Below are 144,179 nucleotides of genomic sequence, written 5' to 3' on the forward strand. Positions count from 1 at the left end.
TTATTTTCCTTTTAGTTGTTTTGCATTTGAGTTCAAACACTTTCATTTAAGTAGTGGTGGAGTTAACCAAATGTTTAAGCGATACTCTTCAAGTTTCAAGATTTAGATTGTGTTTTGAACACCTGGATGTCTTCTTGTACATGCTTAAACTGCTTCACTTGAATCTGAACAACTTGAAACTATTAAGAAAGGTTTCCTTAATAGTTTAAAAGACACCAAGTGTGAACACAACAGGGCTGCATCTAGTAAATGTATATAGGCTATGCTGTATATTCTAAGCAAAAAAGGGTTAAAATACTAAATTAAATTCTAAACCTAAAAACAACTGATCGCTTATTATTATAAAGCAGAAATTAAAATGACTAAATTAAAAATTATAATAAACAAAAACAAAAGCACAAAAATGTTGTACGAGGTATGAAGAACACATTAATTCACTCGTCTGAACTAGTAATTATGTTACATTAATGGGTAATTCCAACAATTTAATGATACTGCTCTCATAAATATAATTACATGTAGAATTTTAAACCAATACTTAATTTCTAACAAAAAATATTTTAGCCAAATATGTATTTTAGAGAATTTCAAACATGTCATGTCAAACAATTGTCAGTCAAGTTTTACAAAACTCGCTTTGTTCTCAGAATATGCAAAATGGAAATGCTTGCAGGGCGTTCTAATACAGACAGATAAGGAAGTAGGGAAAAAAAGAGCTGGTACTATGGGTTTCCCCCTCGGTTGAAACTGCGTTCCGGTGTTGTGGCAAATTCTTACCCCCACCAGATTATTACCCCTCAAGTCCCCAGTAGGTTTAGGATTAGGTGTGGGGGTGGTGTTAGGATTAAGCAATCAGGTACAGATCGAAATTAGGCACTGCGTACCTGCCAACTTCAAGCACTGGATATATAACCGTAAAATGTAATTTATGCCCCAAGGAAAACATGTGTCAGACGGCACACTCATCTGTCAAAGACAGGGCAAGCCCCTATGCTTTTGTTTGAAGTGCTTATAAAGCGTTTTCATGTTTCGGACAACTTGAATCATGTTTTTGATCCACGGCAGCTCACTCTGTGTCTATTTTCCATATGTGTATTTTACCACTGTAAAGTGACATGAATGGCTGTTGGTTTCCAAGCACGGCGCACAGACACGACTAATCGATAATCAAATTAGTAGTCGATTATTTTCATTATCGATAATAATCGATTAAATCGATTAGTTGTTACAGCGCTAGAACACAATGAGCGATTTTGAGAAATAATTATTTCATGGATTTGCTAAAGTTAGAGATATCGAATTGTGTTTTTCGTTGCGAAAGCCAAACTACTTTGTTTGGCCTTCCAGTGTAGCCTTGAAATTTATCCAGTGAAACGGAGTGGTGTTTGCTCATCTGGTGTTTTTCACATGCCTGCCGCAGGTGCTTCCAGTCCACAAATCCCTCTCTTGCAAATGGGCTGTCAGCTCCGCTGGGAAAATGTCTGCACATTTTACAGAAAATCGCGTCCTTAATTACACTGTAGAAAACTATCCATACCACTTTGATGAGAAGCTCCTTGATTTTCCATTCTTGACAGTGCAGGGAAATACCTTCAGACTTATAAAGTTCCGTATTAATTACAAGGTATTGCTACTGACTTATAAAGCCCTAAACGGCTTAGCTCCAGTCTATTTAACGGACCTTCTATCGCCCTATAATCCATCGCGCTCTTTAAGATCACTAAATTCGAGGCTTTTGGTCGTACCTAGGATATCTAGGTCCACCAAAGGAGGGAGAGCATTTAGCTCCAAAACTCTGGAATAGTCTTCCAGATACTGTTCGTTGCTCAGACTCACTCTCCCAGTTTAAAACTAGATTAAAGACGCATCTCTTCAGCCAGGCATTCATATAATATTTTAATCTTACAGTTAAATTCGACCTCTAGTTCATAAACGCCAGAGGAGAACTGGCCCCCGACTGAGCCTGGGTTATCCCAAGGTTTTTTTTTCATCCATTAGTTCACCTGATGGAGTTTTAGGACACCATTAGGTCACTTGATGGAGTTTTTTCGGTTCCTTGCCACTGTTGCCTTTGGCTTGCTCAGTTGGGGATATTTAATTTAATTAATCAATCAATCAACAATACTATTGATCAGCATTACCAAACGTGGATGTTTTCCACTAGAAACAAACATTGATGTATTATTTTAATTTAATACTGTGAAGCTGCTTTGATACAATCTGTATTGTGAAAAGCGCTATATAAATAAACTTGACTTGACTGGGTTGTGAAGGTGGTTCATCTATTGCAATTAGATCGGCGGGTAAACCCGCGTCAGGCTGACCGGGAGAGATCACTGGCACTGCCGCCAGGGAGCAAGCGGCGGCCGCCACCAGCGCCTGACTAGCCTTCTTGTGAGTTAATGAGTCTGAAGAACTGGGCTGGGTGGACTCGGCAGATGAAGGCAGTGGCGTGTCTTCTTCCTCAAAACATTTTTTTTTAAAAAATAAAACATTAAAGAAGCTTGTTTAGACTTTATTGTGGCGATGTTAATACATTGGCTAAAGCCCCCTAGAGCCCGCCACTCAGAGAGTCTTTCTGTCGCCCTAGCAACCATAACAACCAATTAGGCCTACGTTCCGGAGGGAGGCTTTCTACAACTTGCTTCAACAATTCCATTTTATTCGGAAATGAATAAATAAATCAGGTTTATATTCATATATTTTCTTAAATACATATGAATAATAAAAATAAACTAAAAATGTATTTTGATCAAACTTGCCTGGGCGGGCCAGTGAGTAATTACCATAGGTAATTACTGGCTACGCGCCTGACGCACTGTGAACTAACATGAACAAACAATGAACAGCTGTTTTTTTTATTAACTTTTTTATTACAGTAACAAATGTATTGCTCATGGTTAGTTCATGTTAGTTAATACATTAACTAATGTTAAAGTCGGCATGAAATCAAATTTGACAAATCTTCTTTTTATATGTAATATTGTAGTGTTTATTATAAATTATTTATCTGTGCACTTCATTATTTTTTTTAAAATTCATGTACCCTTATAATCTTTAATCAAATACATTACCCTTCCCTCCCCCCTCGAAACGACCTCTCTTCTCTTTCGGTCACGTGCCATGGCGAAAGGGTGCGGCCAGAGCCGATGAGGGTGCGGCTATCGAGATGCTCTCGAGGGTGAACTTGACTGAAAACTAATAAGGCTGATAACTTGACTTGACTCATCTTGGTTTGTGGGAATAATAATAAAATAAAATAAAAAATCCTTCATGGGAGGGTAACGGTGGGGAGTCCGGTGGAGAGAAATCCTCCACAACTGAATGTAAACTGGCATTCAAATCTGACTCCATTTTGTTTGCAAGTCTGCCTCCATTTTGTTCTCAACTTCCGTTTCATGCCGACTTTAACAAATTAAACCTTATTGTAAAATGTTACCAATATTTGAAATAGAGTTTTGTTTGGGGCAAAGTAAACTAGACATCGGGATTCACAATTGTATAGTCTATTTCTTGTATAGTCTAATAATTTGCTTATATGGCAATAACTTCCGATCAAAAGAAGAAACTCTTCTAACCGTTGCTCCACCATGAGAACAGTTAACCTGAAAGAGAAAACACACAGAAAATGCAAAGTATACTTGCATTTTGAACCACGTTCTGACACATTTTGCCACTTTGTGTAAGGGTGTCTACATCTGATTGTGCTGCAATCAATTTGCACATAGTAGAGTTTCACTTTCACAAACCTTAAGATCTTGCAACACACCACCCACAAGTAGTGCAAACTCAGAGGCTAATTTCACAAATTGGTCTTAATAGACAAATGGTTTTGTGTATTATACACCTCAGGCCTTTCAAATGTTTCAAATGTTTTCAAATGTTTCAAAAGTTTTGTGTTCTGGTGAATAATCACACATTTGTAGGAGGACCCTCATCACTGTTTTGGCCTTGAGCGAGACACATTTAAGACAACTGCAGAGCTTTATGCAACTGTGTTGCAAAGAACTATGGATGAAAGGCAAAGTAAACTGAACAATACCACTGTAAGTTGCATGTTTGTGTCATTGGCTGCATTCGAAATCACATACTCTCTTGAGTAGCAAAGTACTTCATGATTGCTAAAAAAGTATGTTGAGTATGAGTATGTGTAGTAGTATTAATGCAATCTAGACGTGTTACATTCGCCATATTGTCATTATCACGTGACGTCACTTCACTGCCATTCAGATCCTCTCCGTGGCCTCATGTGATAGTAAAGTGGCCATCGTGTGCAGAAGTTCATCTGGGGACTTTTATGAGTACTGTAATTTTTTCCCTCTTGATTGCTCACTTATATAAGCCTCTTAGTTCATTCAGTTTCTTGATTGGTATTGGTTATGTTAATGTGATTGTGTTTTACTGTGGTTGCTCCTGCATGTTTATTTTGGTTATTACTAAAGGGTATTTGTTGGATTCTCCTTCTTCAAACGCTTACTGCAGCCACTGCACGTAACAACCACTTTGAGTTGACACAGAACTTAAATATGTGCACTTCTTATGCAGTTATGCTAAAGAAACACTTGGCTTCTGTTTATCTCCATTCCTCAGCATTTCAGTTGTAGTTTGTATCGCTGCTCTGTGGTTTGTTAGGAGCTATTCTGGCATTGAGGGCCTGTTAAAAGTTTGCAACTTCCAGATGCGCCACCCTATTTCTTTTTAGATAACTCTGCTTTTTAGCTGAACTCTGAGACAAAATACTGTAACTTTTTTTTTTCTCTGTGGGACAAATTATATAGAACAATTGAGAAGGAAGATAAACTGGATAATACAAATAAAAATGAAAATAAAAACTGTCCTAAAAAGAACTTGTCTGAAAGTTAAAAAAAATGCTTATTTGTAAGTTGTAAAGGCATTATACTAGTTTGAATACACACATGGATAGGATCCTATACAGAAGTCCTATATAGTCTGTCTCTCCTTCTTTTGCCTATATAGTAAGTTTGCCTATATAGTTATTAAAGTCAACATGAAATCAAAATGGACTATTCTTATTTATTTTTTATTTTTTTTGCCCTCATAATCTTTAATCAAAATAACTAAAATAACCCTCCCTTTGGGAGGTAAATAACCCTACCTTGCAGCATCTTCTCTTTAATGATGTGTTTACATGCGTGGGGGTCACTCACATGACATCCCACCACTAGCAAATGACAATGACCCAACCATCCAATCAATTCCCCATGGACAAAATAGTTCCATCCTACTTTTTTAGTTTTTTTTTTGTTAAGAAGCTGTTTCACTAGCATATTCATCACAAAAAAGAGGAAATAAAGTCTCTCGCAACTCCATATTTAAAATATGTTGTGCATGTCCAATCAATGTTGTTGTAAATGTATAACTTAGAACATAATACAAGGGTTTACAAATATACAGTGTGACATCTTGAAACCTTACGGATATGATACATCAGCCAAATCTGTCTACATTTCTATTTTTTCCCTTCAATTGTGTGGAATATTATAGCAAATATAACATAATTACTTCTTTTTAACTATTTTTGTGCTCCTGCATGTGCTATCATGAAATTGTGTATTTTTCACATAATCTGCCATAAACATCCTGAAAAAATCAAATCTGTCTAGGATTCATATCGAGGCAGGGTGAACTAACAAGGTGAAACACGAACATTTAAAAGCCCATGTGACTAGTAAGACAGCTCACAAAGTGCACTTAAGAAATTTGTCATTACTGGTTACGATATAAACAGCATCATCAAACCAGCAAAACTTGAGCAGTGAAGTATCTTACCTGACAGACAGGTGTGATCTCCCCATGCTGTTCCTGCATGTGCCAGTCAATTCGTTTGTTTCTCAACGCATGTAGTGTTTCTCTGTGTTTGCCTCTTAACTGTTGACTACACTCGCCAGGAAACTGAACTGAACACGCTCTAGCTCGCCTCGCGCGCGCACTGGTGAAGCGCGAGGACTCTGAACCGACTATTGCGCGTGACTTCCTTACAGGTGAATTGCATTTTAACCCACCCACTCTATCCTTGTATGTCGTATAGCCTAATAATTCGTAATCTCTCTTTATGACAAGTTATTGGCATGGAAATTAGCCTATAATTATTGGTCTGGCGCGGATTCTGGTGTTCTGCCGAATTCTGGTGGCGTCGACGTTTCAAAAGCTACCAGTCCGTATTTTCCCCCACAGTTTGCACTTGTATGTCCCATCATTCAGGATTTCCGATGACACTATAAAACACACGATATTCTGTAGTTCAAACGACAGTAAATTCACACTTAAAATAACGTTTTTTTTTTCGCAGTGATGTCACTGACAACCCAGTTTTGTTTCCCGAAAGTTCAGTGAAAAGTTCTTAAAAGAGCCCTTGTCCCCCAAGTGAAAAACATTCGAAAGACCTACTAAAGGTCTATTCGAGTTCATAATCCTTTTGTTTAATGGATAGGTTCCAGGGATAAGTTTCTTCATGGAACCATAGATGAAAATAAAGAACCTTTATTTCTTTACAATTAGTTAATAGCCATGTGCCTCAACTAAAGTCATAACATAATGATACATTTGCAAATCATTAGCTAATGATTAATTAAAGCAGAAGTAGAAGTTGAAGTAGGCTACATGACTTCAAATTGTGGTAACGCATTAATTTACACTATTAGTTAATAAAATGTTATTAAGGAAGTAATACATTATGACAGATTTAATTAATAGCAATTTATATATTACTTAATCTATTAATCATTTAGAATATTTTATTAGTTACTGATGCAGTAATCATTAATTAATGGTTTAGTTCTTCACGAGTCATACATTAACACATGATTATTATTGGGTTCCTGCAGGTTTCAGTTAGTCAAATTTAAGACCTTTTTATGACATTTTAAGACCATAAAGATTGAAATTTAAGACCTACACGACGCATTGCCAAAAAATAATCAAATCAAAGAATTCATTTTATTTCAATGAATTCAGTAATTGAAAAAGCATTAACTTAATTTACAGATAAAGCAATCACATTAGTAACCTTCCAGACCCAACAACGCGCGTCAGAGAAAATAACAGAATCAGATATAATTTTTTTTTATAGAAAATTGTACTTTGCATATTATAGGCCTACTGTAAAAACACATAATTATTAGTTGATCATAACTAGAGATGAAATGGCATGAACATTTCATTTAATTATTATAGTGCCAAAAATGATCACTGTTATCACAGAATCCTGTTCAAAAAGTACTAATACTACACAATGAAATCAATTCACCAAGTTTTATGTCGAAAAACAGCAAATAACAAATAAAATTAGCATCAATACGCACTAACATAAACATTAAAATAATACGATTAAAAATGATAGACAGATTTTAAAAGTGTCTTGCAACATGTTATATACTAACATGTACAAGTTCAAATAAAGTTGACAAAAAAGGTTTTTATAAAAAGATAAACCTCACATATTTCAGACTTTAATTTATCTTTTTTAACTCATTCTTTTTATAAAAAATGATTTAGTGACATTTACAATACACTTTAGCTTATCTTTTATTATTAATAGTAAAATTCGGTCCGATTTTCCCGTGGCGTCTGTCGTTGCTATGCAACTCCACAATGACAAAAAAGTTTTAGTGGCTAATGGATTTCCACCGCCGAAAAACGCTTGCTGTAGTTACAAGATTTATTTACGGAGAAGAGAAAAACACCCGTAGTGGGTGCACCCATAGATATCATATCTATGGGTGCACCCGCATCCTTCATGTCTTTTTTCATGTTGCTGCGCCTGGAAAAAAACGAGCGCGTCGCTTCAATTGACCGTTCGCAAAACCCCGCCCTCGAACGGTCCTCGTCCAATCCTAGCTTAGCAACTGTAACTAAGGAGAAGGACCTCCGTCAAACATTGCGATTTCAGCACATGGTGAAACGATGCGCCTATGGCACCTGCAAGTCTGACACTAGGTACCCCAAAAGTTTAGAGGGAGGGGTCGTTTTTTTCGCCTTTCCAAAACCCAAGACCCAAGCGGAAAGATGCCGACAATGGATTAAGCAGTATGGGAGACCTCACTCACAGCTAAATGCCTCAAAGATTAATAAGCATACATATGTCAGCGTATATAAGCGTCAGTGACGCCCGTTTCACATATACTCCGTAGTCCGTTTACAGTGCGTTTACAGTGCGTTTTTTCCCCGCACCCATGTTAACAGGTAAAGCTTTCACACTGCACCAGAGAATGTAGACGGGCTCTGACTGCACGCGGATGCTGCAATCGTTTCTGCACCGAGTCTATTTTGCTGTACTGCACGCGCTGAATTAAAGTGACAGCGCATGGTTCTTGGTCAAAACGATCACAGATTGACATGAAAATATAATAATCTCACCATAAATGCATTTAATAAAATAAAATGTAGTAAACTCACCATAGCCTAAATGTATTTTTGGACAAGCACACACACACACACACACACACACACACACACACACACACACACACACACACGACTTGTTTAAATACATTTATATTAATAAATAACAATAAATTGTTGTTGTACCAGCAATATCTTCAAGTTTTGTTTTTTACTGTATTAATCTCAAATGTCATGATTTGCCAATGCATGAGAGTAACAGTTACTGGCACTTTTTTCCCCCACTTCAAGCACTGGCCTCGATTGTTGTAATATTCCCGTCTTTGCTTATTTTAACATTTTGAACATATCCCTCCACTGCATATTGCAGCCCTTTCTGTCGTGCTCTGGAGGATATGTCTGCTGCATTACTCCAAAACAATCACTTATACCGGTATGGAGCTCAACCCAGCCATGTGTCTGTTTCTCAATTGTTTGACGGGCGTAGTAACAATAACTAGGGGGCGTGGCTTTTGCGAACGGTCAATTATAAGCGCGCTTACCGCGCGGCTCGCGCCTACATTTGAATGAACTTGAGCGCGAAAAAGACGCGATATGTGAACTGCCTCTTGGCGAGCGACTTCGATACTTTTTTGCTACTTTGTAATAACTTTATGCGGCCAGCGTTTCTGGAAATGAACGAGGGTAAAATCTTTTTTAAGACCTGACTAAATGAAATTTAAGACCGCGGATGAAAATCTGGCTGTTTTAAAGACGTTTTAAGGCCTTAAATTTAAAGTTCAGAATTTAAGACATTTTAAGACCCCGCGGGAACCCTGTTTAAGCATGAATTAAAGCATTAGTGCATTTTAACATGCACTAAAGCATTTTAACTCCATTTTTTTCCTCGGCCAAACTCCATTCCACAGCCTGTCACAGAACCAGTTTAACAGGTCTTCTTGTAATTGGGAGTGTAGTGAGTAGGCCTACATGCTTTACCTTCACAAATTAAATACTCAAAGAACTTTGCATTTTAAGAAAGGCCATTTTGAACTGCGTTTCTATTATTTACACACTTTATGGAATTTCAATGTTTTCAATCTAATGCTTTTACAAGACTTGACTCTTTGTGATGTAGTCATACAAATTAACCATTTGCATAACTTTAACAAGTTTTTATTTCTCAAATTATAAAAGCCAACAGAGCTTTTGCCGAAAAGTGAGCTAATATCACAAACCTTATAGTTTGCAACACTTAAGCACACTTCAGTCAGCACTTAAGAATCAGTTTTTGACTTTACTGAAAGTTGCTATAACTGTGCGTTCACACCACCGCCGCCCTGCCAACTCTCATGCGGAGGACTTCTACATTCTGATTGGTTGCCGCCGAACCGTAAGGTCCCACAAGTGTGCAAATAAATTGTTTATCCCTATGAAAGATTGTATTTTCAGTTAACTTTAGTCAGATGCATTTACATTGTTAATATGCCTCAGATGTAATCAACTATCTGTGTCTGTAAAGGTGTGAAATATCAAATTATAAACGGTAGAATGTATTGATTTTAGTCTTCATTCATAAGAAGTCATGTTATTAGCAGCAAAAATGTCAAAAAAACCAAGCTGAACAGTTATAACTTTTTGGAAGTCGTTTTTTTTTTTTTTTTAAAGCATAACCCTTTAATTGCTAAGAATTATGGTACCAATCACCTTCAAATGAATTACATTTTAAATTGAAAAGAGGTTGGGTCTTGGTAAGAAATATTAAAAATCAGATCCTTTTTTGATTTAGCACACTTAACAGTAAACTAAAACAAGAATTCCTTTGCTTTCCTTTAATATTATACCCAGAGGCAATACCAGATCCATTAACACATTGTGACTGACTTGTGAACTAAAAGCTGCAGCTAGCAGGAAAGCATGAATGGACAGACACAAAAAAAATGTAATTTAATATTTTATTCGAGGACCATGCAATAGCCATTAATGGCCCTTGACATTTTTACAAGTGTAGATCCTTCATTACCTCTACATAGTACAAAATAACTTTAAGTTACTAAAAAAAGAAATACAACTAACAAAAAGGGTGAGGGCAGGGGAAAAAAAAAAAATCCTGCACAGCATGTACATTTTACAACCTGCTTTGAAGAAATAAAGTTACGTGAACAGAACAATGAAAGATTAAGATTCGCTAAATGAAACAGCATTTACTGAGGGAATGCAGGAGGGGCCATGGGGAACGGCATGGACTGTTGCATCTGTTGAGGGTTAAAGGGGAACGGTGGAGGGTGGTTCATGCTGTTCTGAACGCTCCCTTGATTGGGACCAAACTGCTGGTTCTGATAGCCTTGGTTTCCATAGCCACCACCAGACTGATTGCCAAAACTACCCTGTCCGTTATTGCTGTAACCCCCATTAAAGCTGCTACTACTGCTGCCGTTGTAGCCACTAGATCCGTTTTGAGTCTTGTTTCCAAACACCTTCTTTTGCCCATAAGAGTCACCACCATTACGGTTGTCCTGGCTGTAGCTGTTGAAGTCCCGCCTGCTGCTGGAGTGGCGATCCCGGCGGTCATCCCTAAACCCCCCACCTCGCCCTCCCCTTGAACGACCTGGAAAAGAAATTAGAAGTTATAGTAGGATTCGCAGACAGATCAAACTAAATCCGAACCGTACCCTTCTAGAGAGATTATGAAGGACAAAACTGTGAAGGTAAACCACAGTTCTTGTATCTCACCAATTGGATTTACCTCCTCTGTCTTCGGCCATTTGGATGAGCTTGGGGTTTATGGCTTGGTTGGCCTCCCGGAGGACAGAGACGAGGTCGTGAGCCTGTTTCATGTTGTTGGGCGTAAAGAAAGTGTACGCCGTGCCAGTTTTCTGACTGCGAGCCGTACGGCCAATGCGGTGAATGTAGTCCTCGGAATTGTTGGGGTAGTCATAGTTAATGACAAATTTGACGTCCTCCACATCTGTTAAGAGAAAATGGACGCGCCATGGCAGGAATAGAGGAGTGCGGGTGCACACCGCCACAGCAGCGAGAATAATAGACGTTAGCAGGGGAAACAAATGATTGATAGGTCATCGACTTACCATGCTGAGGAAAGGATGGTTAAAAATCAGGACTTTAAGGATCCAAATGACAATTAACATTGTCCTCTATTAAAAGTGACAAGACAAACTGCTGCATCTTGCCAAGACTCAACTTGCTCAAAAACAAGACCGATTAAGGGCTTAAATTTAAGGCTGACGCAAGCTTTCCAACCAACCGGTGCTCACTTGAAAGAAAATATGATTCTCTTTGGCAGGACTCGACATGACTGAAGCCAGCAAAAGGAGGGCACGCATCGACCAGCCGGGTAATCGCATTCAGTGCGGAGGCATGTAGATTAAAGCAACTGCTCTCGATGGCAAAACACTAAAATTTTATACAAGACACGTCCTATTACATAAACGCCCAGTCCTTATACTTAAAAAGTTCAACAGTTCAAGCTGTTGCGCGAGAGCAGATGCGAGCAGGACGCAAGTGCGACCACACAACGGCGCCGCACTCCTCCATGGTATGCCGCCCCTTGGATTACGCCCCAATCACAGAGCTCCGACCACCTCTGAATGCAATTTGATTGGCTGGCAGACAGGCAGAACTCCACAGAGGAGCTCCTTACCCCCTCCTGGTGAACCTGGACGCGTCATGCCAAGGTCCTGCCTCCAAGACTCCACCTTCAGGTGAGAGGGGCTCAGAAAGGCACAGCAGTTAAAAGGAAACGGCAGAACTTCATAGAAAACACAATATGAAAATGTTAAAGGACATATTGAGAAGGAACAAACCTAGTCCTCTGGAGGCGACATCTGTGGCAATGAGGATGGGCGCTTTTCCATATTTGAATTCTGTTGAAGTAGGAAAACAAGTTAAAATCAAGTGAATTAACCAAGAATGAGTTGATGATCCGAGACCTTTATGGCAAACACATACCATTGAGCACCCAATCTCTTTCCTGCTGGCTTTTGTCTCCATGGATACCCATTGCTGGCCACCTGCAACAGAAAAAGTCAATGAAATTCCTCCATTTGACATTCACACAAAGCAATCGTAACACGGCAGAGCAGAGAAGGTCATCTTACCCATCCCTACGCATCCTCCTAGTAAGATCATCACACCTCCTTTTGGTCTCCACAAAGATAATGGTCTTGTTCTCCTTCTCACTCATGATTTCCTCCAGCAGACGTATCAGTCTGGAAAGGAACGAGTTTGTCGTCATGCATTCCCTCACACAGCCATCGAAACTAAACTTTAGTCACTCCTAATGTTCCCAGCACTTACTTGTCCTCCTTCTCGCCATCATTGCAAACGTCAACAATCTGTAGGATGTTGTGGTTGGCGCTGAGCTGCAGAGCACCAACATTGATCTGTACATACTCCTTCAGGAAGTCCTCTGCCAGCTGCCTCACCTCTTTGGGCCACGTAGCACTCCACATAAGAGTCTGTCGGTCTGGCTACAGGAGGAAGCAAATTTGTTTATTTTTACCATTTTTAAAGAAATAACAGCTTCTTAAAGTACTCCAAAATAATACATACTCTAATTTGGTCCAAGATTTTCCGAATCTGAGGTTCAAAACCCATGTCAAGCATCCGGTCAGCTTCGTCCAGCACAAGATACGTGCATCTGCGCAGATTTGTTTTTCCGACTTCTAGGAAATCAATAAGCCTTCCAGGTGTGGCAATACAGATCTCAACTCCTGAAAAAGCAGTAGAAAAGACAAATTTAGTACACTATTAAAAGCATTCCAAAGAGATTGAAGCTCAGTTCCACTCGTACCCCTTTCCAGGTCCCGGATTTGTGGTCCTTTAGGCGCGCCTCCATAGATGCAGGTGGACTTGAGACGAGAAGCTTTGCCGTACTCTGCCGCCACCTGCTGGACCTGCTGTGCCAGCTCACGGGTGGGAGCCAACACTAAGCACTAAAGAGAAAAACACCTGATTAAAGTGCTGATTTTAAGACACTGATTAAGATTTACACTTGACAGATAGTTGAACTTACAATGGGCCCATCTCCGTGCTCCAGGAATGGTTGGTGGTTTATGTGAACAATAGCAGGAAGCAAGTACTGTAGAAGAAAACTCATTAAAACCTGTTGAAATGACTCAAATAGAAATTATGACAGGATGATTCATAAGCATCATACCGAGAGGGTTTTTCCCGAGCCGGTCTGTGCAATGCCGACCAGATCTTTGCCACTAAGTGCAACTGGCCACCCCTGAGCTTGGATGGGGGTTGGATCAGTCCAGTTCTGTTTTGTGATCACATCCATCACATAGTCTGCATAAAACAAAACAAATGGTTAGTTTAAACTTGCAAAACTCAATGAACATTATCAAATTTAACACTGAGCACTAACATACTTGGAAAGCTTGCTTCATGGAATTTCATGATGGGTTTGGGGGTGTCTCGACCCTTCACTGTGATCTCTTTGGTTCTCCTGTAGTGTTCAACGTCTTGCTGCAATAAAAAAAAAAAAAAAAAAAAAAAAAAAAAAAGCCACATCTTTAAAATCTCCAACTGATGAGGAAAAAAAAAAAAAAAGTTATATTATCACAACCCACAATCCAGCGTTTACTTACAGGTGACCTCCGAGAAACCTCATGGTGCTCCTGGTAGAAGTTCTTCTCAAACTTAGGGAGCTCATCCAGGTTCCAGTGCTTTTTCCGCAGACGGTCACCTGGATTCCCAAACTTCTTGCCCTGAGGTGGTCCATTTCTGCTGCCTCCAAAGCGTGGGGGGCCACTGCTGTAGCTACTGGTAAATAAAAAGGGCATCATATTAAAACATTTGGACTCAATAATTGGTGGATGCCAATGTGTGTGTGTATATATTATGTATGTATGCATTTATATTTATACATGTATGCACACAGACAATTGGCATGGTCCCAATACTTTAAGAGTGATGCACATTTCAGTGTTTTGCGAAAGGTACCTTCGTTTAATAACCCCCAAAAACACAGAAATTGTGTGTACTCTACTTCCAAAACACAAATATGGTAATACCATAGTACCATATCAAATTGCATTTCCGTAACACTTTTGATAAATACGCCATACAGTCATATAGCATAGGTACGTTATGTCATGGTAACACTACAAAAACATGTTACACGGACTTTAGTGCTTATTACTTGACAAATACAACAAATGGCAGGCAAGCAAAACACAAAAGGCCCGAACAATAGATGACGAAAGCTCTAGTTTCGATTGACATCGTGAATTCTTTTCTGCGCCACGTTTTAACGTCGCTGCCATTTTATTTCCTACCGGCAGGAGACAAAGAGGAAAAAACCGGCCGGCATTTTAGAACATCACAGCCACATGGCCCGACGAGGCCTTAAAACGATATAAAGCCACTAAACTCATGTTAAATGTAACATTTACAAGTATTTTCGACGTTTACGACATATTTTACAAGTTAAAACAAACAGACACGCCTTTTCCACACGATTTCTATCGAGAAAATGGATCCGAAACGTTACCTACGCATCGCCATTAACAGTTACACAACAACACACATTCGGTCAGATTTAAAACCAGAACAAAACGGACAGCAAACTGACTCGATATATCGTGAAAATAATCGATTAACAGACACAAAAAACAAATAAATTACATAAAGCACCGGATTAATATTTTAAATTATCACAAATTTTCCGACGAAAAAACAAAAAACCTCTTACCCTCTGTCGCGGCCGCGGTCTCTGTCGGAATATCCAGGCATATTGTAATCTGAGATTATAAATTAAAAAATAAATACTCGGACGTTCTTTTTCCCCAGTAATGCGCAGTGACTGTGCTTGCGAACGCCGATAAGAACGTGCACTCGCCGAGCTTTATAGGAAGAGGAAGTGGCTTCCGGAAAACTGCTGACGTCTTTCTGACGTTCGCGCGTTCTCGTCGCTGAGCATGCGCGTTTGGAGATTAGACGACTTCATGTGTTCATGTGCAATTCATGTGTTTTAGGATAAATAATATTTGTTATCAAACCCCTGCAAAAGCTATTGTGGCGGTACCATTATAAAATTATGTTATCAGATGGTAATGCATAGGTTACTTTATATAATCATACTTAATGGTATTTACATTGATTGAACTCTTAGGTTCTTGAACTGGTACATGTCCAAAAACATGTCAGTATGATGGCACTTTTTTATTAGTGAACAGTAGTTAATACTTAATAACAATGCAAAACGTTTAATTTAATTGGCTATAGAGAGTTAAGAGCTTTTATAAAATCTTTTGAACCCTGTGAAAGTCTCTTAAAGTTATAACCACAGGCATTGTCTTATTTATAAATGCAAAACTGTTATCCTAAAAACCTATATATATATATAAATACATATAAATACAAATTGATATAGATAAATACAAATTGGGCCTATGTTCATTTTATGCTATAAAAATATAATACGAGGATGGGAACCGCAATCTAGATTGAACTGAATGTTTTTTTTTTGTTTTTTTTTTACATGTATAATCACACATGTGTTAATTTGTGTTATTTCATAGCTCTAAAGATTTAACTATTATAAAATGTGAAAGAGGTAGGTGAGGTCAAACTTGTGATTGGTTTCGTACAATTATGTAGTAAAACTGCTTTATTGGGAATGCACTCATTTTGGGTTACATTACATTGTGTAAAAGGTAAAAAGTTAAGTCTGTTTTTAGATTTGGACAAATCAAGTCTGACACCTAGAATACTTGCTAAAAGGGGAATATTTACACCTTCCCCCACTTTACAAGATGGAGAAAAATGTCTTTCTTATTCTAATAGTGGCATCAGTCCCTTTTGTTCCAAGAGGGTGCTTAATAGCCCACTTTGGTGACACAAAATGATTGTGAATCACTATTTTGCCATAATACCAAACCCGATACTGTAGTATTTGCAATCATTCTTATTGCAGTAAGGTAATGCATCAAGGTTGTAACCCCTTTTAACACAGAATCATCTTTAACTCAATTACTGGAATGATTGGTTGATACCTCAATGAAGGAATAACTTTTTTGCATCATTCAGACACAGTCATACAGAACCAGGCGGCCACAGTGATCCCATCAGGAAGGCAAGTTTAATCAGATCTAATTACACACAAAAATAAAACACTCTTACAAAAAATGATAGTGTGTGTTACATTTAGCAAATTCCACCGGTCAGCTATGAAAGTTAAAAGTGTTGCTAGTAAATCATGCTATAAAGGAACGACCCTCTCAAAGTCAACAGGGCATCCAGTTCAAATGAAGGCCTATTTAACTATACAGTAAAAAAAAAAAAAAAAAAAAATGGTTAAAAGAAGAGAAAACAAAGAGATCTTTGTGTGTGCACCAGATTTTAAATGAAATATATAATCATTCAGTCCATAAAGAGTTTGGTAAATATATATTTTTGCCTATTATATACAGCCATTATATAGTGTGTGTGCAAAATGTATTTTTTTTCTTTCAAATCTAATTAAATTAAAGATAAATGACAGTCAGTGACTCACATATATGAACAATACTCTATAACTATACAAAGCACCATCTCAGAATATTTAACTGATCCATCCAGAGGCTTTTTTATTATTTTTTTTCACCTTCTTTCACACTCAAATTTATAATAAAAAAAAAGTAACAAAAGATGTATAGCTCATTTTCAGCGTATGCAAACTCTTAACAACAGTCCATGGTCATAGAGGATTGCTATAGACAGGCAGCATCTCAGAAACATTCAACAATATATATATTTATATATATATATATATAAAACTGCATTTGTTTATTTATGCAGTTTCTCTTAATAATCCTGAAGAAACAGGTTTTCAAGCTGTGCATTTTGGAGGCTTACAAAAAGCACATCAGACATGCTTTTGCTGTTTTCTGCTCGATTTACACCTAAAGCTGTTGTATTTCTAGAAAAGATAGAATTGTTTCTTGTTCTTTAGTACAGCGATCCTCCTTGCAGTTCGTCTGTAATGCTCACTGAAGGCCAGTGACATTTTTGCATGGTAAAAAGTTCAGTAAATTGGTACTACAATGGGTTAATAATAAATCACAAAAATAACAAGTGATACAGACACTCATCTCCCTTGATTTCCATGAGGGGTAAACAAATGCATTTTCTTCTTTTGTGAAAAAAACAAACAAAACAACAACAAAAAACTGTAAGAATATAATGAGAAGGTATGAAATGGAAGACATTTCACATCTCATTAACATGCTCATACATATTCATCATATTTAAATCTTTTAAAGGGTTCAGTTGACATCCGAGACGAATTAGAATTCAATTACCAAAAAAGTTGACACCAAAAATGCATATTTAAATGTTTTTCTTCACAATTTTTAGTCTTCTTTAAAAAAAAGAAAGAAAGAAAAAAAGATGGAACTTGTCAGACGTTCAAAGCGAGCCAATGCCAACCTCACTGAAGCCTTTTTCATTGGGCACATCCTTTTTTAAAACTTCATTTTTTGCTCTGGAAACATCGGCAACGGTTCCTGCGACGATGCCAATATATTATATCTGTATAATTTTATTCCTTTAACCTCGTCCTGTCACACCGTATAAAAATAAAGCTAGACTACCTACCTACCTAAGATTTCATGTATTCGTTCATTCACTTTCAACAAGCTTATGAGTCAGACTGCGGGAGACACCGGTCTCCAGGAATGGAGCACAGGTAGTCAGGATGGTGTCTGGTGTAGGACCACCCAGAAGAGGCCAGCGGAGCCCAGTTCCCTGATCGAGAGGAAGGTCATCTCACGGCTTGCTAAAAGTCCAAGCGGGCCGAACATCAGCACCCTGTGCAACAACTAAAGTTTCAAGTCCCAAATGACAAACTTTGCAGTATTTTTGTTGACATTGGCATCTTCCTCTCGTCTCGTCTTCGGTGAGGACAGTAGTGCTTCTACATAAGCTTATGCCCCGCTAAAGTTCGGCCTCTCATAAAGTCTAGTCTGTGAGAATGCTACATGAAATACTGTTAATATGTTGTCTTAATGCTAATAATCAAAATATGGACTTAAAAAAAAAATGTAAAAAAAAAAAGAGGAAGAGGAGGTTCCAAAATAGTGAATAAAAGAGTTACTAGCAGCTGAAAAGATCCACTGTTTTCTTCTCTTCTTTTCAAATAACGCAGAAAGATCTGTATAGCAGCATCAGGCGTTGAATGCTGCGGTATAATCCACCCTTCCGTCGGAGCGTCCTCGTGAGGCCCACGCGCCTGTCGGCTGACTGACAGGACTGTCCCGCCTGGAGAAAGGTTCCTCTGCGAGCGCCGGCCGCTGACCATCATTCCACAGCGAAGCCGCAGGTCTCCTCGATGGCCGTCAGCAGTTTGTCGTAGAGTTTATCGTGGTTCTCGTATGGAGGAATGTCAATACGGTTGAAGCTGAGGTGGAGTTGAAAAGAAACAAATGGCATTGGTCAATTAGTGAGTCTGAATGCAGAAAATGTTTGTAGTTTGTACCAATGACAGGGCGATTTATTTACTGATTATTGTATCAGGTGAAAACATTTAATACAAGTGTTAGCTCTTCCTTGCATCGGCTGCAAAATCTACAGACAGCTATGTCAATTTCTGTTTTAAAATATTTTTTATATTTATACACTACCATTTCAAAAGATTGTGGTCTGTAAGATTTTTTGAAAGAAGCCTCTTAATGTCACTGAAAATAACTTTATTCTTTTTGAATATTTTTTAAAATGTAATTTATTCCTGTGATCAAAGCTGTATTTTCAGCATCATTACTCCAGTCTTCAGTGTCACATGATCCTTCAGAAATCATTCTGATATGATGATTTGATGCTCAATAAACATTTATTACTATTATAAATGTTGAAAACAGTTGTGCTGCTTCATATTAAGGAAAATTTGATTAATTTTGTTGAGGATTCTTTGATGAATAGAAAGTTTTAAAAAAAATATTTATTTGTAATATAAATCTTTTGTAACATTTCAAATGTCACTTTTGAGCAATGCAATGTCTTTGCTGAATAAAAGTATGAATTTTTTCAAAAACATCTCGCAAATGTTTCAATGGTAGTGTATAATACTTAAAATATTTCTACAATTTAATAAAAAGGAAATATAAAAAACAAAATGATAATACAATTTTGTATATGTCTCACTGCTCTCTAAATTTCGCCATTGTCCTTTGAGAAAGAAACGTGCTCACCAGGTGTGTGCTTTGGGCAGGTTGTTGGTGCTGGCATCAATCTGGTGAATGGTGAAGAGTCGTGGTCCAGCGGCGCCTGATCATACAGAGTTTTAGTACATGTGTGATTTCAAGTAACCAAGACACTTTGAACTTGACCAATATTTCCAGGATAGACTTGTTCAAAACCATCTATCTATCTATCTATCTATCTATCTATCTATCTATCTATCTATCTATCTATCTATCTATCTATCTATCTATCTATCCTTCTGCCTATCATCCATCTGTCTGTCTGTCTGTCTGTTTATCTATCTATCTATCTATCTATCTATCTATCTATCTATCTATCTATCTATCTATCTATCTATCTATCTATCTATCTATCTATCTATCTATCTATCTATCTATCTATCTATCTATCCTTCTGCCTATCATCCATCTGTCTGTCTGTCTGTCTGTTTATCTATCTATCTATCTATCTATCTATCTATCTATCTATCTATCTATCTATCTATCTATCTATCTATCTATCCTTCTGCCTATCATCCATCTGTCTGTCTGTCTGTTTATCTATCTATCTATCTATCTATCTATCTATCGTCTTTCCTTCTGCCTATCATCCATCCATCTGTCCGTCTATCTATCATCCATCCATCCATCCGTCCGTCTATCTATCATCCATCCGTCCATCCGTCTATCTATCTATCTATCTATCTATCTATCTATCTATCTATCTATCTATCTATCTATCTATCTATCTATCCTTCTGCCTATCATCCATCTGTCTGTCTGTCTGTTTATCTATCTATCTATCTATCTATCTATCGTCTTTCCTTCTGCCTATCATCCATCCATCCATCCGTCTATCTATCATCCATCCATCCGTCTATCTATCATCCATCCATCCGTCTATCTATCATCCATCCATCCGTCTATCTATCTATCTATCTATCTATCTATCTATCTATCTATCTATCTATCTATCTATCTATCCTTCTGCCTATCATCCATCTGTCTGTCTGTTTATCTATCTATCTATCTATCTATCTATCTATCTATCTATCTATCTATCTATCTATCTATCTATCTATCCTTCTGCCTATCATCCATCTGTCTGTCTGTCTGTCTGTCTGTCTGTCTGTTTATCTATCTATCTATCTATCTATCTATCTATCTATCTATCATCCATCTGTCTGTTTATCTATCTATCTATCTATCTATCTATCTATCTATCTATCTATCTATCTATCTATCTATCTATCTATCTATCTATCGTCTTTCCTTCTGCCTATCATCCATCCATCCGTCCGTCTATCTATCATCCATCCATCTGTCTATCTGTCTATCTATCTATCTATCTATCTATCTATCTATCTATCTATCTATCTATCTATCTATCTATCTATCTATCTATCCTTCTGCCTATCTATCCTTCTGCCTATCATCCATCTGTCTATCTATCTATCTGTCTGTCTATCTATCTATCTATCTATCTATCTATCTATCTATCTATCTATCTATCTATCTATCTATCTATCGTCTTTCCTTCTGCCTATCATCCATCCATCCGTCCGTCTATCTATCATCCATCCATCTGTCTATCTGTCTATCTATCTATCTATCTATCTATCTATCTATCTATCTATCTATCTATCTATCTATCTATCTATCTATCTATCTATCTATCTATCTATCTATCCTTCTGCCTATCTATCCTTCTGCCTATCATCCATCCGTCTATCTATCATCCATCCATCCGTCTATCTATCTATCTATCTATCTATCTATCTATCTATCTATCTATCTATCTATCTATCTATCTATCGTCTTTCCTTCTGCCTATCATCCATCTGTCTGTCTATCTATCTGTCTGTCTATCTATCTGTCTATCTATCTATCTGTCTATCTATCTATCTATCTATCTATCTATCTATCTATCTATCTGTCTATCTATCTATCTGTCTGTCTGTCTATCTATCTATCTATCTATCTATCTATCTATCTATCTATCTATCTATCTATCTATCTATCTATCGTCTTTCCTTCTGCCTATCATCCATCCATCCGTCTATCTATCATCCATCCATCCATCCATCCATCCGTCTATCTATCTATCTATCTATCTATCTATCTATCTATCTATCTATCTATCTATCTATCTATCTATCTATCCATCTATCGTCTTTCCTTCTGCCTATCATTCATCCATCTGTCTGTCTGTTTGTCTATCTATCTATCGTTCTGCCTATCATCCATCAATATATCTATCCTTCTGCCTATCATCCATCCATCTGTCTGTCTATCTATCTATACATCTATCGTCTGTCCTTCTGTCTATCCTCCATCCATCAATCTATCTATCCTTCTGCCTATCATCCATCCATCCGTCTGTCTGTCTGTCTGTCTATCTATCTATCTATCTATCCTTCTGCCTATCTATCCTTCTGCCTATCATCCATCTGTCTATCTATCTATCTGTCTGTCTATCTATCTATCTATCTATCTATCTATCTATCTATCTATCTATCTATCTATCGTCTTTCCTTCTGCCTATCATCCATCCATCCATCCGTCTATCTATCATCCATCCATCCGTCTATCTATCTATCTATCTATCTATCTATCTATCGTCTTTCCTTCTGCCTATCATCCATCTGTCTGTCTATCTATCTGTCTGTCTATCTATCTGTCTATCTATCTATCTATCTGTCTGTCTATCTATCTATCTATCTATCTATCTATCTATCTGTCTGTCTGTCTGTCTGTCTATCTATCTATCTATCTATCTATCTATCTATCTATCTATCTATCTATCTATCTATCTATCTATCTATCTATCTATCGTCTTTCCTTCTGCATATCATCCATCCATCCGTCTATCTATCATCCATCCATCCGTCTATCTATCATCCATCCATCCATCCATCCGTCTATCTATCTATCTATCTATCTATCTATCGTCTTTCCTTCTGCCTATCATTCATCCATCTGTCTGTCTGTTTGTCTATCTATCTATCGTTCTGCCTATCATCCATCAATATATCTATCCTTCTGCCTATCATCCATCCATCTGTCTGTCTATCTATCTATACATCTATCGTCTGTCCTTCTGTCTATCCTCCATCCATCCATCTGTCTATCTATATATCTATTGTTCTGCCTATCATCCATCAATCTATCTATCCTTCTGCCTATCATCCATCCATCCGTCTGTCTGTCTATCCGTCTGTCTGTCTATCTATCTATCTATCTATCTATCATAAAATAGATTAGCCCATGTTACATGTATCAAATGGATGTAACTGTACACACGTCTGAGCTTGCTTTCCAGATTTCCTGAATGAGAAACCTCAGGTACCTTGCAGGGCTTTGAATCCTTGCAGAGGGACTCTGGAGGAGCCGGTGACGAACTGCAGCAGTCTGGCTCTCCGCTCCTCGTCGTACGACTCCACGGCCCGCCAGAACCACTTCACGATGTTGCTGTCAGGCGTGCAGTGCTTCAGACGGGTGTTAGACTTCCAGTCGTTGATATCGATCTTCCCCAGTCCACACACAATAAGCTGAAAGTAAGAGAAACACTTGAACCCTGCTCAATGTTACGGCTGGCAATGGCAACATAGAAGGACTGATGTTTTCATACCTCCAACTCTTTCTCATCAAACGCCTTGAGTAGATGTTGTGGGATGACCTCATTAAAGCCTTTCTGCAGGGCCAGGAACTGAGCCTCGATGCCCCGCAGGAACCGCCAGTTCACGTACAGCCTGTGCAAAAACAGGCACAAGACATTACGACTTAAAGCCATCTGAGAGACACATTAGAACGGGAGGAAGAAGGTGTTGAAAGACAGCTCTACCCCACGCTCACCTCACATACTCCTTCTTGGTGTCCTGGGTGACGGGGATGCTCTTGCCATTGGGTTTCAGCTCATGCTGAATGATCTCTCCATATGCATTGTGTTCTACGCAGAACGTGTGGTCTAACACCCCCGTGATGTCATTATCTCTAAATACACACAAGAAAAAAAAGATTATTATAGACAAAATACCACAAAATGTGATCAAAACTGGTGATTACATTTATCAATTGTATTTTAATAAAGAAATAGACACTTTGCCTTGTACATTAATATGAATGCAAATGTATTAAAGGTTGGTTTTTTGTCAACTCTCTATATATCTAAAAGCAAAGCTGAAAATGTGTTTTGCAATACAATATGAACACAATAAGTACATTGTACTCAATTAATTTTTGACATAGGCACATTGTAGTTAAAAGACACCTAATATAAAGTGGGACCAACTCTCCATCTCTTCCTCCCCACCCCCGTATGTAACTGGATTTAATGACTGCATATATACACACACACACACACACATACATACATACATATATATATACATACATATATATATATAAAAAACTATAACATACTATCATTTTAATATTATTATTATTATTATGAAGCATAGACATATTTTTCTCATGAATCATTCCAGGCCATGTTCTGCTGCAAATACAGCCAGAGTAATAATTGTTTTACAGTGTATATTGTAATGGACGTATGGATGTATAAAGCACACTGACAGGATCCAAACGAGGCTGTTGTGGAGGTCTGGATCCACGGACTCCATGTCATCCAGAGTGATGGGTTTCCCGAGCAACTGCTTGTAGAAAGGCAGAGTGAAGCCTCCGTCTATATAGTGGCCGTGGAAAACAGCCATTCCCATAATCCTCCCCACAAAGTGGAAATAGGACAAATGCTCCTAAGAAACAAATAAAAAAGAAAACATAATAGGTGAGCGTTATTTGCAAAGTGCTTGAATTTAAGGAATATCTGCTTCAGCTCCGGGTCCACTCACAGGATTAACGGCAGAGTCCGGGTTGATCTGTAGCGTGTAGATGTCGTCTCGGGAATACTGGAATAGTCCGTAGTATGGATTTAACATCTCGTGCGACAGCAAGTATAACCACTCTCTATGATACAAACACACATATTGGCACAAACTATTAACAAAGTCAAACAAAAAATTATTCAGACACCAGATATCATTTTTTATATATTTTTTACTAGTGGGTGCAGGACACTATAGGTAATTTATATAAGCGAGGATAGCAACATTAAGTAAACTGTGACATATTATACCCAAAAATTCTTTATACAGTGGACTACCAGTCAAATTTATAAACATTTGGGACCACAAATTATTCAGACACTGTTTTGCTTAAAGGGACTATGTGTAGCTTTTTAGGTATTTTATTATCTAAAATCAATATTTTTATTAAGAAATATGCCCTCAATGGTGTACAAATACCTATGCCAATGATCAGACTAATCCTCGTAAACGAAGAATTTATTATCTTTATATACATAGGACGGGTAGGTCCACGGAGGCTTCCATGTAGTTCCGCCATCTTGAAAAACTATAATAGCAGAGAGGGACAAAAAGTACTAGGCCAACGCGTTTCCACAACGCGTTTTCGTTCAGAACCAGCGTCACGTGACTGAAGCCAGGAGAAGCGGAGGCGCAGAGCAGTGAGAGGCGCTTGTCACTGCCCCGGCAAGTTTAAAAGGCTGCACTGCACGGTTATTTATACACCGTTCATTCATACATATGCTGAGTCACAGGATAAGGAGTCCTCGTCGTCGAAAAAGTCCAAAATAGACCGTAAAAGGAAACGTGACCGGAGATTACAAAAACAAGGGTTAATGTCGGGATAGCTAATGCAGAAGAAAGCTTTCAAAAGAGACGCTGAAGTTGCCTGCTTTCTTCTCGACAGGTAAGTCAATGTTACGGTCTTAATTACAAGATTTTTTTTCATTGCTTGGTTGTGTACTTTATTATATAGACAGTAGAACATTTATAGTTAAAAGTTAAACAGGCTCTTTGATGAATAGCAGCTATTGAGTAAAGTAACGTTAGAGAAGGCTCTGATGATGATGATATCTAACAATGCACGTACTTCAAAAAATATAACGAGTAAAGAAGGCATTACCAATTACCATAGTTAATGTTTTTCACAGTCAGTAATTCATACTGTAACATTCTTTTTTTCGTTGTTTCAAGTTTCAGTTTGTTTTAAATAACAAACCTGTTCACCAGAAGAAAAACTCGAAGTGCTATTATAAGACATCCTGTCATAGCTTTTTGGTACATAACGGCTACCGTAGATGCAACGCGCATTTGGAAAAGTGAGGCGCTGGAGAGCATTATTCGTTTGAATGCAAAATACAATTTCACCACTAGATGGGAGAAATTCCTACTTAATGTCCCTTTAAGTGCTTTTTCTTTAATTGCTAATGCGAACTTTTTACACCACAGACTGAACAAAATTAAGCATTGCTTGGTAAGTGGTTGACCTAAATATATTATCTCATTGTGTACTTAAATTTAACAGCTGACAGCTATTCAACCTAATTCATTTGTGAGACAGTCTAACAGAAGGATGGCCAAAACCAGTGAAATATCAACTGATTTGAGTTCTTGTCATGTTTTACTACCATTTTCTAAACTACAGCGAATAAACTGTGGTATTGTGAGATATCTTGAAGGTGTCTGAATACATTTTGGTTTGACAACATTAAGTCTAACATGGCCCATGTAACATTGTTATACTCTAATCCTGCCACTAGATGGACACACAAGTTTTTAAAAGTCAGCAGGAAACTGCATTCATAACCCATTTAACTGCCATACTGTGATGCATGTATTAGTTGAACAGGAAACAAATGGTATGCTAGGAGTTGATTTTACCCATCTGGAATTGATGATAACCGTTTGTTCATCAACGGAAAAGGAAAGTCGTTTTGAATAATGTTCACAGATGAATCATTTACAATAAGAACAGGAACATTTAGAAAGAAAACTCAAATTTTGAGAAACAAACAGAGGAGTCTGCTGGCAAAAAGAGAACGCACAAGAGCTCATAATGAAACAAGAATCAACAATGACTTTGCTTTTCGGTGATGATGAGAACTGAGGGATTTGAAATGAGATGTCTGTGTTTTTATTACTCAACAGGTGAGTAAGGTATTTTATTGAACAGATTAATTGCCATATGTAGCTCTCTAACAGAGTTTATTTTAAAGCGCATTATCTATAGTGAAGAGTCATAATCATCACAGTCAGGCAGAGCAGAAGCACAATGCTCTTTATATCTGCTTTTTAACCACTAGAGGGCCAAAAGTTACATGAATGCTTTTGCTCCGAGTCAAACTCATACCTAGCGACTCCACCATAGTCGAGACCTTCCTCTCCTCTGAACTTGACCATTAACCTCTTCCACAGGTCCTTCGGCCTCATCTTCATCACCTGCCGGTATGATTCCTGAGGAAAGAGTAGAGACACAGAGTTGAAATTTATGAAGCGTTACAGAAAGGTCACAAATCTACTTCTGCATTATACAGACGTATATTAGGATGCACCAGTCATGTTTGAGATGGAAAGTTCAAGTAGTAAATACTCTGTTGACAAACTCATTTCAAACTTCTTTTAAATCACATAAATGTCAAGGGTCATAAAAAAAATTGTATATGCTGGTGTTATTTTAGTATCATTGAGATACTATTATAGATTTTATTAATTATTTTAATGAATTATAATAATTATTATTAGTTTGAATTATTGTATTTGAATGTTTTTAGTTAAAGCTTTTGCTGTGTGTTTTTGTCATTTTTATTAGCTATTGTTGTTTAAATAGTTTTTATTCATTTTTAATTCAGTTTTAGTTTTATTTGTTATAGTACATCAAATTAAACTAAATGAAAATGAGAAACGATTCCTTGGCAACTAGCTTCAATAGAATAAGTTTAATTGATTCATTTAAACAATTAATTATATTTCAGTTCATGTTTATTTTATTTCAAGTACAAAAAAAAAAAAAGAAAGTTTAATTGTACTTTTATTTAACTATAATAACCCTGGTGTCTGCACAAGAGCAGAAAACACAATAAATAAAAACGAGCGCAGCGTGTTGGAATGCAGCATCCAGAAATGCCTGTGTGTATCCAGCTCAACACCCTTAAACACCCCAAAGCAGATGACCAAACAGACACACAGACCAAAAACATTCAAGCTGAGCGAGGGGGGGATAAATGTTTTTCCAACAGGCCTGAGACGAGGCTCAGAAGTGTGTGCAGTATGTCACACGCATTAGCTGAACTCAGCGTGGTGTTTGCTGGATGCTAATGAGGTTTAACATCACGTCTGATGCATTATGGCTTTTTCCACACGTAAATTGCTTTGTGGGTGATACCCAGCTGAGTTCAAAGGCTTTAGGAACGCTAAAGGTTAACCAGGCCTTAGGGCTCTGAAATATCTCTATTACAGGCTGGTTCAGATTGACAGGTGTTACTGGTGCAACAGCCTCGAACAACAACACTGCCTCCATGCTCAAGAGTGAAGTGGATTCTGCTGCTTTGTGATTGGTTCAGTGGTTGCAGGGCGCACAAAAAACAAACAAACAAACAAACCCCAATAAAAATAGCCCAAAGAAATGGAAAATGGGAGAGTTTTATTTGTTTTGGCCACTTGACTCTATTGGATAGACATGCAGAAGAGAGAATAAAAATGTTGGTGAAAAGAGGCAGGAACGGGACGCTGAAAAAAGATCATGAGGTGGATTTGAATTTGTGCCACATGGATGATGACAATAAATGAGTCTAAAACCATTTGATTTCTCAGTATTTTAGCCTTGTTTTACTGTAAAAAAAAAAAAAAAAAATCGAAACACAAAAGGACATAAGGACATGCTTTTTCATAGTTTTTATTTGCCAATGGAATAAAACTGAAAGGTAATTTAGTTGGTAAAACGTTTATTTTTCAATATTCCTTCTAGTATGAAAATTATTTATTTTGAATTTGATTTTTACTGTGTTCTAATAACAAAATGAAACATTTTGAATCTATGCGGCTACAATGGCTTATATGATTATTCCTCTGATTAAAAAACTGTTCTAAAGTTTGGTGTCTGAAGACTTCTTTTTTTTTTTTAAAGAAGTCTCTCAAGCTCAGAGGCGGCAGTTATTTGATCAAAAATACAGCATAAACTAATATTGTGGAATTTTTGTCCTGTGATACATTTGGTTTCAGGATACTTTGATAAATAGAAAGTTGAAAAGAACTTAATTGATTCAGAAATCTTTTGTAACATTATAAATGTCTGTGACTTTTGATCAATTGAATGCATTCTTAAGTATACTTTTTCAAAAGAAGAAAGAAAAAAATCTTACTGACCCCAAACTTTTAAATGGTAGTGTAGATACATATTGAATATGGTCAAAAGGCTATAAGCTGTGTTTAAAGGGATAGTTCACTTTGAAATCAAATTTTGGTATGTTTTAGCTTACCTCAAGGGCATCCAAGATGTAGGTGTCTTTTTTTCCGCAGTAGTTTCAATTTTGATATTTTTAGGTCAAACCGTTCTTGTCTGACAGTCATATAATGCAGGTCTGTGGTCACTGTCTCAAAGAGCATGCACAGAGTCCAAATTAAAACAATTCCCCATCGTCCAAATTAAACAATTCCCCATCGTAAGTACACATTGATGGCCTAAGACACGAAACGAGCGGTTTGTGTGAGAAAACGAACAGTATTTATATCGTTTTTACCTCTTATACACAGCCACGTCCAAGTGATCTGAGGGCTCGCGCGCATCCTGGTGTGTGACGTGTATGCAGACTGGTGCATAGGTATATATATACTAGATGTCGTATTAAAGACATTCGTTCCAAAGAACTGCCGTAGACAAGGCGACATCTAGTATATATATCTATGCACCAGTCTGCGTACACGTCACACACCAGGATGCGCGCGCGCCCTCAGATCACTTGGACGTGGCTGTGTTATAAGAGGTAAAAACGATATAAATACTGTTCGTTTTCTCACACAAACCGCTCGTTTCGTGTCTTAGGCCATCAATGTGTACTTACGATGGGGAATTGTTTAATTTGGACGATGGGGAATTGTTTTAATTTGGACTCTGTGCATGCTCTTTGAGACCGTGACCACAGACCTGCATTATAGGACTGTCAGACAAGAACAGTTTGACCTAAAAATATCAAAATTGAAACTACTGCGGAAAAAAAGACACCTACATCTTGGATGCCCTTGAGGTAAGCTAAAACATACCAAAATTTAATTTCAAAGTGAACTATCCCTTTAATGTTTGCTAATATATTTCCAAACTGATTATTTGCTGCTGGAAAAGAATCCATTCATCAGAGTTTGGATTGTTTGGACGGATGTTCGTTCTCACCTCAAAGATCTCCTCACGCGAGACCTCGATGCGACAGTGTCCCGCCTGAGGCTGCTGCTGGGACAGCTCCTGTCTCAGGATCTTCAGTTTCTGCACCAGGTCTCGCTTGTACTTGGGCACCGTGAGACATTCGGGGTCCTCTGGGAGATTTCCGGGAGATATGGGAGATATGACCGACTGAGCCTCCTGCTTCAGCTGTCCGGGGCGACTGCGGAGAAAGAGCGAGGGGGAATAAAAAGAGATGAAACGCTCTGCATGCATAAACACTGACCCCATCTTCACCCTCGATGCTAGAGCAGCGTGCAGGTCACGACAGAGACGGACAAAATGAGCTTCTAAAGGAAATTTCTCTTCACAAGCTCCAGTATGGTCCTGAACTGATATAATGCTGAATACACAGTCAGCTCCAAAAGTATCTGGACACTTTTGAACACTTAACAACACTTAAAATGTTAAATGTAATTGCATTAGATTGTGGAATGTCAAATGATGAACAAATGCCGCTTGAGCAGAACTGACTTCACAAACTCTAGTGCTTGACAAATAAAGATGGAGTGAGAGGGCAGAGGTGTGTTCATATAGCACAAAAAATACAGATGAAGTGAGGTGTGCATGCATTCATCCATCAACAACACATTTTTTAATATGTAAACACACGCTCACTTCACATATCACTCCGTACGCACTTCCCAGACACCCTCAGACTCATTTATCCATGTGACACCATGATCCTTATGCTCGTTCTCCGTCTGCACGTGACCCACATTCTTCAAATATTCCCTTCCTCCCATTCTTTTTCCTTGACACGCAGAAACTAACTTCTCTGTGCCTGCAGTTTTACAGTTTCTTGATGCATTTACAGCACTATACTGATCTAAAATCGCTTTGATTCTGAATCAATGTGTAAACAGCCAAGATTATATCTTATTGTTACTTTGTAAAAACAGCCTGATGTTCATTATAATATACAAGCAACAAGAATTCATGGGCCAATGACAAACAAGGATGTCTGAGATGGTATAAAGGAGAAGAATCTAGCTCAAAACAAGTTATTAGAATCTAAGGGTGTGTTCACACTTGGCATGTTTGGTTGGATTAAGATTCTGATAGTGCGGTTCATTTGAATAAGTGTGAACGCTGCCATCTGAACCCTGGCGCGCACCAAACAAGCGGGCCGAGACCTGAAAAGATGGGTCTTGCCCACATCCAAATCAACTTTGGAGTGGTTCGAATGAAATATGAACGCAACACGGACCAAATACAAGTAAGCGGACCAAAAACAGGACGTGATGTCACAAGATGCGACCCTAAAAAGAAAAGAATGTTCAAGCATACCATGTTGTCCATCTCAGTTCGGTACAGGATCAGAACCGTGTCTCCTTACAGCAGATCGTTTGTGTGTGAGACGGAGGGATTCGTGTCGCTGTTTTGACTCCTTTACACATTTTATAAACTCTTCACAAGTTCTCAGCTGGTCAAAATACCATCATATGTAGGCTACGCACAAACAACGAGTGCATTTAAACCCGCACACAGCAATGTTTTGGATGTTCGGTAAGTTCCGTTGCGAAATATACGTCAGAAAAGTCGACCAATCAGGTTGTGAACGTATCCCTATGCCTTTCGGTATCTTTAGATTCGGTGTTAAAAATGTGTGAACACAAAGCGGATCAGGACTAAATGGCATTTTTTTTGGTCCGGACCAAACGAACCAAACTACAAGTGTGAACACGCGCTTAATCTTATAATCTAAAGTTCTTAATCACGTTGTTGCCATTTTCATAAAATAAAAAAATAGTGGAGTGACTATCCAGAAAACAAGTAACAATTATTTTCAATAGACCTTGAATTCACTTTTTTGTCCAATGTTAATCATTAATAAAAAATACAAAAAATATTTTTTAGCCATGAATATAATATAGTTTTCTTAGGGTTACTCCATTTGACCTGGTGAAAAAGTGAAAATATCTCATTTAAAAAAATAATTAAATAAGAAAAAACACATGATTTCCTGCAAGTGAAACTGACTTTGATTTGGTGGATAAAAGTTTTTCAAATATTAATATTTTTAAACTTTTTACATTCATATTTCAACAACTTTTATCCACCGAATCAAAATGGCTTCACTGCTTGCATTATTTAAAAATAATAAACAATAATAAAAGATCATGCCAAATTACTACAGCCTGTTTTGTCATTATAATCTCTGATAATCATTACAATCACTTTGCCATTAAATATCTTATAATCACTTTTTTGACATTAAGAACAACAAAAAAATTAAGAAGTTTAAACCATCTACATTAAATACGAGATTTATTCATTAGTATCTGTTAATAATATTCTTGAACAACTGAACAGATTCAAGCAAAAAAAAACAAACAAAAAAAAACACTTTTTTTTCCCGACTGTAATCCATTAATGACCCTTGAAATGCTGGATGGGGATCATGAGGGTGTATCCATCAAAAAACAAACGCAGCTCATGCATGCACACACGCACAGCCATGACAATCAACCCACCCGCCCGATGCTCCCATCACGCACTTGATCGTGAGATCATGAAGCCATCAAGGCTGAGAGGAAAGCTCACAGCACTGAAGAGTTTTGCCAGATGACAGAGAGGTGAGAATTTCTGCTCTGATTTAAGACAGATGTTTCGACAGATATCCACGTAATCTATCTGATGCCTTTTCCAAAAGCGAGACAACTGCAGCGCCAGGAACGTTTACACTGACTCGCTTTGGCAGTTAGTTTGCTTGAGGGATGATGTCTTAATGCAAATGATCTGTTTGGACTGATATCTGTCTGGTATCTCTTTATGGCAAACATAGCGATACAATATTAAATAAAAATCTAGGTAATGGCACGATAATGTGTTTTTTTTTTGTATGTTTAGTGCATAATCATTCAAAGCTGTGTTATATAGCACACTTTTACTATTTGTTGCTTTATTATCTGCTTTATTGCGCATTCAGAGTTTAGATTTGAGTAAAATGGAAATAATTCAGTTTGCACTGACCTAAAGCTAAAGTACATTTCAGACTTTCTCTGAATGGTGGACAATCTCTTGTTTCACAAAAAATATAATATAATCGTGTGAAAAACATCAACTAAAAACTTTGGATTTTTGAGTCATGAATATTGTGTAGTTTTCTTAGGGTTACTCAATTTGATCTTGCAAAAAGGTCAATATCTTATATTTAAAAAAATAACAACAACAACTTACTAAACACGGCTTTCTACATGTGACACTGACTTTGATGGATAATTTTTTCAATATTATATTATAATATATGCTATTATATATTATACCATGGGCTGTTTAAATACTCGATTCTGATTGGCTGGAAGGTGTGCAGTAAAACCGTTTAATGCACAGGTAGTTCCAGTCAGTTTGATTACAGTTCGAAATTAATACGCTACATTGGTAACCATAGTAACACAGATACACTTGCAAGCAGAGTGAGAGACGCATATGAAAACGTTTAGGTAGGCTTAAGCAACGAGGGGACTGTAGCTGCTAGACTTTAAAGAAGAGATCGACGCACACAGGTAACGTTAACTCGTGCACGCATCTCTCTCTCTCTCTCTCTCTCTCTCTCTGTTCCTTCTCCTTCAGTTCTCTGTCTCTCTCTTTTAATAATGAATTTAAATAAATGTGAATTCATTCAAATAAAAGCAATCCGATGGCTCTACTTTATTTAAAGCGGACGGAGTGCAAGAACTGACGAGCCTAAACTTAAGAAATAGCCGTCATTTTTACACGTCTGTTAAAAAATTACACTGTAAACATCAGTTACAGCTTTAACTTATTTTTAACTTGGCAAATAACCAAGGTATAAGCGGGATAATCCACGGCTAGCCATGCATTAAAGAATTTTAATGCACTTCGTAGAGGCAACCACCCTCCGCTTCGCGTCGGGTGGTTCTTCGCCTCTACGTCGTGCATTAAAATTCTTTAATGCATGGCTAGCCGTGGATTATCCCTTACGTATATATTATATTATACTACAGGGCCGTTGAATGCTTTAATCTGATTGGTTGACGAACGTTCTAAGGTGTGCATTATTTTCAGGGAAACGCACAGCTAAAGTAGTTCCAGGCAGGTCTTGACCGCATTACAGTTCCATATCACTTCGCGTAGTTAACCGTAATAACGGAAAATAGGATGCAATTCATAACAAGAAAAAACATTTAGCCCCATGCATTTGATCTGCAATTTTCAATGTCTAGCTTCACAATCAATGGAAACATGCAGTTTAATTTTAATAAATAAAGTATATTCCTATCTATAATCAATAGAAAATTAATCTGAATATAGGCTAAATAAATGGATAGTCCTGCAGCACGGATTTTTATTGCAGATAATATAATAAATAAATAAATAATTATTGATAGGCCTTACTTGTTAAAAGGCTTTTTTTTTTCATTTATTTGGCTAGTCTACTGTCATCTGTCAATAATAGAAAAAAAAAGAATGAACGAATTAATTAAAACGAATTGAATTAATAAATAAATAATAATATTGACGCACATGCTTTTCTGTCTCATTATTGTAACATCTCTCTCTAATAACTGCATATAAAGCCGAGCCGAGGACACACTTTAAGGCCGGTTATGAATGTATTTTGATGACTGATCATGCCCAAACGCGTGTTCAGCGCGTTCAGTCTGTGTTCAAAGTCGGTGTTTAAAATCTGCTGCGATGAAAACAGTCAGAGAATGTGTCAGCTAGTCGTGTGTCCCCAGCATTATTCTGCAATCAGTGGCTCAAACCTCCGTTACTAACTCTAAAATGACGTTTTGGAATTAGCAACGGAAGGCATTGGATTAGATGCGTAAGAAATTAGTCCTGCATACAAGAGCGTTTTAATGACAAAAACTTTACAAACGTCTTGAAATACATAATCTGAACAATGTCTCGAGGTGTGGTAACTGTAGTATAAGCGGAATAATTGACTTCAGGCCGTTGAATTATTAGAAAAATAATGCACACCCGCTTCGCGTCGTGACCGCATTACCACCTCGGGTGTGCATTATTTTTCTAATAATTCAACGGCCTGTCGTCAATTATTCCTTACGTAATTTACCCTAACTAAATTACATTTTCTTCACTGCTTACATTTAAAAAAAAAAGTTATGTATAAAAGATCATGCTAAATTATTCTGAGCCATAACTTTGATCTCACAACTTTGACTTTCTATTTCCCTATGTGACATTATTTCTTGTTTTAAACTGTATCTTTTACAGTTTTACCTTGTTAATCATCGGGTGATTAAAGCGAGAGTTTCTATGTTCAAATATTTTAGCCACATTTTGAATAAATTCTGCAAAATGTTGCCAATGACCTTTGAAAAAAACCATATTGATTAACATCAATCCAAACATGTCAGTTGACAGGTGGACGCTTCACATTTCCGTGAAGATACTATCCAGGTGCAATGATTCATTTGCAAGATCCTACGTGAACTGATATTCCCTGACTTGTGTGATGCCATTCATGCAAGCCGTACCCCACAGAATATTCTTGTTACTGCAAGAACAACATGAAGTGGGAAGACGGAATGTGGGACATGTCCTTTGATCTGTCAGGACAGGAAAAGGGAAACTCGATCTCTCCCCATTAATGCATTCCTCTGGCTCAAGCGACACACACACAACTACACATGCACGGTCACGAGCATGTAGATCGATAAAACTGCTCCAACTGAAGAGAATCTGATCATTTCTTACCTGCTCTGAGCCTCAACGGCCCCACGGGAGCCATTCGGACTGGGACTGTTGGAGTAAACGTGAGACACGAGAGATGAGACTTCAGCAATACGACTATGTGTGTCATGTCTCTAGTAGTTTCTAGGTTAAATGGTGTCTGGTTCTTTCTGATGAAGTTGAGAGTGACTCACTTTAGGACGAGGTGCAGGTTAGCTGAGAGACGGGGGTCCGTGAATTGTGTGGTTCGGTTGTTGTGGTCCACAAAGTACACCCGTCCTGTCGCGGTGTTCCTTATCTCCCAGCCTGGAGGCAGCGGACCCAACTCCTCACAATTCACATTACTGAGATCCCTGTAGAGAGAAAGATGGAGAACTGTTTGTCAGCTCTAGCATTGGTTTAGTCCCTGGTGAGATTAGAAATTGTTATGATATATGTAGAGAACCAGTTCACACTCGGACATATCTGATAATATCAAGATAATATCTGGAGTATATTTGAAGACTTCAGATGCAAAAGCCACTAAACGATATTATGCGAAAGCTCTCCGCACATAGTATACGTTCATCAAATACTTTCGCTTCAAATCCGCTAAATCCTCTGCCAATTTAGAAATACCGGTTCGTGGCAGAAACTGCTAAACGCCAAGTTCATAGAACCAATCAGAAGACGCGAATCGAATCATATGATTTCAAAATGAGTGACAGCAAGCGTGTGAGCCAGCTTTCAATTGTTGAGCTGCTAGTTGTTATCCTGTTTAAAGAAATTAACTAAAGATGTTTAGAAGTTTATACAAGAAAGGTATGTTTTATGCCAATGAATTGCTTAGATTTGACTAATATCAGTTTAATGTTTACTGACTTCATGCACTTCTTAATGCACAACTTATTTAACAGTACACTTGATGTGGCAGTAGTGATTAGTAGTGCAACTGTTTACCATGTCTTGAATTGATTAAAGTGATATTTTTGAAAATAAGGCATTTCAATAACTGACTAATAACTTTTTCATTGCCATTAAAGTGAAATTACTGAACTTAAACATGATGGGAGCCTGATAAAAAAAAAAGTTAATTTAAAAGAAAAATGTCAGAAGGACTTATATGTTTTTGCATCTTAACTCTTCATATCTACTTCTTTAGCTTGAGGATTCCCCGGAATGGAAATTTGATGTTCCATGTGTTGATTTTATTACAAATACTTTCATCATTTCAACTTGTCTAGGAAACATTTGACCATTTATTTTATTTATTTATTACTTTTCAAATGCCTTTTATGTACATATTGTATTATTTTACCCTTATCCCAAACTTCTTTAAAGACATCTTAGAGTATAATAAAAAAAAAAAAAAACATATACATACATATACACATATATATACATATACACACATACATATATATACACACACATATATATATATATATATATATATACATACATATACACACACATATATATATATATATAAAATGTCATCACTTAAACAGTGCTAAAACACTTTAAATATATTGTAAGGTGCTCCTTAGACTGTTCTTGTCTTTCTCTCTCTCTCTCTTTAAATTAACGTCAAAGTAAGAAAACAGACGAAAGAAAGTTCGAAAAGAGAGAAAGTAAAAAAAGAACGAGAAGAAACAAACTTCAGAGATGTTGATTTCGGGCTCCTGCCAAACATCATCAAACTAACAGAGCAACAAATGTGCAGCGCTGCAAAAATGCTCATTGTCAACCCAAAGCCACATTTAATTTTTCAATCTCATATAAATGACTAAACGGTCCCCTCATAAAGCTCCAATTTTTACCAAGTTCATGTCTTCTCAGTTTCTGCCCTAGCCAGTTGCAACCATCAAAAGCATTGAGCTTTGAGGCATTTTGAAGAATAATGTTCGCACACAGTAACATCTCATTGGTCAAAAATCACAATCTACAATATAGCTGTATTATTAAACAGTGATGCTTTGCATGTTACAAAGAATGACTGGTTAGAGGTGCAGGTTTCCAACCAAATTTAGTATAAAATATTTGGTAAACAAGATAAGTTAAATAATTGTAATAATATTAAACATGTAGAAGACACAAAGGATAAGGAGGTACCTTGGCACTCTGGGGTCGTGCCATGTGCTGACGCCCGTCTGCGTGTGCAGGAAGTAGACCTGGCCCTGCTGCGTTGTCCGTTGCTCTGTGAACAAACACCAGGGGGCACCATCCGTCATTTACAATGTGAAAAAAATGACGAGAGGGTTGAATACTATCATTGTTTTTGTGTTCATGTGTGTACAGTAGTGATACTTTCAGTCTTTCACTTTCAGTTTGATTTACCGTATGCTTATCTGGTCCATGACTGTAAACCATGTTCGTATCACACAAATGAACTTTCACTCAACTTTAAGGGAAAATAATGGCTAAATGTAAACAAGCAGATTCATTTTTAATTTACGTTAACCTGATATATTGCATTAACCTTCCAAATAAGGCTAGTTTCTCTTAAATTAAACTCACATGCTGGAGTTAAAGGAGGACATCATGAATCTGTGCAATTTTCAACATTTATATTTTTTTAATGAGAGGGGATGAAGTTTAATGCTCTATCAGAAAAATCAACTTCAATTAACTTTTTAAAATAGGGCTGAGCAATACTGCCAAAAATATTGCCATTATATTTTTTCCAAAATCATTCAATATTGATATTTATCATGATTTCACACCATTAATGGAGAAGGAAATGTGTTTGTTAGACCTAAAGAATTTTTTCTTTGTTTTCTATTTTCTATTTATCTGGATTCTGCGTTTTGAGATTTAATATCAATTTATTATCAAAAATGTAGTATAAAGAAACGAATTAATGAAATGGGACCAATTTAAAAAATCTTTTAAAACATAATTATTTTACATCAAAACATTGCATTTTTATTTAAAGAATGTGTATACTGTATATATTAAAACAGATGATCTTGGTTGTATGATATTTCTTAAAATAATAATAATACAATAATTATTCTACTATACAATATTAATACAGCTCTTTTCAAGTTAAACCACACTTTTAAATTAGCGGTTTATCGAGAAGGCTTTTGAGTTGGCTAAATATAGGAAAAATTACTTAAAGTTCATTAGTGATTTTGTGGATTTTTAAAATTCATTATAAATATCAATATTGATTCATCTCAAAGTCTTTAAATGATGGTTTAAGTCCCTGTTCCTTGTACTTGACCTGTATCCCATGTCTACAGACCCACATTTTGCTACTTGAGCAGAGGAGAGCACACAGAGCTCTATTTAACCTGTGTCTATAACCTCTGCCCTCTGTATCTCTCCACGGACTTACACACACGCACACAGACATAGAGGGATTTCCAGGTCACCCGTCTGACCCTGCAGCTGGTGCTGACGGCACGTCTGACATATTTCAGACGAATTCCCTTTCTACAGCTCAAGAGACGTTTTAATTACTCCTGCTGCAGCACAAATTTCCATTGCATGTGTGTGTGTGTGAAATGTATGCTGCAGGGTGTATTTTTGACCTTTGCAAGCTGGCCAGTATTAACGGAAGAACTGATGTGTGCGTACCGTATCCCTCAGGCAGGTCGGGCGGTGTGTGTAGGTGAGTTCTGCTCATGTAGTTTCTGTGTCTCTGAGAGCGAACCCTCCGCTCCTGCACCCGTGGGTCATCCGCAGGTACGCCCGCTGCCCCGTTGGGCGTCATAATGGGCGTGTTCTCATCCACCAGGCAGCTCAGTGGCCGGCCGGGACTCGAGTACTCGGACGCAGGCCTGTGTGTGTGTGAAAGAAGAAATGAGAAAGTATGAGACAACAGACTACATTAAAATGGTTCAAATTCACATATACTTAGAATGCAGAGTCGCTTTGAATTAAAGTGTGTGCTAAATGTGTGAAAGTACAGTGTGGCTGTGAAATTCAGAAGAACAGAAGATTACAGAGCATTTTTGTGATTACTTATGCAAAACATCATAACAAATATGAAAATGACCAAACATCTTAATTTTTTGAAAACACCTAGTTTTCTCAAACTGAGTTTCTTCGGAAAGTACAAAGTGAAATAAAGTCTCAGCATCATCTCTTATGGCCCTTTCCATCTGGTTTGGACTTTCCCAGCTTTACTACAAAAAAAAAAAAAAAATTCTAACCAGCCTAAGTTGGTTTGCTGGTCCTAAAGGTGCTCTAAGCGATGTTGGGTGACGCCACTTCTTGTTGACGTTCAAAGTATTGTCAAACAAAACGGAGGCTAGCTCAGATTTTTAACGTTAGTCGTTGTCGTTGTCTAGGACATTTCTCCTCTAGCTAACTTCCCTCTTCATGCTTCTCTCTCCTCCACTCCCCACACCCCCCTTCATGTGCACACGCACTAACCCCCACACCCAAATCATTCTTATCGGTTATTGGCTGGAAAACTGTTTATTATGTTTCATGGTCCAGGCTGGGCCAGTTTGTTTTTGTTGCCGTTTGTGGAGTGTGGGCTGTCTACAGAGACCGCATTTTTTTACAGTGTGTTCAGGGGACAGGCAGCTAGCGGATAGTGAGGAGATGTTTGCTGTATGTGACAAAACATGTTTTGGAATAAAAAATGCGTTACATCGCTTAGAGCACCTTTAACTGGTTAAAAATGACCTCCAAACCTGGCTGAGTAAGTGATTTATTTGGGTGGCCAGCTTGTCCCTACCAGCATCACCAGCTTGTCTACCAGCATGACCAGCTAAAAAACATCCAAATTCCCTTTAAAACCATCCATTCTAACTTACTGGTCCAAACTAAGACTAGTAAGCCATTTTAGCCTGGTCTTAGACTGGACAATCCTGTCCTATTCAACAAAACCACCTCAAACCCAATGACCTGGACAGAAAATTGGGCAAGCCCAAATGCCTTGCTCCTACAAGACTTTATTTGAGTCTGCAAAGCATTTGCAATCTCTAACAAAACTAGAAAAAGGATCATGAAAGACTTTGGTGGCTTTTCTGGGGTACAATCAGGCATTAGTTTTGAAAACCCATGAAATTCAAATCTCCATGGTCCAAAACTGTACAGTTGCTTTGAATACTAAATGAATAATGAAGACAAACACTGGCAAGCAGAACGGCGTACAGCGATGAGCTGAGGGACTTGATTAAGTCGCAGACCTCTCCAAACAAGGGAGTGAAATTTCTGTCCTTCTCCAGTGGCCCAGGTCGACCGTAAGTGCTGTTATTGTAGAGTGGGAACATCTAAGTGCAACAGCAGCTCGACCGTGAAGCGGCTGGCAACACGAGCTCACCGAACGAGGACGAAGTGCTGAATCATGTAGCGCGTAAACACAGCCTGTGCTCGGTTTCAATATTCCCTCTGTTCCACTCGGTTGCAACACTTCAGAGGTTCAAAACTGCCTTTGGAAGCAACGTCAGTGCGAAAATTATGTTTCAAGAGCTCCCGTGGCTGTGAATAGTAATGCGTGCTGCACACCAGGACTAGTCGGCCAATGTCGACACATAACCTCACTAACGTGCTTGTGGCTGAATTGAACCAAATCCCTACAGGCTACAGTAACATTTTGAGGAAAGACTAGAAAAACAACGGCTGTAGAGTAGAAACAAAAGAGTACATGGGTGTTTTTCAACTATAGCTACTTATGGCCCTGTTTTTGGTATAAACCTCCTATTATTTGAGGTATATTCATTGTTGTTGGAAATTTACACTGTCCTTGCTGACCTGGGCTGCATTTCCCAAAATAATCAGTAGATTGTAGAGACCAAAACATTTGGGAAACGCAGACCAGACCAGCATTTTTTCTAGATCTTCGTCTTGGAATGTTGCCTGGAATGTTTCTTGGTCTTTATGGTTGAGTGTTTCCTTAAAAATTCATGAAGTGGGGATGCTCCCTGACATGGCTTTATATATCTTTCAGCTGTACTCTGGATAAATTTGGGTCAGTGTCTGAGATGGCAAAGGAGACAGATGTGGCCGACGCACATTTTCCTTTTGTGTGGCACACGCGTACACACACAAAATGACCATTCTCCTAACCAACAAAACCACCTCAAACCCAAAGACCTGGGCATTCATTTGGGTAAGCCAAAATGCCTTGATCCTACAAGTCTTTAGTACAGTCTGCAAACCATTCACATCTCTAAAAAAGTAGAATACATTTTTTAAAACAAATAAATATAAAAAAAATAAAAATAAACATTGAAATAAAAAAAATAAACACGTAATAAAAAAACAAAATAAAAAATAAAGTTAATAAAATAAAATAAAATACTTAAAATAATACTTAAAAATAAAGTAAAAATAAAAAAAAGTTACAATACAAAATAAAAACATTAAAAACAAAAAGGAAATAAAATAAGTGCAATTAAATAAAAAAAATAAAAAATAAAATAAAGTAAAAAATAATAAAAATAAAAGTAAACTGGGACTACAACAAAGTAAACCTGACCCCACCTGGTAGGTCTCTCCCATTGGGTGCTGCGTGTGATATGATTGAGATACTGGATCCGGCCAGATGCAGTTCTCCTCTCCTCCCAGCTGCAGACAGAACACAAAGAGACATTCATACAGATGAACAAACAGACAGAGAGACAGACAGACACACACATGGCGCAGGAACAAACAGGGGTCGGATAAAAACAGTGGCTGTTCAGTATCCTCTAAAGATAAAAAATTGTTTTATATATAAGCGCTCATTTGGGAGTTTCTATTTCACGTACCCATCAGGCAGGTCATTGTCAAACAGACGACTGCAGTCGACGACTGGCCCTCCTGTGCCTATCCTGTCCCTGGACTGAAGACTAACTGTTGACACAAACACAAAAACAGGCTGTTAGATGGGTCCCATCTGTGAAAGGTGTGTGTGTCATGGATTGACTAAGACTATGTGACAGCCATGTCAAGATGAGTGTAAGACATGCGTAGTAGCATGGATATTTTGCCATTTTGGGGTGTTGAGGCATAGTTGTTAAAAGTCTGAACTGGTAACCGAGAGGTTGTAGCTTTGATCCCCACAAAAGAAAATCACTATAGTGACCGTGAGCACTTTTTTCCCCAATTCAATTCACATGTATTTGTATAGCGCTTTTCACAATACACATCGTTTCAAAGCAGCTTTACAGAAAATGCATGAATGCATGCATGAGCTTTACAGAAACTTTGCGCATTTGTTCCTGCAATAAGTGTACTGCAAGTTCCTTCGCACAAAAACATCAGTTAAACTAGACACAATCGAGTTAAATAATCAGGGTTAAACGTTAATCAAATCTATTAGATCTTGGCATAGAAAACAAGTATATGGTTTTAGTTATAAAATAATAAAAATAATACATAAAAAATGGTATGCTTCCATTAATACCTAGTAATTCATTGTCATTTAAAAACATTTCTATATTAAAAATATATCCTAATAAAAAAAAAAAAATATATATATATATATAATATTGGAAAATACGATATAGATCATGTTTTTGAAATTTATCATACATTTTAAAAATATTAATTAAAAAAATGTTGGCAGACACAAAAGCGAATTTTAATAAAATTCTGAAAATTAATAAAATTATTTTTAATGAATTATCCATTTAAAAAAAAGTGCAATATTCTCACCTATAAAGACTGTTTTTCGAAATGTATCAATAAAAAAAGTAATTCTAAAAATGGATCCAAAAAATGTATATTGGCAAATACATATAAAGATAATGCATTTAAAAAAAGGATAAATTGTTCTAACAAATATAGCTGACATATTTTTATACAAATGGTGTGTGAGGAGATATATTTAGGGTTAGTGTTTAGAATAAAGGTAACTTAGAGTTAATAACTACTTGCTTTCATTAATGATCAACCGGTAACTGTGACTCATCATAACACACGTGATGAAAAAAATTGATGTGACATTAAGAAACAAATGGAATATAAGAGTGTTTGAAATTCTCAGGCATGGGAAAGCATTCATCTTCTAATGAATGGCTGCTTGTAAAACCTGTGGTGTGGCCATGGGACGTGCAACCCAGTGCGCAAATACATCACCACGCCACAAAACTCTTTATTGATGAAGGAACAATGCGGCTCTTCGAGCGCATGAAAGAAAATCGCAGTGGAATATCAAAGAGAAACCGATAAATCAGGCAGAATGAGGGCTGCTTTTTTCCTCCCATGCTCCCAACCGAGGGACATTTTTAGGGCGTAGAAGGTAAATGTGTGGGTTTAACCATCATTAATGAAAAACTTTGAAGCCCTAGCGCTGGTGTGACTCATGGGATACATGGCAGATGTGGCAAAGAGATGAAAATAGAGGAGCTCTCCAAATTCCTGACAGGTCCTTCTCACGAACGAGCAAAGTTTGTGACTCACCAACTATCTGTCCCCTCACGGTATCGCTGTCATTGGGCCCCAATTTGTTTAGGTCCAAACGCTGATCTGTAAATGAGGGAAAGAGAAAAATTTGCGTCAGGATAAAGAAAAGGTTCATGTGAGAAATAATCTGAGACTTAAAAGACGCCTAATACGCTCCATATTTCATGTGTGAGGTCACATATACTGCAGCGCTCTGTATCAGTGTGTGTGTGCGCGCGTACACACACAGAGGCTGCTTTATTCCTCTCAGACTGTAGATGTGCCGATAGGAGTGAGGCGCTTCCAGAAACACGCTGGGGCTCTCTGTCATTGCCGGAAAGAGGGAGACAGGAATAACAAGTAGCCTGCAGACATTAGAGAGGCCACTATCTGTTCTCACTCTCACATAGACACACACATACACACACAGTCACACACAGTCAGATCAGGATGCACACTCACAGCTAGACTAAACAGGGCTGGATGAGTGTTCACCCATCCCAAAACACTCATCTCACATTTAAACCCCTTCATATGGTCAAGCACCTGCAAAAAAATTACTTTCACTAAAGACTAGGGATGCACTGATATAGATATAATAACAGTAACTAAAATACAAGCGCAAAAATAAAATATATTTATGAAACTAATTAGCTGACCAGACTAGTTAAAAAATTTTTAAATGTAGAGAGTATTGTAATGTACTTTTGTATTGTGTATTGTAATTTTTTTGTATTAAAAAAATAATGCAGTTGTCGTCGATATATAATGCAAAATGTACATTTATTGTAATAAATTATTTATCAGATACCAATATAGCGGTCACTGGTACATTTTCACAATTTCATCATAATTTAAAAATAATTAACATTGGCCAATTCGAATACAGTAAAGATAGTCAAAAACATATAGTTTTAAAAGTTACTAGAATATAGCCATCATAAATACAAAAAAAAAAGAAAAAAAAAAAAAGAATATTAGCTGAAATAGACAATAGACATACTGCAATTTTGTGCACGCATCAGACACACACACACACACACACACACACATACATACATACATACATACATATATATATATATATATATATATATATATATATATATATATATATATGTATATATATATATATATGAAGAGGAAGTAGATGAAATGAAGAGGAATTTTGTTTGTTTGTTGTGAATTTATCTCTCTCTTTTTTTAAAAAAAAAGGTAATATTGGCAGAGACCAAAAAAAAAAATCTTATTAAAGACCCTAATTATTAGTGATAGACTGAACGGGAGAAGGAGAGAGAGAGAAAATGAGAAAAGACAAAGAAAGAATGATGGCAGAAAGACAGAGGGGTGCAACAGGAAATGGTGAACTGAATCACTTCCAGCTGTGGGAGCGGCTGTGGGTTTCCTGTGCTTATCCAGGACAGTGGTCATGCTGGAGGGTTTCTAGGGAAAGCCTGCTTTTAAACACAACTGTGGAGCTGGAACACAGCCAGACAGACTGTGACGGGGGCCCTCGTACCCTAAACATCCTGACACCAGTTCTTGTGTAGCCGACAAGAAAGTGATACACAAATAACAGGACGTCATTTACCTGAGATTGACAGTGGTCTCCAGTCAAAGTAAGATATATTATTGTGTTTAAAAACATTGCTGTTGCGTTTTTTATTTAAAGGTTGCACACTTTTAACACACACAGCCATTGTAGCACATACTTACAACCTCTCTAAGCCAATTACACACACACAAGTATTGAATTTGTCCTGAGCCATGTTTTCTGAGCTAATTATACACACTATGAGACTGCTTCTAAGTCAATCATACACACAAAAACACACACACACACTCACACTTACAGCCTGTGTCCTTGAGTCGGTTAATGGAGTTGGAGAGGAGTCGTACACATCCCAGGAACCCTGCTCCCTGTTTCTTATGGATCTTCTTATGGTTCCACACGCTGATGGTGATGGAGTCCGACTTCCCGATATACCTTGAGAAAGAACAAGAGATGACCCTTTAAATCAGACTTCTCAGTCTTGACAGTCCATGGTGCAGTTTGAATGGAACGTACATTGCGAAACATGATTACATGCAGTGGCTTAGAAGAGAAGATCAGCTGCTTATTTTAGTTTTATGTAGATAGCAAAGAAGATGGCATGGAACGGATGAAAATAAAAAAGATTGAAGAAGACAATAGACAGTAGATAAAAGCAAAGAAGAAGAGTAGAAAAGGTGATGAAGAAAATGAAAAAAAGAGCAAGATGATGACAAACAGAAAGAGGGAGTAGTTGAAAGTAACAAAGAAGAAAGAGGAAGAGAAGATGATGAAGAGGAAGAAGACAATGAAGAAGAAGACAAAGAAGAAGACAAAGTAGATGAATAAGAGGAAGAAGAGGAAAAGGGGAGGAGGAGAATGACAGAGGAAGATGATAAATAAGAGGAAGACGACGAAGATGTGGAAGGAGAAAAAGAATATGACAAAAGGGACGTCAAAGTAGATTAAAATGACAAAGGTAGAAGAGGAACAAGACAACAAAAAGGAATTAGCGGAAGAGGAGGAAGAGGAAAAAGAGGAGGAAGACGGTGAAGAAGTAGAAGAGGAAGATGACAGAAGTGCAAGATGACAAAGAGGAAGTGGATGAAAAGAAAGAAAAGAAAGAGGTAGAAGATGAAGAAGATGTCAAGGAAGAAAATACCATAAAGAATAGAAAGAAGACGATGAAGAAGAGTAAGATGACAAAGAGGAAGACAAAGTAGATGAAAACAATGAAGAAGAGGAAGAAGGAAGGAATAAGATTACGAAAAGAAAGGAAGAAGGTCACAAAGAGGAAGTAGATGAAGATGAAAATGAAGAGAAAGAAACTTTTTCACTCTTTTGACGTCTTGGTTTACTTGAAGGCGTCTCGATTTGGTTCTTTTAAACAGGATTCAAAGGGGAAAAACACCACACATCTTCTCCTAATTTCAGCAAGACGAACCAAGAAGTTCAAGAACAGGAGCGATCCAATGCAGTTCTCTTGTTCTCTTACCACTGTCTGTCTTTCATCAAGTCCTACATAAAAACTCAGCTGGTTTGTCTGAATGTTTTGGCATGGCGTTAGACAAAACAAATGATTCCCTTAAAGTCGGGGAACAGAAACACCTCAAGAACTGGACATGAAAAGGAGCTAGCCTGTCGAAAAACGTCCAAGCAAAGTTTGAATGTTCTGTAGGCCTGCCAATGGGACAGAATCCCTGGGCAAAAGATCTTGTTTGGACTGAAAACCAATCGAAGCGATAGAGGAGTAGAGAGAAAGGCAGAAAAAGGGGGTAGGGATGAAAGAAACAAGAAGACAGAACGCCAGTGACTCAGTGGATGTTCTGACCAGATTGAGCCCAACCAAACCCAAACAATCAATGTACTTCTCTCTGATCTGGAGAAAGTTTATCAACCGTCTACCAAGCCAAACACCAGCTCTGAAGTCTTAGCTCATAACAGCCCTTATTTATTCGAAATATGTAGGAGAGTCTTAATGCCAAGTTTGACTTATACCAGACAAGAGCTTGTAGTTAACCCAATCAGTCCGAGAGGAGACAGAACAAAGAAAAAGTCAAGACAATAAACCTGAAACCGAATGCTGCCAACACTTAACAGATAATTATAGTTTTGTGCATTTTAAGTTTCTCTGATAACCCTTCATTAAACCCGAGTGATCGTTTCTGAAGGAAATACCAACAGAACTGTAACTCTGTAAATGAGTCAATGACAAAAAGATGTAGCCAATCTAATGAAAATACATTCATTTTAAATTGAATTTAAAACATGTGTGCCAAGTTTACACAAATTTATTCTTCGTATTAATTTTTGAAAAAAACGAAAACCTTGATTTCACGTGTTTAAAATGGTAAGGTAGTTTCCACAGACCAGAACATCTCTAAAAAGTGGTTCTGACCTAAATAATCGAGCACATCTTCTCTTGCGTTCATTTTTTAACAGTTTCCTCACATCTAGGTTAATATTTCAGTCTTACTGCTTATGTTGCTCTATTGTAAGTCGCTTGGGATAAAAGCATCTGCTAAATGTAAATGTTAATCTCTGTTGGTACTGTTTTCGGTTTTCTCCTGCTTGACTGACTCTGTACTATTGTTCATTATGAACATTAGCAGTTATCTTTCTGTGCAACATGCAGCCTTTGGAGGTTTTCAGTCCTGTCAATCTAAATGATTTTGACATTTTGGCATTCAGCAAGAATAACAAAACTTCTAAATAGCTTGATAACCTTTCAACAATGGCTATATTTCCCTGCCAACAACGAGACAACTGAACCCTTGTGATGTGCATTATGGGACTACATAAAGGCACATTACAGTATCACTAACAAATAAACTTGAGTTCAAAAGTACTTGCTAAAACCCTGATTGCGAACAGAAATCCCAGTGTACTTCAAGTATTTAGGATGGAGGATTTAAGCAACATCTCCATGGTTTTCTCTTCCCCACCCATTATTCCGGGTTGCAGGGAGGGCTGTGGAAACGGCGGCCTATTTTCCGCTGACAGACGTGACATGTTTGGCTAACTCGACAGCCGTCCTGGGGGGTGAGGGTTAGTCTACCATTGCCCTGGCAACCAAACAAACGAAGACGTGTGCTTTCTCTAGCTGCCGGCTGTCAGCTCGATGTGCGAAGGAGACAAGGTTTTTGTCGACCTTTATTGTATCTCGCCCTCTTATGGTTTCCATCCTCTCTTACATTCAGCTTTTGGTCTGTGAGAAAAGTGGCAGGCCTGCGGGGAGGGAAAGTTTCTATTTTTATTCCAGTTGATACTTGTAGTTGTTAATAAAACGTCTGTAAAAATGTAAATAGAGCTAGAAGCGTACGGTATAACTAATGGATATGGGATTTTTCCACCCATGCCCAAACTCCCATGGAAATCCGCACTGTGATCTCCTCAGATACAGCCGTCGACTCCAGAGGAGGTGACCTAAATCCTCAAAGCCTGAAGGATGCTGGGAGCTTTACTGATGGGCTACACTGATTAAGAGATTGGAAGAAATCGTACACCACTGGTTCAAGAAAAACCCCTGGGGTTACTTTCAAGTGCATGCTAATGTGTTAGTTCAACACAAAATTTTAATTTTGCCATTATTTACACACCCTCAGCCAGACTTGAATGATTTTCTTTCTTTTGTTGAGCACAATATTTTGAACCGGTGATGAAAGACAATATTTGGAAAAATGTTTAACCACTGTTGTCCATACAACAAATAGGTAAATGTATTGTTGAGATTAAACGAGGACAAAAAGCACCAAAAATGTGGTCCACCCAAACAATGGGTCTCATTCACTAACTGTGCGTACGCATGAATTTGTGCATGAAATCTGCGTATGAACGTTCTCACGAACAAATCATGATTCAAAAATAACTTTCGTTCTCTAAATTTACAAAAATAAAATAGGAACAACTAAAACCACTCGTACGCAAAAATCAGATCTTAAATATATGACATATATACACACAGTAAGAGTAAGAAAAGGTGTGTTATAGCATAAAAACACAGATAAACGTATGTGCATCCAACCCGGCCCACATCCAAGTGTGACGTCAGAGGCCACGCCCATGACCAAACACATCAAACCAGTTCAGCGGTTCTTCTCAGTTCTCGCGCATGTGTCTTGGCGCTCTCATGAACTCACTCAGAGGCCCACACGGAAGAAAATGAAGAGTTGAATAAAGTCCCACAAAAAGTATCCTCGTCGCTTGATAAACTTAAGCTTGAGCCACTGTAGTCACTTGGACTATTTTAATGATGTCTTTACTAACTTTTCTGGGTCGGCAAGTTTCAATTACAGAGAAGCCTATGGAGGAGTGAGCTCGCTCTCAGATTATCAAATATATCTTAATTTGTGTTCTGAAGATGAACGAAAGTCTTACGGGGCTGGAACAAGTAATTATTAGTCATTTTGGGTGAACTAACCCTTTAAGTTTGGTTTGTGTCTCATAGCAATCTAGCATACAGCTTCAGAAGACTTCAGAACAACTTGTATTGTGTTTTTTTCCTTAGCATCCTCTTATATTGTATGGAAAAACAGCAGCTCAGACATTCACCCAAATATCCCCTTTTTTGTTCCACAGAAGAAGAAATAAATCATACAAAACTGGAACAACATGATGAGAAGAAATATTCTGTACTATGCATTTTTGTTTCCTTTTCAATCCAAATGTTTTCAACACGGTGAGCCATAATCCATAAGCACACTTAAATGAGATGTCAAAAACAGGCACAGTTTCTATGTGGTGACTCACACAGAAAAATTACCGAAATGAAACCACACGAGGCGTCTAATGACATTCTGACAGCACTAAAAGCCAAATCTCTAAGACTCAAACTACTGGACAGTGGCCATGTGCTTCGAAATCAGTCTGCTTCAGAGTCGTCTTCCTCTGGATTCTGGTTCCTAAACATTATTGTCTCGGGTTTATATTTCTTTTAAACTGAGCTGGTATGAAGTTTAAATGAAATCAAGGTGTGACAGTGTGTGTGTGTGTGTGTGTGTGTCTGTGTGACTGAGAAAGCCATTGAATGCAATCAGACCAGGAAGAGCTCTTACAGGTCATAGTGTTGGTTCCATTTGGGGTCCAGGGTGTTCCTCACTGTGTCTGTCGAGTGGCACTGTCCTGAACCGTCCACCACCACCTTGGCGAAGGGGTCTGGCAGCCCTGCAAAACACAGAAACAACGTCTTCTGAGCTGGAATCGAAGACGGCATTGAATACAAGTTCATAATGTAGTTTGAAATGTATTTGTGAAACCTGTAAATGTTGCCGCAGAATCCAAAACACTAAAGCTCCAAATTCTACAGACGCACTAACACTAGAAATGGAGACTGTCAAGTCATGTGTTCGATTGTGCTATTCCTACACAATATTATATACCATTTACAGTGCATTCAGAAAGGTTACTTCATTTTTTCACATTTATCATGTTATAGGTAAAATACTTTAGAATATTATTCATTTTTAAATCATATTTTTGATTTTCTTTTTAATAAATGGGTCTGAAGGCGTACTCATTGAGCTGTATATAACATTACTTTTATAACCAATTATGTAACGATCCCGCTACATTTTATGGTTTTTAAGGATAGTTAGAATTTGTTTTACAATGAGAGCAATGAAATGAACATAATTTGTGTGGGTTACTTCCAAAAAGTGCTTTTCCTGCATTACAGCCGACACTGGTGGTCATTTAATATTTGCATTCATAAAAATAATTGGATTGGATTGAATACACAATATAGTACTCTAGATTGGCACTTTAGCATTGATGCTGTTTAAATTAGATTTAGTATTTAAATGAAATTGGAAAACATTGGCCATATTGGTAATTTCAAAATAAGCAGTTATCTATATTTCATAATTCACATTATAATATTGTGACACTTATACATCACAATAATTCTTTTGAGCTTTTAGCTGTTTTTAATAGGCCATTACAGGGGAATAATTAACTATTAGTAGATTATTAGCCAGAATTAAGTCGATTATTAGAAAAATGAGTTTTCGTAGATTATTAGCCTCTCTCTCTCTCTCTCTCTCTCTCTGCTATTTTGGCTACCCGAATCAACAGAAATCAGATCTGTGTGGCTTTATGAATTCAATTGCAGGGTGAGAAGGAAGGGGAAGATATGCATGAAGGTTTACAAAGAAAAGAGACTCCAGTCTTCATCTAACTGCATACGGTCTCTGCTAAAACTCTGCCGACATCAAATTTCTGCTCCTACATTTTTTACGGTCTCCTCTTTTTCCTCAGACTCGCCTGGTACCTGTCTCTCTTCCCACCCCCCAACAACGTATCTCTTTCTCTTTGATATCTGATGAGAGTTTCAGATGTGGGCTTGGTTGTTTGTGTTTGTCGGGGTAGAGAGAATCGAGGCAGAAAATGTGGTGTGCATACATGTGTCAACCAGCGGTTGCTTTGTCTCCCCGAACTGACCCACATTTCTGCTGTCTCGTGGGGGAAGAGCACTTATCTCTCTCTGCACACTTTTAACAGATGAGCCCCTGCTAAAACAGTGCTTGAGACACGGTGACAGGCATAGAGCGCTCTCGCAATTCACTCGTTCACACACACGCTCGTTCTCAGTATTTATGAAGGCAGGATACTTACGGAAGAAGTCTTTCTTCACCAGGTTCTTTGCGCACAAAACTGTAGAGAAAAGAGGGAAAAAAACATCATTATTAAAACGTTTTGAAATGGATGTTTGTGAAACGTCACAACAGTGATTGATCAGCTAATTATGTCTTCCAGTAAAAATAAAAAATGTATAATTTATTTTAATTACTAAGTAAAACCGTGTAAGACACAAAGACTTGTTTGCACAATATTTTATTTACTTAAAATGTGACAATTTGCCAGTGGGATAGGCACAATAAACCTAATTCAAGATATAATCTCTGAAAACAAGCATTAACTTAATATCGTATGTGATTTTTGCTTATCAAATAAATGTATCCTTCCTAGAAAATGACGAATAAAATAATTTTTTTGTGCAAAACTGAGGGGGATTTAGGTCTCGTAACGGCTGACAGGACAGTGATACATAGATATGTTTTTAATTTCCGAGTTCCGTATTTTTAGTATCTCAGCATGTTTAAACCGCCGAGAAAATGTTTAAATCCATAGCGCGGCTCTTACAGAGTTCAGCACTCCCAGATCAAGCTCACAATGTATTAGAGATGAAAAAAAAAAAAAAGCCCTCTGATCCACATCCCACTGCTGGCCTACATTCAGCTTAACTCTTAAAAATTAAATAAAAAAGTTTGACTGACTTCAAACTGGCCTGGGCTACGTTTCCAAAAAGCATTGCAAGCTAAGTTGTAAGTCGTAGAGAACACTGTGGTGGCAATGGTCTTTACGATCAACTTGGCTCTCAGTGCTTTTGGAAAATGAGGACTGAGCTGTTAGCTAACACAAAAAAATCATTTTAAAGCTTCCTATATGATACCACAGGCAACTGCAGTTCTCTTTATTCTTCCTTTGACGACTGTGAGAATGTCAAGAGGTTAAAAAAACACTTAGCTGAAGATAACAAAGCTGAAGAGCATTGACAATTCAAAATGGGTCTAAGGGTGAGAAATGTACCGTTTGCGACAGAGAAACTTTTCAAAATACAGATTATTGGGTTGTAAAAGGCTCAGAAACAATCCAAGGAGCATTTGGAGACAATTACCATGGACTGAAGGAGCAAGAAATTAAAATGATTTGCTATTTTGGCTAAATAATTTGAAAATAAAATATTACGAACAGAAATCAATCAATTTAAATGCTAAAAGTGAATTTAGGCACTTCAACGTTATAGTGTGCAGTATAACATTTTTTGAGATATCCTAAATTACATTCACAGTGTTATTTAATTATTAATGTTTTTAAAGATTATCCAAGTGAGTGTTAGATGGCAGGAAAATGTCATCTAAATGTAAAAAATGGACAAAATGAGCACCGGCAAATAAATATCTGTACATATGCAATATAAAATAAAAAATCTCAGACAATAAATACAGTCTACCACTTGTAAGAAATGAAAGAGAGACTGAGTGCGTGTTATTCAAAGAAAGAAAAAGTAAATGAGGGCAGACGGATATTTGATGGAGAGACGAAAAGCTAAAAAGGGAGGACAGACTGCAGGAGAAACCGTGAAGACAGGAATGAAGGGCGACTAGAGGGCAGGAGGAACACATTTGAGGTATTCAAAGTAAAACTAAAGCAGTTCACCCCACCAGATGTAAGAAAGCTGAGACGGTAAGAATAACTGGAATGTGTGGAGGAGGTTAAAGGGCAGAGAAAATGTTCATGTGCAGGTGAGTCGCAGACTTTACTTAGCAAATCCAAACAGACTTGGAAACACCCATACTGAGACTGCTATTGATTCTGTCTGCGGCACGACTGTGGCTATTCCTCAACTCACACACGCGCCACGACAATTATACATACATGCAGACACAAAAATACATGTAAAAAATGCATATATGAGAAAAAGGGTTGGGAAAAAAAGACACATACGTGGATATACAGTATAAAATAATGCAAGCACGTGTATTTTTTTCCAACCTTGGCATGCAGGTTTTTTTTCTCCAAAACATTATTATTGTTTTTAATTTATTCTTGTGATGGCAAAGCTTAGTTTCCAGCAGTCGGTTTGTGTTTGGGTAATTTTGACCAGGAGAGGATTTTCTTTTTCCGGAAAAATGCTAGTTTTTTGCATAGCCTCAGATAAAGGAAGCCTACAATCAATCAGTTCTAAAAAGAAATGCAAAACCTGTCATAATTGAAAGAAAACCAGTTGACAAAAAGATTGAATCCAATATTTGGATATTAATATAGCATAATGAGCGATTTACAAGATTTTTTTTTAAAGGAGGGTCATTTTTGCACGAGAACACAAAAGGTGTTAAGGGTTTTCAACACAGCATAAAAGTTTTGTTATTTCTAAATGTGCTCTGAACGTTCATAATGTCAAAGTGTTTTAAAAACGTGTTTCTGGAACATTCCCTTTTATCATTTTGCAAACATTATGGGAATGTTACTTTTTGTTCTCTGAACATTCTGAAACAATTAGCATTTTAAAAACGTCAAATGAACATTAAACTAAAAATGTTTCAGGAAAAAAGTTCCATTAACCATGTATAAATGGGTGGGAGACATGACATGCAATTCTACCCGTCCATGATGTCATAACCTAATAAAAATGGGTATTTGTTAAAAATATATATCTTCATGTTGTTCCTCTGACAAGATATTATTACTGCATACCATAGCTGTAGTTGGTGTATAAAGACCTCTACTTCAAATTTTTATCTAAACATCAAAATTGTCATGTGGTGTGACTGTCCGGGATATGTGTGACCTTACTAATATGACAATATATATCAGCAAAGTATAAATAATTGATAGATTTACAGTTTAAGTAACAGAATTAGGCCATTTCAACAGACACAGAAAGTGTTGATGTCTGTGTATGATTTTAAAGCAAGTTCTGGCCAAATACATTTTGTCCGTAAAATGGGCGTCATATGGTGTGACACTGCAATCTATATTTTGAATGGGCAATAATTTGGACATCATTATGATGAAGAGGTCCACACTCAACCAGGAAGTTGCAGTGCCATCTCTGGAGTGGTTTGCAAGGTCAAGAGTTGAGTTCTGGCTTTTTAATTCTTAATTAAAAAGCTCTGTATCTGATATGCTCACTAGTGGTCAGTGTTTTGTGTCTTATGGTGTGACATTATTTACATGAAAATGAAACACTTTTATACGCATTTTACTTATTAATTCTTAAAAATCATTCCTGCCATGTGGCAATTTACATGCTAAGTATAAGCTAGCTGTTTTTAGTTAACCAAGAGATTATCTTAACTGAACAAAACGTCATATGGTGTGACACTGTATCATATGGTGTGACTGTTTTTCTAAGTCACACCATATGATATATTTGTCACACAATATTACATACACCTTTTTTAATGATAAATAAATAACTATTCAAAACATATTCAATGATAATAGTGAATGTTTAATAGTGAACATTAAATTACCTATACAATTAATGTATTTCTTTTAAATTTTATACTTAATTTAATGTTCTTGAAGTGAGATGGTGTTTGATTTACTCATACACTCACCTAAAGGATTATTAGGAACACCATACTAATACTGTGTTTGACCCCCTTTCGCCTTCAGAACTGCCTTAATTCTACGTGGCATTGATTCAACAAGGTGCTGAAAGCATTCTTTAGAAATGTTGGCCCATATTGATAGGATAGCATCTTGCAGTTGATGGAGATTTGTGGGATGCACATCCACGGCACGAAGCTCCTGTTCCACCACATCCCAAAGATGCTCTATTGGGTTGAGATCTGGTGACTGTGGGGGCCATTTTAGTACAGTGAACTCATTGTCATGTTCAAGAAACCAATTTGAAATGATTCGAGCTTTGTGACATGGTGCATTATCCTGCTGGAAGTAGCCATCAGAGGATGGGTACATGGTGGTCATAAAGGGATGGACATGGTCAGAAAAAATGCTCAGGTAGGCATTGGCATTTAAACGATGCCCAATTGGCACTAAGGGGCCTAAAGTGTGCCAAGAAAACATCCCCCACACCATTACACCACCACCACCAGCCTGCACAGTGGTAACAAGGCATGATGGATCCATGTTCTCATTCTGTTTATGCCAAATTCTGACTCTACCATCTGAATGTCTCAACAGAAATCGAGACTCATCAGACCAGGCAACATTTTTCCAGTCTTCAACTGTCCAATTTTGGTGAGCTCGTGCAAATTGTAGCCTCTTTTTCCTATTTGTAGTGGAGATGAGTGGTACCCGGTGGGGTCTTCTGCTGTTGTAGCCCATCCGCCTCAAGGTTGTGCGTGTTGTGGCTTCACAAATGCTTTGCTGCATACCTCGGTTGTAACGAGTGGTTATTTCAGTCAAAGTTGCTCTTCTATCAGCTTGAATCAGTCGGCCCATTCTCCTCTGACCTCTAGCATCAACAAGGCATTTTCGCCCACAGGACTGCCGCATACTGGATGTTTTTCCCTTTTCACACCATTCTTTGTAAACCCTAGAAATGGTTGTGCGTGAAAATCCCAGTAACTGAGCAGATTGTGAAATACTCAGACCGGCCCGTCTGGCACCAACAACCATGCCACGCTCAAAATTGCTTAAATCACCTTTCTTTCCCATTCTGACATTCAGTTTGGAGTTCAGGAGATTGTCTTGACCAGGACCACACCCCTAAATGCATTGAAGCAACTGCCATGTGATTGGTTGATTAGATAATTGCATTAATGAGAAATTGAACAGGTGTTCCTAATAATCCTTTAGGTGAGTGTATTTTTGAGTTTCTTATCGTTTTAAAACAATGTTAGTATGTTTTTTGATTAATGTTAACTGAACTGAATTAATTTAATGTTGAATGCAAATAAAATACAGTTTTTTGCATTGACAAATTGTGGAGTGGTGCAGTTAATCATATAGCGTGACACTATATAATTTGGTGTGACATTCAGAATTGTGCCAGTAAAAATACTTTCTTAATTATAAATCATAAAAAAGTCAACGGAACACAAGAGAAATAGTATCAGCAAGAGTCACAAGCATTTTCATAGATTTATAACCGGGTTTAACATAATTAATCTAAAATATCTGGAAAGGCTGAGGAGAGATGACTTACTTTGCATGATGGTTTAGAAAAACAATACAAAATCTAATGAATCTGCACAAAAGAAATGTTAAGTCTTAAGATAGTAATGAAAACAATTTATGTTGAAGTTAGTTACTTAGGGAGAGTATATCCCATTTTCATTTTATATAGAATAACTTTTATGTCACACCATATGACAATTTTAGGCACGAATGCAACAAATTGGTGAATAAATCCAATTTCAAATACAAAATCTAAAAGACCAAATATATTGTGGGAAATGCAAGAGTCAGTACAACACAACTCAATATTTTTTATGCCTAATATTTGAAGTAAAAAATAAAAACTTTTTTCAGGCTTATATGTCTCCCACCCAAATACAATTTTTGTGCTTACGTTTTGAGAACGTTATTAAAGACCAGATAACTTTGAATGAACATTCTATTGATGTTACCAGAAGAACGCAACTTTGAGAGAACCTTGAGAACGTTCCCTGTTAGCTGGGGAAATAAACAGAGAAAAATAAAAATGATCATGCCACTGTGTCAGGAAGAGTGAAGAGACTCGTGTGAAGGGTTCGAACAGTTGCAGCAGGTGATGATAGCGATGGTCTGAATCCAAGAAAAGTGAGGGAGATGGCGAGAGAAAGAGGAGAGGGAGGGATCGGATAAAAAGGAAACATGCTTGCTTCGCAGTCGATGAAGAATTTCTCTATGCAAACATCCCTGGGAATGTTTACCGGTCCAATGAAACCCACCTCATCATTCCACCATCTGGAATGTATCTCTCTCTCTCTCTGTATGGAAGTCTCACTCACACACAAGCACGCACGCACACACACACACACTGGGCCTTCGAAACCTCGTCTGCACTCAACTCCATTAATTATTGACATGAAGCAACAGTGTCTGTATTAGAGACAAATTAGAAGAACTAGTGACAGAGCATTTAGGAATGAGTACAAATATTGAAAGAGCACAATTTTTTGTGTGAAAACAAGTTAATTATGAGCACAGTAGAATTTAGCATTTGTAGCAAGTGCCCTTTTAATAGACTCGGAGTAGACACCATACTTAATTTTAAAAGCTGAGACTGAGGAACGAAGTACATTTTAGCGCATCAAGTTCGGTTAAGGTTCTGTTTATGTTTGCTGATCAATGTTTATGTGAAAAAAAGCCTAAATTCAATTTGTTCATCATAAAGCGATCAAGTCTCTTCAGAAAATTTGGACTTAACCGCTCAGTTCATATGGATTAGGTTTACGATCTCTTTATGAGCTTTTTGAAGCGTCAAAGTGTTGCGTATATGGAGGGACAGAAAAATCGCAGATTTCATCAAAAAGATTTCTGAAGATGAACAGAAAAGTCTTACAGGTTTGGATTTGGAATGACATGAGGGAGAGTAAATGATGACAGAATTTTCTTTTTTTTTGGGTGAACTATCCCTTTAAAAGAAACTCAATTTGTTAATGTTTCATGCATTAATGAAACATAAAAAATTGTGGAATAACCTGGACCAAAGATTACCGTATTAGTATAAATATAGTGTATTTAAGTAAATATGTCAACTTTAATTTAATTTGGACTTTACATATGGCATACCCTCTGACTAGAAGTCATTTATTAATTGAAGAAGTTCTTTAGATCAGGAACAATGCCAAATTCCCTGAGTGATTAGTGAAATGCACTCAAACAGTTAATAAAACACACCATCAATCTCATGCACAGTACAAGTTCATAAAGCACCATTCCTGCACTGACAAATCAATATTTCTGTGAGACGTATAGTGAACTGGCAGCATGTAATGCAGCCAATCTTCATTCCTACAAATCAACTGCAATGAATCACTCGCAAAGTGAAATTCTGACACGTTTCCTCGGAGCAACAGCATCTGCCCCAACACAGATGTTAATTTATGAATGGAGTGTTTCACAGCCACCAAAACACGCTTATCAATTCATCAGATGTGAAATGAAGCGAATCAATGCGCAAACTCATATAAAGAGACAAGACACTGCTGTACTGGCAGCGAACAACAGATAAAAACCTGTCTTAGATTCTGTCAATGTTTATCTCTGTCGTGTCTCAAAGCAAACTAAAAAAAGGTTGGACTGGTTTCTGTGACGCTCTCAAAATGTGCAACACTAGTTTAGTACGTCAGATAACATCAGCTACTCGAAACCAAGAACACCGAAAGCTTAAAGGATCAGTTCACACCAGAATTAAAATTTCCTGATAATTTACTCACCCCCATGTCATCCAAGATGTTCATGTCTTTCTTTCTTCAGTCGAAAAGAAATTAAGGTTTTTTGAGGAAAACATTCCAGGATTTTTCTACATATAGTGGACTTCAATGGGGTACAACAGTTTGAAGGTCCAAATTGCAGTTTTCAATGCAGCTTCAAAGGGCTCTACACGATCCCAACCGGGGAATTAATCGATTAATCAACAATTAATATACACATGGAAATGTACCACAATACACAGTGAACACAGTGATAAAAAATAGGTTACAGTCGCTGGTTTCTCACAGTGATTAGGGCACTCAAAGTAACTGGCTCACTGAATTAGACAAAAAAGCCATTTTCAGGTCCAACTGTGTGTGTGGCTTTGTGTGTGTGAGTTCAGCTCCAGAAGGCAAGATAGTAGCTAATTTAGGCTGCAGAAGCCAAGACAGCGGCAGTCTGAGGGTGACAGAGAACAGTCTGATACCGGTAAAGGGAAGTGACACGGTCAGTACCAGCAGCCGTTGAGCTCTGCCCTTGTCAAGAGGCCTGGAAGAGCCGGACAAAGCGGCTGCAATGTGCATCTGTGTCCGTCACAAACACCTTCTTTGCGTCAAGAATGGCTGAAAGATAAAGATAGGACTGAGATGTGATATGTAGAGCTCAATGGAGAGACACAGAAAATGAGGGGAAAAAACCCAAGAAAGCACTGATAAAACGAAGGCAGGGAAACAAACGTGCAGATAGACAGCGAGAAGCAGCGTGAAAATAGCTGAAGCGTTCAAGGACTGCTCTTCCGCAAAGTCTCGAAGGACTTCTGGAAAAGTAACGACTTTCTAAAAGCCTTCGTTCCCACAGACGACGAGCTTCCAGCTCTACAGGATGCATACATTATCATTCCCATGACACGTGGCCCTTTTCTTCCATTCTGCTTTTCTTTTTCTGTGTCACGTACTCACGTTCATACATTCTTGTTCTCTGAATCACATGTGGACTCTGTTAGTGGCGAAAGGACTGCTTTTTTGATGTTTTATCATCTTTGAAGTAGTCTTAAAATGAGACAAAAACAAACATGAGAGTGAAACCCAATTTAACAAAGCCCAAACATGACAGTGAAACCAAAATGGAGGTCTAACCGATAACCATCATGCTGCGAAATCTCTTGAAAGAGAAAGCGTTACCATCTAGACACGTCCATGTCCAAGTAACTTCTCATCTAAACTATTTAAACACAACTGAAAAACAGGACGTACTCAACTCGTTTTGACTTTAACCCAGATATCGTCGTGAGCTCTCCCTCTTGCAGAACGGGAGATCAAAATAGCATTGAAGTTGAGATGTTATCACTCTTTGTGTCTGGTGCAGCGGACGTCTCATGATTGACTAGACAATTTTCTGAGAAGTGGATCACGACTTACTTCGGAAAAAGAAAATATAGTTGATCACACGTACAGGGCGGCACATCAATATTTTAATGGTCTTGCTGGGAGTCCTGTGTCATGCTTTCTGTGAATACACGTACAATAACAAAAGGAAAGAAAAGTGGAGAGGTGAAGTGGATATGATTGGACCCGTCAGTTGAGCAAAAAGACAAATATTAGCTGTCAAAAACACTTTTGTACACTGTCAAAACACACCAATCACGCCAACTACGGCACAATGGTCATTGTTCTCAGCTAATTCCAATTCTCTTCACAAATGTCTGGGAATTCGCCATACTATACAATACACCAAATCCCTTCTTTCCTTTGAGAAGGGTTCCCCAAAGGTTTACAAAGCATTGACTACTAACAAGCTCAACTGGTTTAGTGCAAGCAATGTAAGTTTGTCCTAATGTCTATTTGATGAAAAACTGCACAAAGATGGACTGTCTCCAACTGTATCTACCTAAATCACCAAACTTAAGTCTAATTTCCATCCACACAACTCACAAACAATACTTAAAACATTGATGGTGACAATTACAAAGTTGTCAACCATCAATGAACTGCAAAAGAGCCTTTCCCCAAAAGGGTTTGATAAATGGGAAAGTCCATAAGGAATTGTGAGAAGATTTGGGGGTTGACAAAAAAAAGATGTTAGTGGTTAAATTATGTGAAAGCTGCGTAATGGAAAGCAACAGTGTAGAGGAAGTGGGGGTGTGAGAGAGAAGGCACATTAAAACCAAAGGTTGTTCAGATAATTAACACTTTGGGATACAATCTGAGATGGAACATCTATCTTTAAGTTTTCTCAAGTTTCTCAATACGTTAGAGCAGGGTTTTTTCCAAACCTTAGGCCACAGACCTCCAAATATAATGATCCCCTTTCTAACATATAAAGGCAGCTATATATTTTCATATATAAAGATTTATTAATACTTTTTTTATTATATTACATGAAATAAAGTCTACCCACCAAAGTAGAACCATATAAACTATGGTTATCAATAGAGTAAAATAATTGTGATGAATAAATCAGTAATAATGTCAACTTTTTCTGATTGTATTTAAAAAAAAAATTATATTCATTATAGTGTAAAAATGTGTAATGTAATGAACTAGAAAGCCTCAAAGCTAACAAACATGGACTAAAATCCACAAAGCTCCTATTTTGTTTTCATGAGGTCTTTTGTGCTGGAACAAAATGGTTGACTACCTAAAAGCTTGCCTTACTAAAATATCTTCCCATGAGTTCATCCACGACTTTCTGAATGTATAATCCAGTCACTCCAAACAGGCTGAGGCATCTCACTGGAATGCAGGCCTCCTTCCTCCCCGTCTCTCTCTCTTACCCAGCTTCCCCTCACACTATCTGCGGACCGGCCCAGCCTTGCCCTGCCCGTCTGAGCCATGTTTTGTCTCCAGTTCTAGGGCCACATGCTCTTATTCACAGCATTGTTCGTCTGTAAACAAAAGGCTTCCTTTCTCTGCGCCACTCCTTCCTACTTAGCTTCTTAAAACAGTACGGGAAAGACGACGGAGGAAAGGAGAGAAGGGCGGAGAGGTTGACTCGTTGTTAGTGGAGAGCTAGGTGTAATCTCGAATTCGCTTCCTGCTGCCGCACTCTCCGGTTTCCCCCCTTTCGTGAGTAGGGAAGGATTTAGTTTTGCTTTCTCACTCACTGGATTGGTATCTCATTCATTAGGCCACGACTTGGCATCCTGTTTGGCTGAGCTCACATCTAAGTCAAGACGTGCACTTATCAAGGGTGAACTTAAATGACCATTTGAGAACATTGCTACAGGAGGTGCAAAGACATTATCGGATCGGATCGTAGTTCTGGAATCAATTTTCCACCACCTTCTTTACAGTGTCTAGGTCAATCTCTTAGTCAGAGGTCTGAGAGAACTCTTAGTCACAAATTGTAGGCCACATAAGACTGAAAGAAAACACAAGAGACTTAAGAACCATCAGTGGCTATCACAGAATTCTTCTGTGGTTGCATCTCAGACTGTGCATCATTTATTTTGGGTCACAAATCAAGGGATTGGCCGACGCTGATACTGAAAGCTTGCATGACGGAGACTATTTACGCCCTTTGTGAATAATTTACCTGGTGGAAAAGTGTCTGAATCATGTACATTTACCATTTAAAACTATATTTATTGTTAGAGACACAAAATAGCAGATGCACAACATACAAAAAATCTAATTGACAAACTACAGTTTCAAATAGGCTAACTGAGTCAACAAAGTAATCTTCCTTCTCTGCTTTTATTATTTGTAAATGTACGTTCGCAGTTGAATTGAATACATAGCAACTTCGTGCAAAATAATGGCAAGAAAACATGTTTTTCTATTGTGTTGTCTTTATGCTGCATGCAAAAACAAACAAAAATGCTATCAGTATAGTCCAATTCATAAATTAATGACTATTTATGAATTAGGTTTTTTTTTTTTTACTAAATCATAACCTAAAACAATACCCAACCAACACAGTACGATTCACGAACAAACAACTCATATGAACCGGTTCCTTTTAATGAATCAAAATGGCTGACAAATCAAGACAAATCTTTAACTGAATCAACTCATTTACTAAATTTTAAGTTATTATTACTTTCAATCTTAAAATCTTTGAAGTGTGGACAAAAATGTTCTGTAGGAATCACAGCGACAAAGCCAAAACAAACTACATTAGATTTGATCAACAATTTTACAAACATAAACCATTTGCATGATCTGTGAGACAAGAAGGTCGGCATTCCTCCATCTTGATGAAGAAATCATAATTGACAAGCATGTGGTTGCTTTCCGCAAAAATTTTTACCGCACACATTTTTTTGAAGGGCTTTAATGTTGGTAACATTTATACTTCATGTGAAGCAAAACCTCCAGGAACAAGATTTCACTGAACTAAAACATTTTGGAAGGAGTACAAGCAATTTTGAGAAAACTAATATTTGCCTGATTGTTCACACTCAGGTTGAATTAAAGTTTAAGTGTAGTTACCTTATGATCAACTTGATGACCTAAATTAATGAAGGTATGTGGGATATCTCATCTAATCACACCAGGAAGGATTTCACCAAATTGAAAGCTAAATCCACCCAACCCACAGCAATGCCCTTTGGCTACAACTACGGTATTAATAAAAAAACAAACAGCTTTGGATAATTCTCTCTGGTGCAAAAGGTTACACGCTTTGTTCTCATATTCATGTCATGAAAATCAGAAATGAGACAACATCAACATCAACATCCTGAAGTATATGGCTCAAAAATGTGGCAGGGAAACCCAAAGATCCGGGTCATATAACCCAGACCTTTAACACTTCAACAAAAAGGAAAAAGACGTTGTGCACCGGTGGAGGAAGGTCTAGGGTAGTGGGCTCAGACTAAACAACGCAGACCTCAGGAAGCCTGGACGACTGCCTAGGTGCACTTGGAGCTGCGTCAGGTAAACATTAAGATCTGTTCCCAAACGGGACCACTGCTGTGTGTGGCTCTGCGGACAGACCCTGAATTTACCTGCGAGAGGAAAGTTCACGTCTGATCTGAGAAGTTTGAGAGAGCAGAAAAATGTGATGAATATGAGGTTTGCATCTCTTTTACACAAGCTATATTATGTGAATGAATAATCAGAAGAAAAAAAAAATATATATATATATACACACACACAAGTATGCTTTTCCAGCAGGGAAGGTTTAATAAAATCTAGCCTACTGTTTGTCAGAAGAAGACGTGTATTTTAGTCTATTGCCATTTATCAATTTAATTCCCACTAGAGACAAACCCTGGCATGCTTTTCCAACTGTAAACCATTAAGAGCCTCTATCTGATCAACACAGAAGTACTTTCCCATCTGAATCCCCCATAAACAGCATGTAGTTTAGCTGAGTTAATTTTCCTAACAATCCATCAGTGTCGTCTACTATAAACAGCACTGCTCTTAAAGATCCTATGAATACAATGAAAGAGCAGAAGAGCAACATATTGACCACAAACGACCAATATTTGGCCATTTGACCAATCAGCATTGGCTAATAACGGCACTAGGGTCTTAAGATGGTTAACTACTAATCCAACAACCGACTAAACTGAAAAATATTGATATTGCTTTCAAAGAACATATTTATATATTTTAGACCCCATTGGCAAATACTTTATTTTCCTGTTTTAAGCACAAATCTGACTTCATTTATTGAGATTTATGCTTAAAACAGAAACTTGCATCATTTGCATTTGCGTAGCTAGTTTATTGACATTTAGCTACTGTCTGATTACACAGATGAAACTCACAAAACCTGTCTAGATGATGTTTATATGTCACCCCAAAATCAAATGAAAATGTAATCACATTGTGCTTAAACGAAACAATTGGCAAACTGTTCTTACAACAAAAGGAACAATTTGTTAATAGAGTAAGAAAATAAGCTTATATCTTAATATATTCTCTGAAAACGAGTAATATCGAGTAATACTTAATATCAGTAAAATATTTACTTGAAATCCTCTAAAGTTGTGATATGAAATTAGGCCAATATTTCCAAACAAATCAATAATGTGACCTCCAACACAGCTGTAGGTCTAAATATTAGATGAGAACCAGACATGTTAAAGGTGGGGTAAGCGATATTTGAAAAACGCTGTTTGAAAGTTGGTCGCACCGACACAACCAGACACATCAACAAATGTGTAGCCAGTAGGGGGCGAATGACGGTGGAGGAGAGAGAACGCGCAAGGTGGAGATTTAAAGAAAGACTGTAGAAAGAGAAATGGCTGAGAGACATTACAAAAGAGAAAAGCTCATAAGAACATCACTGGAAAATGAAGGGTTATGATCAGGAATGAGTGTTAATATTAGAAAAGTTTTCAAGAGCTGGAGAGACGCGGAGGTTGCTTTGGTTATGTGAGTAACATTAGTTTTGAGTGTCATTGTTTGTCTGGAGCTACTGTGTTGTTTGCAACTAACAACAAACTCTTTTTTGCATTTACTCTTGTGTATGTATGTTCATTTTTTGTGCTTCCTTGTCGTTCGTTCATCATCTTCGTTTTATTTTTCGTGAAGCATTATTTTGTTGCGCATCTGCTACGATAAATAGACACCAACTCTTGCATTGCGTGTGTAATGGAGGCCAGCTAGCGAGAGTTGTGCATGCTGAGGACTGCTAGAGAATGCGGTGTTTACTGTTTAGTGTCCTAGTTAGTGCACCCACCTCGCATGTCAGAGATTGAGGTTCAAGGCCGACTCGGAAAAGGGCGGTTATGGTTGAAGGGTGAGCTTTGGAGGCGGAGCAATGAAGAGAGGGCTGTGTTTGTTTGGGTTGATTTCAAATATCAACAATGTTCAGCAACGACTTTGAGAAATAACATACTGCACCTTTAAGAGATCAGGCAGAGGTCACAAACTTCGCTGTCAAACACAGACAATTAGATTAAGTGTGCTTACATTAGTTGGCATGATGTTTTATGATGTCAAAGGTTAAAGCACGGGTGTCAAACTCGTACTAGACCGAGGGCGGGATTGGGCAAAATGTCACCTTAAAATAACGTGTTAAACCTGGGTGTGCTCATGATACCTGCTCGTCTGGACCAACTAAAGTCCAGATTTCACATCAGGCTTGCAGCGATAGTCTGTTTTACCGGTGTTACATGATGTTTGGCCGAACACCTATTAGCTATTACATTACTTGCCAGAAAAAAATGCTATCCCATGTGAATTTTATCAGGGTCCCTAAGCACAGATATACAAGTTAAACATCCAAATGTTTACCATTAAAAATCGTCCAGCCTGACCACAATACCATATGAAGTTTCTTGAAAGCTGTTCTTGATCTACAGAATTAAACAGTGCTAATGAGGAATGTCTAGCCAAATGTTTTCATTTTCAGCCAGACATGCGGTGGAAGTCAAACGCAGACTTGTCTCAGCTGGCATCGGACCACAAGCCAGTTTCTGATCCTGGATCACATTTCCCCCAGTCCAATCTGGTCAATCAAGGTTAAAAAAAACAAAAAAAAAAACAAGAAACAAGAAAAACAGACAGCATTATTGCTCAGGGACATGAAAAAACACATCTAAACGCTTCTAACATCTTCACACCTGGTCTGAAGTATTGCACAGTGCAGCAGTTAGTGCAGTTGGGTCTCTTATTTAAACACCCTGCGTCTGCGTTTCTGTCGCAGCTGTCCTGCTTATCTGGCCGTTACAGTTCAGATGCAGTGGCTCGTAAGCACAACCCGCCGTCTCGGCCTTCGCCTTCCAGCAGAGCAGCTGAACCAACAGGAAATCCAGTCTCAGTCTATTAATTGGTGGAACAATTTCAATCATTTGAGGGCTCTCAGTCGGAGAAGAAAAACGCTTACAAATGGTGTGCAATTATTGCACTTTCTTTTCGCCTGCTTTCGATTTGTTGGGTTTTTTCCCCTCCTGCCCTTTAAACTCTCCGCTAGAATGCAATTCGGAAATTTGGCAGCCGAGTCGACAGCCGTATGCAACTAAACATGGTGTTTTTACCAGCCGCTCCGTCTGGAGACCCACATGGCTGAAATGGCATTCCATTAACCATTACATCACAATTACACAAGGACAACTGTCTGATGCCAACAAATAAAACACTCCCAGCTATGGATGAGAAATTTCGTGCTGGACTAATGCTGCATTGCATGCTTACAGTCAACATAACCCATTTCACTTTAGCAATATGACATTTCTGAGAGAAACAGGATATTCAATGAGAAAAAACAAGTAGCGCTGGGCTTGACTGGGGAGGGGTTGAAAGATGAGAGTGCTTGATGATGTCAGCCAACGGGGAAAGTTGTTTCAGAGGTGCAGCAGGTTATTACATTTTGATGACAAGGAATGTGTATTAAGAAGGAAAATAGAATTGACAATTTATTTGAAATTGATAATCTTTCTATACAGTCTGAGAATAACAATACTCCAAAGCACAAATAGAGTAAAAGAGTGTGTAGATGCCAAACCACGCAGTGAGTCACACAGCAGGATGAGATGAGACAGTGAGATGAAGGGCATTTCCATGGCAAAAAAAAAAATGATAATACTAATATTATTATTATTATAATAAAAAAAATAATTGATGGCAAAGTAAGTCACATTGAATGTATGAGAGACGTGATGGAATTGCATATGGACTCTTCAGCTGTGTGGATATGACAACGTTTCATCCTTCAGAGTCTTCAGACTTTTCACAATCAAAAAAAGTTATTTCGCATAAAGAAAATGTAGCCATTTACCTTGTAAAATTATTTTAATGATGATTAAACATGTTCCCCTCAAATTCTCATTACTATAATTCATCCAGAGTTCTTCTTTAATTCCGAATATTCTCAATGGTCTATGACCATTTCGATAATATTTCAATGCATAAGGGTGAAAGTCACATAACATGTCTAGATTAAGTCAATATTTCATCCCAAAATCAAATGAAAAAGGAATTTTATTGGGCATGAAGGCAATAAAGCCTATTTTTAGAGCTATTACGATTATTAGCATTTTTCACCTATTAATTTTCATTACTCGAGTGTAAAATTATGGATTGGTCCTAAAGTATTAGTCATTTTGACCTATTTTTGGCCTATTAAACTTATAAAGAGTAGCTTTCAAGTTTCAAATATAATGGTAAATGGCTATAATTAGCCATTTTGTCCTCAGAAAATGCTAAAAAGTCCATAGTGGAATTGATATTGTCCTTGATAGTTCTTGGTATCAGATCGAAAGCATAGTAAAATGGGAATAAAAGCCTAAATTCAATCTGTTCATCATATAAAGCGATCGAGTCTCTTCAGAAACAGATCGATCTCTTTATGAACTTTCTGAAGTTTCAAAGTGTCAGTTGCGTAACTGTCAATGGAGGGACAGAAAGCTCTCAGACTTGCTTCTCAAACCTGTATGACTGACTTTCTTCTGTGGAACACAAAAAGAGATTTGAATAGGAAAATGTCTAATCTGCTCTTTTCCATTTAAAGTGAGTTATGACTACGGATATAAAGCAAGACTTTCTGCAAATGATGACTTAAATTTCGTTCAAAGCTATGGCTTCAGAAGTCACTTTCATAGTGCATTATGGGGAATTTAGATATTTTTTGGGTTTATGCTTGCATTTGAGTTCTTGAATGAATTCTCAATGAATTCTTTTCATAGGGCTGCCCCAGACTAAAGATATTCTAGTCCACTAGTTGTCGCTCATTTAAGCCAATAGTCGACTAGTCGGATGTTTATGATATTAATTTAATTATATATATACTTATGTTTGGGGAGTAGCATCAGAAAATGATTTAAGTTTCAGGGCTAAGAAAGATTATATGTAACATTGTTCTACATTACAGAGAAATACTAGCTAAACCATAATAATGAGCATTTAAAATATAAATGAAGCACTCAAGCACATGCATAAAGCTTGCCGCAGCGTACCAGCAAAAGTAGTGATTATGATGCTGACTCTCATCTGCACAGTATAGTGGATTACAAAAATATTGTATTGTACAAAAATGTTATAGTGGATAACATTTGGCTACTACTTGCATATTTCAAATGATAAGCCATGTTTGAGGTCAATGAGTGACATAATTATATACGTAACAAAATTACGGTAAAGGCTGGGAAAAAATACTTTAGAGTTTTTGTTTTTCTGTGCTAACTGACTAATTAAAATTTGATTGACTAAGCCTCTTCTTGTGTTGACTAACGTTTAGTCAACTATTAGGGGGGCAGCCATACCTTTTAATAAAGCACAATGACTAAATTGTACAAAGTCATGAAGGAAGTAAGATCACTAGGAAGTGGTCATCCTTAAAAGTGGGCTTATGGATCACAATTTAAACAAATCATAACAATAGTCTGGCAATAATAATCCATTAAAACCTTGAAACCTTTTCACATTTCTGGGAAGCAGAAGTCGTCATTATTGGGTAAACTTCTATAGTGATGAACGGAAACTAGTACAAACATAATTTTAGCATTTCTATTTGCTCCAATAGCAAAAGAAAGAAAATTGAGCTTTTTTTTTTTAGATATTGCAAACGTTCTGTGACAATCTGTGAAACGGGTCCATAAGCCAAGAGAAGGTATGCTTTTCAGTGATTTTACCTCAGAGGTGTTAGCCAACATGTGAAGCAAACCATGGTAAAATCACTGTAATGCACAGCCTTTGATGCGATTGCCACTGAAATGGGAATAAAATCTGTATGCATGTACAGCAGCCACTATGAATAGTCGTCTTCATAATAAATTACATCAGAGAGACATTAAAACGCTTTAAACCAAAGAGGACGTCTTGATTCCTGAAAAATGAGTTGCACTGTGGTACAACTAGGTTAATCTCCTATATAGTGCAGCACTGGGAACTGGTAGGAAGCTGCGAGATGACAGCAGGTCAGTCATTGTACATTTTTTTTATCCTCATTTCATCCCACAGTACAGTGAAAATAGCTCATTTAAGGGTGCAACAGCAACCAGGGAGGAAAATGAGCTCTTTCTATATGCGAGAGCCAGACATCTCCAGAGCCCCACAGACGAATCTTCCAGTCTCACAGACTGCTGCTTCCTCCCACAACCACACTGCTGGGTCATGATGAATACTACAACATCCTGCTGCATACTTGGAGGTTGATTTCACTGCACAGTATACATCATTGTGGAAAGCATTCCCTGAGGTCATGAACAGAAACTTTTATAGAGACAGACTGATAATAAGGTTGACCAATATTTTTCACCAATATTCACTTTTTTGGTTCTTCAACATTGGGTTTCATCGCCATTTGGTGGGTCTTCAAAGAACATCACTCAACAACAAAACCAAGAGTTCAACAGGAAACAGCAAAGCTCACAGGAAACCCAACTTACTTTTTGTTTGCATAAATTACACATCTTCTTATGTAACAGCCATTCATTCTGACGTGAGAAATGAGAACGATTTTAAACTTAACAGTGACATAGGCCAAATAAACATATAGGCACCTATTACAAAAATATTCATAATGCATTTTATGTCTTTATTGTTGTAGTCATATGATTAAGCTATTTATTAATGTCAAAAAATATAAATAAAACAATTAAAAATGATCTCATTGGACATGTAAAAAAAAAAAACACAAAAACAATCGCAATGGTTAAAATATTTAAAATATCTCTAATATTTTAATTTTGCTAAGTGAAACCTGTAGTTCAGGGGGACATTGATGATATTGTAAACAATTATAGCTTTTACAAATTATCGATCAACTGACAGTTTCTTCAAGATTTGAGTTTCAAATAGACAATATGTAGAAGCAATTTTTTATTGTTTTACTTTATTTTAACACAATGCTAAATTAGAGTACAACAATAAAAACATAAGAATTATGGATATTTCAATAATAAAACATTTAAAATTAAAAGAAAAATAAGTCTACAATATCTCAGGTTATAAAGTGGATAAAGCTTGGGGCAGAGATTTAGAACAAAATGTTGGCATTTATCAGTAGATCTATATTAACGATGCAGTAAGTGATTTCTGAGAAACACTGTTGGTATTTGAAATCAACCCAAACAACCCCCCCCCCCCCCATTGCTCCGCCCACAAAATGCACAAACATGCAATGCAAGAGTGGATGTCTCTTTATCATAGCTGAAGTGAAGCAAAACAATGCTCCATGAAAAAATAAATGAATATGGTGAACAGACAAGAGCATACAAGCTTGTTAGTCGCCAGCAGCTCCAGACAAATAATGACACACAAAAACTGTCCTGCTACTAGAGCTAACATTACAACAAAAGCATATCTTGGTCATGTGAAACCAATGTTACTCACATGTGGAGCAGAAACTAGTACATAACCTCTGCGCCTGTCTTCTAAAATCGATACAACGTAGTATCATGATATTTTGCGTGGGGATATTGTATCAATACACGTACGCCAAGTATTGATCTTTTCAGAGACTGAATTTCAGCTCGGGACTGCGAATACTGTGCTTATCTTACTGTAAAAACCACGCTTATAGTGCGTGAAATAATAATAAATTGAAATCTTTTGTTTAGACTAATTTCACAAACGGGTGAATCAATGCTAACTGTGAACTGTGGAGGAAGCACGTTCTAGCATATTTCTGAACATGGACTGTTTTGTGTTATTGTGTAGACTATTTCACAATGGGGAAAAGAAACAGTACAAGCTGTTAATGGCAAATGTGTGTAAATTTCCTAAAACCACGATAAAAATATGATTCAGCAGAGTGTCACATGTTCATTAAGGTGTGAGTAAGGTTGTTCTTTATAAAACTGCTTTAACAATATGTTTTGTAAAAACAAACACACTGAATTGAGTTTGCATGCATTGAAATGTGCAAACATTATTGTTTAAAAGTTGTAATTTCTATTAAAATGTCAACAATACCAAGGAGAAAAATACTGAACAAGGAAGGGATGAAGTAGATGGATATGAAGATGTGAAATGAACTTATTACATAAAAACAAACTTTGTCCATATGTTTCCTTTGGGGACATTTTGCAATTGAAAAAAAGGTTAACAAATTGGAATATATTTTATTGCAATACTCAGCATCTCGCAAAAAGTTTATTATTACAATAATATCGTATCGTGGATAAAGAACCGTGATAATATCGTATCGTGGCACCCCACTATTGACAGTTTTTGTGTAAAATCGATACTAGAGGTTTTGTCGCACGCTTCATTTTCGAAAAAGCGACATGTTTTTTGTTTTTTAAATCCCTCCTAAATGTAACTAGTTAAAAGTAATTGGTCAAATAGTATCTCAGTGCCACATGGTGCAAACATTTCAAATACAATGAGATTAAACGCTTGCAGACTAGGATTAATGTGATTATGATTTCTTAAAACCCACATCTTGGATTTGGCGCAACTGGCTACATAAAAACACACTTTAAATATGCGCGTTTAGGAAAATTATAACACTGATTCTGTGAATAGGCAAGCCATTTCGTTCGTGGAACCAATCGCCAAGCATTTATTAAAAGCCCTAGATCCGTGAGCGTGTAACTACGTGAATTCGCTATAAAAAAGCACATTAAGGATAGCCAACTCGCAACGCAACTTAGAGAACGTAAACAATGAACGCATAAGAATTGTAATAGTTGCGTTCGCGCTTCATAGAAGGATCCATTATGACGCTGTCCAGCCCGCTAAAGAACGCAACGCTGCAAAAACGCCAGTTTCGGTCACATATTCGCCAAAAACATAATTTATTAACTGACAATTAAACACACTATAGGACATTTAAATGGAAGTCCACATGTAACGATTGAACACCACAATGACTTAAAGCAATAGCTGTGTTAGCCAGCTAGCCAGTTTCAGATGAAACTGTACGATGTCGCAAATTCCTTACCTGTTAAACGCAACTTGACGGGTCCATTTCTTCTAACGCCTTGATTAGACATGTCCTTGTCCCTTATCCAGGATGACTACTGAAAACGAGTCGAATGTGCTATTGGGTTGCTTTTTGGGTCCTCTCAACGCCAGTTTCACAGTGAACAGAAAATAATGGAGTCACGGTCCTGTGGCCCGGATGTGCACAGCCCTGCCATGTCTACATACATACACTCGGCTTTAACGTGCTGCTCGTATTTCTACCCTCTGCGAAAGTAAATCCACGACGTTCCCTAAAAAGATCCGCTTACAGAGACCTCCTGAAGTTCTCCGCATTTTCCACGAACGAACCGCACTCGGGTTCTTCTGCTGCCCTTCCAAGGAGACCTTGAGGGAAAAGTTGTATCGCTAGTATTCGCTACAGGCGACTGAATTGAGGAAATGTGGTTTGTTAGGTGTCTGGCTTCTGCTGAGCCACTAAAACCGCCCAAAAGGTGACATCAGACCCACTTGTTATTCATAGAGCTCTGTAATCCATACTTATAGATAACATGTGGCCTTTGGAATCACTCGTTTTCCCACCATTATTTATTCATTTATATTTTTTTAAGTCTTGGATAAAGATACACACACAAAACCCCACTTTTGTTCTTTTACTTTTTTTATTTACAACAAATAAAATTGAAACAGATTAGTATGTACAACTCAGAGCATGAGGTCGTCGCAAAGAGTAACATGAACAAGACAAGTGGTGTGCAGAAATGATCAGGACAATCATACACAAAACAAACACACAGATCAGATATTTAGAAGTTGAAAGTGCTTTGGTTGTCATTGATCTGGAATGCATAGCCATCAGTTGTAGCTTCAGGGGCGACGCATTCGTCCTCTTCCTCCTGCAAGATGGATATAAATATCATGCATTTAGGAAAAGCAGGTTCTTAAGCATGAGAAAGCAGGTTATTAAGTATAAGTGGGGTCTAGCTGTATAAGACACACCACTTTCAAAACATTTAAAGAGGGTTAAGATGCTTATTTTTGCTAATTAATATAACAAGCAAACTATTAATACACAAATTGAGCAAACCTACACAAATAATACATCACTTAAGATTTTGAAAGTTCACATTCAACCGACCTCTCCAGAGAAGTACTTTTCAATAAGGTTGAGGGAGGCCTTATAGACCATTTCATTTTCATGCGACTGCAAAGCTTCGATTTTGTCCAGGCCGCCACATTCCTCCATCATCAGGGACAGCTTATCGACCTCGCCAATCTTCTCACCAGCCTTAAATTTTTTTTAAAATAAATTAGAAAAAATCTAGTCAAATAAGAGGCAGGTTTGACACTGATTGTATAAAATGCCTGATTTAAAGTCACAATGAAACAGCAGTAGCAAAATATAATTTGTTCCTTATTGAGATGAACATTCAAGTGAAACATTGCCAAAAAAAAGATTCTATAGGAAGCAGATGAACGGGAACTTGAAGGGGCAATATTAGCAGATTAAAATGACTAAATACAAATCACGAGAGAAGTCATTTCAAGTATTACAAGGTCAAAAAAAAAAAAAAAAAAAAAAAGATATAAATGCAAATATAATATGCATTTAAAAAAAATAAAAAATAAAATAAATATTATTCCATGCCAGCTTTAAAGGAATCATACCAAAAAGATATTGGTGATCGCATCCAAGATGACAAGAATAGTTTTGCTGTCCTTAGTGGAGAGCAGGTTCAACAAGGGCTCTAGTATATTGGCCTGAACAAGGTAAACCACTTGCTCTACTGTGCCCCCGCTGGTGTAGTTGGTCACTGCCCATACAGCCTCCTTCTGGGTCTTGTAGTCACCCTGCATAAAGTATGAGAAAAAGGTTAAAAAATAAATGAAGACCGCTTCATGGACAAGTCTTATATTGTGTACTTGTACTGTGGCAACATACCCGTCTGAGAACTTCCACCAGGTAAGGTACAATGCCAGCATTGATGACCTCCTGAATCTGATAGTCCCTGCCAGCCGTGATGTTGGACAAGGTCCAGGAAGCCTCCTTTTGAACGTTGTTCTTGTGGTGGCGCAACAGAGCAGGGAACATGGAAAGAGCACCAGCGTTGATCACTGCTTGGGTCTGTTCATCTGTGCCAGTGACAATGTTACCGATGGAACGCAGTGAAGGGGTCTGTGGAAAAGTAAAAAAATAAATATACACACTCCTATAACTTCCCTGTACGAGCATTACTTTCCACCAACTTACCACAATGGAAAGTTCTCCTGATCCCAGTAGCTTCACAAGTTGAGGGACCACACCAGTCTGAACCACCACCTCAATCCTTTCATTGGGCCCATCGGTGAGGTATGAGATGGCCCAGCAGGTGTCCGCCAGAACCTCTTTATCATCATGATGCAGAAGGCGGATAAGTGTTGGCAGTATCTGTTTCACAGCCTCTAGAGGTGGTGCAGGGTTCTTATTGCGGCACAGGTTTGACAGGGTCCAGGTGACGTTCCTCAAGTAACCAGACTGCAGAAGTAGACAGACTGGTTAGTCAGGCCAAAATATTAAAGTTTCAATGCCACCTACTGGTAAAGTATGCTCACTACATTTTAAATAGCAGTTTAAACCCAATAAAGCTAAACCCAAAACACAATAGGAGGGGGAAAAAAATGAAAATAATTTACACAAATTTTTATTTTTACATATTAGATATAGTATATTCTATAAATAATCATCATGAGCTGATAGTCAAGTTGAGCCATGACATTCAGTCTGTGGTTCTCAAATCATTTCACGTTATTCAAATACACACACATATAAAATATTAGTATTCATGCATGTTGCCCACAGATTTTTATTTTTTATTTTTTTTTAAACAAACTTACAGGGAACACAGAGAAGTCAGGAACAGCCAACAGAGCTAATAAGGGGGCAATCGCACCATGCTTAATGACTTTATCTCTATATGCAGAGCCGTCACCTATAAAAACAAAAAGGGCAAAAACAAATTCAACCTCATTCAACCAAGTTGGCAAAATTAATGAATCTCATTTAAATTAAATGCTAATGGCCACCCACCAGCTATGTTTCCAAGGGCCCAGACTGCCTGCTCGCTAATATGAGCATGCGGTGAAGAAATAAGGCCGATGAATGCTGGGACGGCCCCTCCCTGAACCACAGCGCTGGTCTGGTCAGATGTTCCAGATGCGATGTTAGTCAGAGCCCAGGCTGCCTCAAACTGTATGGGAGGAGAGTCTGCCAGGCTCAAGAAGCTCACAAACTTGGGAATCAGACCAGCGCTGATGATCCGGTCAATAGGTGGATGTCTCTCTCTTGACAGCAACTTCCTACATTTCAATAGAACAAATCACAATATGAAAAACACTTGATATAAAGGCATATTTTTGCACATGAAAATGCTATCTTTTAGGCATTACCTGGCAGCTTGGGTGGCCTGGACTTGAATCTCCAAGTTATTACTGTTCACACCATTTACAATCTCCTCCACAGTCCAGTGCGGAGCCTGATTGAAAAGGACAAATATCTTACGATGTGTAATAGCTAACATGAATTATGCAAGAAGATATATCATCTACCTACCTGACAGTTCTGGCTTTTCTCTTGAAGGGGAGAGGTGGCCTCATCCGGGAGAATGCTCACGTTTCTCCTTTTCAAAATCTGATCGTCTTTCTTTGCTTTACGAAGTTCAACATTGACTTCGATCCTTCGACGTCTCAGCTCCTACATACAAGTATTTGACATTTATATGAAACATAATTGTGGCACATCTGAAAGCAAATAATCGATTTCAGCACTTTTTGTTGTAGCAGCATGTGTATTACTTACAGTTGCATCTTTTCCTTTGTTTTTGAACTGAGTAAGTCGTGCAGTGTTCTCGTTTGCAGCAGACATTTTAATGGCGTTTGATTAATCACAGTATATCGCAACCTGAAATGAAAAAAAAAAACATGTTCGTGTAAAGATCAACATAAGGTGCATCACGATCAGTTCACACTTCAGAAATCAGATATTTTTACTTGCTAATACTAAAACTAGGAAAAACTACATTATAAACCAACTTTTTTAAAAAGAAGGAACTTACCGCTTCTAACCAAAGGACTGTGAAGGTGGAAGTATGAAACAGACCTTTAAACACGCGCTATGGAGAATCTGATTGGTCCGTTCGAGCAAAAGCACTTTCCCATTGGACCGTTTTGAAAAATCACACTGCTGGCGTGGGGACGTGGCTTATGTATTAACGCGAGATCTGGCGAGAATGCCAAATAGATAGCTGGGAAATGGGATTAATTTACCTTTAAAAAGAAATTACATTCAAATTAACAGATTATATATTTTCAGATTATAAATATATATATATATATATATATATATATATATATATATATGACTTTGACGTCTGATTGTTTTATTGATCTGACTTAATGTTCTCTATATATATTTATATAATGTTAACTTAGTTAACTTTAACGAATAGTTAATTTTATTTTATACATGACTTTAAACAATACAATAAAATTGCAAACCTGTAAAATTATGTACTATTTAATATTAATTAAATATATTTATTCTGTTAAAATGCATAAATCGGTGCCTTGTGCAACAAAGGGGCGGGGCAAGACGACTCCAGGTTTAATTCTGATTGGTCAATGGCGACAATGCTGGGCTTTCTGAAATTTAAAATCCATGGTGGAAGAAAAGCCATTACCCCACGTGTTACACTGTATACAGAACGCATACATCCATTATGTTGAAAAAGAAACAGTCAGAAATAACACAAGATATCGTGCCTCAATTCAAAAAAAGAATCTAGTATTTCTGTAAATCAAATAATCCTTTGGCGTACGTGTACTCACCATATTTATAATAGGAAATTATTTGTTTGATAACGAAAAACAACTAGTTAATGGTGACACAACTTTCAAATTGTTAATGAACACTTTAATTGACTAAAGAAATTCATTAGTAAGATCAAAGATTGGAACAAAACAATTATTGCCATAAAAATATAACAAAGCATATCCTTAACTATAAACATGAGAAAATATGTGTGGTTTCATTTTGTGCCTTTTAACACAATTATCTAGACAAAATATTAATATTAATATTAATATTATTGTGTTAGATCATTTACGTACACACAATTAAAAGAAAAAATATGAATTTCAAATCTAAATGGCCAGATTCTTTAGGTGTACTGAGGATCACATTAGTGTTATTAATTTTCAAATGAAGAGAATATAGAGACATCTTAATCAATGTAGAAGAGAGAATCCTGTCCCCTCCATTTATTTGTTTCATATACATCAATATTTCTTCAGTTGTAATACAAAAAAAAAAAAAAAAAAAAAATAGTTAAAGACAAGTTATACAAACAGGAAACCTTCTCAACTAGCACTTTCATCAGTCCTCAACGCATTCTTAAAGCAACACCTCCTTATTTTAGGTAACCTGTGCTACCCCATTGCTTAAAAACCAATTAGCCGATTGCGTCCACATTCCACTTCTGTAGTAGTATGCTGAATCATATGAAGGGGAAAAAACCAACAGGTGCACCCATGATAGACTCCTGCTGTCCTGGGTAATGTGAACATGGTTCCGAAGGGTTTTAAAAACTCACAAAAACATTTTTGTAGGCATTTAATCCACAAAGAAATCCTTTAGGAGAGCATGATCCCAGTCAAAACTCATTGCTTTAACAATCAAAAATGTAAACCGTCCATTCTTGATCCAAACCCACAGCATTTTATGTCCAATATTCCACCAAACGCTGTGGCTATGTGCGATGCTGGCTGACTGGGATAGAGTTCCATCTTGAATTAAATGTTCAAAGTTTATTTAGAACAGCATGTGGTTGTATTCTATGAGGCTGACGACTGTAGCTTGTTGTTATGAGACCTAGAGAATACAGAGAGAATGAGGTTAAGAGCCCTTTGGTTTTATTGAATATTCACAAATAAAACGAGACAAAAGGAAAATGAAGCATGGAAACAGAAAAATAGCCTCAGGGGTTAAAGGAATGGCAGCCATGTTGGTGTAATACACCGGGAATGACTTTCAGTCGTTTAAATTGGTGCTGGTGTCAGATTCAATTTAGAAGAGATGAAAAACAACAAAAAAACATACCATTTAAACTTGTTTTGAAAGCATGGTCCTTTATTTCAACTTCCTAATAAAAGGATTTAAAACTCTTTATTTCACTTTATTTTAAAGCCAACTGAAACCGTGTAGATTCTGCGCAACATTTGCACATATGCATTCTGCAAAAACTACGCATAAATCAAGCAAGTTCATTAGTCCTCTCAATGAAAACCTGGACAGATCAGCGAACCAGCTGAAACAAACATGTTGTTAAGCACATTACAATAAAACTGAACAGAAGTCTTAAAATGTCTTTAATCAGCCAATCCACGTGATAAATATGATCATGCATCCATAAACATCATAAATAACATCATGTGACCAGCAAACGTAATGGGGAAAACAAAAACAAAAAAAAACAAAAAAAAAAACAGGTTCAAAAATGCACAGACAGCATTTCCCTTGATTTTTTGTGTGTTCACAGTGCTTCAACATGGCTGCCGCTCTCTGATTGTCAAAGGCTTCACTGGAGTTTTGGCTTTTTTGACAAGTTTTTCATTCTCCAAACAGTTTTCACTTAAATGTACACCGGTTTCCGCTGTTAATAAAACAGCAAGTTCCATGATTCTCTAATAAAGAATGACTCCGCCCCTTCAGCCACTATGACTTATGACATCACAATCTGCAAGAAAGGACAATGGGTTGTATGAATGACATGCATGAAGAAGCACAAACACAAAAAGTTATGTTATCAGCATACTGTACTACAGAAATATGAGGATGAAATGCCAGACAGAGAAATCAGAGGTTAGATGATGACTACAGCCTCTGAATTAAAAATATATTCAAAGCAGAATAATTCATAGAGTGAAAAACAAAGTGAACAAAGACAAGATAAGCAGGCACAAGACAAAACTGGATGTATGGAAGCCAATGCAATGGAAAAGATAAAGGAAAATTGTGAAAATCAACACTAGCGCAAACTACAGTGACAAATTTAGTATGGAAAAACTAATAGTATGGCAACACCTAAGAACATTCTTTTACCTGTAGTAAAACCACTGTAACGCAGCCGTTTGTAATCGGTTTGACCGTTTTAACCGATATTCACAATTTAGATTCGGTAAACAGTTCTTTACATCATTTGATTGGTCAATGTAACACATTTAATGTATTGTTTGGATAATTACCATGTAGCTTAATTAAAACAAAGATGAACATAGAAAACATTATTTTGCATACTATGGTACTACAGTAATTATAGTATAGATACCACAGATAACACATTTATTGTTTGAATTTGTGATAAAATGGACAGAATTTGAAAGCTGAGACTTCTTATCAGAAGTAACAAAGCTGTTTGCAATTATTGGATAGGAAGCGCGCTATAAATAATGTTTGGTGTAGTGAAAAACCGCAGATCTGGCAACCCTGGCTTGATTCATAGTGTCGAATAGAGCATGCTTTAATGGCGCTTTTTAAAAAAAAAAAAACTGTTAATGCGTTATTGTCGCATTAACTTCGACAGCCCTAAATTCAACACAATAGAGATTTTCTTCACACACACTATGAGCTGCAGTTTGACACATTTTTCCCACCCCCTTTTGATTGACAGGATATAATTGGCCCTGATCAACCGGCCGATACATCGTGCAACACTAAATTATAGTTTTTAATCATTTATTAGTTTGGAAAAGTACGGGAAAAAAACGATTAAAATCAGTTCAGCATAAGAGTTATGAGACACCCAAACATTAGAATAATGGGTATTGGTCATAAAGTGATGTCGGTTTGCAACAACATGAGGGTGAGAGAATGACAAAACTTTAAGTTTGGGTACACTAATATCCTAACAACATCCTATGCTGCTCTATTGCATGTGTGGGAGCAGACGTTACCTGCTTGCTTTGAAAGCTTTGAGTTTCTGTACAAAGAAAGACTCCAGGAACTCAGCACACTGGTAAAAAGGCGAGTCGCTGGGATTGTAGTAGCGGCAGTTGTCGAAGATTTTGGTCATGTCCGCTACGAACTCTGTGAGTTTGCTGTAAAAGCGTTTCTGTATCCTCTCCTCCATCGTAGAGAGGTCTGAAGATAACAGGAACACGAAGGGGAAAATAATGAAATCAATTACTAAAAAATAGATGTATGATTAAAAATAAATATATGATCAATCTAATTGGTGCAAATTGTTCAAAATATTGTTCACAAGTCATCTATAAAATAATGATATATAATACAGTATAATAATTTAGGAACTACGTCTTTTAAAATGTATAATATTCTCTATTACAAGTCAAAATGATTCTGGTCATACAGAAAAAGCAGGAAGAAAAACTCATACCCATCGGTTCCTTGATGATCCCATAATAATCTGGAGCATCATTCGGATCCACTGGTTCCAGGAATGGCCACGCCATCTTATGGGACTAACATACAGGAAACATTTACAATTATTATACAATTTATTTGTTCCCAATAACTTCCATTATAATTGATGACCCTACAATGGAAATCAATGGAAATCAATGGAAACCGCATGCATGACTGATGCATAGCTTTTATTTAATTTTTCCTTTTTTATTCAAAATATTCAAAAACTGATATTCTGATTCTCAAATATATGTAAGTGAATGTGTTTCTTTGTTTAAACTCCTTTTTAATGATCACGTTAGACGCACGATGAGCGCCGCCATGTTAGTTTGCGCTGAAGTTCAGAGAATCGTATCAGTCGGATTCACAACCCGTAAATTCATCAATCTCTCCCGAAATACACAAGTGACCGGTGAACTAGGAGAAGAATAGAGCAAACTTTATAATTACCTGCACAAAGTGTATCTGATATAAATAAAACAGGTTGACAAATTATATTACGTGATTGAAAACACTGACTAGTTGTGATATATGACAAGCGCAGAGGGTGTCAGTCTCCGGCTCGGCGCCAGCCAAAGCACGTTTGAATTGAGCAGTTAATCAAATGAGGAACGTTCCAATCACACAGGTGTGATTGTACGCGGCAAAGGTGAATCCGATTACAACAACACAATCACTTCCTTTTGTGATGATTATCTAACCTAACCACAATTAGGGTTAAAATTGTAGGGAACAATGCATGTACCAATCATACAAATTTGGATTGTGTTCCATTCCAAACAAAACACCAGCTCAAAAATTCAAAACAGCCATGAAACCGTATTTGTTTTCATACAAACCTGTAAGGAGCGCAGGATTCGCTTCAGCCCCTCATAGTCTTTATCTGTGAGTGGCGTCAGGACCGTCATGGCGTCCTCCGTAGACTGGCACTGCGGGCACACATACTCGTCGATGTGTGTGGCTTCGCTCTGTAGGATGCCCACACAGCGCCCGTGGTACCAGTTCTGACAGCGATCACAACCTATGTAGAACCTAAAGCAGAAGCAGGCACAATCATGTCAGAAAGCACGATCCCAACGTGTACCTTTGGAAATAAATGCGATGAAACTGCAGAAGCATGATTACTGCGACTCGTCGTATGGGGTTCTGCAGATGCAGTAGAGCTCCTCTGTGCTGCCCTCCTGAGCTCGTTTACATTCCGAACAGATGTAGTCATCCATCTTCTTCGCCTCTTTCTCGGTGATGCCCACACACTCGCCATGATACCAGTTAGAGCAGAGGTCACAACCAATGTAGAACCTGAGTCAAGAACATACCAACATTAGATTGATATCACATCCCTTTGATCTTCATCTTTCAAAACCAGTTATATTTGAATTCTCTTACATAGTAGTTGCAAAATATGTCAAATCTAAATATGAGGTTTAACCATTTTTCTCTGATAAATGTTCAAACCAAGTAATAAATTGAAATCATTTTCTTAAAGATTTTTTTGCTGCTCAAAGTAAACCAAAGAAACTAACTACACAAAACAAAAGTATAACTACACAAAACAAAAGTATAACTACACAAAACAAAAGTATAAAATATCCACAAAGTATAATATCCTTTTACACCAGATGTATTCATATCAAGTCCGATGCACAAAATTAATTTTACATTAATATATTTAGAGAATTAATAATTCTCTGCAAAAATGTTTCCTTAATATCTTATAGTATGTTTTCATGCCAAAAATCTCAGTGTAATTAAAGAAAACTAATAAATAATTTGATAAATAGGTTTATTTCTGCCTTTTAAAATATTATTGTATGTTTATATTTTCATGCCAAAATACTAGTGTTACTAAATAAAACAAAATTAATAAATAATAATTACTAACAGATAAAAAAAAAAAAAAAAAAAAACCTTAATAAATAGGTGTATTGTTTTGTTTTAAAATCTTATTGTATGTTTGGTACATGTACTTACCATAGTAATAACAGTAAATTATGCATAAATACATGCAACTAACCCTCAACCAAATCCTAATCCCACCCTAACCCTATAGTAAGTACATGTTGCCGTAATTAATCTTACCCAGTACTTAAATAATTACATTGTAACAATGACACATTCAAATAAACTGTAACCTTATGTTAATATTTTCATGTCAAAATACACATAATAGTGCAATTACAATAAATAAATAAATCCTAACACATAAAAACAAATGGCAAATAGATGTTTCTTTTTAAAACCTTATTGCACGTTTATATTTTAAGCCAAAAATGTGAACTTCTAGTTTAAATGTCTCAAAATGTCCCCCTAAAACCAGAGGACAGTAAAGGTCTCGTACTTAGACTCGTCGTAGGGCGTCTTGCAGACGCAGTATAACTTGATGTCCCTCTTGTTGTCCTTTGAGGTAGTGGAGATCATCTTTTTGCGTTTGGACTTGGAGGCGGCGTCTCTCTCCTCGTCCCGCTTGCGTTTGTGTGCGGCGGAGGGTGAGGTGACCGTGGGCGCGTACGAGGAGAGACCGCTGTGCACGTGTGCGCTGACAGCCGCCGCAGCCTGAGCCGCCGCAGCCTGAGCTTTCTCCTTCTCTCGCCGGAGTTTAATGAGATCCCGCTTCAACTCCTCCTGCAATCAAAAGAAGTATGTAAATGCCTCAGCATATGGCGTGCAGCTTCAGCTGTCTATTTGGCAACACTGATGTGGTGTGAACAGAGTGTGTGCGAGTAAAGCTGAGATGCGCGTGAGAAATGAAAGCATGCGTCTTCATTGCCAGATTCTCAATGCTAAGTGCTGTCATAAACGCCGCGAAACAGTCATTAGTAAGTGTACATGACCTTTCAAAAGTTTGAAGTTATTTGATCAAAAATGCAGGAAAAACAGTAATGTTGTGGTATTATTACAATGTAAAATAATTTTTTTATATATATATACTTATTTATATACTTATACTTATTTCTGTGAAGCAAAGATGAATTTTCAGCATCATTACTCCAGTCTTCAGTGTCACATGATCCTTCAGAAATCATTCTAATATGACGATTTGGTGCTCAAGAAACATTTCTGATTATTATCGATGTTGAAAACAGTTGTGCTGCTTAAAGGAGAACTCCGGTCAATTTTAACATTGAGCTCATTTTTTTGTACATTTGGAGTGCTGTCAATACAGAGAACAACGACAAAAATCGGTGTTGCCTACACCGAGTTATTCTATTTTTAAAATTTGCACCCTGTTGACTTCAATGGGGCAAGTTTTAAACCTGCTTTTAGCCTCTTAACATCCTTGATGTGTCATTACAAGTGCACAGCCAATGTGAGTGATTCCTTCAGAGTGAACACGGGTGAATCTGACTGCAGTAGATGTGAAAGATATGAATAAAAATGATGTTAATTCAGCCAGCGCTCATACCTGTATTTACATCCTGTTTTCGGTCGAAGGCCATAGTAATCGATTGTCGAGTTCACGCGCGTGATCATAGGTAACTAAACCAATGCGCGTGAACTCGACAATCGATTACTATGGCCTTCGACCGAAAACAGGATGTAAATACAGGTATTGTAATGACACATCAAGGATGTTAAGACGCTAAAAGCAGGTTTAAAACTTGCCCCATTGAAGTCAACAGGGTGCAAATTTTAAAAAGAGGATAACTCGGTGTAGGCAACACCGATTTTTGTCGTTGTTCTCTGTATTGACAGCACTCCAAATTTACAAAAAAATGAGCTCAATGTTAAAATTGACCGGAGTTCTCCTTTAATAATTTTGGAAACAGTGAAATGTTCTTCATTTTGTTCAAAAGAACAGAATTCATTTGAAGTAGAAATCATGTGTAACATAAAAGTCTTTACTGTCAGTTTTGATCAATTTATTCCATCCTTGCTCAAAAGTTAATTTCTTTAGAAACCCCAACACACATCTTGGATTAACTCAAACTCTCATATCAGTGCGAAACAGTAAAGTTTCCGCACTTCCTGTTCCTCTCACCTGCACCTGCAGCTGTAGTTCTTTATCGAGCAGTGCTCTTTTCTTCAGGATATCAGCCTTGAGCTGCTCTTTGTGTTTGAAGAGCAGAGCCGACAGCTTGCTAGCGTTCTGCTTGCTGCGCTTTTGCTCCACAGACTCCTCCCGTTTCCTCTTTTTGGCCGCCTGCCTCTCGTCCTTATCGATTTTATCCAGGATGAACTTCATCACCTGGTTACAAACAATCATTCTGCCCAGACAGACAAAAAACAAACAAACAAACAATGGATTTGGTTGATTAATGCCAGTCTATTCTACTCCATAAATACGGCTTCAGTGGCTTATGGTTTATCTGTGGTGCACATGTAACAAATATAATGAGACTGGAATAACGCTTCATGTTTGTTGGAATTTAAAATCCCGAATGTCATTATAATTTTAATAACTTGGAAAGGAAAAATGGAGATTGACCGTGTTTACCTCTGGTTCTCCTCTCTTTCAGCAGGAGTCATGGTTTTCTTCTGCTTTAACTGCTCTATGGCCACATTCTGCTTCTGAGCCACCTAAGCGAAAAATAGAGTGTGTTTAAGATGTTTTAACTCTCTATACAGATGGAAAAGTTTCAAAACAACATCAAACAGCATCAATAAAGATGCTAACTTCTGTAATGTCACATATTTCCTAGTAAATTCAACACATTCAACTGCAAAACAGGGTAAGTGCAAGTTTAAAATACCCAATTTGCGTTTTATTCAATATATACATATATACAGATTTAATTACATATGTTAAAAGGTGCAGTAAGCGATTTCTGAGAAAAGCTGTTGAAAGTGGGTCGCACCAAATTGCAAATATTAAGTAAAAATACTAGGTTTTGTCTTTTATTTGACAAAAAAGTTATTTTATTTTTTTAACTACATTTTAGTCTCATTCTTTTTTTCATCAACGATATTGCATGTTGATATAGTCACAGTAATCGTTTAATGACGTTGGTGTCGTCTCATCATCGTCTCAAAAAAAAAGATCGTCAGTGAACATTTTTATTCATAGATTTCATTAACGAAATTAACAATAGTCATTTTTAGTGATTACATTTTCAGGAAACATACTGAAAACTTTTTTCTTTAAATAATAATAATAATAATAATAATAATATGTTGTCCAAAAAATATGGACAATGCTATATTTTATTTGGTCATATATATATATATATATATATATATAGTTTATTGTAATATTTATTACAATTTGTCCATTATATGTATGAACAATATTATGCATTATTTTTAGGTACATATTCCCATATTTGTGTTATTGAATTTGGTGTTGTTTTTTGTTACTTGTTTAATTCCCAAAACTAAATTGTTCCTTGGGATCAATAAAGTTGTCTGAAATATTACATAAGATGAGACATTTTAAAGAAATGAAATTAAACTTTCATTGCTACCAATAAGAATTAAAATTACAATAATAAAATTTGCCTCTAATTTAAATATCAATCAACTAAGTTTTAATCAAATAAGGCTCATTCACACATGCATAACAACGTAGTCTGACTTCATTCATGGGTAATGCCTCTGACCATAGTGAGAAATTATAGCAAATATCAAGCCAACTCACTCTCAAAATTTAGTTGCAAATTCTATAAATTTCAGATCAAAATTCTCATTTGAACAGAACCATGTTTAACACTCAAATCACAAACAAGCGTATACTGCTGCGGTGCGACCTAAAGTAGCCTAAAGTTTACATAATACCCCATCTTTCTTAATGTCATATTTATCCAACTCAGTGAAACTGTGGAACAACTTGAGTCATATTAGTTTCCTGACCTGTTTCTGTATCAGGTCGCTCTGGCTGACGTGCTGTTGGGCCTGCTCTCTCTTGGCCTCCTGCTGTTTCTTCTTCTGCTGCTGCTGTTCGCAGAGCTGCTGGATCCGCTGGAGCTGCTCCTGTACGCTGGCCGTCTGGATGGTCACCAGATTCTGGATCTGGTGCGCTTGGACTTGCCCTCCGCCCTGCTGCTGGATCTGAATGGGCAGTTGCAGTTTGATCTGCTGGGGCATCCCGGCTGTGGTTCCGGCCTGCTGGACCTGAGCTTGAATCTGGGCCGCTACCTGACTCTGGATGTGGGAGATGACCTGCTGCTGGAGCCCGGGGACGCTGAGGAGCTGCGGGGGGAGCTGGATCTGGGGCTGGACTTTGGTAACGGTGGTCTGGGTGACAGGGATGGTGGTGATCTGCTGTGGAGGTGCGGTGGCTGTCACCTGTGCTATCTGAGGGACAGGGACAGGTACAGGTACAGATGTAGGGGGCGGGACTGATGTTTGAGGAAGGACCTGGGGCTGAGGTCGGAGCTGTACGGGCGGGTGGGGTTGTAGAGGTGGAGTCGGTTGGGGAACGATTGCGGCTGGGACCGTGGTGGGTATGTGCTGGACTGGCTGCGATGGAGGGAGAGATGATGTGGGAGGAAGTGTGGTTGGAGGTTGGGGCTGTGGAGCAAGACGAGTAGCTAGAAAAAGAGAGAGAAAATATATTGGAACTTAAAACACTCAGAAGCATTGTGAGCAAAGCTGATCATAGAGACCATTGGTGCCACTGGTTCTACGATCTACTTAAGTTTACGATGCTAAAGCTAAAATATTCAAAACAAGTAAAAAAAAAAAAGTAACACAAAAAAGGGCATTTGTGATTTTCATGATACATGGTATTAGTTTTGCCATGATATAGGAACTTCGATACAACAGGGCCAGTGCTGTATTGTCACACAATTGATCACTTACACATTTTTTTTTTAACAAATTTTATTTGGTCAGAAAACTACAAGGAGACCTTTAAATGTCTGTGACAACAGGTTTACAAAAGCTTCTTATTACAAAACTGTGTGAAATGTTGTATAATCAGTCCACAGAAATGTTGGAAATAATGTGAATGTGGAAAAGGGTAAATGGAGCACAATGAACATGAAGAGTTGGAGTTTGGTACATTTACTGTGAACCGAGACTCTCCGAGACACTGAAAACACCAGATCATGAGCTGTGAACACAGTGACTCGTTTCATTCTGAAACATGCAGCGCAACGGACTACATATTTAAAATACACACTGAGGTGTGTGTGAAAGAGATTTAAGAAGCGAGAGTGATAAATCGCAGCTGGTTTTACTGTATCGATACTGCAGAAAATGAGTAATGAAACAGTTTCAAATATTCAGAATTTGACAAAGCTTGTAGGCATATAGGTAATCTGTGCAGGAAGTTCAAGTGTCATCAGAGAATTTAGTAAACTTTTTTTTAAGGTTGGTTGAGGTTAAATCAGCTTCTGCGTTTTGCTGGCTTAAGAAGATGTAACATTGCCAGACAAGTTCCATACTGATGCTGTGTGAAGATAGAAGTGTCTAATAAATAATAAAGTCTCACCTGGTTGAATGGGTGCTTGAGTTGTGCTGGTGACGGCAGCTGGTGCAGCTGTGGCTGGGACGCCTGATGAGGTCGTTATGGCGGGGGCTGCGGGGGCAGACACTGGTGCAGGGGCCATGGGTGTGAACAAGAAACGCTGGACTTGGCCATTGGGCATGGCAGCCTGCATGAGCTGCTGACCGGGCCCTGGGATGACCGTCACCCCCTGAGGAATGACCTGCAGCTGGCCTGTGGTCTGACCTTGCCCTTGGATCACTACTGTCAACCCTTGGTTCCCTCCCTGAAGAGCAAAAGTGCAAGTTTATTTCAGTAGTAAGTAACATTAATCAATAACCTTGTCTTAAAAAAGGCAATAGCTAACAAGTGGCTAAATGCGACTACAGAAGTTTTTGGGGACATTAAACATCATTACAACTAACAGGAAAACATCTACTTACTAGTCTGCAAGCTATTCTAACTCAAACTTTATTATTTTTTTTATTTTTTGTTTTTGTTTTTTTTAAATAAAGACTAAAAGAGATGTTGGAAGGTTAGTTTTGGTGATGTTGAAGTCATGCGACCGTGTTGTAGTTCTTTAATAGTCTTCGTTTAGCTTTTTACTTCTGCGGATTTACACTTCAAAATTCCTAAAAGTTGTGTTCATTTGTGAAGATTATCATAATGAACAAAACATATAGGAATCATAAACTTTTGTTTGGTCAGAGTTTATTTTCTGCAATAATAGGAAAAACCTATTGGGTTTTTGTCAGTGGAACCAGGGTGATGCTGACTACATCACTGCAGCGCTCTATAATGTGCACAGATTAACAGGGCACAATAAGAACATTAAAATATGCGATAAAGGAAGTAAATAAAGGTCCATTTGCATTGCATGCTGATTTAAAACTGGTACAAACCTGAGCCCCTTGGGTGAGCTGAGTGAGCTGGGCCAGAGTGAGTTTGACCTGACCCTGCTGTGGTCGGGGAGAAGAGGCAGTCTGTGGGGTCTGGGGTTGATTTGGAGTGGAGAGGCGAGGAGGAGTGCCCACCACCTGAGTGCCCACACTTGTTTGCACTGGCTGCTGCACTTGACCTGTGTGATATAAATCACAATCACACTCTGAAGTTTCAGAAACGATTTAGAAAACTTTGGTGTCTTCAACAGAGTTGGGCATAAGTTATTGTGGACACCACATGGTCACAATGTAGCCTTCTGCTGTCAAATATGTTGGTTTAATGACCACTAATTAAATGAGACCACGTCTCTTCTCTACTTTCCTACAGAAACCCATTAAAAGTAATGTTAAAAACAAATTTCCAGGACAAATCCTTGTTGAGAATACCTTGCTGAACCATCAGGGGTGTGCGAATGATAGTCTTCCCCAGGGTGGTGGCCTGTTGCAGGGGAGAGCGTATCACAGTCATCCCTGGTCGTAGAGCGGTTCCAGCCGTAAGGACCTGGGCATAAACGAGTAAATGAAACATTATTGCAGGAACACAAATGTAGAGTTGACCAGAGTGGATCATTTTAGTGAGCGTTCATACCTGCTGCGTGGAGGTGGTTGTGTTGGGTCTGATGTTGATGGTGGCTGTACGGGGCTGGAATGGAGGGAAGGACTGTGCGGTGGCCGCTGTGCTTGATGGAATGATGCCCACCACCTTCTGCTGTACCTGTACCAAACCTGTTGAGACAATGAGTAGATATAGTTTGCTCCAAGAGTACTGCATTACATGGATACAAAACTGTTCAAAAGTTTGGGGTTGGTAATATTTTTAAATGTTTTTGGAAAAAATCTCTTATGCTCACCAAGGCTACATTTATTTGATACTAAAAAACAGTAACATTGTGAAAAATTTTAAACCTAAATTTTTTATTTAGATATTTTCAAGTGTAATTTATTCCTGTGATGCAAAGCTGAATTTTCAGCATCATTACTCCAGTCTTCAGTGTCACATGATCCTTCAGAAATCATTCTGATATGATAATTTAATGCTCAAGAAACATTTCTTATTAGCATCAATATCAAAACGGCTTAATATTTTATTTATATATCATATATTTTCTCAGGATTCTTTGATGAATAGATCACAATTTATTTGAAATGTAAATCTTTAACTGACATTAAAAATGTTTTACTGTCACTTTTGATTAATTTAATGCATCCTTGCTGAATAAAAGTATTAATTTCTTTAAAAAAAAAAAAAAAAAAAAAAAAAAAAAACTCACTGACCCCAAACTTTTAAACGGTAGTGTATTGATATCAGAATAAGAATATTTGACTTGGAATATTAAGTTTAAGTGTTTTCCAAACAGAAAACCAAACAAATTGGCACAAAAAAAGAAAGAAAGAAATCCTTTGTATTATGCAATGACAATGCTAAACAATGACAACCAACTGAATTGAAATTGAAGCCGTAAAAAGGACGTTGAGCTTTGTACCAAACTTTATAGGATGTTCACAATGACAGCAATTAAAATGAATGTTTCCTTCAACTCAGTGACTTTCAGCTGCTTTTTTGCAGCAAACTGCTGCCAGTCTGAACAACCTTTTAGATAACTAACAGGCTGCATTAAGTGACCCATGCACACGGTATGCCGTTTATCATTAGAAACGAAGTAAAAAATAAACGTCATTTAAGAATATGGTGCCGATATTATGCCTCTCTGCGAATCTGCATGCAGGCAGGCCTAACTTGAAACAAAAATCACATGCCAATGATGTTGGAGGCCTGCCGTACCTCCTTGCGTGGTTGGCACGTTCACTGTGACTATCTTGCTGTTGGCTGGAACAGGTAGTTTAGCGGTGATGACACTGCCGGCCATCGACCCCGCAGCAGCAGCGATGTGGAACGTTTGCCCAGACGTGGTGGCGCTACTCGCCGCCACAGTCACAACCGAACTGGTAGAGACTGCAAGACACAGGTCTGATCACCACCCTAGCACATACATCTCAATCAGGTAATACAGCGGCGGTTGCATCCAAGTACGCCACGGACAACGAACGTCGATGTCAAGCACTAAACACACCACTATAAATAAGCTCCCCAAAAAGAATAATAAAATAAAGTATGCTAATTTCCAATCAAATACACTGACGTGCAAAAACACACTACAATAACATCTAAAATAAAAAGTCATCAAGAACTGTAATTAACCATGCATCCTCATAACATTGTAAAGACTGACCTGAACTGCCCTGTTGGCCCTGCTTGACCCAGGAAGCAAAGGACTGCTGGAAGTTCTTGTTTTGCTGGAATGTCACCGGAGAGCCCAGCTTGGTGGTCATTACCACTTTTGGCGCTGAAGTTACCTGACCGCTAATAGAGCCCAACACCACCTTCTGAGTAGTGGTGCCAGGGGTCGTAGGGGTGCTGGTCAAGGTGGATGTGGTGCTGGTGCTGCTAGGTTTTTGCTGTTCCAACCGTTTCTGCAATATTATCATCAAAAAAATTTACCATGACAATATAAACAAAAATACTAGGAAATAAGATAAATAAACTAGACAAAAACAAGATTATTAAAATTAAGAACACACACAACCAATCTGAGAGTTAAATGATCATTAATGGCAACAACCAAATAAAAGGCCCATTGGAAAGAACACTCATTTCTTTCAGCATTGTGCCCCTGATTAAGAGGGGCGCCCCAGGTGGGCACATGTCTACATTCCCACCTGCTGGGCTGCCAATCTCTGATGCTTTAGCTGAGCTTCCAATTGGGCCTTGACCTCCTCTGCTTTCTTCTGCACACTAACCTTAGTTGGGTCAGCCGCTTGTGCCTTTTCCCTCTCAACCCTGTCATACAAACATACAAATTGGTAATTGTGTAAACATCCACAGGAAATAACATTCTACATTTTTATTATCGTTAAAATATAATATATGAAAATGTATATATTCATGTCTTATCTACAACCGTCCTTTATCCAATAAATTTCACACAAGAGAAAGATTTTATGGAGCGTTTGACAGTAGGGGTGGGGGAAAAAAATCTATTCTTCGATGCATCGCGATGCGGACGATTCTGAATCGATTCACAAATGTCAAAAATCGATTTTCTAAAAAAAAAAAAAAGTTTTCTTTCTAATAACGTAATATTGACGGAACGCAAAAGGCGGAACTCTAAAGCGGACGTGCAGTGCGTGGACAGTCTGTGGCGTGCACAACAGAGACGCGCACATAACAGACGCATGATGGCTGATCGCCAAATTCGAACGGCACCCTCTTCGTTAAAAGCTAACGTATGGAAAATTGGCAATTTCATTGTGACCTATTTAGTATTTTTTGTATGAGAGCTGCATTCTGTATTGTTTAGTTTTCACATCAATATGCTGTAAACCGATCTGTTATACGTACGTTATACTGCCCTGCAATATGTGCAATGCCAGTCACAAAAAGTTACATTTTGACTGTGCTCTCTGCAGATGTTCATTCACTTTTTTTGTATAAGCTGTTTTTGATTGTGGTATACAGCAAACATTTCAAGTCATAACTCTTTATTATTTAGTTGTGTATAAGAGCGGCTTTGTATGTTACTAATTATTCAGAATATGCGTAAGTCCACAAGCATTATATGAGAGCTGCTGGTACATCATTCTATATATTTGAACGAAAACTGTTTGTGATTTTGCTACAGCAAAATGTTTTTTGTCTGAAGGATTATATTGCTCATTGGAAATAACAAGAGGATGTTGGTTAGAAGTCTATTATTAAATGCTAGAGATTCAGAATATGCTGAAGTTTGTATTAATTTACTACAAGTATGTTGTTAGTAAAGGCACACATTTATTTTCCTGTTGGTTCTTTGCAATGTTGGGACATATGCTGGCAAATGTAACCTTACAGTTGACTTGCCAAATCACTTCCATTTGTTTTATTAATAAAATTAATATATTGGAAGTAAGTTTGTTATGGGTCATCATAAATACTTTGCTTTAAAAGTACCAAGTAAGTAAAAAAAAAAAAAAAAAACCTTAATAATCGATAATCGTTACCCCCTGAATCGTAATCGAATTGAATCGTGAGATGCCTAGAGATTCCCACCCCTATTTGACAGATGAGTATCCAATGAATCAGTATGTTGCATTGTGAAGGCGTGCAAATTCACAGAAACAACAGGAAAAAGAGGAAATTCCCACCTTTCAGTAAAGGCTCGAATCTCCCAGAGTTCCAGATCTTCCTCGGCCACCCAGGTTTCGATCACAACAGGCCCTGTCTGCTTAGCCGGTTCTGGCTTCTTTGGTCTCAGAGCACTCGAACGAAGACCTTTCCTTTGAGGTGTGGGAGTCTCTGCTCAAAGGAATGATGGACAGACCAAATATCAACAGTGTTTCGGGTCAATCTAGCCTTGCATTATAGAAAACCATCCATGTCTGAAAACAATGGATTAATCGGTTGCCTGGCATAAGGACTCATTGAGTCACCATTACCTTTGGGAGTCTCAGGTACCCCAAGGGGACAAATAATCTTCCTGATGCAATACTCTGAACGAATGCCATATGGACCAACATCTCTCCGCTTTATGATCTCCGTGGTGGTGATATCAGTGTCAGATGTCTCTGTTAAGTTACACAAAAATGGTTGAGCACTGGCTTTTTAAAGTTCCTCATGAATGCCAAAGTGATATTAAAGCGGTTAAGCGCCAACCTGTTCGCGTTGTCCCTCCTGTGGGTGAGGGTTTCACAGACATGTCATCCCATCTGAGGCAGGCCCAAAGTAGCCTTAGCATTAGGCTCACTCCAGCCAAAGATCTCACCGTCTGGAGTCGGTATCTGTATGAAAGAATCTCCAGTTCATTAGCATTACAGAAATGTTTTTTAAAAAATTAGGTATTAATGCAGATCTCATAAGCCTATTTGGTCTTTTGGCGACTAGTACTGCTCTTGAAAATGATCATAAATGGACAGCTAGCATCAATATCCTGGTCTCTCCTCTGGACACCAAATTAACCTTGAGGAAAGAGTTGAACACTAATTGGGACCAAGAACATAATAGTTCAGGAAAAGGCTACAAAATACCTTTAGGAAACTAGTAGATTTATTAGATAAACTAGATTCCAGTTCACATTCTCTGAACAAAAGTGAGAGGTTCTTGAAGCTAAACCTGTCCCCAAAACTACTAAAGGGGTTGCCAGTGCATTGCAGTAAAGTTGCCAAGTTGTTCCAATTAGATTTTAGTGCACTGCAACATGGTTGCCAAAATGTTCTCAGTGGTTGTAGGACATTGGTAGGTTATTACTGGCCCAAGTCAAAATAGCCCACCCCAAGTCTCGATGAAATTCTGGTCCCATACGGTTATGATTTTCATTCATTTTCTTATACACAAGGCAAAAACACAAGTCTGATTGCCTAGAGAAGTGATGGCACATCTCTTCCTTTACAAGACACAAGATTTGAAGCATCATCCCTGTCCATAGAACAGAAAGTTAATACTTCAGTTTAGCGGCTTGATTAGTGCTAGAACTAAACTCTGCTGGCAAGTGGCCCTTCAGGAGCAGGAATGGACACCTCTACCCGATGACTGCTTTATCAATTAATTCAGGTGTTTAGAAAGACAACATGAAACAGGGAAATCAAGTGAAAATACAGACCTCCATGTGATCCCAAATGTTGGTCGTGGGGATGGGTAGGGCCAAATGTCCAGGGCTGGCTTGGCATTATAGTTGAAGATAGGAACTTCACGGATACCACCGCGTCTTGCTAGTTTCTTCAGCTCATCATTGGGAAGCACAAAGATACTCTTCTTGCTACTCTTGGTCACAAACTTGCGGTACGAGGGCAAGGCTGTTCCGGACCGCGTTTTCTTGGTGCGAGAGAACTTTAACAGTCGTACCCTGTCCCTGGTGGAATATTCGTGACTCACTGTCATAGATTTTACAGTGGAACCACTAGGACTCAACATGGTATCGGTCAGTGTTTTTGTGACAGTGGTCAAACACTCTTTTGTTAGAGTAGCTTCCTGGGGTGAGTCTGTAACCTGTGTAACAGTGGTAGTGGTAGTGGAGAGTGTCGAAACAGAGCTGGTAGACTCCACCTTAGAATCTGTTGGTACAGGTGTACTGATCCCGTTATTGGAAGCAAGACCATCACGTGAGGTCAGCACCATGCGGGACGCTGTGGATACTGTGGTTGTAGTTGTCGTGACTTGAGTAATGACGGTCGTAGTCTCGCTAACGCTGCTGCTGTTTTCGGTGAGGTCACTACTTAAGCTGGACTCTTCCGCTGAAGGGACGGGAGAAGGAACAGGAGGCTTTGCCTCCTCAACTTGCATTGGCTCTATCTTTGAGCTATGACTAGGCACCTCGGATCTTGCATTCGGCTCGGAAGCTACAGAAGAAGGTTCAGGTACAGTGGAAGAAACCGAGGAGTCTATAGATTCTTCAGTGTTGTTTTCCAACTTGGCCACTTTCTGAGGCGGTGTATAATCGGCATCAAGCTTGGTAACCCCTTTATCCTCATCCGAATTCAGCTGAGGAATCGTGCTATTAGTCCATTCGTTAAGACACTCTTGAGTGGCGTCACCATTCAATAGCGACTTCACTGGTTCCTTTGGTGATATTGCTTTAATCTCCTCTGCAACAGTATTGGTTAGCTCCTTTGTGTTAACATTATCAGTCAAAGTCTTACATTCTGGGTCAACAGGACCATCCTTCCCATTTACTTGCACAGGCAAAGTTCTCTTTACATCTAGGTCATTTTCATTGTTTTCAATGATGTCCTTTCTCTCAGAGTCTTCAGGTGGGCACGTAACGTCTGTAACGGTTTTCTCAGGTTTAGCGTTCAAGCTGAGGCTTTGATCCAGACTTTGAGAGTTTCCATTAAGCTCAGACATTGCTACCCTACTGGCGGTCTTGGGTTCAGGTTCTGTCAACTTCTGCTCATGTTCTTTAGGGGCTAAGTCACCAGAGTCATTTAATCTGACATCCAGGATGTTCTTCTGTCCTGAAGTGTTTGTCTTAGCCTGTTCTTCCTCCTGGTTAAAATCAAGCTTTTTGACCACATTGTCTTTTTCTTGGATTACTAGACACGCTACTCCCTCAGTCTGTCTAGCCTTTGGAGTTTCAGAGATAGTTCCTTCAATCTTAATCTTTTGATCTTGAGCAGCAATGGTTGTCTCTTTGTTTTCCAATATCTTTTCTGTAGAGGATTTAGACATGGTTCCCTGCTTGAGTTTCTCAAGCCTCTGCTTCTCTTCTATGGTGAACTGTTTGACCCGCCTCTCCAAAAGCCCATCAAGTTTTGATGCCTTGATTTTCTTGTATGCCGTGCGTAGCAAGAAGCCTTCACTGACGTTCACAACATCATGCCAGAAGGACTGCAGGGGTTGATTTGGAGCACTATCCTTCGTCAGCTCACTATCCGAAGGCTCTCTTTTCAAAGGAGAGGCATCGGATGAGGCATTTGTGATGTTAGCTACAACCATGAAAAACAGACTCATTAGCAACTGTTCCACATTACAAGGCAGCTATTTTTACGCATTCAAATTCTAGTCAATACATGCTTTTCATTTTCACAGCCCTTTTTTACGTACCAAGGACAGTACATCAGAAATGATAGAGTAAAACTTTGCAAATACCTTTTTCATCATTTACAGAGTTTGGAGTGCTGGTGTCCATTTCTTCCACCGATTCATTTTTCTCATCACACTTCTCTTTAACAGTTTCATTCTCTTTTTCTTCATCTTGTTCTTCATCTTTTAACACATGATCTTTCTCCAAAGATTGCTTTTCTTTAGAATAATCTAGGGATGTGTCCTGGACGTTATCCTTTTCAGGCACACTTTCAGAGGAAATTTCATCTGTTTTAACTAAAGTTCTTGGTGTTTCTGAAAGAGATGCCTGATTGTCCATTCCAGTTTTAGCTGCTAAAAAAAAAAAAAAAAAAAGTGTTTTATCAGACAAATACAACTTTTTTGTTTCCCAGATTAGGACATTTTCTAGTATTCTGTACTAGCAAACAGCTTACCCTCAATTGCTTTCCGGTAATTGACGTTGGTGTTTCCAGGTAGCTTTGGGAAAAAGCGATGGACGTGCGTCTTGCTCACCCAGCTCCAACCTCCATAACCAGTTACTCTGTACTCCTCACCTTTCTGCTTCCACACCTACAGAATATGTTTGAACAGTTACTGAATGCCTTCAGCTCAAATGTTGAAGCTGATGTAATTTCTTAAAATGTTCAAATAAAACGCTCAAGCTAGCAAGTGTTCAGATGTACCTGGTGTTTGATGGGGAAAGTGTACTTCACCCATGTGGCCTGCTGCATAGTCTCTTCATCCTCTAGTTTTTTCTCTCTTTTTTTCACCTTCTCCTTCTCTTCCCGTTCAACAGAGGTCATGCGATGAAACCTGCGGAAAGATGAAGCACCAAAAAAAAAAGGAAAAAGAGAGATCACCAAAACTGGGACATAAAGGTGACTGGTTGTACATTTTTGGAAAGCCTCCAAGCATAGAATTTGCTGAAGTAAAAAAATGGATGATTTTGAACAATGTGCAGAAATATATTACTGCATTAAGATATTGTTATCCACACATGCAAAAAAAGCATTTAATTTCCCTGACAATAAACTGCACATAACAATTGTGCTAGTTTAAAGCCAACAAACCGATATTGTGAAAACTTGGCCGGTTTTTATTCTTCTTCTTTTTTTTTTTTTTTTTAAATACAAAATCCCTAAGCCCTTTCTGACTGCAAATCCTTCCAAAGCGTTCAAGCTAAACACAGCCCAGACATGAATTGGGTTATTATGACTTTCCTTATTAATTAGAATTTTTTTTTCCTAAGCAGAATATCAAACAAAAACCTCATCCACAAAACTCAGCACAATCCTTTAGCCTATTCTGATTTATTAATCTTCTTTTATTTTATCTAAATGCATATCTCTAAAAATCCCATAGATTTAAATTGACAATGTCAACGATGATTTCAAACTCAAATTTGATCACAAACACTTTAAACTGTTCATCTATGCATCTATCTGTCTGGCCTTTATGACTTTCAAACGACAACTTATGAGTTTTTTTATGTTTATATAATACTTTTACATGTATACTTTTATTATTTTATACTTTTAGAGGATTTGTAATGGCTGCTATTATAGGAAGACTTTCAAAACAGCTATAGCATTAGATGCCATAACTAAAGCGGCGTTCAAAACGAATAGTAATGAAATTGAAGGAGTTTCTAAACTGTTGCTAAATATATTTTTTATATTTTCTATCCTACCCAGCTCTAAAGGGCAACAGATCGTGTGAACTTCACTGTCTGCACTCGCATTGAAGGTCGCCATATTGCATTCGTAGTATAATTCTGTATAAATTAGCATCAAAAGATTGTAGGTTCATTTAAACTGACCTTGTGTGACCCAGAGAATCCTTCCACATAGGGAGCATGACCACTGGTTTGATTGCACACTCTAGAATGGCCAAAGCTAAAGCAAACTCTCTCGCCTTGCTGCACATTTGGACAGCTTTTATCCAGTTTGACCTACAGCAATGGAAAAGGTCACAAGATGACATGGTTAAATGCTTCTTCTAGGAAACTTTAGCACATTCAAAATAAAAACAAGTCCTACTGGTATTTGTAAGACTTTCACCTGTGTGACGCCCAGTTGGGATGCAAGAATGGAGCAGGGACATTGTTCTCCAGCTGGATGATGGTTAATCTCAGAGTGGACACAGTTAGGGCTTTGGAGCCGTACAGCGATCCGTTCCACTTGAACTCACCAGCAGGGGTCATGCAAAACTTGTGGGAAAGATGTCTGCGTTTGTCATGGTCCTCACGGTGTTGGTGCTTGTTCAGGGCAAGTGTGTTAGTGCTATACTGGTTGTGGTAGACGCGAAACTTGCCCTCATGGCCCAGTTTGAAAAAGCCACTGCTCTTGTTTGAATCTCTCTTAAAGGAGCCAAATGACGACAGTGGGGGAGTCTGAAATATCAATGACATGATTTAAAGATTTACAGATTTAGCAACTATGTAACTTTTTTTGTTGAAGACCTATGGTACCTTTATACTAATACAAGCCTTAGCAAATACACTAATGACCAAAAATCTACTTTGTCATCAAAACATCAACAACCTCTATACAAGATGTAATCTGTCACCATAAATAAAGACAACAGCCTTACCTCTTTAAGTGCTCTGCTACCATCCTGAGAGCTGCCATCTTTGTCCTGCATGACCTTGCGTTGGCTTAGCTTGCTATCAGGGTTCCGGAGTCGTGTAATCATGCGTGAAGATCCTGTCTTTGCACTATCTCCATTAGCTTTACCCTCACCTAAAAAAAAAATTATAGAAATGTATATAAATGTATAACCCCAAACTTTTGAAAAGTTGTGTATGTTTATTTATAACAAATTTTAAACATATATAACAAATTTAAAAGTATATTCTGTGTATGTAGGTGCATAGAAACCTGTATCATCTTGGCTGTTGAGAGAAGATTGTGAAGATCGGTCCACCAGGTCAGGCTCTTCTGGACCTCGCAGGCATTCAGTGATGGAGAAATGACTACTGCAGCTGTTCTCATCCACTGTCTGTGCAGGTTCAGTCTCTAGTACAGAATCCCCATCACCATGAGCAGCAGACTCTGAAATCTTATCTGAAGGAGAATCAGTGACAGAAGATACATGAGATACATTAGTAATGGACATGTTGAGAGTAGAATACTCCCTTAATACACATTTCAATTATTGCAAAAATAAATTACTAGCATTTCACTCTAGCCACAGCCAAAATAATATTGTAGTAAATCATCAACACTGCAGTATATATCAGTGCACCATTGTAAACTTTGTTAAATCCAATTCAAACAGGCTCTATACTCTCAGTAAACACGATATAACAAAGACGATGGCAAAGATCCAGTGCTGCTTTATAGACGGCACTGTTGAGCAAAGGTTGCTGGGCAAAGTAGATGGTCTCTTGTGCCAGGAGGGTCTTTGTTTTAGAACAAGAAAATGGAAGATCTGTTTCTAGCTTGGAAATCAACTGCAGCTAACTAGTTAGGACTGTCTTAATGTAGCAGCATGTGACTTGAACATTAAGAAAAGAACTTGCTGTACCTGCCAACTCTTTCACCCCATCAGTCCGTTCCCCTGCCTCCTCACCACTGGAAGACGATGTCACTGCATTCCCTATGGGATTCTGGGAGTCAGTTTTAGTCGGAATGGTTGAGCTGGATGCCGCTAGCTCAGGAACGCTGGTGGTGCTGCCAACCTCACCAACTGGGACAGCTGAGACTGAAGCTGAAATTTGACAAAAGAGTATAAAATATCACTACACAACGGTAATAATATCTTAATTATTAATAATAAAACAAAATTAAGAGAAATGTAAAACTAGAAAAAAAGGAAATTCATAATAGAAATTCCAATAACTTTTTTAAGGCCCAAAAAACATATAAGAATTTCCTGATATTTCCAGGTTTTTAACGACAGTGGGACTCCTGTAAATTAGAAATGTCATTCTAACATTTTATCAATAAACTGAAGATGATGTATGTGTGATATGATAAATAGCCCTTCACAAACAAAAAAAGTACAAGATGTAATTACTACTAAACAGACCCCAAATCACAAGTGTGCCTGAATTACTACTTACTATTAGAAAGATGCACTTGCAATTAAAACCGACATCAAAAACACACAAAATCATGTAAACACAGCTAATAGAGCCATAAAAAGATCTCTAACCGTCTGCAGAAGTTTGCTCATTCATCGCATTCCCATTACTGGAGTCTTGTTGTGGACACGATCCATTCGATCCATTCGCCTGATCGGTCACAGCTGGTTCATCAGATCCTGATTTCGATTCCTGTCTGGCCCTCTCAGCCTCCTCCGCTGCCCGTCGCTTCACCTCCTCAAGCTCCGCTTCCTGCTTGGTCTTCAGGCGGTCCAAGATCACATCTGGAGGAAATGCATAGAAGAATATTCTCAAGATCCCGCCCATTTAACAGCACTGAAACACCACAACAGCTGTCCAATGTGTATCCCTAAACAAATCCGTTCCTAATTCCTATTAAGATCAAATGAGATCATCAACATTTCATAAGCCTAAAGATACGTCAACGAGTTAAGCTGGTTAATCACTGACATACAATGGCCTACAAGTTATTTGTAAGTTTTGAAAAATTGAACTACTTGCAACTTACCAGTCCCAACTAAGCATTCAAGTAACCACATGAAAACAAAGTTTGCATGCAGGAAGCAAAAGATGCATGAAACATCTGCAGCAAGTGAAATACTTTCCCACAACACCTTTACAAGATGAATCTCACTTCAGTGCAGGTGGAGCTGCTTTTGCACTGCTATAAATAGCTGGGCGGAAAGACACCTTACAGTCATTTGAATTCCTTCACATTAACTCTTACTGATTCAGACAGTCACTGACTGTAGTTAATTAAAATAACACAATTCTTTCCACATTTTCTTTTTGACCCTGCTAAAGTACACGGCAGGCAATCACAATAAATTTGCGAAACGGAAGTCCTTATTTGCAATGGGACACGTGAAAAAGTATGATTTACCATAACCGGGTGTATGAAAATCCACATGATTTATTTATTTAGATTTCATCATCCATTCATGTTGTTTATTTAATTAAGTACTCTGATTTAAATATGTCTGGTACTTGTTGTATGCCAGGAAAAGATTATAATAATGATAATAATAAAATAAAAATGTAAACATTTGCAAAGAAATGTGTAATGGTATTATCCAGTAATGCAATGCAGTAATATTTTTATTACTACAATAAAACAAGTATTGAAAGTAATTGAAAAAAACAAGTTAAAAAAAAGAAAGTAAAGAAAAAAAAAATACTTTAAAAGTGCATATATTCTGATTAAATCTAGTAGGTTTTACTAAATGGATATAAGTTTGTTCAACATAACTAAAACAAGTCAATTGAAATAAATGATATTTGTTGAAAAGGCTTAATTTAATTATGGTGTAATAGTCACGCATAATTTAATTACTGGTAAATTCACTGAGCATTTATTAAAGTTAGGTCTTAGCATTGGATCATAAGCTGCATTATATATAAATACTTAAAAAAAAAAAGCCCACATACTTAAGGAAAAGAACTGCTGTCATTTCCATACAAGAAAGCTGAAGGCTTAACTTAAAGAAATTAAATAAGTCCCACTTCCACAGAGCAGACAAGAGACCAGCAGAGTCATGAACTATTTAGAAAAGGGGAAAAATGAGTGTGGGTTGCTAAAATGACCAGTTTCCGAAAAGAAATCATGTTGATTCAGACAACATGCATGTCCATAAATAAGTCAATCGGTTAGTCAGACATCCAGGAATGATCTGGCATCTGCTTAAAAACTTAGCTCATAACATTCAGAGGTTGTGTATGCTGTATTAACTAATAACAATAACTAATATGCATGATTCCCAAAGGAAATACATATAATAAACAAACAATATTAGCATCTTTTTTACATAAAAAAAAAAAAAAAAAAGTGGAAGAAACAAAATTCATTTCATCCTTGCAAATAATCGAAAAAATCTGACAAAAAAAAACAAAAAACAAAAAACTTTGATTTATTTTATTGTGAGTAAATCTTACAAAACTAAAATTATTATTTGGAGAATTTTTTTTTACAATATGGCTGTCCAAAAAATAAAATAAAACACACCATCTAATTAAATAAAAAACCTAGCAACAGTTTGTGGTGGTCTCACTTTGCACATCCCAACAAATGTGTATTTCCAAGACGGTAATAAAAATGGTGTGTATGAGCTTTGATTCATGTATTTTCTTACCATTGGCAACGGTGAGGTATGCCTTGTTATTCCCACGGGCCTTGTTAGTGAGCTCCTCGGTAATGTCCATGTGAGAGTGGATCTCCTCTCTCATCTCCTCCAGCACGGAGCAGAGGTCATTCTCCCAGAACCCTTTATCCATAACTTCCAATAACTCCCCTAGCTGGACTTTAGTGCTGTAGTACCAAGTCTGCTTATTTTCATCCTCGCCATCTTCCTCTCTGAAAAGGATCAGGTTACATACATTAAACACAAGCACTTTATGAACTTTAACCATATTTTGGTTACACTTTATTTTAAGGTGTCCTTGTCAAGGTGTAATTGTACTGAGTAATATCAATTAACAACATGTACTGTACTTACTATAGGGCTAGGATTAGGGTTTGGTTTAGGGTGAGTTGGATTTAATTATGCATAATTTGCAGTAATTACTACAGTAATTACATGTAAAAAATGTAACAAGGACACTGTAAAATAAAGTGTTACCCCATGTTTTTTCACTTTTTCAGAAAATCTAGGTTGAAATGTTAGTAATGCACTGAAATTTTCATTGTCAACGCTGTACTGTGATTTATCAATAAAATTGCTTAGAAACTGAACAGTTATAGCATAGATTTTTCTACTTTTGAAGTAACTACAACCCATAGCTTCAAAATTAATAGAGAGACGGTAGGAATAATTCACACACGCAATCTCTCATTAATGCATTGAAATACATATTATTTTACTTGTGCTCATTTATCTGTACCTGATTTAGAACAAGCAGAAAGAAATGTTATGACCCATAGACAAAATAACTGCTGTAAGTTAGGCTAGTTATTACATCAAAGCAAAATCACTGTGCATATGGAATTCCAAAGTTGCCAAAATATTATATTTTCCGCAGCTGTACACAAAGCGACCCGAGTTCGAGTCCCGCTTTCAAGGTTCAAGCTTTCTCAAGCCAACATCAAAGTTTATTCACAAACTTTAGCCTACAGTTATAACAATAATGTTCACAAATATGTCAATGCATGAACGAAAGAATAATTTTTTAGGAAATATCATGTTCCGTGATAATTTTATGGTAACACTTTACAATAAGGTTTCCTTATGCCTCGTTTCCACTGAGCAGTCCGGTACGGTACGGGACAGTACGGTACGGTTCGGGTCTGTTAACCATGATCTGGCTAGCGTTTCCACTGCCGACAGTACCCTTACTTGATAGGCGTGGTGTTTCGATCAACGTCATTTTCGCTCGAAGAAGAACATAGTAAATTACAATGGATGACATACAGCAGAGCAGATCTTGTTCTTGCTTCTTGACATGTTTGTCACAAGAAGACAAGCGCTGACATTAGGCTTTTCTCAATATCAAGTACGCAAAGTACACGCCATGTGCGACTCCTACATGCAAATGGTACAGCGCGTTCTTAAAGCGTCGCTCTGCTACTCCGGTTATCTCTGTTAACTTGCTCTGTACATTTTAAGCAACAATAAAACGAAATCTGTTATAAAACACCACTCTGCCTCTTTTCGTTTTCATTTAAATAAATTAAACATTATAGGGACACAAATGTGGTTCATGCGGAACGCATATTGATTATTCACTGCACGTTATACGTTATTCTATTTATAACAAAACGAAATTTAAAACACAACCCTAACGTTACCTCTTTTCGTTTAAATAAAAAAAAAAAACATATTCCAGGCAATATATGCGTTTGTACAAATGTTGCAATAAACATCAGTGATAATCTTGTAATAAAAAAATGACAAGAAACCATATTTCTTTTTGTAAAATTTCAGTTTGATCAATAATAGCCTATATAAAAGTTTAAGTAAAAGGTACAAGAAGCTATACAATAAGAAATAAAGCAAACAATTCAGTCAAATATCCAAATGCAGCGCTCTAGTCTAACATTACAAGTAAAGTTAAATACAAATAGCCTATGAAACTAAACTTAGCCCTCAGCCAAAACGATTGACAGGGAACTCATTATATATTCACGAGAGCAAAGATCGCCCGTTAGGTCTACACAAGACGAATTATATCTCATGTTTAACCACTACCGTCGGAGTAAGCGACGAACGTCAGAAGATTAGCCGACGAAAGGCTCATCCAGCCGGGAAACATGAGCGCCGAGCCCCGCTGAACGCCTGGATCTCACAACCGGGGGAAAAAAATAATCATTTTTATAAATAGCACAGATTTTAGCTTTAAACAACTACATTCTCGCCTGAAAAACTCTTAAAATTACATTTAGTGATACAGTAACAGTAGTATTATATTAAACTGTATATTAAAAAATGGCGCTTCTTATGTTGTCATTCCCCTTGTAGCACGCGCAAGTGACGGCTCTCTGTCAACCAATCAACGTCCTGCAGTGAGTCTAGCTCCACCTTTTAGTACCGTTCCACTGTGCTAGGTACCCCAATGGAAGGGTACCTAAAAAGTGGTACGGTACGGTTCGGCATTTTGGTACCATTCACAACTTTTGATAGTGGAAACGCAAATAAATGCGTACCGTTCCGTACCGTACCGTACCGTACTGCTCAGTGGAAACGAGGCATTAGTTAACATTAGCCTATATAACTGTGACCAATACTTGTACAGCATTTATTAAAGGATTAGTTTACTTCAAAATGAAAATTCTGTCGTCATATGCTCACCCTCAAGTTGCTTCAAACCTGTATGAGTTTCTTTCTTCTGCTGAACACAAAAGAAGATATTATGAAGAAACCCCATTTGACTTCCAGAGTAGGAAAATAAATACCATGGAAGTCAATGGGGTCCATCAACTGTTTAGTTAACAACTTTCTTCATAATATCTTCTTTTGTGTTCAGCAGAAGAAAGAAATTCATACAGGTTTGAAACAACTTGAGGGTGAGTAAATGATGACAGAATTTTCATTTTGAAGTGAACTATTCCTTTAATCTTAATGTTAATCTCAATATTTATTAATACATTTTGCATAATGCTGTATCTTAACATTAGTTAATGCACTGTGAACTGGTAACATGAACGTTTATTAACTAACATTAACAAAATGTTAATAAATGCTGTAAAACTATATTGCCCATTGTTAGTTTATCATAATTAACGATATTAACGACGGTTAACAAATGAGACCTTATTGCATAGCTTGTTCATTATAACACGGGTCAATAATTAAACTCCTTGAAAGTGAGCACTTAAGAACTGCTTTATAAATGTTTTTTGTTTTTTTCACCAGATTTCTCAGCAGGTTGAATCCATAATATATTGCAAATACTCACACAACGATCCTCCTGTTGAGAAACCAGTATTTTCTTTGATGTCGGTCGTAACCAATGGGCTCTTGCCGGATGTACGGCCGGCTCTTCTGGAACTCTGTCAGACAGTCTGTTACGCCGGGCACTTTGTGCGCCACACAAATCTCACACTGCCATTCGTCCTCGGGCACCTCTTCCAGCGGAGGCTTCACGCACTCAAGGTGATACACGGCCGAGCAGGTCTCGCAGCACAGGAGGTCGCCGAGCCTGTGGCAAACCCGGCAATGGTCGTCGTACTGAACGACCCCCTCGGACATGAGCTCCTCGCGGGCGAGGTTGGTGGTGAGGAATTGGTCCACCAGGAACTGTAAGACCTTGACTTTGCTCTCCAAAGGGCTGAACGGGTAGTCTTCGCCTTCCAGGTCAGGGAGGACGTGGTGATACTCGGGGTCGCTTTCGCAGTATGAACGCACCACTTCTGGCCAGGTCATACCGTCAATGAAGTAGAGCGTGGAGTTGATGCTGTCTTTGAGGTCCGCGGGTCCGAAAGTGGTGTTGGAGGTGTCCTCCTCCCGTAAGATGGCCTTCAGCAGACAGATGTGCGTCTCCGCCATCAGCGTGCACTGCTCCTGTCCGACCAAAGCGGCGCAGAAGTCCTCGAAACGGAACGGAGAGAGACGCAAGACTGTACTGAAACTGCGAAGGACCTCATAAACTGCTGATGCGTTGAGTAGCTGCTCGTTGGGAATGAGAAGGTCCTCGGAGGAACTGGGCAGCTCCAGAGAAGGAATCTCCTTCTGCTCCAGAATAGGAGAAGGTGGTCGCCTTGGTCTTGGTCTTTTACGACCTACTGAAACAGAGAGAATCAGTATCAGTTTTGATTGCTGGATGTGAGTGCTCTAATTAGGAACAAATTAAAGACAACGTGAATTTTTCAAGGAGGAAAACAAAGTCCCAACGCAATTTTATGATCATGTAATATAGAAACTTTGTCTCATTTTATTTGTTAAAAATAAGAGAGACGGTCATGTTAGAGTCCATTTGGAATAACTTGCATGAAATGATCAGTTTCCCCAAAAAATTCATGTTGATTCAGGCGATAATTAATAAGTCAATCAGTTAGTCAGACATCAGGAATGATCAGGCATCTGCTTAAAAACTTAACAACTCAAAAATGAGACAATAAGGAACACAACATTGTGCATGCTGTATTAAACCAACAGTTCATTTTTATGATTCCCAAAGGAAAAAGATGATAACATTTGCAATTTGCATGCACACAACAGTTTAAAATAAGAAGCAACAACACAGAAATCCGCATAAGGTATACTTAAATTCTATAAAAATATATTTTAATCTTTGAAAAAAATAAAAAAAACTTAATATGCACAGCACTTGTCAAAAGTTTGGGGTTAGAAATTAACAAGGTCACATTAAATTGATCAAAAATGTCAGTAAAGATATTTATGATGACACAAAAAGATTTGTAACTTCATAAATGTCTTTCTTTTGAACGGTTTTATCCATCAAAGAATCCTGAAAAAAAAAAGTATCACGTTTCCACAAAAATATGAATCAGCACAGCTATTTTTAACATTGATAACAATCAGAAATGTTTCCTGAGCATCAAACCATCACATAAGAATGATTTCTGAAGGATCAAGTGACACTAAAGCCTGGAGTAATGATGCTTTTACCATCACAGGAATAAATGACATTTTAAAACCTTCAAACAGACAACATGAGGTTCAATACCTCATCCATCACTCTAAAATTACTTTAACCCTAATTATCTCTCATGAGGGGGGTAAATCATCCTAAACCTTCATGAGCTACATCATAAATGGAATTATGACGTCATGTGCGAGAGTGACACACAGTAGCGGGTCGAGTTTAAACGTCCTCCCCGCGTCAGGTGCGACGGCACTGGCGCTGGATTTCAAAACAATCGGCCGCATGCTGCCCTGTCATTAGCTGCACTTCAGCTTTGGCTACGTGCTCCAAAACACCAGTCAGACAACCATAGCCCCATGCAAATGAGAGTGGATAGTAAGTAAAACACCTAAATGCAACACTCGACCGTACTTTTATCAAAGTTTATGGAATATGCAGATGGTTTTATTAACAAATCATCTTATCAGCGCGAAATCAATTAGCAAGATAACGGGCTAACTAACTTTTGGTGTGCCCATATGCAGGATTAAAAAGTGACCCCGCTACAGGCTAAACCCATGGAAACATATAGTCATATAACAAGAGAGAGTGATTTAAAAGTATTTAAAACACACTCACTGCAGAGGGTGTCTGGATTTAATGAGCTAACGGGCTAACCGTTAGCAAATGCATAATTGACGAGTGAAGATAACTTTTTGTTGATATTAAAAACTGCTTTGCCGTTGTACAATGGGATTTTTAAGTTTAGTATTTAATTCTAAGGCTTTGTGCATCTTGATAGCGTCCCGCAATTGCAATTTCATCGCAACAAATGACTACCGCGCTAATGCTACTTGCTAAACCCGCGGCCTTTGCCAGCATAGAAAAGCACCAGGATCCATTTTGAGTGTTTTGGTCAACAAAAGAGCGCTGTTTTCGGTCTCACTACTGCACACGGATCAGTCGCCGGTGAGATCGATGAAGATCGCTCGTACCTGCGTTGCTGCCGTGGCTGCTCTCCGTGCAGTAACTCGCATCATCTTCTTCCAATTCGTCCAGTTCCTCCAGGTAGTCGGACTCGTCGTTGATGGCCTCCTCCTCTTCTTCTTCTTCCTCCTCTTCATCCGTCAGAGGCTCCTCAATGATTTCCTCCTCTTCTGATCTCAAACTAACCGCATCCTCATCATCTTCATCGCTCTCGTGGTCGTCGTAAACCACCCCGCTCGCGGTGTTCCGCCGCCCCCTGCCTCTGGCCGTTCCCCTGCCTCTTCCTCTGCCTCTCGAAACCGCGGATCGCGCTTTTCTCCGGCCTCGTGTTGAATGATGATGAATCCCTCGTTTAGGGGTAACATAATCGTCATCGGAGGTAACTTTCACCTTCGCCCGCAAGCCCCGGCGGGGTCTCAGACCGCGCACCGGTCCCGTTGAGGGCTCCTGCATCAGCTGCGCTTTGGGCGGCCTGCCTCGTCTCCCCCTCATTATGGATAAAAATCTATTCTCTTCAGTTTCGCGTTTAGCCTGCACTTTACACGCACCAAACCCGGAATTTCGGGCACCACCGCAAAGTTGATCCCGTGCAGGTGAGAATGCACTAGTCCCGCGGAGCCCCGGTCTCGGTTAACGCGAGAAAGCTCAAAACGAACGCCCGGCGCCCCGCTTCAGGTCGCTCGTAGCCGCCATGTTCTTTCCTCCCTCTCCGTCCCGCTGACAACAGACAGCAGGCCTGTGCTGGAGTCACGTGACCCGCGCTCCGACTCAACGCTTTCAGCACGCCACGATGTTTGTTGCGTTTCGCGACTGTCAACACGCTTCCTGAGCGCCTGCTACTATCATTAGGCTCTTAAGCACGTGAAAGTGTGCCTCTGTGTGTAGATTTGATGGTTTTAGTGTTGTTCTGAGGCAGTGGCTCTTGTCATCTGTTCTCCATTTTCTTCTACGTGTTAACTTCATTCGGTTCATTGAGATGGAGGGTTGACAGAAACAGATTGGTCTAAGAGCATAAAAAAAAAATATTATTCATATGTTATGCTGTGTCCACTGTGGTGGACACCAGAACTCAGTTTTTTTTAAAGAAGCCATGAAAAGGCAAAACAATGGTATTAAATTTAATACTAAAAGAGTATGATTATGATTGTTAAAACTGAAGAGAACCTTAAGCAAAACTTTCCCTCTTTATATTTAGGTGACCAAGTATTAAATGTGGTAAATAAAATGTTGGGTCACATTATTAGAAATTATCTAAATGATAATGATGATGTGCAGCGCCAGTGCTGTAAGTTATATGGACAGGCAAATATGTTGGCACGTACATCTGATGTGTGCACAGGTGATGTTAAGTATGGCACATCTGTGGTGTAGATATAGTAAAACTAAAATGAAAAAGCTTCAGGTGGCATTTAATGATGCATTAAGAATTTAGCTTAAGCTCCCATGGTGGAAATGCAAGCCAAATGTTCGTATCTAATGATGTTCCTATACATTGCATGCTGTGTTAAGGTATAATAGTAATAATAATAATAAAATATGTAAATGTCGATTAGGTGATTCAAAAAATACAATCAGAATGGCCTTAATGATCCTACATTAAGTGATACAAGGTATTTCTCCTGGTTCTGGAAGCACTGGAATTCAAGTTTATATGTTTTTTAAATAATGTTTGCTGTATGTAAATCTTTGTTTGTATGATATTCTTTTTTTTTTCTTTTACTTTGTGATATGGACCTAAGGGTCTGAAATAAGAATGAATGAATGAATGGGATTTTTTTTTTTCATTCACCATAACTATGTTATTAAAGATTAAACAGAATTAATTTATATACCATTTTACTTTATGCAGTATGTGGGTAAAATGGCCATAAATGGGTAGTCCTATTCAATACAATGTATAGCCTATACTGTATACAATTTGCATATCAATGTGTTCTTGGGGCAACGTGTAATGAAAGAAGAAGTGTAATAATGGGAGTAAAAATTGGCAACATTTTCATAATAATATCTAATATATCATAGGAATATTGATATATAATTTTTCCTATATTCACTTGTGTCTCCCAAAACGCCTGATGAACCTGATTTAAGTCCTGGTGTCCTCTACAGAAGTCATGAATGAAATCAATGCCCTGTTTTGTAACAGAAAGTCATATTTTGATTAGAAACCCCATAACATTTTCCTGAGATATTGATTTATGACAAACAATTTGAAATAATATTATCATACATTATCATATTTCCATTAGAGTGCTAAATTTGATCACTAAGTTAATGTCAGTCATATTAAAAGACCAAGCAGAAGTTGTATTACTATCGGGGACAAAAGTCTATTCATGGGTCCCAGGAGGAGATATGTGTTATGCGAATGAAATTATATGATCAGTAATAACCATATTTGATTTTTCATGCTGAACTTGAAGGACCTTTCACTTAACCTAAATTAATTAATAATTGGATAAATTATTCCTGAACTGACCAAAGTATTTAAAGGGAGAAGGTTACATTAAAAGCATACATTAAATATTGATGTTACATCCACTATTCTTTTATGTGTATTGATTGTTTATTGTTTATACTATATGTATATTATATATATTATACTATATCTATATTGTTTATACTATACTATATAGTTTATACTATATTGTTTATACTATATGTATTAATGTCTTGTTTGTTTTTTCTGTAAGGTGTCCTTGGGTGTCTTGAAAGGCACCAACAAATAAAATGTATTATTATTATTATTATTATTATTATATAGAATTGTTCTATAGTCGATACAGTATTTAATGCAATCACATCAGAAGTAACCAATTAAATTACAGACAAATCAAGAGGAATAGCCTAGCTTACTTTACTTTTTCAAGGGAATCTTACCCTAATTAAATTACAGTAATGAATTACTTAGTAATGAATTACACCCAACTGAAAAAAGTTACATTTTTCAGGTAAAAATAATAAAGTAGTGTATGCTATATACTCGTAGGTGAAAATATATATATTTTTAAGTAACTAATGAGTGTCTTGTCATATGGAAACAGAATAGTTTCCTTCTTGTTGGTCGCAACACTTACTTTGATTTGTGAGAATCAACACTTCCACTGTCTTTGAGTGATTTTCTTGCCCCTTAGAAATATCATTTTGCCCATCATAAAAGCCTAGAAATGGAATGAAACCTCAAAAGTTATCTTTTTTTGTTTGTATATATACATTATCTAACCATTTGCATTGCTGAGCCTTTGATGGTCTGGCCCATCTCCATCTATATAAAAGTGATAGAATGTGGCAGATTCATAACCCAGAAGCAGTGATGCATACTTGTATCCAAGATCAAGACCTGGTTTCACAGACAGGGCTTAGACTATGCCAGGACTAGGCCTTAGTTCAATTTGGACATTTACCCCCAGTTTCACAGACAAGGTTTAAACCTTAAACCCTAGTCCAGACTAAAATGCATGTTTGAGCTGTGAAAGCATGCACTGACATATCTTAAAATATGTAAGTGTTGTTGTTTTGTCTCAAGATGCACACCTAATGTTTTTTTTTCTAAAGCACATTTATAAAAGCTACTTAAATGTCCTAATTGAACTATAAAGCCTAATCCTGGCTTAATCTAAGCCTTGTCAGTGAAAGCTTTTATAAAATGCCGTAGAAAAAACAACATTACTGGTGTGCATCTTGAGACACAACAAGTTGCTATCAGTTAAGATAGCTCAAACCTGCATTCTAGTCTGGACTTAAGCCTTGTGTGTGAAACCAATAAAACCAAACCGATTAAATCCAACAAACAGACCCACTCAACATAATCCAAAACGCACAGGTCTGGAACAAGAAGCACTAAAAACATGAAGCTATTCACAACAGTCTAAACAAGAGATCAGTATTTATAAAGGTGCCAATCATACAATGCAGATTGAGATAAGATTAAGGTCAATACTGGAGTGACAGTGACCTCTGATGGTTAGGTTGGGATTGTCAGGTGTGATAGTATATGACAATAAAACTTGACAATCGAGCGCGTGAGCGTTTTTCCCTTCTAGTGTGTAACACCTTCACACAGTCAATCCAGTTACAGCTGTAAGATATGTGATATTCGCTCTGTGTAGTTACAACCAGGTGTGTTACTCGCTGAAAACATTCTCATTCTCAGTTATGGCTTAACACGCACACACCGCGCTCGAGCTTCTGTGTGTGTCGCGCGTGAGACGTTCTTTTGAACAGTCGTAGCTAAACTCGTTATTACAATAAAAACAATCATTAATTCGTTATTAAATTCAAAATTGTAGCGGTAACCGGTCACATTTCATGTAGTCGTGGCCGAGTGGTTAAGGCGATGGACTAGAAATCCATTGGGGTCTCCCCGCGCAGGTTCGAATCCTGCCGACTACGAATTACATTTTTTATTTGCTTTTGCACAAACATCGTTTTACTATAGCAAATGTAAAGGGGTTTTTCATTTTTAGAGTAGGAAAATCCCGAAGATTTCTCATTGCTTCGTGTATTTTAGAATGACTTTCGTAGCTGGTATAATAAATAAAGAGAAGTTGTCAGTAGGTGGAGCCTTTGTGTCAATTTACTGTATTAAAACTATGGGACTCAATCTTAAAATCATTGTTCATATTCTTATCATGGGTGTCAATATTAAAATATATTCTGTACTCTCCATATTAGTGCCAATTCACCCAATGAATAAAAATGTTGTCATTATTTACTCACCCTCATGTTGTTCCAAACCTGTTTTTCCGGATCGTAAAAAGATATTAGTGAGGATGACACTTTCATAGAATCTATTTTTAACTATCTAGTATTTAAACATGAGGGCAACTAAATGAAGAGTCAACTATCATATAGTCAATAGTATCCTTTTAAGATAAAGCAGTTCTATGGAAGTTGAATTAAATAAATTGGCATTTAAACTGATTTAGTTAACCCCAAAGATATAATCAGTTTACCATTTCCAATGGGAAGAGCTTAATGTGGCAAAAAGGAAACGGCAAGTTGACGTAAGATAGGCCTAAATGTGTATGATAGGGAAAGTCAATGTTCCAGAGACCAGTGTTTGCATTTTGGAACACATTTGCATAGGGTGCAGCCGAAGAGTTTAAAGCCAACAGGGTTTTCTTTGTCATCACACGATTCGGAAACTGCACTTAAACACTTTGCCTTCCAAGATACTGTGATCACCTGCAGCGACCCGAACATATTTGTCCTCCGTACAAACAGAGCGATACAATCAAGTGGAAAAAGAAAGCTGACTTCATCAAGGACTGGCTTCTGTCTCTTCCTTATGTAATATCTCCACAGGTTCAGGCTGAGTTGTGGGAATGTTAAGGTCATGCAGCCCAGAAAAGGTTGGCAGAAACTTTATACTATACCGTTCATAAGTTAGTGGTTATTAAAAAAATGGTTTATCCTTATTCAGGTGTGATACATTAAACTGATCAAAAGTGATGGTATAGACATTTATAATGTTACACTAGATCTCTGTTTCAAATAATTGCTTTTATTTTTATTTTTGAAGGTGAATTTTTGTATCACACAAAATGTATCTTAAGCACTGAATATTAGAATGATTTCTGAAGGATCATGTGTGACTGAAGATGCACTGTAAAAAATTATATGATCGATAAGTTATGACAAAATATGTTTTTACATTGCTTTAACTCATCAAAATAAGTTCAGCAATTTCCAACTTTTTTTTAAATGACAAGAGTCAACTCATTTTTTAAAAGTAAGTTTAATGCAATTTAAGTTGAAATGACTTAAGACTTTTTTTTGACCATGCATTGATCCTGAAAATTCAGCTTTGATATCACAGGAATAAATTACATTTTAAAAATGTATTCACATAGACAAAATAGTAATACAATTTCACAATATTACAGTTTTTTACTTTTTACTGATTATGTTTTTGGTGAGCGTACGAGACTTATTAAAATATCTAAAAATGAATGATGTGTTTGTTTGTCATTCTAAAGAACGATTTAAATTCCTTTTAGAAAACTAAATGAGTGGAAATGAAACATTTTGTCCATATATTAATAACTTTCTCTTCAGTCCAAATGTGTGGCTTATTTTAAAAGGCAAATTGTGAGCTTTAAATTAGTTTGGACTTTGCTTTTGTGCTTCACGTTGACCTGTTTTAGACACAGATTTATTGCAATTGAACGTCAACTTTTAACCTGAACCATGACATCCTCCACATATGTGATATTTAAAATGCTTTTACTTATCACCATGTTTCTCAAATGCACAATAACAAACAGAAAATGGACTTTCAAGCTTTATTTAGTCGAGTGTAGGGTCAGTTTGACCCTGGAAGATTCATCATGGAGGGGCTTGAAGTGTAGCTTTATTCAATTTGGCCACTTTGAGACCAAACAATTAGCCAGCAAAGCAGGACATCCCAGAAGTTGAATCAATAGATAAAACGGCAGTTCACTTTTCTCAGAAGAATTCAGCTCGAGAACACCACACATTTTCCACGATCTGTCGTGTATTCTAAGAAGCAATGTATGCAGTGCAATGTTGCTATACGAGCTTAGCTTATACCTGCTTTTCTCAAACTCGGTCCTGGAGGGCCACTGTCCTGCACAGTTTAGCTCCAACCCTGATCAAACACACCCAGCTGTGAGCTTCTAGTGATCCTGAAGACATTGATTAGCTTGCTCAGGTGTGTTTGATCAGGGTTGGAGCTAAACTGTGCAGGACAGTGGCCCTCCAGGACCGAGTTTGAGAAACCCTGGCTTATACACAGCACTACAATCATATTAAAGCTCATTGTAACAGTCGTTTGAAGGCTGCTGGTGGCAAAGCTCACTAACCCTCTTACAAATCTGATAGCAGTGCAGATAACTTCCTAATCAACCAGCCGGACAGCCAGAAGGGCTGTGACAACACCCTAGTGTGAAACACAGAGATGCCCTGTATTTCACCCTCAGCAGGAAGTGGGGGTTTCGGCGAAGTGTGTAAGTATGCTATTACCCAGCCACAGTGAAACGACCTTTCATAATGGCCAAGAGCTTGCAGTGAACAGGTCTTCGTAAGTTCACACAACACAGCTTCTCGCGGTGACTTGCGATCGATTCATTGTGGACCGGAAAATGTCAGTGTCTTAAAATTCTCACACATCTTGTTTTGATGCATCTATGCGTGCATCTGCTAAAACACAACTCTCTTATCATAACTCAGGTTTTTTTTTTTTTCAGTCGTGTCATTTTTGCAAAATAAAGGCGGTCACCATAGATAGATCATAAACATCAGCTACTCAAAGGAACAAAGACTTATAATGACCGGCACAAAATAGGTCTCTGAAATAGTTTAGAATTTATAACTTATATATTCTAAACTATTTCAGAGACCTATTTTGTGTCGGTCAGTTGAAGCTCAACAACGGCCTCATTTAAAATGATTAAGCAGTCTAGAGTAGGCCTAGACTGTTTCCACCATCAGGGCAATAATTAAGAAGTTCCAATAAACTAAAGATGTTATGAATCTGCAAGGAAGAGGACGTGTGTCTATATCATCCTAATGCGCGGTGAGGAGGATATAAGACTCTCCAAGGATCACAGATGGAGAATTGCAGAGATTAGTTGAGAGTTGGGGTCAGAAGAAAAAGAAAAAAAACCCTCAAACAACCCCTACATCACCACATGTTGTTTGGGAGGGTTTCAAGAAAAATCCTCCTCGCTCCTCCAAAAACATACTCCAGCATATTCAGTTGTCAGACACGACTGGGACTTCTAAAGGGACCAGCTTCTATGGTCAGATGAAACTAAAAACAGAGGTTTTTGCCAGAAAACACACCAGATGTGTTTGGTGCTAACAGGAATAATTAGTACCCCATGCCCAAGGTTAAATATACTGCTGGATCTTTAATGCTGTGGGCCTATTTTTTAGCTGGAGGTCCTGGACATTTTGTTCAGATACAGTGAGGAAAATAAGTATTTGAACACCCTGCTATTTTGCAAGTTCTCCCACTTGGAAATCATGGAGGGGTCTGAAATTGTCATCGTAGGTGCATGTCCACTGTGAGAGACATAATCTAAAAAAAAAACATCCAGAAATCACAATATATGATTTTTTAACTATTTATTTGTATGATACAGCTGCAAATAAGTATTTGAACACCTGTCTATCAGCTAGAATTCTGAGAAGAATGATGAGTACCATTCCAAGAACACCATCCCTACTGTGAAGCATGGGGGTGGTAGCATCATGCTTTGGGGGTGTTTTTCTGCACATGGGACAGGGCGACTGCACTGTATTAAGGAGAGGATGACCGGGGCCATGTATTGCGAGATTTTGGGGAACAACCTCCTTCCCTCAGTTAGAGCATTGAAGATGGGTCGAGGCTGGGTCTTCCAACATGACAATGACCCGAAGCACACAGCCAGGATAACCAAGGAGTGGCTCTGTAAGAAGCATATCAAGGTTCTGGCGTGGCCTAGCCAGTCTCCAGACCTAAACCCAATAGAGAATCTTTGGAGGGAGCTCAAACTCTGTGTTTCTCAGCGACAGCCCAGAAACCTGACTGATCTAGAGAAGATCTGTGTGGAGGAGTGGGCCAAAATCCCTCCTGCAGTGTGTGCAAACCTGGTGAAAAACTACAGGAAACGTTTGACCTCTGTAATTGCAAACAAAGGCTACTGTACCAAATATTAACATTGATTTTCTCAGGTGTTCAAATACTTATTTGCAGCTGTATCATACAAAAAAATAGTTAAAAAATCATACATTGTGATTTCTGGATTTTTTTTTTTTAGATTATGTCTCTCACAGTGGACATGCACCTACGATGACAATTTCAGACCCCTCCATGTTTTCCAAGTGGGAGAACTTGCAAAATAGCAGGGTGTTCAAATACTTATTTTCCTCACTGTATATGGTATCATGGATTCAAATAACAGATAAAAAATCAAAACCTGACTGCTTCTGCTAGAAATCTTGAAATGTGAGTTTCCCCCCACTTTCAAATGTTTTACTTCAATGAAAGGTTAGAATTTTGTGAATTGTTTGAATGAAAGATCAAAAGGATAAACAATGCAGATTTATTTTTCACAGCCGCCTTTGATCATATTTACCAAGGGTGCCAATATTAGTGGATGGCACTGTATATTATATTCTTACAAGAGGGACATTGCGGATTTAACACAAGTTAAGCTCAATCTACAGCACTTGTGGCATAATTTTGACTACCACAAAAATTATTTTTCTTATATAGCCTCTATGGTTGTCACAGTACCAAAGTTTCAGAAGGCCTAGTCGGTACCAATACCAGAAAAATATCACAGTTCTATGTACCAATTTCGGTACCAGTTAAATTAAGTACATTAATTGTACCATTTTGTCTCATCCGTTGGTTATCACTGTCAATCATTGCGGATTCCAATTCAGTTGCACATTTAAATACATTTATTCATTTAGTAGACGCTTTTATCCAAAGTGACTTACAAATATGACAATCAAGCCAACAATAGGGCAACAATATGTAATACAATAAGTGTTGTGACAAGTCCAAATTACCCCCTTTTTTAATAGATATATAGAATAGTAAGTTAGTATTAATGGGTCAAGTGTTGCCGAAAGAGATGCGTCTTCAGCCGTTTCTTGAAAATGGCTATGGACTCAGCATCTCGGGTTGAGTTAGGCAGGTCATTCCACCAGCAGGGAACAGTCGAGGCAAAGATCCGTGAAAAAGTGATTTTGGGCCTCTTTGGTATGGCACTACAAGGCGCCATTCACTTGCAAAGCACAAGCTTCTGGAGGGCACATAGGTGTGGAGTAGTGAGTTTAGGTATAGGGGTGCAGAGTCAGTGGTTGTTCTCTAGGCAAACATCAGTGCCTTGAATTTGATGCGAGCGGCAATTGGCAGCCAGTGCAAGTTTATGAGGAGAAGAGACGTGCACTCTCTTCATCTCATTAAATATCGCTCTGGCTGCAGCATTCTGGATCAGTTGCAGAGGTTTGACAGTGCAAGCTGGAAGGCCTGCCAAGAGAGCATTACAATAGTCCAATCTGGATAGAACTAGCGCTTAGACAAGGAGTTGTGCAGCATACTTCGATAGGAATGTTGTACGAGGCAAATCTGCAGGACCGGGCAGTTCTAGCCGTGGTCCGTGAAGTTTAAATGATCATCAATCACAACACCAAATTCCTGGCTGTCCTGGATGACGAACCTAACTGAATGGAGAAGTTATGATGAAGTGTTATGTTGACTGAGACTATAAGCAGCTCTGTCTTTGCTAGGTTGAGTTGAAGGTGGTGGTCCTTCATCCAAAAAGAAATGTCTCAGGCAAGCTGAGATGCGAGCAGCTACCATCGGATCCTCTGGTTGGAATGAGAGGTAGAGTTGTGTGTCATCAGTGATAGGAAAAACCATGTTTCTGAATGAAAGATCCTAGTGATGGAGAAAGGAAATGGTCCAATCACGGAGCCCTGAGGCACCCCAGAAGCTCAATGTTGCCAACGTAACACCTAAAATGGCTAAAACACTTTACAGTTCAAATATCACACAAGTGTTAAGAATGTCAAACTATGACAAGAAACTGGAAAAGCTTCTTTCATTCAATGGAAAAGCCTCTTTCATTCAATATAAAGTATCTGACAACACTCTCTTTTTTTATCATTTTCTTTTTATTTATTCAAAAGAAACAAGGAAAAAGGCCAAAAAAAAAAAAAAAAAAAAAAAAAGTTAAGAAAAAAAGGCAAGACATTTAAATAGGAGTGAATGTGTGCAGGTGTGTTCAAGAGGAGGAGAAGGAGGAGGGCGCACATGATTTCTCACTGCGGGTCTGACGAAACCCAATGCTCAGGCTAAAGCAGCAAGCCAGAGACACTGTCACACCAGAGAAAAAGGCACTAATCCAGAGAGAACAAAACACATCACGGAAAACCGGGTCGATAATACACAAGGAGGGAAACAAAATACATAAAAAGAGCTAAAACATACAACACGGAAAAGACAAAATATGAAGGAAAAACAAAAAACAAATGCATCACATAAGTCGATGTGACAACTCATATATTTGAAAACTCTCTGGTTTCTCACTTCTTACTGGCTTAACCGGCATCTGCCAGTTTTTCCGACACCAAATATTGTGATTTTAAATGTTTAAATGCAGTACGTGAACAGCTTTTGACACCATGAATAGATGCGTCTCTGAAATCATGCACCTGCAGTTCAGCTCTCCAATCTGAAGTCCCTCATGATGATCTCTACAGAGTGATGTCAGCTACATTCACAACCCAAGAAAAATAAAAACTGGCTGCAATAAATACATTGGCTTAAAATGGTGGCTAGCCATGTGGTTTTTCACATTAGATGCAACTCCTGCAAGACCGGAAGCTCCCTCGCGATAAATCGCTATCGTCAAGGATCCACTCACCCTATTGGTTCTAAAACAAAATAAGAATGATGTCAAATGGAATACATGATGCGTTAAATACTACGGTGTTACGTCTGGGATGCTCATAAAATTAGCATGTCCCAGAGCTACTCCGTTTCATTCGCCCTCCCCAAAAAATTAACATAATTTACAATTGGAAAAAAGAAAACAAAAATGTGTTGAAAGATAAAACTGACAGACACATACAAATATATAATATATATATTCTTAAAAAAATGGATTCTCTCTATAGGTGTTTTTTTCCACAGCCCAGATGTACAATGCATTTGCATTTTCCTCTTACATTTTTATATATTTATTAGAATGTTTTTTTTTTTCCTTTTTAAAAACAGCTTCAGGATTTACTATTATAAAGAGATTTAAACATGCAGCCAAAACAAAAAGAACAAAAAAAACAAAAAAAAAACAAAAAAAAAAGTCTAATTGTAGACTAGAAAAGAAGCCAGAAGCAGCAGGATGAATCTACAGATAGAATCATTGTTGTTTTAATTTATGCGTTGTTTACTATGCTAAGATTCAGCCTTTCCTTCGCCCTAACAGCTCAGTCTGGACTGCAAGCGTTCAAGAAGACATCACGATTCTCAGGAATAATAGTTTCGCCCGGGCACCACGAAAGAGGTGGAAACGTCCAGCCTCTCTGCTACGTTTATTTCTCTCCATGATTTCAGTCACATTTTCCATTCTTCTGTGCCGCTTTAGATTTCACAGGACTTTAAGGGTGTTGACGGGGACATGTAGGGTAGTCTGATTGTATGTGAATGTGAGGGGCCGATAATTACAACTTATTCACTAATCACTTGGTTTTTTCCTTTACATATTCCGGTTCACAGGCGTGACGTAGTTGCGTGGAAACATGCCCGTCTGGCCGTGACAGGCGCCCTTCCACCAGTTGGGGTCAGAGTTGTCCAGGACCTGAATGAAGTCTCCGCGTCTGAAGCCGAGCTCTCCGTCCTCCTGAGGGTCGAAGTCGAACAGGGCCTGCACGTATGTTGGATGCTGCGGATGCACAATAGACACGTGTAAACAACATGATGGCACGTTTTGAATCTAACACATACTCTACTGTACACAATTTTAGTGTCAATAAGATTTTGTAATGTTTTTGAAAGACTCACCAAGGCTGCATTTATTGATAAAAAAAACAGTAAAACAATACCGTTAAATATTATTACAATTTAAAACGCATGTTTACGGTTTGAGTGTATTTAGAAATGTTATTTATTCCTGAGATGGATGTTCAGCATCATTACTCCAGTCTTCAGTGTCACATGATCCTTCAGAAATCATTCTAATATGATGATTTGCTGCTCAAGAAACATTTCTGATTATCAATGTTGAAAACAGCTGTGCTGCTTCATATTTGTGGAAACGGTGATACATTTTTTTCCGGACATTTTTTGTCATTTAAAGTTCACAAACAGCATTTATTTTTAAATGGAAATATTTTATGACATAAATCCATTTATTGTCTATTTTGATCAATTTAATGCAGCCTTGCTGAATAAAAGTATTAATTTCTTTAAAAAAAAAGCTTAATTGAATATTTACAGAATATTTGATATTTTAACTAAGACCTTGAATACAGAGGATTTTGAGGAACTTTTTATTTGTCCATTAAGTTTCCTAAAATCCCCCCCAAAAAAGAAAAAAAAAGCCTCGTTCAGACCTCTAGTTCATAAACGCCAGAGGAGAACTGGCCCCCGACTGAGCCTGGGTTCTCCCAAGGTTTTTTTTTTTTCTCCATTAGGTCACCTGATGGAGTTTTTCGGTTCCTTGCCACTGTTGCCTTTGGCTTGCTCAGTTGGGGATATTTGGGGATATTTAATTTAATTAATCAATCAACGATACTATTGATCAGCATTACCAAACGTGGACGTTCCACTAGAAACAAACATTGATGTATTGTTTTAATTTAATACTGTGAAGCTGCTTTGATACAACCTATGTTGTGAAAAGCGCTATATAAATAAACTTGACTTGACTTGACTTGACCAAATCTGATTTTTGTGCATATCAGATTGGAATCCGATCATATTAGCAAGTGTGAACAGCAAAAAATCCATTTTGAGCTACATTCATATGTGGTTTGAAATCCTATTCAAATTTCTGGAAACCCGTTTCAGTCTGACCGCTCTAATCAGATTTTGAGTGGTTTATGTAACTTTCTCACACCACTTAAACATAAATGTCAGACGTAGTTATTGGTAGAGTACAACAATGTTGTCTTTTTTATAACAGATATGCATAACCAATATATACATGTCTGTTTTTGACAGAGCACTGAACAAAACTGCTGTAATCGGGTAAACAAACAAATAACAAATATAGCATGTACAAATAATTCTAAACAGCCTGAATAAAAACAACAACATTGCAACTAGTGTAGCTTAGAACAGTTGCATCTTTTTATTTTTAACAACAGCTGTAATATTAACAATAGGCAATAGGCAAAGTCTTGTGTTTTCAAATGAAGAACATAAACAACTGGCTAGTCTTTCATCTTTGCATGAATGAGCATTCCACTTTAAACTACAATTTTAAAAGGTTGATGTGTTGTTTAAAGGGATAGTTCAGGATTTTAGACATGAATCTCTATAGCTTCCCCATAAGCAGTGTGGTGCATTAACCATGACTTACTTCATATCACTGCGCGCTGCCGCTACCTACAGCCAGCTGGGAGCCGCGCACGTGTCACTTTGTTTACAGCTCGTAAAGAGAACGATAACATGTCTGACTACAGCAGCGACGATGACAACATTGACTTCGACACACAGCCAAAAGGATTACAAACTGATCGCTCTTGGTGAGTAGCTATGTTAGCTCGTTCGTGTAGCTGTTCTGAGCACGTAAACACTGCTGTAAACACTGCCGAACAACTGAAAAAGTGGTGTGCGCCTGCGCGGCTCCCAGCTGGCTGTAGGTAGCGGCAGCGCGCAGTGATATGACGGGGAAGAAAATAGTGCCAAGCCATTACGAGGTCTGACCTCTCCATAGACAGCGGTTTTGTGGTGCAAATATATCACTCTTTTGAACACATATTGATTTGAGAAGAAAAAAGCTTTATTGCCGTGACCCCAGCAAACTTGCCGGACTAATTTCATCTTGACCAAAACTGGACCGGAGCTCGGCTCACAGGACGCTGTCGGGGGTAAGTCATGGTCAATGCACCACACTGCTTATGGGGAAGCTATAGAGATTCATGTCTAAAATCCTGAACTATCCCTTTAATAGGCTAAAAAGTAACATAAATGTCAGACGTAGTTATTGGTAGAGTACAACAATGTTGTCTTTTTATAACAGATATACATAACCAATATACATGTCTGTTTTTGACAGAGCACTGAACAAAAGTGCTGTAATGAGGTAAACGAATAACAAATATAGCATGTAAAAATTATTCTTAACAGCCTGAATAAAAAAACATTGCAACTTTTAGTAATATTAACAATAGGCAATAGGCAAAGTCTAATGTCTTCAAATGGAGAACATAAACAACTGGCTAGTCTTTCATCTTTGCATGAATGAGCATTCCACTTTAAACTACAATTTTAAAAGGTTGATGTGTTGTTTAATAGCCTAAAAAGTGAAGAGAACAGAATACGCTGGAATTCGTTGGAATACGCATACATTTTCAGAAAAACAAACAACAAATAAATCATCGCAATTACCGAGTCCATTTCCAGTCCGAGTAATAGTGATTTTGTAGGTCTAGATTAAGAAATACCTGCTGACAGATCGCTGTTTTTATCTATATGTTTACACAGAACTTCTCTTGCGGAGATAATAAATTTCTACATAGCTGTAATTTAGTTGTTTAATTGTCTAACGATTACGTGACCCCGTGAGTTCGTCTAAATTTTTTAGCACCAAGTTTAAACTACATATCAAGCACGTAACTTTGTTACAGTCTTCGTCATCAGGAACCTGGGTGTGCTCATTGATACCAATCTTTCATTTGAAAGCCACGTTTCTTGTTTTAGTTTCTGTAAAATCACATTTTTCCATCTTAAAAATATATCTAAATTATGACATATGCTTTCAATAACAAATGCAGAAAAGTTGGTTCATGCGTTCATGACCTCAAGGCTAGATTACTGTAATTCTCTACTGGGTGGTTGCCCTGCACACTTAAAGGGGTCATATAATGGTACATGCACTTTTACAAGTTGATTGTACTGAAGTGTATGTTGGCAGTGCCTGTACACAGCCATCATATGATGATAAAAATCCATCCAGTGGTCTTTTTTTAATCTCCTTGTATGTTTTCCCCCGTCTCAAATCGAGCCGTCTGACGTCACGCGGTCGGACGCCCCTCCCATGATTGTTAATTGACAGCAGCGTTTCAACACAGACCCGCCCTGAGCGAGCTGTCATCATAGTCCGCCATTGTTGATACGCTGGAGCAGAATGGCGTCTAAGCGATTGAGGTGTTCTGTTCTTGGATGTAATAAGGAACACAGCAGTCATTTTGATGTTCCTAAATCTGAACCGCTGAAGACGCAGTGGCTGAGTTTTGTTTTCGAAGGGAATATTCCCCACGATCAACGTCAATGCTTTCATGTTTGACATTTCATCAATCTGTCAATGAACTAACGTATACATCAGTAAACGCATAGCGTTCGTATCTCACTACTCTAACGTTACCCTGCCAGTACATACAAAGATAGATCAAAGTGACATTACGTTAACCAACCATTCAGAAACGTCCTGTTCGAGCCTTAATTGTCTAACTTCTTCGGGGACGTCATCTTGTTCCGGGTCCGACTCTGGTTCAAATTGATATGGTTGCACAGATGTTTCCTCAGAGACTCCCGCTGCCATTCTTTCTCCAAAATATACCCTCAACTGTTGTCAAGGCAACACTCCACGTGTGTTGTGCGGTGTTGTGTCAAAACGCCCCACAGAAACAGAGGGGCGGGGTGAGCAAAGCTCATTATCATTTAAAGACACATGCACTTAAATGGCGTGCTGAAAACAGAGCTGTTTTTGACCTGGTAAAATTAGTGTTTTCTTACTATACTAATGAGAATTTTTAATTAAAGTATATTACAAACTTTTCATTTAGACCCTAAAGAATCATATTAACTTGTACAAAAATGGCATTATATGACCCCTTTAATAAACAAACTCCAGCAGCTAGAGAGCTTACTAGAACCAGGAAGTGTGACCATATTAGCCCGGTTCTGTCAACACTACATTAGCTACCTATTAAACATTGTATACATTTTAAAAACTGGCTAATTACTTACAAAGCACTAAATGGTTTAGCTCGGCAGTACTTGAGCGAACTCTTAAGGCATAATAGTCCTTCACATCTATTGCGATCTTAAAATTCTGACCAGTTGATGATACATAGATTTCAAAATTGACTGCTGGCGGTAGATCCTTCTCCTATTTACCACTTAAACTCTGGAACAGTCTTCCTAACATGGTTCGGGAGGAAGACTTAAATTTAAATTTAAACTTAAACTTAAATTTAGACTCTGTGAGTTTAAATTTAGACTGACAACACATCTCTTTAACCTGGCATACAGATAGCACATGATCACATTTCTACAATTCAAATCCGTTAAAAGATTGTTAGGCTGCATAAATTAGGTGTAACGGAACCGGGAACATTTCCTATAACACCAGATGTACTTGTTACATCGTAAGAAGAATGTCATCTACGCTTATTAGTCTATCTGTCTCATCCTTATCCCGAGGTTACCATAGTCAGCCGGATCCGGTTCATATCCAGATCAGATGGTGGACATGCACCTAGACATGACCAAAATGCAGCCCTGTATGTCAGCAGAGACAGTGTCTACAAGTCAATCCCCTGTGAAGACCTCGTCAACACAACAGCCATCGCCACAGGTCCTCTGCAAAGACCCATATGGCCAGTTTCGTCTACATACTAGCATTCATCACCAATCTGATCTTCAAGAAGACGGAACTGGATGAAATATTTCAAATGCTACCTACCAATCCACAATCTGACTTTTGACCTGTAATGCTGCCTGAATCATAATAAACTGAATAATGACTGTTAACTATTGTCTTTTTAGAGCTGCTTCACAGCAGAATTGAATTCTGTTTGCATCATTGAATCACTATTGTCCTGTTTATTACTGTAAAGCTGCTTTGAAACAATCTGTATTGTATAAAGCGCTATAGAAGTAAAGGTAATTTAATTTAATGGCTGTTATGTTCAAAAAATTACTAAGGGAGGCAAGTTATTTTACCTTTGAACACTCATCACCCCTCAAACGCAGTGCTTTAATGGCAGTATGGATGCACCGATACCAGTACTCGGGTGTCGGTCCGATACTGTGCTCCTGTACCCGATACCACTTTAAGGGGCCGTTCACATATCCCGTCTAAAAACGAGTGGAGAGTGCGGCCGAAATAAAACTGTTTCGGTTAAATGTTTCTCCTTTCCACATGCTTGTTCTTGGTCTGAAAAAAAGTGGTAGCGGTGCATCCCTAAAAGGCAGTCTTGCACACAATTTTTAAAACGCCCACAAGATGGTGCCATTTATCAGTGAACCGATATAACAAAACCGATATTCGATTATGGAAAAATGCTTAAATATTGGTAAAAATATTGGTAAAACCAATTATCGGTCGATCACTAGTTTCGCTGCAGAAAAAAGGTTGTGTTGTTGCAACAGTTGGGATACACAATGTGGACAGTCAACAAATTAGATCAGATTCCAAACAAATACACAAATAATCGTTTTTTTGACTGACAGTGTAAACAGCCTTTATTTCATCTCTTAAAAATATTGCCAAAAGCCCTGGTGTAGTGTTTTCCCACCTTCAAGATTTTTTATTATTGAATAATTGTCTTCATTTAGTGTGTATAGCATGCCTTTTTCCCTAATGTTATTGTAAACGATTATTTACTGCAGGTTATTCCAAAGATTTTTTTTTTTTTTGCTCTTCCCATGAAACAAATTCCCTGTTCCACAGATTTTACTTGAAAAAGTGTTGCATTACAAAAGTAAAAACAGTCATTCACAAAGACCCAGTATTAAAAAGGTCAAAACTGTCATACCTGAGGCACCTGCTCGATGTCTCGTAGAAAGATCTGTTGGTTTCTGGAAACGGAAGTGGTGCGGTGATAGTCCACCAGCTCGTTTAGAGAGTTAAACTTCACGACCCAAAGGAAGTATTTCCCAGCCCCGTCACGCAGCACTTTGAAATGCTGTACATCATTACCAAACCTTAAACAAGAAGAAAGACAACACTTCACAATTGATACCGAAGAGATTAATATAATGTACTCCTTTGTGTGCCATGATCCAAAAATAAAGCTGTGAACAGAGGTCAGAATGCACATTAACACGTGTATGCAAACACAGGCGAGACAGGCACGATAGCCGGGGATCAAATGGGTAATTGCCCTGATGTCTATCAAAGAGCTCGGCCTGAATGAGACAAGAACCGCCTTGACTCACGCGAGACAGTCAATTCACATGATGACATTCAGCTACATGTCTTTGTCACTACGTTCAAAAGTTTGAGGTCAGTAAGTTTTTTTAATGCTTTTGAAAGAAGTCTCTTCTGCTCACCAAGGCTGCATTTATTTAATAAAAAATACAGTAAAAACAGTAATACTGTGAAATATTACAATTTAAAAATGGTTTTCTATTTTAATGTATTTTAAAGGGGACCTATTATGCCCCTTTTTACACAATGTAATATAAGTCTCAGTTGTCCCCAGAATGTGACTGTAAAGTTTCAGTTCAAAATACCCCACAGATACCCCAAGGGCTGTGCCTTTTCTGCTCATGCCATTCTGGCAACAACAAAACAGGAAAAACAGTATGGTGCCATTTCTAAGAACACGTTTTTGCATTCTGCTGCACTGCTTTTCCATTGTTCTCTATGTAAACATTTGGGGCCATTCAAACGCAAGGTGTCGAGACATGTTTTTTTTTAAAGTTAAACTTCTTTTAGCGTTTCCTGTGCGAGACATTGTAAAAGATACGAGACACAAGCGCAACACGCCTGCCTAGAAAAAACATGTTCTTTATTCATTGATATACAACAACAGAACATTTAGGAAGCCTGAGACAAACACTAGGTACGCAAACTCAATCTCAGGAATCCCTGCGTTTGATTAAACCTGTAGAGCTGGGAATGTTGACGTACTTGACAGACAGTGAGAAGTCTCCAGGCGCACTCTCGCTCTCTCTAATGAGGAAGGCTCCGTCGTGCCTCTGTTTGTTTAGGATCTCCTCCGCTCTGGCCCGTGGAATTCTCCCGAAGAACCACCTGAGAACGTATGAACACACAAATATAAACGTTACTATTATATCCGAACGAAGACATTGTATTGGGAGAACTGAAAACAGAAGAGGTGGAAAGAGAGATACTGAAGACAGAGATCAGATGGATTTCATTGATTTACATGGAAGTGCGGATGAATAGAAAGGAGGATCATTTTCAAAAAGACAGGCAGCACAGAGAAAAATCAGCTCAGAAGAACAGCTACAGAGTTTAGAAGATCAACAAAACAGTGATCAGCACAGATTGTGTGTGAACAAAAAACATGCAGATGTGGTCTGCCTGTGGGTTTCTTCTAGAATAAAGCTGGTCTTTCTTGTACAAGCCAGTTTATAAACCATCTAATTCTATATGACTTTACTGAATGAACTCAAATTTCAATAAGACTTGCTGTGTTTGTGCATGTGTGCGGCAAAGTCAGGTGAACTGGGTTAAGCAAACCTGATAACCAAATGCCTTTATTTACTGGAGAGACAAGAAACAGCTGACAAATCCAAAGTGCATTTACTCTGTGGTATTATAAATGATATCCAATGTCATCACTGCGCTTACAGACCTTAGATGGAGTACATGCCATATTTCATTTGAAGTAATACTAATAATAAAAAAGATGTCAATGGTTGCATTTTAATTTAACAAGATTTACATGTAAGAACAGTTTTACAAATGATTTACAGTTATGCTTATGTTTCATTAATAAGGTTCAATGCTATAATTACTGATCATTCAAAAGGGTTGGGCGGTATTACGGTAATATCGGATACCGCGGGATCTTAAAATAGCACCGGTATCAGTTTCAATACCGTCATTACCGGCACTTATATATAGCTAATATATATAATTTATTTATTGCCTAAAAAATGCTTATGTGTGGTTGCAGTTTGGCAATATTTCTGGTTCCAACCGAATGAGAAGGGAGAGGCGGTAAATACTGACGAGGCAATTTGTAAATTGTTCCATAAAAAGGTGACCGCGAGAGATGTAAACACCTCTAACCTAATGTCGCATCTCCGAAACTACCACCCACTCACTGCTGCCAGGATGCATTTTGTTCTCGAGTTCATTAAATAAGCGCATTAAGTTTCGTATTTGTTAAAATATTATTATATTATTTTTTCCATCTTTCTTGATTATGAAAAGTGAACAGCACAAATAAGATGGGATGCATCGGGAGTCAGACGATTTGACCACTTCAATAAATTTAGTTTTGTAAAAGGCCTCTTTAAAACGAATTTCGTTTTGTATAAATTGTATCTTAATTTTAATAAATTTTTCATCAACCAATTGCCTATATATTTAATATAATCATGACATGATGGGCGATGGCATGCCGCGGTCACTTGCATTGAAATCTCATAAATTAACCGAAACTTGGAGATGGCGATCGTCAATTTCTTTAAACAAAACAATTCAAAACGAAAAGAAATATAGGGTAGCCTACTCTCTGATTACTCCATGATGTGCATTTCTCTCTATGGCGTTCACAGAGATGGCGATCGTCAATTTCTCAAAACGAAAAGACAAAGGCCACTCTGATTATTTAATCCATGATGTGCATTTCTCTCTAGGCGCGTTCATACGGAGATGTGATCATCAATTTCAGCAAACGAAACCATACAAACCGAAAAGAAATAGACTAGCCTACTCTCTGTAATCCATGATGTGCATTTCTCTCTATCGTTCACTATGGAGATGGTGATCGTCAATTTCTTTAAACGAAACAATTCAAAACGAAAAGAAATATAGTCTGATTAATCAATGATGTGCATTTCTCTCTATATGCGCGCTCACTACAGAGATGGCGATCGTCAACTTCCACCTTTGCAGAAAAGCTTTATTAATAAAAATCAAATGGACACGCGTCACCGGATTACAAAGGCACTTCTTGCTTGTTGCACGCACACAGTATTATGTTGAATAATGGTGGGCTCGGGCTCATAATAACAGTTAATGCCGTCGACCGGACTCAGACACAACGTGCACGGCTTGATTTGTTTTTTTTGCCCGATCTGGCATTCAGTTTCTGAACTGTGTAGGCACAAACCAACAGTTTGGTGACGCCGTCTGAGCCCATTATGTCATAATTTTTAATTAGTCACGGTAATACCGTATACCCCGGTAAAATAGGGAGGGGGTTTGACGGTATCAAAATTCGAATACCGCCCAAGCCTAGTGTCAATCAAAAAACACCACCCCTCCCCCATTTTTTTTTTTCAGTAGATTAAAAATACACAAGATAAATATATAATTATATATAGGCCTACATACATATATAAAATGAAAACGGTTATATTTTAATTAGACAAGATTTACATGTAACAAAGTTTTACAATTTATTTACAGTGTAGCTTGTTTCATTAATGAGGTCCAACGCATTAATTACTGATCATTAAAAAAAAAGAGACAAGATTTCCAGTGGATTAAAATTCAGAAGTTAAGGATTGTGAAAATAATATTAAGGGAAGATACTGCATCACACTGAACAGACTATTGAGTGCAACAGTTGGGTACTTGAAGTAAAAACCTCATTCATTTTCTCCATAGGGAAATTGATTTTTAATAATAACTTATTAACCTTTAAAGACAGACCTACTGTGAGTTATGAGGTTGTTGGTCGATCAAATCGATGGTATTTGCTTCTGATGAATAACGCAGCCTTCATTATTTCAGCTTATTTAAAAAAAAATGAACAGTGGAATTCCTGGTGAAAAACTACATTACCCATGATGCTGTACAGAAAAGTACACCAGAGTGTCGAAAACCACTAGTGAAACCACTAGTGAAGAATCTGGGCATGTTTTTCAAAAGTGCCAAACATCATCTCAGAGTTCTAGCTAAAGTAAAATCATTTCTTTATTTTAAGGACTTTGAAAGGGTGATTCATGCTTTTATTTCAACAAGGCTTGACTATTGTAATTCCCTTTCTATGGGTATTAACCAAGCATCTCTTAACCATCTGCAAATGGTACAAAATGCAGCTGCTAGGCTCCTTACTAGTGTGCATAAACGAGAGCACATTACTCCAGTTCTGATATCTCTGCATTGGCTTTGATTTTAAAGTCTTGTTGCTGGTTTTTAAATCCATGAATGGATTAGCTCCCGTATATATATTTCCGATTTATAATCGGTTCACAATCCTGGAAGGTCTTTTAGGTAATCCAACCAGAGACTGTTAAATGTTCCTCGGGGCTAGACTGAAATCGAGAGGAGATTGAGCTTTTGCCGTTGTTAAAGCAAAACTTAAAACCTCTCTTTTTTCTTTGGCTTTTAATTGTAGTTGATCTGTACTGTGTCTGGTCTGTTCGGTGTTCTGTTCTGTAAATTATGTTGTACATACATAGTATTAAATGTTGATGATATTTGATATAGTGTACAACACTTTGGTCAACAATTGTTGTTTTTATTGGTGCTATATAAATAAAGCTGAGATGAGTTCTCTCTCTCTCTCTCTCTCTCTCTCTCTCTCTCTCTCTCTCTCTCTCTCTCTCTCTCTCTCTCTCTCTCTCTCTCTCTCTCTCTCTCTCTCTCTCTCTCTATATATATATATATATATATATATATATATATATATATGATATATATATATATATATATATATATATATATATATATATAAAAAAAAGTCCAAAATCAGCTCTGCTGAAAAAGGGGGCGGGCACTAATGCAATCTACCAACCCTCACACCTTTATTTTATTCATATCATATATGTAGTGAGTAAATATGATATGAATATATACTTGGAAAAAAAAAAAAAAAAAAAAAAAAAAAAAAACATAACATTTACGCTCCCAGGGGGTTACGTAAGGCTATTCATAAAAACACTGGCCGTCTCCGCTGTACCTGCCGAATCTTTCCTGTCCGCTTTGATGTGGACAGCACAGACACACAAACACAGAGCATGTGACCAGGAAGTGACACGAAAGCACTCTAGGGCAAATTCCACTCAACCACCGTCTGCACGTCGTGTCTCTCTCCGCTCAAACACGTACATTTACATTCCCTGTCCTGATAAGAAACATCCGCCTCCCCCTCCCATAAACCTGGCCAATCTTGCGTAATGTTAGCTGTCCTATGATGTTAAAAAGAGTCGGTGGTGTATTTTCTGGGATGTCAAACAAAGCGAGAAAAATACTGTTCGGGAAAAATTAAAAAACCCTTTCTGTGACTGATGACACCACTGATGCAAAATGATCAATATTCAATTATCTGTTAAAGAGAGGAAGCTATTCATAACAAAGGCCCTCCCATAAGGACACCACAGCCGAAACTAATGTCATGAATTCTCCTTTATTTATAAGTTACATATTACTGTAAAATTTAAATATCAAGTTAAAAATAAAACTTAATGTGGTCATCAAATATTTGCAAATGAGGTAAATATTTACAGTGAGATTTTTCAAATAAAAATACTAAAAAAGAAATGTATAGCAGAAACAAATGAAGGTGAGCTCTTATGACTTGAGCCAGCAAGAAAACACTCAGGACACCTTAGCAACCAACTAGCAACAACCTAGCAACCATTCAACACACACCAAACAATCAGAGTACCTCAGCAACTTGCGTTACTAACAACACTCTGGCATCATGGTGGCTAACTGTTGCTTCATTTCCATTTCAGAGAGTGGGGAAGAAGGTCTTTGATTGGAGGATCCTGTTCAGAGTCTCATTGTTTCATTACAAGGGTTTCAATTCTCTTTCTCGGGCAAATATTAGTCAATCATTCATTCATTCATTCAATAAAGCGCGAGAGAAACACTCTGAAGAATGAGGAAGAGAGTGGGAGGAACAAACCGGATCATGTACATGTACAAAGACTTTGAGTTCAATCAAGCTGGTATCAAAAGGGCAACAAAGTGTTCCCACGAAAATCATCAGGAAGTTCACCGACAAAAAAGAAGAAACTCTGCAAAATGCACAAGGAGGGATTTGGAAAAGTAAACAGACCTGAGAATCTGTGACCTGAGACGATTATTGATATAATTCCTGAAATGTTCAGATTAGAGCTCACACATTATTAGTCTCACTCTCAAGGCCGATGGACTATAGAGTTTCTTTAAACGTACAAGTCTAATGCCTTTGTGCGCAGTTGAACGCAGAAACATTTAATTCAAAGTGAAGTTATTTTTGTTAGATTGTTTAAAATATTAATTACGAGCTCTAGCAGGAATTCTGCAAAGCAACAGTTAAAACAGGCTAAAAAAAGCCAAGGCCTTACACATACACAATTAATAAAATAAAAATAAATAAATAAAAAAATAAAATAAAAAAAAAATAAATAAATAAATAAAGTATACTGTGTGTATATTATAAATATATATATATTTCATATAGATAAGTTTTGGGTAATCAATTTCTATGACTTTGTTGTTTCAAGTGTTTGCAAGAAGAGAATTGAGCACTGTTTGACTGTTTGTGAAAATTGAGAGGAATAGGCGTTAATAAGCCTTGAGCTTCAGCCTATACACTTTGGTTTAATCAAAAGTTATGTATATGATGAGTTGAATATTTGTTATTGTATATTTGTTAGTGATAAACCAAATAAACAAAATGAAATGAAAAATTATAATATATATCGTTATCACAAGAGGCTGCAATGTATATCACAATATGGATTTTAGGCCATATCGCCCATCGCCCAGAAACCTGTTCTCAAAGACTTACTTTTATAGTCATTATTTGGGTAGCACACATATTCTGGATGCCTTCGGCAGAATTCAAATGAGCCATTTTAATCTAGATTAAAAAAATTAATCTATGCCCACCTCTAATATATATATATATATATATATATATATATATATATATATATATATATATATATATATATATATATATATATATATATATATATATATAGTGTATCTATCTATCTATCTATCTATCTATCTATCTATCTATCTATCTATCTATATCTCTACATCTATATATCTATCTCTATCGATCTATCTATCTATCTATCTATCTATCTATCTATCTATCTATCTATCTATCTATCTATCTATCTATCTATCTATCTATCTATCTATCTATCTATATCTCTACATATATATATCTATCTCTATCGATCTATCTATCTATCTATCTATCTATCTATCTATCTATCTATCTATCTATCTATCTATCTATATCTCTACATATATATATCTATCTCTATCGATCTATCTATCTATCTATCTATCTATCTATCTATCTATCTATCTATCTATCTATCTATCTATCTATCTATCTATCTATCTATCTATCTATCTATCTATATCTCTACATATATATATCTATCTCTATCGATCTATCTATCTATCTATCTATCTATCTATCTATCTATCTATCTATCTATCTATATCTCTACATATATATATCTATCTCTATCGATCTATCTATCTATCTATCTATCTATCTATCTATCTATCTATCTATCTATCTATCTATCTATCTATCTATCTATCTATCTATATCTCTACATATATATATCTATCTCTATCGATCTATCTATCTATCTATCTATCTATCTATCTATCTATCTATCTATCTATCTATCTATCTCTCTACATATATATATCTATCTCTATCGATCTATCTATCTATCTATCTATCTATCTATCTATCTATCTATCTATCTATCTATCTATCTATCTAACTAACTATCAATCTATCTATCTATCTATCTAACTATCTATCTATCTATCTATATATATACACACACACATACATACAGACACACACACACACACACACACACACACACACACACACACACACACACACACACACACACACACCTAAAAAAAGTTTACAATAATTTACAAATATTTGAAAAGATGTGCATCATCCACTTGTCAAGTCTGTTGGTATATTCTGAAACTGACACTTTCAGAATTTAAAACCAATCAGTTTAGAAGTTCGGTTCTAGGAATCAACTCTTTTGAACCATTTTAATGAATCGTTCAAAACAATGTTTCACCAGCATGCGTGTTATTTTAAGCTATTCTAATGCATAAATATCAAGATGTACATTCTAAATGATGTAATAAATGAACAACATCTACTATTGCTGTTCATCAGTCTTTCACACTGAGCATGCTTTCTGATGGCAGTTTAAACTCATCACGCATACTGGAGACCCTCGCTCCTCTGAGCAGAGCTGTGTACAGCTGTTATAAAATAATTACAGTAAATCTCCTCAGTAATACAGGCAGATTCGTCAAACAGATGTCTGCAATGAACAGAAACACACCAGAGGAGTTTCTCTCAGATTAGTGAATTGAAGTCATGTCAGAGAAGTCAATGAAATGCCTGAAACTTGGTCCGAATACCAAGAAAATGACTCTTTGTGCAAAGTCACAAAAGATTCAGCACAGTTCCTTAAACCTTAAATTCGAAAGAAAAATGATTCTGAATTAAGCTTTTCTTAAGGTGGAAAAAGAGGAACTATTCGAGTCATTTCATTTGGTGACACTTTATCTTTAAAGCTGTGAATGATCTCAGAGTGGTTTGAAAGTGTAGATGGCGGAAGTATCTTATACTCACGGATGCGCCTTCATCTCAATGTAGTTTTTAGGAATGAAACCGTCTTTGCCGTTTAGTTCTGCCTTGTACCAGTTCTGATCACACTCTTCATTTAATACCTGCGAATAAAAGAGAAGATGATTAATACTGATTAAACATGATTCAAGATTATCCAGCGGTAATTGTACTTTACTACATTACACCATAGTTTGCATACAGCATTATGCTGCCAGGCATATAACAGGGTTCCTGCTGAATTATCACAAGCATGTGAGTCACAGTGGTCAAAACCACGATCAAAGAAGCCAAACATCAAACCAGTCTTAGATAGCTAAACATCTGTGGGAAAGTGTAACGCAAGAGTAGTCATGCTAACTCCCAGTTCAAACCACCTGCGTTCTGGTCATTTATCTTATTTTAGCATCAGTATGAACATGAAAACAAATGTGTGTGACTGGTGATGTGTTTACTTTTAACCTGATTGGACGCTAAATGCATCTATCGACTGAGGCTTTATCAGTTTAGGTTTCAGAGATCCACCACTCTGATTAAATCTATTACATTTTCAATTCCAAATGTCGAAATTTGATTAATTATTTTTGTTAATATCTATAAATGATGCTGTTGGAAACTATTAATTCTATCCAATGAAAGCAATAAGACCCCCAAATAGGAAAACCATAAAAAAGGTTTAAACTTTTGCCATTATCAAACACCATCCCTATAAGTTAGCAGCAAATAAAAACATATCTTAAAACCTAAAAAATTGACAAATTAAATATTATACATCTAATTTGGAAAGATATATCCTGTGGAACTTATTGTAACATCACGTTTCTATTTCTGATGTGCTGCACAGCTACTCCAGCTATTTAATTTTTCCTTAATTGCCAGAAATTAATTTATTATTTAAAAATATGTCAACTGATTGTTACATCTGTGAATGTGACTTTTATTAATTTAAATAAGATCTGGCCATTATCAAAGTCAGCTGTTTTTTTGATCCATTGCTATAATTCATTATCTTTTTTGGCATATTTATAGAAATTAAAATTATGTGTTATTATACGATATGATATATCGGACGAAATTTGGATTTTTTTTAATTATAGGCACTGGCAGGTTTTTCTGTTTAGCTGATAAGTGTCGGGAACAGCTTTCATTTTTGACAGTGATGGGACTTTTATTTTGACAGCAGTAAGAACGCCAGCAGCTGAGCACAGATGCTAGCATAGACATTTAAAAAAATGTGTTATATAAATGATGCTGTTGGAAACTAGTTATCCTAAATAAAGTCCAGTAAGAGCAATAAGAGGTCCAGATGGGCAAACAAACACTAAAAAAAAAAAAAAAAAAAAAAAAAAACAGGTTGCAATTTTTGCTGTAATCACACACTATCCCTTTAAGTTACCTGTAGATAAAAACCAAGATCTTAAAACCAAATGTCTAAAAATATGACAATTAAATATTAGATATGTCTAATATGGACAGATAGATACTGATAACACACACACACACACACAAAAATGTCCTGAGATTGTTACAGCAGAGCAGCTTTTGAATTTATTCCAAAGGGAAAGCATGGTGCCTGTATTTCAGATTCTCTGCATTGGCCAATGTCCTTTTTAAAAGCATTCAGATGTGAGAGGGAAGGTGGAGGACCAAATATCTGCCAGAGAACAGACTCAAAACTGTGGTTTGGAGGAAACAGAGCATGAAACATCCTTCCGCTGCAAAGATTGATGGGTAGACGACCAAAGGAAGAGGAGAGAAAGAGAAAGCCTGTCATCAAGGGATGGACCATTGACCAAAAATGGGTTGGGAACAATTAAAGAATGTGAGAACATCCACTAACCGTCCAACCTGATGCCCATTTCCACTTGAAATGGCTACAAATGAAAACAGAAAACCATGACGGTGGATTTCATATGTGGTTTTAACACCTGGTTTAGCACGTTCGTGGTTCACTTTTACTTTGAATTTCGCTTGTGAACAATGCACATGAGAACTACAGCCATCCACAATCCAACTATAACTAACTACAGTCACGATGTAGGCTTTAGATAGTAATTATAGACGTACTCAAACCTGCGAGTAGGTTACGTTTAGAAATAAGCCAGTTTTCATGATGCATGGTAAGTTATACGTACAATGTACATTTTTGACTGAACATTGACAGATCATTTTAAACCAGATGTAAATCAAAAGTCAATGACAACATTTCCAGCTAATGCAACCTCTGACCACACCTCAATTTACGCAATAGTCTTAACATTAAAAGAAACAAACAGACAACTTCTAAACATACTCCTTCCCATTTTTGGAAACAATGATTGTCTTTTTTTGACTCACACATACAATTTGCTTTGTTCATAACTGGAATTAAGTGGGTGCCCAGTCAGAAGTGTAGGAGGACATGTTGGGCGGATTTCAGTGCAGCAACAGAGCAATGAAACCCACAAAGAGGAATACAGAGAGAATTGATTGTGCAGCCCTCTCCCTGATGCATACTTCAAACATAATAGGGTGCTAACAGCTCTCTGCTAAACCCAAAAGACAACAATGAGATTGACACCATCCACTCAGCGGCTTCAATCTGGAGTGAAAGCTACAGATGGCCATCATTTATTTAGAGAGGAAGAGATCTCGCTAACTGCCTGCATCAAGTTTGGGTCTGATCATTTACCCAACCACACATACCGCTTCATCGACACGAAACGCCATGTAGAGTGAATCTCACGAAGCCTGTTAAAAGAATGTCAAAGTCATACTGCAGCCTATGATCATTTTTTAAATTACATTCAACTTTAATTACATTACGTACATTTTCTGGATCGTATTAATGATAAATTAAACATTTAAAAACCCCTCCTGCAATTCTCAATAGCCTACTCAAATAAGTAAATGCATGCACAAATAAATAAATAATTGCATAAATAAATAAATGCATGAATAAAGAAATAAATGGATAAATTAATGCATGATTAAACAAATGCATGAATAAATGCATGAAAAAAGTGAGAATAGCCACACACACACAAAAAAAAAAAGACATAGCAAAAAGATTGAAAATTCCAATCAAGCCAAAATTTTGAACAGAAATGATTACTTTAACATCCAATAACACAATCTTTGGCTGTGTTTGACATCTCCCCCTATACCCTCATTCACTATTCCCTACATTCACTGATATAGTCCACTTGAAAGAGTAAATGAAAACGAGTGAGTGAATTCAGACGCTGAGTTCGCCAGAAGGGCTGCTGCTGTTGCATAGCTTACCGTTTAATAATCATTTGAAACTACAGTAGTAATGAAAAGATGTATCTGTCATGGAAACTAGCATGTATAAACCTTAATTAAACAATCTAATAATCAATTAAAAATTCATTAATACCTGTATGATATTACGCTGTAGCCACATTGGACCAGCGGTTTGGAAAATGGAGACTTTATCAGATCAGACTTTATTCTTAGACAAGTGGCGCTTGAAGAGGAAGTGCAAAAGATTAAGAAAGGCTGGGTAAAGGTTGAGGGTCTAATGGATGTTTAGCATTATTAAACAAAATAGAAAGAACAGTGTGTTCACACAGGTAAAATACCTTGAGCTTAAGTTTCTGGACCAGTTGCAACTGAAACGAGATGGGAGATTTTGAGTGAACGAGAACATCAAGCCAACAAGCTTCAGGGAAGTGGCCCCATTCTCTTGTGTGAGAGGGAATGATCGCAGAGAGGAAATGAAAGTAACCCAAAAAGTGCATCAGGGGAACTGTATAAGAAGTGTTCTTGCATAACTGCCTTTAAGCTTCAAGCAGCTTCAACATTTGTAAGACATTTTCTGATCAAAGGTTGACTAACCTCAGATTGTGAAGACCTCAACAAAACCTGTCACCAGAACACTCTGGACAGAACAGCAACACAAAAACTGATCTTTACAAACACCAAACAAATGGCAAAATTAAAAAAAGCACGACCCTGAAAACTTAACTCCATGAAATGTCAGAAAGCATATTCATATAACATTCAGTATAAAATTATTCTGTCACAGCCGTTGTTATGATTATTAAATACAATGGTTTATAATACTGCAAAATTCTGCACACAATTTTACATCACAAAGAGCTATTTTAAATGTGAAATGTGGACAGATGTTTATCACTTGCACATTAACATTTCTGCCGAACCGGTAGCAAAAACAACTTGGCCGTATAAATATATCATAGCAGTGCAAAAGTAAACCATTTATCCCCAAAACAACTTCCCAATTACACTACAAAACACAAGCGTTTAGCGAAATGCATGTGTTTTTCAAATAGCTATATTTCAAATAGTCAATAATTATTTGTACGTCTCTAAACACACACACACCAACACTACGTCTATATTGCATCAGATCAAAATGACATAGTGCCGATTATAATCAGTGGAGCTCGTTGTGCCACGATGATAATTTCAGTTGATGAACATTCATTTCTATTTCTGATGTGCTCCACAGCTAATCCAGCTAATTCTTTTTTCCTTGATTGCAAGAAATTAATTTAATTACAAATATGTAAACTGATTGACATCTGTGAACGTGAATTTTAATCTTCATATATTTAAATAAGATCTGATCATCATCAAAGTCGGCATATTGTGGGGTTTTTTTGGTCTATTGCTATAAATGCTTTTTTTTGTAGCATATTTATATAAATTAACATTATGTACAAAACCTACTCTATTTTAGAATATCCCATACAAAGAAAATGGATTTTTATGGAAAAAGTAAGCAAAATAAAGGTATTATTACTCAATTCACTTGTTAGAAGCAGTAAATCTAAACAAGTGGCTACGAGCAGTTGAAAGATTTATTGCCAAGGCTGATATTTCGGCCGATATTTGGAATTTATTTAATTATCGGCACTGCCTGATAATTAAATAACTGTCGTAATTTTACAGCGATTTTATTTCAACAGCGAAGGGACTTTTATTTTGTCAGCACTAAGAACGCAAACAGCAGATGCTAGCATAATCTTTAAACACTTGATTTTAAACTTGATCTGTATACTATAAAACTTATACTGTATACTATGTATCTGTTTTACAGCTATATCATGTTCATGTGCAAAATTAGTGTTACATGGTCTTTGGAAAAAATATGACTGCCAGTTTGCACACTTACCACATTAACCGTTTACTTTTTCTCTTCCCATTTAACCTTTCTTCATTTTTGAAAAAATACTATAATCGGATTACAGAATCAAGGAGTTGCTAAAGCAAATTTTTTTTTTTTTTCATATCGATTCATTTTACAATTAATTGTTTCTAATTTAGCTAATGTGTAAAATAAATCAATTTTATTGCAGCAACTGTTATGCAGCCGCTAGCGTAATACTAATAGCTATTTCTAGGCATGCAAGTTTGGGCTCCTACCAACATAAATCTCCAAAACTGTAGGTCTAAATTATATTCAAATCACATATTTAAGTTTGTAATAAAATAATCTGACAACAATGGTATTACAAATTGCCCTTTCTTGGCACACTATTTTCAGGCTTAGCATGCAAGCTTAAACAAATTCGACTGTCTCTTTTAACTCCTCCCCTTATGAGGTTGCTGATGTCAGATCTATATTAGAGATAAATTGGGCAAGCTCAATCCCTCACAACACTCACTTTTCAACAACAGACCTCCATTTTATCATCCAATACACACAGTTGAACCTGAAACATCTAATCAGAGAGAAAGAAAACTATTTGCTTTGTTGGCAGATTCACCAGTGCACACAACTGCGTTCTTGTGCTAAGCTGAACGCTGTGGCCTACACTTTCTCTCTCATTTACAAACACAATCTCTATTGTCAACATCCACCAGCACTCACCCCCACTTTTAATCAGACTATGGCGCAACAGTAATGGCGCTTTGGTTTTGTGTGGCAGAGATAATCTCATCCACAGCTGTCATGGCCTTCTGCTACAACCAACAGCCGCTGCTTCCCAGTCTGAGATGAGAAGAAACATCGGGATACCCACAACGCACTGCAACCACCTCTAATTTAGTCAATATAGCAGGTGGTAACCAGAGTAACAGTTTAGTATATGAACGCTGATGGAGATGACGTATCTGCGGAAACTTTGAAGTCGTCAGATGAGGGTCAAGGTTTCATCGCGTGATAGAGAGACAAGAGGGGGCGGCAATGCAATCCAGAGAGGATTGTGATGGATGAAGACAGTAGATTATCTGAACGTGTGGATTAATCTGGTGTGCGGCCCATCATCTGCTGTTGATGGTGACAACAAATACAAACAGATAAACATCACCTCAATACTATGTAAACTTCTAAGACTAAATGACCAATTGTAAGAAAATCACTAAAATGGAGAGAAAAAAATAAATGTAAGCGATATATATATATTACAAGAAACGAATAGTAAAAAAAAAAATTAATCGCAATCGCGATGTCAAGCCTACGCGATTATATGACGCAAAATGCTGCGATTTTATATTAAATAAACAAATTAGCGCTGTTAACGCAATTAACGCAGCATCTGTTAATTTTTGCCATCCTTTGGCTAGTGTTACATGATCCCGCTCTTATTCATGCTTTTAAACCATTCATGCGCGATAAGACAAAAAAGAACGCGCTGTCAGTGAATGTCCTCTTGACACACGACCCACAGATAGACGCGCGCCAGTATCAAGTTCTCTTTCGCGGTAGAACCATGGACTGTAAAAAATAGGGTAGAACGAACAACACATGTACACATGTATTCATGTATGAATGTCCTGACTGTGACACAAAGACTCGCGCTAATATCGTGCGTGCGCACAAAACAGCATGCCAGAATACAGTTCTCTTTCGAGCTTGAACGAACAATAACACACACAATTATGCCAAAATGTCTTTTTTCGAGTATCTTCATAACATAAGAGTAGTCTTATGATGAACGTGAAGAGTTGTGACTCGTGAGAGAATGAAGCGCGTGTGAGATCCGCGTCTCTGTCAACAGCGGCTGGTCTTAAAGGGACAGTACACAGTAGCCACTAATTATATCTGTCGCTAAAGTTAATCAAAGAACAAAGGGAACAGAGAAAAACACTCACTGCTCTTGACTAAAGAACTTTTCACTTTAGGCAGATTATCACTAAACTGTGTGTATCACTAATCAAATGAAACCATTTGTTTATTATATTGCATATCGCAATCGCAATATTGACCTCTATTATCGCAATATGACATTTTCCCCAAATCGTGCAGCCCTAAAATGAACAAATATAAACAAAAATAAAAAACTAATTTTGAAGTTGAATGCTGAAGTTTAATACTTGGGGTGGTTAACCCTAAGAATAGGCAATACTAAGTTACGTCTGCCTAAGCAAATGAAAACATCAATGCAGAAAAGAGAGAAATCACGCAGACTGTCATCTTATATAATATAGGCCAGTCGTTCATATCATAACCCTTGTGCGGTTATCAACACGGGCATCCACAACTTCACAAAGGGTCAGGGCACGATACACCACCATAGACGTTGATGTGCACTACAACAAGTCATCCTTTCATCCCAGCGTCCACTTTCACAAAGACAC

At 37.6% G+C, this 144,179-nt stretch overlaps 5 protein-coding genes across 22 annotated transcripts in view; all 5 read right to left on the reverse strand.

Moving 5' to 3' along the window:
* Positions 1 to 10,281: 10,281 nt before the first annotated feature.
* On the reverse strand, positions 10,282 to 15,283 carry ddx5 (DEAD (Asp-Glu-Ala-Asp) box helicase 5). 3 transcript variants are annotated; one of them, XM_079865538.1, is made up of 13 exons: positions 15,062 to 15,283; positions 13,956 to 14,130; positions 13,737 to 13,833; positions 13,520 to 13,653; positions 13,376 to 13,441; positions 13,154 to 13,295; positions 12,913 to 13,073; positions 12,658 to 12,830; positions 12,459 to 12,569; positions 12,310 to 12,371; positions 12,165 to 12,224; positions 11,087 to 11,308; positions 10,282 to 10,948 (listed from the first exon to the last, which is right to left on the reverse strand). In XM_079865538.1, the coding sequence occupies exons 1-13, from the start codon at positions 15,100 to 15,102 to the stop codon at positions 10,545 to 10,547; spliced, it is 1,848 nt and encodes a 615-aa protein (XP_079721664.1). In that variant the 5' UTR covers positions 15,103 to 15,283; the 3' UTR covers positions 10,282 to 10,544. The 3 variants fall into 3 exon arrangements, with proteins under 3 accessions (XP_079721664.1, XP_079721666.1, XP_079721665.1); XM_079865540.1 differs by having other exon boundaries at positions 11,074 to 11,308; XM_079865539.1 differs by having other exon boundaries at positions 13,956 to 14,127; positions 15,062 to 15,227.
* Positions 15,284 to 17,487: 2,204 nt separating this feature from the next.
* On the reverse strand, positions 17,488 to 73,447 carry smurf2 (SMAD specific E3 ubiquitin protein ligase 2). 2 transcript variants are annotated; one of them, XM_079876337.1, is made up of 20 exons: positions 72,991 to 73,447; positions 51,940 to 51,978; positions 50,382 to 50,490; positions 45,650 to 45,783; positions 43,815 to 43,880; positions 42,179 to 42,263; positions 41,913 to 41,996; positions 39,051 to 39,253; positions 37,578 to 37,662; positions 35,678 to 35,836; positions 35,508 to 35,552; positions 29,772 to 29,979; positions 26,739 to 26,842; positions 24,377 to 24,491; positions 24,102 to 24,280; positions 23,382 to 23,519; positions 23,158 to 23,278; positions 22,876 to 23,077; positions 19,536 to 19,611; positions 17,488 to 18,748 (listed from the first exon to the last, which is right to left on the reverse strand). In XM_079876337.1, exons 1-20 carry the CDS (start codon positions 73,040 to 73,042, stop codon positions 18,649 to 18,651), a joined length of 2,304 nt encoding a protein of 767 aa, XP_079732463.1. In that variant the 5' UTR covers positions 73,043 to 73,447; the 3' UTR covers positions 17,488 to 18,648. The 2 variants fall into 2 exon arrangements, with proteins under 2 accessions (XP_079732463.1, XP_079732462.1); XM_079876336.1 differs by having other exon boundaries at positions 45,644 to 45,783; positions 72,991 to 73,172.
* Positions 73,448 to 73,644: 197 nt separating this feature from the next.
* Positions 73,645 to 77,153, reverse strand: kpna2 (karyopherin alpha 2 (RAG cohort 1, importin alpha 1)). The gene is made up of 11 exons (XM_079873362.1): positions 77,063 to 77,153; positions 76,807 to 76,908; positions 76,561 to 76,701; positions 76,398 to 76,483; positions 76,039 to 76,307; positions 75,846 to 75,940; positions 75,223 to 75,486; positions 74,914 to 75,147; positions 74,640 to 74,822; positions 74,110 to 74,259; positions 73,645 to 73,867 (listed from the first exon to the last, which is right to left on the reverse strand). The coding sequence occupies exons 2-11, from the start codon at positions 76,870 to 76,872 to the stop codon at positions 73,778 to 73,780; spliced, it is 1,578 nt and encodes a 525-aa protein (XP_079729488.1). The 5' UTR covers positions 76,873 to 76,908; positions 77,063 to 77,153; the 3' UTR covers positions 73,645 to 73,777.
* A 1,078-nt stretch (positions 77,154 to 78,231) lies between these two features.
* On the reverse strand, positions 78,232 to 110,371 carry bptf (bromodomain PHD finger transcription factor). Of its 14 annotated transcripts, none has more exons than XM_079888888.1 (32): positions 109,430 to 110,371; positions 106,806 to 107,628; positions 103,547 to 103,767; positions 101,468 to 101,680; positions 100,838 to 101,020; positions 100,189 to 100,374; positions 99,902 to 100,050; positions 99,370 to 99,701; positions 99,129 to 99,260; positions 97,993 to 98,122; positions 97,744 to 97,879; positions 97,355 to 97,642; positions 95,370 to 97,191; positions 94,427 to 94,551; positions 94,210 to 94,338; positions 93,919 to 94,069; positions 92,536 to 92,575; positions 91,968 to 92,208; positions 91,520 to 91,690; positions 90,326 to 90,462; positions 90,124 to 90,238; positions 89,698 to 89,873; positions 88,802 to 89,081; positions 87,217 to 87,896; positions 85,865 to 85,947; positions 85,409 to 85,634; positions 83,768 to 84,051; positions 82,555 to 82,728; positions 82,269 to 82,461; positions 81,401 to 81,485; positions 80,958 to 81,144; positions 78,232 to 78,876 (listed from the first exon to the last, which is right to left on the reverse strand). In XM_079888888.1, exons 1-32 carry the CDS (start codon positions 109,911 to 109,913, stop codon positions 78,840 to 78,842), a joined length of 8,613 nt encoding a protein of 2,870 aa, XP_079745014.1. In that variant the 5' UTR covers positions 109,914 to 110,371; the 3' UTR covers positions 78,232 to 78,839. The 14 variants fall into 14 exon arrangements, with proteins under 14 accessions (XP_079745014.1, XP_079745015.1, XP_079745018.1 ...); XM_079888892.1 differs by having other exon boundaries at positions 78,234 to 78,876; positions 92,455 to 92,575; positions 97,355 to 97,639; XM_079888890.1 differs by having other exon boundaries at positions 78,234 to 78,876; positions 92,455 to 92,575.
* A 9,928-nt stretch (positions 110,372 to 120,299) lies between these two features.
* Positions 120,300 to 144,179, reverse strand: part of grb2b (growth factor receptor-bound protein 2b) — a 46,405-nt gene continuing 22,525 nt past the window's right edge. For both annotated transcript variants that reach the window (XM_079891232.1, XM_079891233.1), the window contains exons 3-6: positions 136,635 to 136,732; positions 128,975 to 129,097; positions 127,875 to 128,043; positions 120,300 to 121,828 (exon numbers count right to left, since the gene is read on the reverse strand). In XM_079891232.1, the coding sequence (XP_079747358.1) occupies positions 121,643 to 121,828; positions 127,875 to 128,043; positions 128,975 to 129,097; positions 136,635 to 136,732 (576 nt within the window). In that variant the 3' untranslated portion in view covers positions 120,300 to 121,642. The remainder of the gene's footprint in view (positions 121,829 to 127,874; positions 128,044 to 128,974; positions 129,098 to 136,634; positions 136,733 to 144,179) is intronic.

Source organism: Squalius cephalus, assembly GCF_949319135.1.
Source record: "Squalius cephalus genome assembly, chromosome: 1".
NCBI classification, from domain to species: domain Eukaryota; kingdom Metazoa; phylum Chordata; class Actinopteri; order Cypriniformes; family Leuciscidae; genus Squalius; species Squalius cephalus.

What these genes read in the sequence shown, in the direction of transcription:
- ddx5 (XM_079865538.1), bottom strand. Translation starts at nt 15,102, where the DNA reads ATGCCTGGATATTCCGACAGAGACCGCGGCCGCGACAGAGG. An exon ending in GACCGCGGCCGCGACAGAGG is followed by an intron (nt 14,131 to 15,061) that starts GTAAGAGGTTTT and finishes TTTATTTACCAG; the next exon opens with TAGCTACAGCAGTGGCCCCC. An exon ending in AATCCGGGACCTGGAAAGGG is followed by an intron (nt 13,074 to 13,153) that starts GTACGAGTGGAA and finishes CTGCTTTTTCAG; the next exon opens with GAGTTGAGATCTGTATTGCC.
- smurf2 (XM_079876336.1), bottom strand. Translation starts at nt 73,042, where the DNA reads ATGTCTAATCAAGGCGTTAGAAGAAATGGACCCGTCAAGTTGCGTTTA. An exon ending in CGTCAAGTTGCGTTTAACAG is followed by an intron (nt 51,979 to 72,990) that starts GTAAGGAATTTG and finishes TTTTCTCTACAG; the next exon opens with TTTTGTGCGCAAAGAACCTG. An exon ending in ACCAAGAAGGAGTATGTGAG is followed by an intron (nt 23,279 to 23,381) that starts GTGAGCGTGGGG and finishes GTTTTTGCACAG; the next exon opens with GCTGTACGTGAACTGGCGGT.
- bptf (XM_079888884.1), bottom strand. Translation starts at nt 109,913, where the DNA reads ATGAGGGGGAGACGAGGCAGGCCGCCCAAAGCGCAGCTGATGCAGGAG. An exon ending in AACTACAGCTGCAGGTGCAG is followed by an intron (nt 84,052 to 85,408) that starts GTGAGAGGAACA and finishes TTTTGATTGCAG; the next exon opens with GAGGAGTTGAAGCGGGATCT. An exon ending in ACGCCCTACGACGAGTCTAA is followed by an intron (nt 82,729 to 83,767) that starts GTACGAGACCTT and finishes TTCTTGACTCAG; the next exon opens with GTTCTACATTGGTTGTGACC.
- kpna2 (XM_079873362.1), bottom strand. Translation starts at nt 76,872, where the DNA reads ATGTCTGCTGCAAACGAGAACACTGCACGACTTACTCAGTTCAAAAAC. An exon ending in ACAAAGGAAAAGATGCAACT is followed by an intron (nt 76,702 to 76,806) that starts GTAAGTAATACA and finishes ACTTGTATGTAG; the next exon opens with GAGCTGAGACGTCGAAGGAT. An exon ending in TGGTGGAAGTTCTCAGACGG is followed by an intron (nt 74,823 to 74,913) that starts GTATGTTGCCAC and finishes TACTTTATGCAG; the next exon opens with GGTGACTACAAGACCCAGAA.